At 49.0% G+C, this 119,510-nt stretch overlaps 2 protein-coding genes across 5 annotated transcripts; both read right to left on the bottom strand.

Moving 5' to 3' along the window:
* Nucleotides 1-7,634: 7,634 nt before the first annotated feature.
* On the bottom strand, nucleotides 7,635-40,269 carry ACVR1C (activin A receptor type 1C). The gene is made up of 9 exons (XM_074911431.1): nucleotides 40,150-40,269; nucleotides 28,501-28,731; nucleotides 17,431-17,676; nucleotides 15,582-15,812; nucleotides 15,211-15,378; nucleotides 14,560-14,716; nucleotides 14,066-14,190; nucleotides 13,683-13,813; nucleotides 7,635-13,363 (listed from the first exon to the last, which is right to left on the bottom strand). Exons 1-9 carry the CDS (start codon nucleotides 40,220-40,222, stop codon nucleotides 13,238-13,240), a joined length of 1,488 nt encoding a protein of 495 aa, XP_074767532.1. The 5' UTR covers nucleotides 40,223-40,269; the 3' UTR covers nucleotides 7,635-13,237.
* Nucleotides 40,270-54,968: 14,699 nt separating this feature from the next.
* On the bottom strand, nucleotides 54,969-119,215 carry ACVR1 (activin A receptor type 1). 4 transcript variants are annotated; one of them, XM_074910588.1, is made up of 10 exons: nucleotides 119,072-119,215; nucleotides 86,694-86,767; nucleotides 77,232-77,498; nucleotides 76,761-76,978; nucleotides 72,422-72,521; nucleotides 70,065-70,211; nucleotides 67,414-67,689; nucleotides 63,265-63,462; nucleotides 57,287-57,417; nucleotides 54,969-56,253 (listed from the first exon to the last, which is right to left on the bottom strand). In XM_074910588.1, exons 1-10 carry the CDS (start codon nucleotides 119,077-119,079, stop codon nucleotides 56,119-56,121), a joined length of 1,554 nt encoding a protein of 517 aa, XP_074766689.1. In that variant the 5' UTR covers nucleotides 119,080-119,215; the 3' UTR covers nucleotides 54,969-56,118. The 4 variants fall into 4 exon arrangements, with proteins under 4 accessions (XP_074766689.1, XP_074766688.1, XP_074766691.1 ...); XM_074910587.1 differs by lacking the exon at nucleotides 119,072-119,215 and adding an exon at nucleotides 118,519-118,591; XM_074910590.1 differs by lacking the exon at nucleotides 119,072-119,215 and adding an exon at nucleotides 99,848-99,866.
* Between the last annotated feature and the right edge of the window lie 295 nt (nucleotides 119,216-119,510).

The raw sequence follows: 119,510 nt of genomic DNA, 5'->3' as shown, positions 1-119,510 counted from the left end.
GAGAACATTTCATGCACGTTCCAATGTACCTGCACTCATGGCCCTGTGGGCAACCGGCTCCTTGCCAGCGGTGGCCAGGCAGGGCCCGCTGTCCAGCCGAGGGAGGTGAAACGGATGGAAAAAGCAAGTGCCAGACTGGAGAAGAGATGGGGATAATCGATCCTGGAAAACGCCTTCCTTCGCAAAGCAAGCACAGAGTTATGCCCTGTGTGGGGTGATCTTTCCAGCTGAAAAATGAAAATTAAAGAATTTTTTCCACATTGTTGTCACATCACAAAAGACTTTAAAAAAAATGAAGTCACCGGTTTTCACCAAAAAAAAGGACCTTTTGCAGAATTGGGCTGGCAGCAATCACCAGCAGTACACTGGGGGGGACCCTGTCTGGGTGCAGGTTCAGCACTGCTGGGAACCTCCCCTTGGCCATCCACAGCAGCCCCAGGGGCCTCCCGCAGCCGGACGGAGCAAGCTGTGCCTCACCTCCCCCCTCCCCGGGGTCCTCCAGCTGAACCCCTGCACAGCTCCTGCCTTCAGGTGTGGGGGTTTCTGCCAACCCAGGAGAAGGCGGCTGCGGCAGACCAGCACTTCTTCCCGACACCCAGCTTCTAGTATGACAAACAGCAGATAAAACCCAGATTCTGCAGGAGATACCGGTGATACAGCAGGCAGGAGAATGATATTTTTCCACTTTTGAAGCAGTGTTGGCAATGCTTTGGGCTGGAATGGTGAAAGGGATTTTTGGTTTCATTCTTATTTCATGGCAGTCCTGACACCTTGCCCTGTGACTGCCCGGGGAGAGAGCCCGCAGACGTGGTTGGGTGAAGGACGTTGCCCACCCGTGTCTTCATGGGGATCCTGAGGAACATCATTTTTTGCTTCAGCCAAAGGCTGGGTTAGTGCTAGCGTACATTATTTAGTATAACCAATTTAAAATATGGCCACTGAAACATTTTTATATTTGGCAGCTATCTGCAATGAAAAAAATAACATGCTCTTGCCCAAGCTCAAACTATTTCATTCTGTAAGCACTACCGGTGCCACAGAAGTTCATGTTTCTGGGTAATGTTCGCCCTTTACACCGAGGTGTCCCAGCTCGCGCCGCTCCCCCGTGCTCTGCCCTTGGACACTGGGGAAGGCGAGTGCCGTGGCACGGGGACTCCAGGAGAATGGCGGCACGGGGCTGCCCCAGCGCCAGGGGCTCTGCTCATGGCCCTGGAGTGTTGGTACATTCCCATCTTAAACGTTCATCCCTCGAAAACCCAGCATCTTGCAAGAGAAAAATACCCCGTCAGAAAACATCTGGTGCACACAGCTGGAGGAAGGTTTGTGGCTGGTGGGCCCGTACCTCTCCTGGCAGCCAGGCGGGGACAGGTATGCGTTGCACGTCACAGCAGCACCACGGGGACGATTTCAGATTCCATCCTTCACCTCCAGAAAGGAGAACAAGCTGCCGGGCAGATGCAGGGGGAACCCCTCCGGGTTAAGGGGCAGCAGTGACCCTGCTCACAGCTTGAGTCTCTCTCACCTCCTCCACCATGCTCCTTCAGACAAAAAAAGTTTGAAAATCGATGCACGACAGGGGGAAAGTTATCTCTCTTTTCCTGAGAAATGTAAGCTGTATCTCAGGGATGGCATCTGCTTGCTAAACACGCTGAGTAATGTGAGGACTACGGTGACTCAAAGCCTCTTCCCTTTTCCTGCTCGCAATCACCCTGCTAAGTGCCTTTGAAAACAAACCCAGTGCCTTTCAGTTCCTCAGGCAACCCTCTTTTACGTCTCTGAAACCCAGTGACTCATCTCCAAACAAGCCGAGAGGAGAAACAAATGAGATCTCCCATCAGAGCGAAGAGCGGGGCGGTGGTCTCAGAGCCAGGCGCTGCCCCCACACCGGGGGGAAGCCATGCCCCCACACCGGGGGGATGCCATGTGCCCGCACCAGCCCCGCACCCCACGTCCCTCACCCGCACCCTGACGGCCGCCTTGCGGGCCAGGTCCCAGGGCTGCTGCGCTCCGGCCTCCTCCCCGGCACAGCCTGGCTCCGCATCCAGCCCGAGCCCCGTGTCCTCCCAGGAGCAGTTGGGAGTTGTTCACCCACAGCCCCCTGGAGAGGCAGAGCAGGAGCTCTGGGGGCTGCTCACACCAACGCCGAGCCTCCGCCACCCTTCAGCCAAGTCCAGCTCGGTGCTGGATGCCCAAGCAAGGTACACGCAGAGACACAGCAGTGCCGGGCAGCCCTGCCAGGTGATGCTTATCTTGCACTTCAAACCCCCCGAGCACGCTGTTGGTGCTGGAGCAGCGATACGGCGCCATGGACACACCAACCTTCCATCCCTCTGGTCCCCTCCAGCGTGCCCGTGGTGCCCATGCAGACACGAGTGCTGGTTCCTCCATGCTGACAGCAAAGGGGAGAACAGGACTCTCCTCTGCCAGTTTCTGTGGAGGTTTAAGCAGAAAATTCTCATCTTCCATCCTCAGACCCCAGAGAGCTGCTCCTTTGCTTCTCCATGGCCCATCCCTGTCTCGGCCGATCCCTGTCTCAGCCCCTCCAGTCCCGGAGCTCCCCGTCTCTTTACAGACATCCCAGTTCCCAAAAGCACCATCTCCAGCACCAGTGGCTGCAGAGGCTCTTCCCGCCACACATCAGAGCTCGTCCCCACCACCCTGCAGCAGCTCCCACTCATGCCCTCAGCCTGGGACTCAGGGCACAGCACCATCCTGAGGGATCCCAGCGCTGAGACGCCTTTGGGGTAGCTCAGTCCCAACAGCTTGATTGCAACATTATCTGTCAAATGGGGCTCGCTGCTTTCCCCGTGTCGTTCCCTCCCTAGGTCGGGCTTGGCTGCCCCAGGCACATCCAAGCTCTGCTCTGACCATTTCTCTGAGATACAGCTCCTCTGAACCACAAATTTCTAGCTGTTTTGAAAGGAAATCAAAACTGCTGTGACTCTAAGGGACTGATTTTGCATTAAAGTGATTGGATGGACGACCACAGACTTAGGATGGATTTGCATTTAATGAAAAGAGAACTGGGTTCTTCCTTAATCTTGCTGAAAGGCAGCGTGAGGATGTTCCCAGATGTTGGTCTAATTTGAATAACTTTGTATGTTGAGATACAGGCTTGTTTTATGAGTGCACAAACCCTCCCTGAGGCTGTGATGAAATCTGCTGTGTGACTTCGAACAGCCTCTCTCCATATTTTTCGAATAAGGTTTTGTATTGTCAAACTTTAACATGTAGACAAACCACATGAGCTATTTCAAGCACCTAGTCCTTTGTACTACCCACTTTTCCATCTGACAAGCAGCTGGCAAACCATGCAATGACTCAGAATAACGGTTTGGGTACCCAAATGAGTGTCACCCATACGCCTCTCGGCAGAGCTGCCGATCTATCCCCTGTGCTCTTCTCTGCTCTCCTAATCAAAACATACATTCTTCAGAATACCAAGATATGAATACAGGGCTTGTTTTGAAGATGTCTTGAACAACAAGCCTCTTGCTGAGGGCTGGAGTTGTCCTGAAAGTTTAGATTCCTAACCTCTGCATAACCTCAGTTTCTGTCATTTTATATTAGATTTTCAAACACTTGCAGAAGTGTAAGATAACTATCCTGAGCAATAACCTTGGTGACTCTTTCATAGACAGGAAATTTCCAGCACCTCCTCCTTAACATCAGAAAGGCATTTTATAATGAATCAAACACGAGCAGCAATACAGAAATACGCCAAATATCTGCAGTTCATTTTTAAACAAATACATACCAAGAACATTTAAGGAGATGGAAAACCAAACATCCAACAGAGCCCTCAATTTTATCAAGGCACTAGAGATTTTCATGCTTCCATCTGATACGTGTGACCGGGTGTGTCTGTGCACAAGCACTTACAGGGAGGATTTTACACGTACGAGGAGACGCGGAGCTCAGCGGTTTGTGTGCGGTGTCACAGGGCTGGGGCCCTGCCCGTGCGGGCCGAGGAGCTGGGCCCCTCCGCGGCGGGGAAGGACCCCGCAAGTTACCCCAAGCAAACCCCCCCCACGCCGGGACGTGCCCCCGGCCGGGACCGAGCACCATGGGGATGTGTTTCAGGGAGGCAGCCCCAGGTTTGTGAGAGCAGAAGTGTCGTGTTAAAGGGGATTTCTGCTGCCTCTGATGGGCAGAAGAGGAGCCCCAGCAGCTCCACGCCCTCCCGGGCGCACTCAGCTGCACCTGTACACAACAGCAGAGGTAAGCGCTTGCTCGTAACCAAAGAGCCTCAGACCACTCAGTACCGCTGGGCTGCAGCATCCCATTCATGCTGCTGTCTCATTAGAAGATAAGTTTTCATCTGTGTTCATCTTATTTGTTATTCAAATTGATCTCAAAGGGTTTTAAAGAAAGTAGATTTTAGTATTACGTTCCCTCCCACTATGAAAACCCAGCCGAGGATCAATTTTGTCTGAATCTTTTCCGTAATTTCGCTAGTACGGAGGCAGCAGTAGGGCCCAGCCCCTCCTGTGGTGCAGGGGTGTAAGTCAGGGCTCCTCAGTGTCGCGGTCCAGCCCCGAGGGGAAGGAGACAAACCCCGTAAGTCTGGCGGAACCTGAAGCCCTTTGCTGGCCCACGTCACCGCGCCACAACCCAGCACGGCCTGGCTCTGTGGGGCTGTTCCCCCCACTCTGCTCCCGCTGCAGAGGCCCCTGCACCCCCGAGAGGGCCAGAAATGCCAACACACCGATTTTCACCCCCTGTGATTTGTTCCTGGTTTCACTGGAACTAAATTTCCAAGCAGCAAAGGCAGGTGCCCCGGGCAGGGCAGTGCTGGGACACACGAGTGCCTCTCGGAGGGCATTGCCCCGCTCCCAGGCAGCCCGAGCTCTGGCAAACGTCCCCAGCCCTGAACAGGCTGGAGGAAATCTTTCCGTGAGTCAATAAGCATCACCTTTGGAGCACAGCGGGCACCCTCCTTCCCTCAGATGCCTCACTGGAAGGCCTAGGATGAAATAGGAGAAGAATGCATCTGCAGGATGTACACCAGGTCTGGAACACGGGCTCAGTGAAGTGTTATACTTAAACACAAAGGCCATTGCAAGGCTTCAGAAAGTAATTTGCAAAGAAAAAGCTTTATAAAGATAATGCAGGGGAAAGTCCCAGCTGCTCTCAGTCTCCTTTACATTTACTCTGAGCCCAGATTCCAGTCACGTGCCTGTTCCTATACTCACGCTGCCGTTAAGGACAGCAGTACCTAAAGTAAATAACATTACACTGACAGAACCTTACAATATAGTCCCTTGCTTCTGGTCTCCAGAGCCCTCAAACTGTGAGGCAGGTGCATAAAACAGTGTCCCACCCCCCAGAGTGCTGCAGCCACAGGATGCCCAGGCAATGACAGAGAGTGCAATTAAATTTATACCAAATAATTAAGAGGCAATCAAACGCTTGATGGAAGAGGAAGAGATCCTGCCTCTGCAGCATAATAATGCCACAGCCTATTGACTGCAGATTGCTTATTTTTGCTATTTTCTCCCTTTTCTCGTTCTCTTTACGGTCTACCTACACTTTCTGGGCTCTCAAGACCTCACATAATTCCAAAGTTCCCACAGTCCATCAGGCTCAGGAAAGAATAAATAAAATATTCTAAAGACAACAAGATGCCACAGCTTTCCCAAACCCACAGTCCTTTTCCAAGGGGGCTTTGCCAATCCCATGAAACCCACAGTCCTTTTCCAAGGGGGCTGTGCCAATCCCATGGCTGTGAATTAGCCGCTGACGGGGCGGTGGTGGCAGGTCCTGTGCGGGTGCAGCTTCTCCTCCAGGCACCCTGCAAGCTCCTCATGCTAATTAGTGCACGTGCATACACCCTCCTTCAGCCGCTTAGAGAAGCCACAGAAATCTTTAAACTTTATAAACAATTTCCATTACAAAACAAAGCCTTTCTGCACAGCACGCTCAGGCGCAGCAGTTTCTAGTCTGCCATTTCTACACGTTCGGCTCCCAGCGTAACGGAGACAGGAAAGAGCAGCTCCCGAGCTGGGAGGGGACCTGCATCCTAACGAACAGAGGAGCAGCGGTTCGTGTCTCAGCCAGGCCTTACACTCGCGTTCACTGCTAACCAACCCTAAAAAGCACAGAGAAGGGCGGGAGATGCCCTAGGATCAGAGCTCACGCATCCACCCTCCTAAGGCTGAGCTGCCTGCGGGGTTTCTGCCCACGCTCGTTGCCGGGGCAGGTGCGAGCGAGGACTCACCCTCCCCAGGACACGAACCCGAACCTTCAGGGGCCCCTGAGCTGGCTCTTCCCTCGGCTACCGGGGTGGTACCGATGGCTCCTGCGGACCCCATGGAGGCCGTTTGCCTAACAACAAGGAAATGCAGCAGCAGCCCTTTCTCTCTTTCAGAGCCAAATCCCCACCGAGCAAACTTTCCACGAGCGCCTCTCCCCACAGGAAAGCCCTCGGCATTTTGCTGCCGCGCCGGGATGCTGCACCCGCACCACGGGGGTGACCCGCTCTCCCTTCCACGTGTGCTGCAAGAGGGCACCTCCCAGGAGCAGGAATTTCTCAGGCTGCTGAAGAGCAGCGTTTTGCTCTCCGGGGCGATGGGCACCCGCCCGGCGCTGGCCAGGGGATGGCAGCCAATGCTCGTGGACCAGCCACAGGCTGCGGCTGTCGGCCAGGATCAGAGCCATTGCCACATAAAACCTCCTTGAAATGTGCAGTTACCAAAAAGTTAGAGTGCACTTATGATCTCACCATCTGTTGCAGAAGGACCAAACTCCCAAGTAATTACCTGTAATACAATGGTCTTTTAAAGAAAAAAATAAAAGCCCACAGTATCCTTCAAAAGCCCTGGAAGTCTTCATACTCTTGGGTACTAGCAGGTGGATCTCATTTTGACATGCCTTAAATTTGAATCAAGCCTGACTTAAATCCCTAGGTCATGGTTACGTTAGGGGGGTTTTCAAGCCAGCAGACTTCAGAACTGAGGTGCTCTGCAGGGGTAGGTCTCCCTCAGATTTACACCACTGGAAACCTAAATAGCTGGGAGAGTGGGGCCCAGGGACTCTTGCGTGCAAGGCTCAGCTGCAGTTCCCACCAGCACAGCAAGAAGTGTGCTGAGGCCGAGAGCAGGCTCTGCACCCCACGGGTGCAGGACGGTGACCCCGTGTCTCAGGGAGGGGATCTCTCCAGCTGGGGGAGAAGCTTCCCAGCCGGGGGGCAGGAGGGCACAGGGAATGCCCTGGTTCAGCACCGGTACGTGCTGCCGGTTCCTCTCCCTTACCAGAACGAGGGATCGTCGCAGCCACGCGCAGAAGCTGGATGTTCCAGCCGTGAGCTGGATGTTCTGTGCACCCCCCACCCGCTGCCAGGAGGCACACGGGCGAGCAGGAAGGGCCAGGTAGAGCTCACCCACCATCGCCACACGCCTCCCTACCCGCTGAGGTCTGGAGAGCTCGGGGACGCCCCTCGGGGCACGACTTACCCCACCTTGCAGCGCACAGGCCAGGAGCAGCGATGGGAGGCCGAGGACACGGCGGCCAGCAGGAACTTGCCCGTTCCCAGCCTCTGCAAGACCCGAGAGCCCCGTGCTGGGTGGCATCGCCCCGTCCCAGCCGGGCGAGGGGCTGGGGGCACGCGCTGGCCGAGAGCTTTCCTTCACGTTCAAAACCTCCAGCGCGTACAAGCTACCTGAAACAGCCCTCCACCCTTTTCCCCCCCCTCACAAAAGGAACATGAAAAAAATAGGTTTACACTTCACAGGAACACAAAGGCAGAGTGTGCTTAATTTATTAAAATCACCACGTCTTCCTGAAAGTATACTGGTATGTAAAATATGCATACAAAATACAACATTCAAACAAATTATTTACATCCAGGGCAGCTGCAATACCAAGCAATAACTTTAGCAACAGTTCTAAAAATAACTTGCTGCAGTGTACACTCAATTAGGTATTTCACAACATGAAGCCTGAATTTTAGCATTGTACTGCTATACTAAGTTCTAAAATATTACAGTACTTCCAGATATTAACGCTTCTTTAAAAAACAGACAACTCAAACTGGTTTGTAGATTGACAAAACACTACACATTTATCTTTGGGGACTGAAAACCACAGCAGATTTAGACACAAATGTAATAGCTACATTCAAAATACATTCAGTCTATTTATGCCGAAAATACATTCAGTATAAGTTACAATTTATTGCACATTTCTTATATTCTGTAGAAATATATTGTACCTCTTAATGCTTATTTCCCATACATTCATAAGTGGCCCTGCCTGTGAAGAGAGACACGGATGCCTCTCCCCAGCAGCTTCGCAGGGATGGGGCAGTGCTCCCGCAGGGGTGGCCCCACCACACCGTCTGCAGCCCCGCAGGCGGCTCGGCCAAGGCAAGAGCAGCCCGATCCCCGGGAGGGGACCAGCTCCCGGGGGTACCGGGGGGCACCGGGCTCCGCACGCAGCCCCAGGGCAGCTCCACAAGACCCACACGGAGCCACAGCCCTCCTCCACACGCACCACCAGGCAGAAGGGCGCTCGCTGTGTAAACCACAAAGGAGGCGATGGCGCGTCCTCCCACCCGTCCTCCCAGCGCCCCCCTGGCGGGGGGGCCCTGCCGAAGCGCTGCCTCCCACAGACCGAAGCCCTGCTGCTAAACGTGTCCCTGTAGTGCCGAGGCAGTTTGTCAAACACCGTTCTCAGCAGCAACAAACGGAACACAAAAACTTCCTTCCCATTAGCAAGGACGTGCTGGGGACACCCTTCAGCCCATCAACGGCCACAGGAGATCCAGGCAGACAGGGGCCCCAAAAAGATCCTGCTCTGTTCAATGTTAAGACCCATTGTGGGGACTAGACGTGTTTCTAAACAAACCTATTTATAATTCTTGATTCTATTACCAGAAAAAAAAAGAGTGACACAAGGATGACTAAAATATAAGGTTCATTATGGGGTTACACGAGGGAATGACCCTGGTTAAGTACAGACGACTATAAAAGTAGCAAAGTGCAAAAGAGATTACAGTTCCAATTTCTCAAGGGGCATTTGGGGAGAGCAGTTAAGGAAACAAACAAAAAAATTAGGTGCTAAGGAAAATGTTAATTAATTTTCCCTTTCAGTTCATATTCCATGCATAAAGTTAGGTTGTTATGAGAAGCAAATTAAAAAAATTAGCAACTCCCCCAAACTAGAAGTGTCAATTAGGAGAGGCTAAATGTGGTGACTGGTCTTGAGCATCCTTGAGCTTGAGAAGTTTTACAAGCTGAAGAAGTTGTGCTTTAAATGAAGATTAGCAGGAACATTAGCAAGCTCTCAGGAAACCTAAGCCTCCCTAACACTGCAAAGAACTGTCTCAGCATAACCTCTGCTCTTAAATTTGAACAGGACAAATCTACATCGAGGGAAAAGGCCACTAAAACAAGGGGGATTTGTTGTTTGTTTGGTTTTGTGGTTTGTTTTTGTTTTTATTTTAAAAGGCCTGTACAGTTTACAAACATCTTAAAGCCCAGTACAACGACATCCGCCCCTCGGCTCAGTTCTGTTTAACTCCAGTTCACTAAAACATACATCTACCTCTCAACAACAACAGAAAAAAGGAAACCAGCGCAAAAATATTGAGCTAAGTCAAAAGCTACAGCAAACAGACCATAACGTCTCAAGCCATGAGATATGAACAGGAAGGATGTGAAGTATTCCCGGGGCTGGAGGTGTGACCCAAGAGGTGCAGCCGACCCAGAGCGGCTGCGCAGAGCATCCCCCCGCCCCACACACCGCCCCGCCTGGCACCAGAAGGGTCTTGTTCAAATTCCAGGGTTGTTCAACAGTTTTCAGAGACTCCAGGAGGGAAACTGAAAAAACACAGTCTCAAAATCCACCACCACGTAAGGCTGACCAAAGGGATGGGAAAAAGGAAGGGTGAAGCCTAGGGCCGACCCCGGGGGAGCGCAGGATGGTGCTGGTGAGCTCCCCCCCGCGCACCCCGTGCCGTTTCCTTGCACCACGGTGTGAATCAAAGCTGTAACATCCGCAGGAGCCTCGCGAAGGCGGGGACCACATTTATTTCAGCAGTCACAACACACACAGACCACAGCCCGGTCCCAGAGCAGGGCAGGGCTTGGGAAGCCCCCGGCAGCGGCGGCAGCGCCGGAGCCGCAGCGAGCGGTACCGTCCCCATCACCAGCTCACCGCCGCGTTACCCCGTAACCCGCTGAACACCCCCGGCTCTACCCTGAGAGGGGCAGCCCAGCGCCTCACGCCCCAAAGCAGACTTTAATTTCACAGCACAACTTCAGTCCAGCACAGTTCCTCACCCAGAGGAGCTTCTGCACAGACACCAAATTCCTCCACGTGTAACCCCGTTCAGAGGGAAGGAACGCCCAGGACAGCTATCGGGTACACGCCAAGGGCACAGGTGCTTTCAAAGGATAATATAAAGTGCATAGGACTGAATTTAAAATGGAAGAAAAATCCCTAGAGAGCATTCTGATCACTTGCCCCGTGAAGTTCAAGGAATGCCTCCATTTTGGGAAAAAAAAATAAACTTAAAAGGGTATAAGAGAAGCTAACAACATCCCTTGGCCATCTTGCATTTTGTACGGCAACTGATTGCGTCTTCACTAACGAGTCTTACTGCATCAAGGCTGCTGCAAACACCCCAGGTTTGCTAGAGACGTTCCTCCACAGGGCTCCGCAAGCACCCACCTCTCCTCCGCCCCCCAGCAGCCTGACCCTGCCCAGGCAGGAACCGCGCTGCCGGCGGAGGGGCCGCGGCCCTCGGGAGGAACCTGATTCTGCCGCGTTCTCCTTCCCAGACGACAGTACTTTCTGTTTGAACATTATTTCCTTCGGTTCTCTCAGGGTTATTTTAAACCACTCAGTGTTCTGTGATGGAGGCTCCCGTGCGGGGGGGCCGTGCTGCGCCCCGGGGCCGGCATCGCGGGCAGGGACATGGGGCTCCCCGGTACCCCCCCGCCAGGTCCCCCTGAACAACAACTCTGGTGCTTCAGGAGGCTCCACTCTTTCATACGTCCTTCTTGTTGTTAATTGTTCTAAATGACTGGGTTTAATGCATATTTTAATACACTACTCTGGGTGTTTGCAATCATTTGATTCTTTTTTTTCCCAGAAGAGCTGACTGGGCCTGCGAGTGCTGGGAGTTCTGGAAAGATGGATGTTTCCTTTTGGGCACCTTCCTGAGTGCTAAAGCAATTCTGAAAAGTTCATCTCACCTGCACAGTTTAAATACTTCTGAAGAAACAGACTTAATACTATGTAAAATTACTCTGCTACCATCAACTTTAGACACCTTACTCTGCAAATTCAAAAATTTGATGTCAATGGATAAGACATTACCTCTTCCCACTTAAAAAAAATAATCTTTCATTGTTCCTTTTTAACATGAGAATTTTTTTCAAGTTACATTCTACAAGAACAAATGCTGGATCTTAGGTTTGCAAATCTTTTGATACTCAAGTCAGCATCACACAGTTGCAAAAATCACCCCTCACACAGCTTAGAAATTATGTCTCTCTTGAGCTCCCGGGTGCAGTTCATGCAGCTGAAGCATGTAAGAATTAAATCTGTAAGATGACTCTGATTATATCTCAGAAAGCATACTGGAGAAAAAAATCTATTAGCAACCTAGCAGAAATATTCCCCGCTGTTCAGCTAACAGACCGTGCAAAGACTTGCATTATTTAACACAAGCAGGAGCACTAGTGCAAGCAGGTAACCTGCATTAGAGCCTATTCAGGGGGCAATCAACACCCATAAAGGGTCCCTAATAGCCGGGGGGGGGTCAGGATGAAACATGGAGTACTCATACTACTGACTGTCCCACTCAGTAAAAGTTTAACCCGTTCTTCCACGTAAGAGCCCCAGTTCAAGAGGTTTCATGTCAAAGATTGATCTTAAAAACCTTAACTAGCCAACAGCTTACTTCCACAGAGCTGCACAGAATTTTTGCAAAGCTTTGACATCTCTGGGCTTCATTTACATGGACCACCTGGATACAGAAACATTTAAAGAACCATACTATTATGAAATGTATCATTTTGGCTATTAAAACCATTAGAATACTAGATTCAAATGTGTGGACCGTGGAGTGGGGCAGAATTCACAAAATGCCAGAACATCAGCGAATTTTGAAAAAACAGCCCCCTGTTGATAGCTTGCAGTACTACGGAAACACGATTAGAGCTGTTAATAGTTTTCAGCAGGCTGGTGCTATTTCTGAAGCCCGTATGGAACCTCTGGACGGGCTGTACTGGCATCGTGCAAGGCCACCAGCACTCTGAATTCACCCTCGGGCAGGGCCCTAGGCCGTGGCAGGCAAGAGCAGACAGTGACCCAGCCCACAGTGCGGGTGCATTCTGCAGGTTTCAACTGTTTTCCAAGAATTAATTTTGTTAAAGCTTCCCCCTAAAACATCAAAAGGCACTACAAAAACGTTACTAGTGACAGATTGGCAAGACACTGCTTAAAAATATATACTTTCTCAGTTTAGGTAGAATTTCTCCCATTTCATCCCTACGTATCTATCAGAAAAATATTGCCTCTATTATTTTTCCTGCTGTTAAAAGAAAAATTGTGCCTTGATAGATATTGTTCAGTGAACAAATGAACAGAGTAAAATAACTCCAAATCCTAACTATAATACTGTATATGAAATCAAGGCAATAAAAATAAAAGTTAATAAAACACTGACACTAGATGCTTTTGTTCACAATATATATACTTAGTGGAATTTTCATCTTTTTTAGTTGCTTAGGTAATGGCAAAAATAGTATTTAAAAATGCATTTTACTGACAGCCCCTTTTCAGATTTCTGTGTAAAAATATGTAAAAAGCTGGATTATATTAGGTCTTTTACTTGGTTTGAGGACAAAATATGTGGGTTTTTTGCAGACAGGCTTTAACCAGTACCAGCTATTTCCAATGCGTTTGGGGTTTGACTAGGATAAAGAGTGGAACGGTGAAAGGTATTTTAACACTGTCATGGTGTTTTAAGCTCTTTTCTGCAATTAGTGTCTTAGTGTCTAATTAGAGAACCAAAGCAAGTCACTGACTTGCTGTACAAAATACGAGCCATGAGTCAAAAGCTGCCCCTTCCAGTGGCCAAATACGAAGCCAGATGCCAGCGCGCTGGTTTGGGCACTTGAATACTGAACCGCGTTACCTGAGGTAGACCAAAAATAAAAATAATATCACATGTTAAAAGATGAACAGAAGAATTGGTTCCCCTCTCCTCCGCCGGGGAGCCGCGTCAGGCTTTGGAGTCCTCCTGCAGGCCGAGCTGGGAAATGCTCTTCTTGACGCGCAGGGCGGTGAGGCGCGCCGCGCCGTTGGCGTGCCAGCACTCCCGCATGATCCTGCCCATCACCCGCAGCGCCTGCAGGCCGGAGGCAGGAGAACGGGTCAAGAATAAGAACAGATCCTCCTGCTCTTCGTTTTTTCAGTGCAATACTGGAAGGTAAAGTATAGCTCTCCGAAACGGTAACACAACAGCAATAACCTAAATCGAGACCGATATTGCAGGGAGTTCAGCGTGCGGTGCTGAGACAGTTCTCTCTGTATTGATCTGGGAGCTGAAAAGGAGCCAGACATCTGACACACATTTAAATCCAGGAGAGGATGGACACGGAGCTCCCTTTGAAAAATTCTGCATTAATTTAAATATGCTTTGTAATAAACTGGAAAACTGCTTTTACCTCACAGCTTTGCCACTGGTTCGGAACATTTGGTCTCAGCTTCTGCTCACAAACCACCCTTCTCATATCGTCTATCGAAGGATCAGAAGGCACAACGTCGTAGTAAGGCAGCTGGTATTCCTCAGTGATTCCTAGGGAAGATTTATTGGGGAGGCAACACAAAATCCAAACCAGCTGCTCCAGAATCAACTAATTGTCTGTTTTTACAGGCAACAAGAGAGAACATTTGGGGTCACCTTGAACAACTGCTCCACAACAGACTTCTACCACCACATACTGCCAAGGTAATTGAGAGTGCAGGGGCAGGGACATAGATCCTTTAATTAATTTTGTTTAAGATAAAGGCGATCACGATTGCAAAACAAAAAGGCCAGAAACCTCACCTCCAACGGAGCACCTTCGGGCTATCTCCCAGTACACCAGCCCGAGAGAGTAGATGTCAGCACGCTTGAAGGACTCGAAGATGTTGGTGTTCATGGCATCATCCAGTATCTCCGGAGCCATATACCTGCCGAGCACACAAAGGCCACTTTGCCAGAGGCAGCTCCCGCAAAGGGCCGCGGCTGCGCTGCCGGGGCCGGGAAACAGCCGCTGGGAAAAGGAGAAGGGAAACTCCTTTGGACAGCGGCTGGGAGTGGAAGCAAGGGGCTGGCCTGGGTGATGGGATTAACGCCGCGGCCGCCGACACCCCACGCGTCACCGTGAGCCCTCAGGGCGCTGGGAGTGATGCCCTGACTCCGCCCAGGGCCAGGGCTGACGACACGCGACGCCTGGGCCACAGAGCTGCTTGGGCTGGTGGCCAATGCTCAACAGATGCCAAGAGCGGAGGGGGAGGAAAGGGCCGAGGAAATCTGCCCCTCAGCCTGCCCTCACCCACCTCCTGGTGCCCACTCTGGGGTTCTGGGGAATGTCGATGGTGTTGAGCACCGAGTCGTGCTTCACGGCCAGGCCCAGGTCCGCGATGGCGCAGCTTTCGTTCCTCTTCACCAGGATGTTCTTAGATTTCAGATCTCGGTGCGCGATCGCCGGCTTGCCTGTTCACAGAAAGCACCCTCAATTCTGACAGCAGTACGAATTGTAATACAAGGAGCAAGGACGCAAAGCCGGTTTTATTCAGCTTTGTTACGACACCCTGTAAAAAACATTGAAGCCTATTTTTACCCAGCAAAGCTCTGCTAAATGACATCAAATACAAAAAAACCCCTTGAGGGCATTTTTGTTCAAGTATCTGTATTTCAAGAATAAAACACAAAAAAAGAGAAACTGTAACTTTGCCCTCCAAATTAATTTAGAAAATCCTTCGCTAGCGCTCCCACAGGCACCCACTTAAGGATGTGGAAAGGGGTGCAGACAGGGAACATGGGAAGACAACATTCCTATTCTCTGCTGACACCGTACCACACACTGTGGTGTAACAGTTTGTACAGTGCTTTGTGTCTGCACAAAACTACGTCACCCATAAGCCTCTTTGCAAATACCACTGAAGCTTCTTAAAATACTTGAAGGCCAAGCGGGGGGAAGCACTCGCCTTGCGTGCCCACGATCTCCATGTGGAGGTGGGCCAGGCCGCTGGCCACCGACAGCGCCAGCTTGACCATGCCCTCCACCGTCACCGTGCCCCTGTTCAGGTAGTCAAACAGGGACCCTTGCTCGTGGTACTCGGAGACAAGCCACAGCTGAGTCCATGTCCCGTTATCTACACAGAGGAAGCAAGATTATTCAGCTTTATTAAAAAAATTACCCCGGAAAAGCCTTCCCTGCCACGTGGCCGGCTCAGGCATGCAAACGAAGACGTTTGCCAGCCCCCAGCGGGAGGGCTCGGGGCGGCCGCGAGGCTCGGAGCGGTGTTTCCAACACCCAGACAGGCACTGGGGACTCGGCACAGGACTCGTGGCATACCCTTGTTATCGGCAGCGATAAAGCCCAGGATGTTTTCGTGTCTCAGCATAACCGTCTGATAAATTTCTGCCTCCCGAAACCAGGACCGTTCATCTCTGGAGGAGAAGATTTTCACAGCTACGTCTTCCCCACACCATTTTCCACGCCAGACTTCACCGAATCGGCCTTTTCCTACAATTTCCTGCAGGACAATAGTCCTGGCGATTGTTCTTTGTACAAGCAGAGGTAAACCTAGTTTGAAAAGAAGAGGTGGGTGTTTGTGAAACAGTTCAGCAGCAATCTTTAAATCCCCAAGTTGGACATTTCCCAGCGAGCTGTACTCACAACTTTGCTTTCAAAGGGTATCAAGGGAAAATCCTCTCCCAACCAAAACCTCCTAAAATCCTCCTTTTTAACGTTAACGTGCCAGATGAGCGTACATCGTGCCTGACACCAGGTACAAGAGGCAATCTCAGATCTGAAGTTGGGTGTGAGCCCTCCCTGCCACCAGCCCCGCTGGACCACAGTGCGTGGCAGTGACAGCCCAAGTCACAACAGGAATTACACAGGGGACAGAAACAGAAAAGGTCTGAAAAACTTAATTTGGCTTGGTATGAACTACAGTTTGCATAATTAGTTGATCTGTTCTGGCTGAAATTTTCAGAGATAAAAATAAATTATCATAGCAGTTTCATTTTGTTTTGCTGGCCATAAACCCCTGCCTCGTTTGATCTGATACGGTATTTGTCTGGGAATTAACAAAGAAATTTATTTTTTTTTTTTAAATCAAGACAACCTTTTAACAGAGCAAAATAATCGGTGGGAGAAATTGTAGTTTGAAGGCCCGCTTACTCAAATTTATTCAAATTTTCCCTTTGGTTTCCTGGACAGAGCCCTCACATGGGCTCGTCCCAGCTGCCTGTGGTCAAGCCCTGGGTCGCCTCTGGGCAGAGAGGAGCAAACTGGTTTGGCCAAAATCAGAAGAAATCCCAGCGGCGCACGCAGGGCTCCGGTGCCTCCAGGGTGGGTCAGCACAGCTGCAGCCCTGCGATCAGCTCAGGGATGTCTGTGAACAGCTGAAACTTCAGGGTAGATAAAGCCAAAGCCTGCCCATTATATCCGTGGAAAAACATTGGGGAAATACAACAAATTAACCCTGAAGGGTATATAGTTCATGGAAAATAAATTAAGCTAAGCACCATTTATAAATTTTTCACTTAAACTGGGCTGTACACACCAGACATGCCCCCAGGGGATGAGCTGGAGTTTTTGAATTCCCACCTCATTTTTGTGTTTCTTTGATTTAACCAGCTCTGAGTAGCAACGGAGGCATCGCAGTAGATAGAACAGCAGAAATGGGAAAAATACTAAGACAGCTGGCGTTCTGCACAAAACAAGAATTTGGAGTAACGTTTTGCCACCGCCATAGAAATTTCAGGAGCAGCATCCTGACTCATTCAGTTAAATTTAGTAACTTCTATCATCCGCTGTGCCAGCAATGTTTTGTTTAAGACTTGAAACCGCCTTCTGAATTAATTTTTTAAGTTCTTCCATTCAAATAATCGAACTTCTGCAATTTGACAGAAAAAGAGCAAACAAAGCCCTGTTGCCACTGCAAGGTGCGGCCAAGCGTGTCGGCACAAAACCTCCTTTGATAAAAAAAACTCGTCACTGGTGTACAAGTCTCTGAGACAAGGCCCCCAGCTGTACCCTCTGCCCGGCAGGCGACATTCTTCATCGCCCTGCGAGCAAGACGGCACCTTTGCCTCATGAAATGCCTCAACCATCATGAAAATTTGCTCCGACGGCCGGCAGCGACGCCAGGCCAGCCCCGCTGCGGCGAGGGGGCGGGCAGGCGGCCCCCACCTACCAGAGCCGGAGCCGGAGGTCGTCATGTCGTAGATGAGATCCTTCAGCGTCTTGCCGGAGCTCACCAGGGTGCACTCGGCCAGGGGCTCCTCCACGTTGGGTGGCTTGGGCCTGCGGCGGGCGGCACGCCGGGCCGGGCAGGCGCAGGCCACCAGCACCGCCGCCAGCGAGAGGGCGCAGAGCGGCACCGCCACCGCCACCGCCAGCACCACGGGCCCCGCGCTGGCTCGGCCGGGGGGCTCCGACGCTTCGGGGAGACACAAGGGAGAGCGGGGGGAGGGAAAAAGACAGTAAGTGAAGGGCTGCGCAGCAACAACCTATTGAGGTTTCACGTTTCCCCAGCGAGGCAGACCCCGCTCCCGGGAGTTACGGGGCCTTTGCCCCGCAGCAGCTCTTCCGCGGGCAGCCTGGGCCCGGGTCAGCGCGGGGTCACCCCAACCACCACCTCCGCGGTCACCCGAGCAGCCCCCACGGGACGGCAGCAGAGACGCTCGGCAGCGCAGCCGGCGGCAGGTGTCGGACAGAGCACCACCGTGCCTACCCCGGGAACAGCCCCAGGAGAGCCCCAGACGCAGCGACCCCTCCCCACAGGGCACCGGCCCGTTGTAACTCCTCTGTCACTCACCCCCCCAGGCTTCCCCCAGCACAACGGCCACCAGCTCCTCCAGCTGGTCCCACCCACCTCTCAGTACCATTCGGGACAACAAACACCTGAAGAACATTTCCTTGCAACCGTAGTTCCAAAAATGCAGCAGGGACTCTACAGGAGAGGCCGGTTTGATCTGCCTGCGCTGGGGAAATGCCGCTGGCCTGCAGTCAGCCGATCCCCCCCAGTCCCACCACAGAAGACCGACGGGGGACCAGCAAGTTCAGTGCAGGACCCCGACGGAGACAGCCCCAAGCACAGGCTGCGCCAGCCCTGTTTGTGTGTTTCCCATCATGCTGTCCCTGCTGGAAACAAATCCTTGGAAAAAACGATTTCCTAGCACTTAATGCCTATGGGAATACCAAGCTCTAGTAAACGAGGCATTAAAAGGACTTCTAAGACAGAACACTTTTGGAACCTGTGCTCATGAAGCTGTATTTCACGAGTCAAGAAACAGGACTGTCCTGTTTGGATCATTTTCCATTTTAAAACTGTAGGGATAAAAAACGTATCAAGAAGTTATAGGAATACATTATTACAGTATTTACTTGCACATGCACACACAGAACCCCCTTAATGCCCCCCAAATTGTTAACAATCTGAAAACCAAAACAAACCAATGAACCAACATCCTCCCCAAAAATTGAATCAAAACAAACACAACCCAAAACACTCAGAATCACAAATACCAAACACTGGATCTAAAGGCTGCAGAAGGATCGTGAACCCCACACCATGCAAAGTCACCCCTTAGCTGTTCTAGAAAGCAAAAAGCCCCTCTCTCCCCTTAGGCAAAGGCTCAGCAACGTGCACGCTGAAATGCAAATTTTGAGCATAACTGCAGCAGCCTGCTGGCCCCCAGCATGGGCTGTGACTTTCCTCCAGCCAATATTACAACAGAAACTCTTCAAAGGACCCTCTCGAGCCGCGCAGCCCATCACTCAGAAGTGCCCGGAGCAGCTAGCTCTGCAAAGTCAACTCGTTCCTTTTCCTTCTCTTCCTTATGTTTTAGCACTATGCACTTTAACCAAGTGAGAAAAGAAAATAAATAAAATGTTAACAACCGAGGGCCCTGTGTCTATTCACAGCACACAGTTCAAACCTTTCTGAAAACACAGGTTTTATGTCTTGCCCACGGGCTTTTCCTTTAATAGACTTCGCCAGGACATCAAGGGGTCATCTGGCAGATTTGTACGAGGATTTGCAAGCAGGATTCCTCCCTGCAACCGCTGCCTGTTAACCGATACACGGTGATTTCCTAAGCTGTTTTTAATTACGTTTCCCCAGGGCAGGGGTTTCCCTCGGAGCAGGCGTGCACCCTCCGCGCCCTGTGGAGCCGCTCCCGCCGCAGGGGAGCGGGTGCTGCGCCGTGCGCCGGGGTGGGAGTTGTCCATCCCTCCCCACGCCCAGGCGGATGCTCAAAACGTGGCGCTTCAGCGCGTCACCCAAAGCCACGTCCTCACCCCCGGACCCGAGCAGATTCGTTACCTGTGGCGGGGGCTGTTAGAGACACACACACACAATGTAAAACATCCGCTCTTCCACAACTGCTGAAAAGCAACATGACACTAAATGAAGAAGATACAAAACTTTATTGTTCTTAGGCCAGCACTAACAGTAGCAGCAGGAAAATAACCAGGAAGCCTTGGCCAGCAGCAGCCGAGGCCGCGGTGCCCGCGGGGGGTGGCAGGTGCCCACCCACTCCCGCCGCGCGGCACCAGGTGGGACACCCCTCACCGCGGCTCTGCCGCTCGCCCGCGCCGACCCCGGCCGGCTCCACCTCTCGGGCACACTGACGGTCACGGCCGCCCTCTATCCCCCTCCCGGTCCTTCCACCTCCTTCCTCCTCTTTTTCCGCAGCTCCCTCCAATCCAGAGCACCACTTCCAGAAGCAAACTTCTTAAAAATCTCCGCTTCTGTTCTCTTTTTCTTTACCTTCAAGCCTGTTTCCTTGCAGTCTGGATGTTACAGGTGGCAAACCTGTCCAGGCAAAAAACAGCAACAGTTATTGTTGGCTTTCTTTTTATCTTAAAATATTATACATACCTACACGTGTGTGCATCTATCTATCTATCAAAACTTTCCAGGATCTCCTGAAACAGGGAAGCAGCTCCAGCAGTACTTCAAATGGGAGAAAAGCCAAGTTTGCTAAGGGCACAATATGTTACTTCCACCAGTTGCTGCGGTGACCCCCGACCCCGCACGGGCCGTGACTGCAGACTGGCAGCCGAGTAACTGGGTGACCACAACGAGGCCAAAGGGTTGAGGTGTGGGCCAAGGCAAGTGGAGAAGCGTGCACGTCCACAAGCACTCCTGACTCATAAGGAACCTAAAAGCAAATACCCGTTTTTGAAGGGGCTTTAATATTAAAGCCATATTAGGGGTTCTAATATTAAAGCCATATTACTATACTGGCTATGTCTGCACCACCTTGTCACACATTGTGCAAACTCAGCTTCAGTTCCTAAATTTGCCAATGGAATTAAGTGAGACAACGATGCACTCAACGTTTCTGGGATGTGACAATTTGTAGTGTGTACACTGTAAACCACTGAAACAGGTTTTATAGCAGAATTTTAAGGGGCTCATTAAAAATGCTCAGTATATCTTTAAAAAAAAAAAAGGCAACAAAAACATTCTTACCAGAAAAAATGTCTGCAGTTTTAACAGAAAAGTGATCTGATACACTTTTACTGAAAACTTTATATAAGCACAATTTCTATTGTCAACAAACTGCAGAGCAGGCTTTGAGAGAGAACTGCAGTAGCGCTTAACCGGGAGAGCTCCTTCCCTCCCACGTGGCGTTCGGGAGCCAGGCAAGCAGCAGGTCTGGCAGGGACACGGGGAGCACAGCGAGCTCATGTTGGCGCTCTGGGACAAAGAGCAGGAGAAAGCTTGGCTGGAGGAGGGGACGGAGGAGGGAGCGCGGGGCCAGACGCTCACGGCCATGCCGGGGATGCGCAGCGGGACGGCGGAGCGAAGCAGAAGCAAAATGCAAAAGACTCTCCCACAGCCACTCAGGAGTGTGAAACCCAGCAGCAGGAATACAAACAGACACCAGCTTTATGACTCGTTCAGAATAAAATCAAGTTGAGGGATGCTTACAGGTCTCCTCTGAGATGCGGCTATGAGAGAGCTCAGTGCAGAAGGCACGTCAGCAGTGAGCCTGGAAGCTGAGGTGTCCGGGCCGGTTTGCGCGGGGTCTCTACTGAGTTCCTGGCAAGTGAAGAGATCCGGAGTGTCTAGAGAAGTTTCTTGGAAGGAATCAACGGGAAACCTCCTTTGCCATCCTTTAGCCTACTGGCTGTGCCAAAGACAAAGTGCGGATCAAGGCTGGTGGCAGCTGCTCAAACCCTTTCCAGTTCTTCACAAGCACAGGCGGGAGGTTTGAGAAGGGCCAGCGCTGTGGCTCCTGCTGCACAGTGGCTGCGGGCCACCTTCAGCCCCGAGCCCTGCAGCACGGTGTCCTGCAGCCCTGCCCACCGCCGGGCTCGCACACCACGGCCCCCAGGGAGCCCAAACCACAGGCAGGAGAAGGGACAAACAGTGCAAGTGCCAAATACACGACACACAAGGTAAAAACAGTAACTAACGGCGACATCACAGATAAGTGTGGCAATGTTTACAGCAGTTGTGCAATGTTAAAACTCTTCGGGAAACAAGAAAATCCCTCATGACTACCTAAAACCATCAAATCAACACCATTAATCATAACATTTTGCAATCTGATTTCAAATGTACTATTCAATGACTTACTAATCAAGAGTAGATGCTGAAGACGTGTTGCCACGTATGAAACAAAAATAACACATCTGGCAGTATTCAGCAATTTCATAATATGGCATAGTCGTATTTCAAGTTGTGTAAACAAAATAGTACTTTTAAGCAGAAAAAAGGAAAGATTCTCTTTTTCCCCTCCAATGGAAGAGACATTCTCACACACAACATTTCCCTTGCTTTTGACATATAACGGGCACCACAAGACTTCTAGGAGCCCTGTTTAAGTTCCTAAGCTAATCAGGGGGAAAAGTGATGTATTCTTTCCAATGCAGCAAGAAAATATATTGCATCTAATGCAGAGCTCTAGTCAGACGTACAGAATAATTTTTAGACTATCCCAACAATACACAATTTGGACTAGAGTCTAAAATCAAGTTCCTCTTCCACCATGACTACAGACTACCCCTCTCCAAACATTCAGAAATTGGCCAGGAAAGGTCTGCTTACAGATCCAGAAATCCAAGCAAACTCGTCAGGGATACAGCCACAAGATAAACAAACACATTATCTGAACCGCTGTTTCCTGCCGCCTCTTTGCAGGGCTGTATCCTTACCAGTCCCTCCAGAGAACACGCATCTGGGACGGCCAAAATGGACAAAAGTATGTGAAGTATTTGCGGAACGAGACATCCAGAGAGCAGCTATGACAGGCTGGAGCTCTGCCCGCTGGGGTTTTGCTGAGGAGAACCTCAGGAGATCCGTCCAAGGGGTGGGATGACCCCAGAACTGCGCCAGCGGGGCAGCACTCGACTGCACCAACACGGAGGGGAAAGGGGTTTGGTCACCTCATGCAGCTACTCCCACCTCCGAGCAGCTCTGCACCACAGCCCCCGCCAACAGCCGCCGTCCCGGCTGCGGGCAGGCACCCTCCCGCCGGCCAGGAAGGGGACGCCCTGACTTACAGGCTGATGTGTCTGGGCCAGCTGTTACCGGACTGAAGCACTTCTCACACTGCCCTACACCATTCCCAGCACCAACCGCACCTCCACAGCCCCTGGGCAGGACACCCTGGCCAGTCTCAGCCCAGCCCTGGCGGGCTGGAAGGCATCAGATCCAGAGGGAGGTTGGTCACAGAGGCTCTTCTTCCCCACTTTTGAGCCCTGGCCTCCATCCGCTGTCTGTGCCGCAGCGGACAAGCTCATTTTCTTCATCAAAAACCCCCAAACAGGAAACAGCCAGCTAAATCAAGTTTCTGTTGCTATTTTGCAGCAGAGTAGTAACACAAACTGTTAATGTTGGCCGCTGAACTCTTGCAGTGGCTTTCAGAAACCATCAGTTATGAGGAAACAAAGTGGCCACACAGAAGAGAGAAACAAATATATAGAAGTATTTCCCCTCCTCTTCTTTGTTTTGCTCCATTCTCCCCGTTTGTATCCATCACTAACATTTTAGGAGAGTTAGTGAGAAGAACTGTTTTGCCTCTTCGCTCGTTGTCCAGACCTTCCTTCTAACTCTACTCTTGGACCAAGTTTGTGCTGGGAAAACAAAGTGAGACCTTGTTCATCTGTTCAATAACAGACAAGGGACGCCAAAAGTAAAGGAGAGGGAAAGTGGAGCTTTGCCCTGAACCGCACCCTGCACGTCTCTGCCCTCCAGGACCCGAGGAAGCTCTCAAGGTCCAGAAATGATGGAGATTTCCCTTACAATTTATATTCAAGCACTGGGTTTTATTCAGACAGTTATTGCTTGAAGGCTGATTGTTCTCATTTTCTGCAGCAATACACATCTTACAAAACTTTTGGTACAGTACTTCTTTCATACTAACACATATCATTTAACATTCTCCTAGAAAAGCTTTAATGCCTTTGGGCATTTCCAAACAGGTAAACCAAGAGTAATTATTTGTTCATGCAAAACCTATGGACGATACTAAAAAAACCCAACAGAATACAAGACTCCTGCCCAACAACTAGTCTAATCAGTACGGTATGTCTCTCTTGGCACTATGAATATACTCAATAGATTTTTGTCTTAGGAATTCTATTATATTTCCCTTTCTTTCATCCCAGTGTGTGGCACTATAGGTGATACGAGGGCTATTTGTGCCATTGTACAGTTCAGGCAAGAGGAATAAAGAGAGCTGGCAAATTACTTATTATACAGGTTTTTTTAATCCCTCTATTAGCTTAGTCTTCCTGCATAAAGGCTCCGTTCTCCTCTGACTCATTTTCCATTATGCAAATGCAGAACAGAAATCATACACTTTTTATCTCAAGTTCTAGAGATGCTGCTGTGTCAGGTCACCCAAAACAGGGCAGAGAGGAGAGCGCTCCTGCTGTGTGCCGCCTTTTGCTGGAGTGGCAGACGTACTTTTGAAGGAAAAGCCCTAAGAACCAGAGAATTCTTTGCTGTGCCGAAGTTCCCCCCAACTCCCGGCCGTGTGGCTGCATGCACTGAACCACCCCCCCCCCGGTTTTTCTCAGAGAAGTTGACATTTTCTTTCTCCAGCCTCCGCAAGCAGCCTGGTCAGAATGCCCAGAGCCTTGGGAGGGATTTGCAAACGCACCTGCACCCACCCAGCCTTCATTTTCAGCACCTGTAAAGAAAGAGACGTAATTTGGAGCCTCACGAGGTGTTTCCAGATCAGGAGGTTAGACTGAGCAGCAGCATGAACTCGTCTGCGCACACCCACGGACAGACAGACAGACACCAGAGCTCAGGGAAGTCCCGTTAACTACAGCTGGTGAGGAGTGTGAAGTGCCTGAGCCTTCGGGCTCTGGTTCAACGGCTCTGAGTCGCTGCCTCCACCTAAGGAGGGAATTGAAGCCAACATCAACTTTGCTGCTTTGGAGAAGGGATGGGAAACAACTTCCCCAGCCAGGTCCTGGTCATCCTGGGGCCAAAGACCACCCTCCACCACGACCAAATATAAGGAGCTCCAGTAGCCTGCTCCCAGGCTGGCATCTATCAACAGGCTTGTGAGTGGGTAAATCCCGCTCACATGTGGGGTAGGGGCAGAGGGCACAAGCACCGTCTCCCAGATCTGAAATACAGCCTGAAAAATCCTGAGACACAAGTCTACAACTGGAAGAAGTCTTCTTGCTCTTATTAGCAACTCCTCAAAACCAGGCTGTTACATGCTGAGGTGCACAGAGGCAGTTTCTCATACAGAGATTCACAGAAAGGGCCATCGAGGGAGCAGCACGCAGGCTGTCTTCTGCAGCCCCATTATGACATCCCACTGACAGGGGAAGGTCACCTCAAGTCACCTGCTGGGGCAGAAAGTATCCCAGTTAAAATACTAGATGCCTGGAAATGAATTCAGGGTGGCACAGAAAAATCCTAATTACTGCAAACCAACCCTGCACTTCGAAATGCAGCACCTGCTATGAGAAATACGGGTCTGAAATCTCTGCCAGCAAGAAGTAATACATCAAAAGCAGATATCCCGGTTGAATTTGTCCTTCAAGATGTGTATTTTCAGACATTGTAAAAAAAACCCAAACAAACCACCTGGGAAGAAGAACCCCCTCCTTTCACACAAGGCAGAGCTGCTCTGCTGCTGCCTGAGGCAGGCAATGCCACCTACAGTTTCACTACAGAAATTCACGCACAGGCCATCAAACCAAAGTGCTTTCTGCCCCCCGCGATCCCCGTGCTGCCGTGCCAGCTGGTGGTTTTGCAGCCCTCCTGGTGCGGGTGCAGCATCGGTGGACGTTAACGCCGGGCTGGGGCTGGTGTCCCCGGCTGGACGCCGCTGCGGGGCCCGGGGGGCAAGGAGCCGCCTCACCCGCAGGGACGGGGCCCGCCGGCACCTGCCCAGGGCTTCTCCTCCCCGAGAGCCACTCCTGCCCCGGCAAGCTTCGCCTCTCCACACGCTCTGCTTTTAAACCAGAATCTGCACAGCAGAGAGAGAGAGAGAGAGCGGAAAGATAATACCCTACAGATACGTACCAAGCGTCAAACTGGACGTATTACCACTCTTTTGAGAGAGGGTGGTGGGAGGTGGGCTGGCTTAACTAAGTCCCGTGACGAAGCAGGTGTATTTTAAAGAGCAGCACGGCTGTGTGCTAACTCGGGCACTAATCAACAGACCCGGTGGCTGCGGCACCCGCCACGGCCGGCAAGGGAGAGCCAAGCAGCACGAGACAAGCCACAGAACGGCACGCCGTGACATGCCGGGGGAGGAGGTGACACTACGCAGGGACCTCTGGGCCAACCAACACCCCCCCGGGGCCTTGCACCAGCACGGCCCGAGCACAGCAAGTCCCAGCTCTGGGAACCCTGGCCTAGCCCATACTCAGTAAGAGACTAATTACTAAACCTAGAACTGCTTCCACGCTTTGTCAGAGCAGCTGACAGCTCTAGTGCTGGTTACTCACTGTGGTGCCTCCACTTTAAATTTCTTGCCCTCACTCAGAAACAAACCCAAGATCCAGATTTGGATTTCCAAGTGCCATGTAAGACCAGAAGTGAGAGAAGGACAGAATGCAAGCTGAGCAAGGAGTTGCCTAAAATCTCACTTTGGAAAGAGCAACTTCCTCAGCGGAGGAACACACCTACAAGGGCAGCAGCATGCAGAGGGTTTTTCCTGGCCCGTGGGGCACAGGGGCTGCGGGGGGAGCCCGGGCAGCCCTGGCTGGTGCAGCCCAGCTCCCTCACCTGCGTACACAGCAACACCCCCAAGAAAGTTTATTTTTACTGTGGCCCAAATGAAGCTTTCCTACAATGGGGATTATGTGCAGGAGGACTGTCAGGAAAGACCAGCGAACAAGTAACACTGGCCACTGTTAAATTTTCAACTAACATGAATTCCCCCAAATGTTTAGAGCAAAGGGCTCAGGCTAAAAATTAAGTAATTTTCTCTGGTACTGAAATATGAAACCAGAGGTTTTGCAACGACCAGGTCAAGTGCTGGGACGACAGACATGCCTCTGCCACTCTATAAATAGCAGTTTTCTCCCAAGACTCCACTCCAGCATCTCAACTTGAAAAAAAAAAGCACATGGTATTTTATTTCTACATTTCTAGCACATGACCACTATTAGTATCTCCCTTCTGTTGTCAATCGAAAGAAAAATACTGAAATACTCCTCCTTCCTGCCCAACGCCCCAGGGCAGGTCAGGTCCTGGGGCACAGAGCTCCCAGCTGTGAGGCTCCTCCAGAGGGGCCGGTGGGGACAGACCCTGCCCCAGGAGCACCCAGCACCCGCCTGCGCACCGGGAGGTGACGGTCCCCAAGGCCACCCAGGAACTCCCCCACGGCCTCCCTCCTGCCTCCTACATCACACAGCCAGTGCTTCCAGTAACGGCCTTCTAAATTCTGTTAAGTACTATACGACAGCGGCTTAAACGCAATTTATAACTGTAAATTATGTATTAATTTGCATCTTTCTTACCTGTAACATCTCTCACTGGTACAAGTACATAAAAAGGTATCATCTGGTAAAACAGTATATTTTGCAGCTTTTTCAAAAAAGCTCAGTCTTGGAAAGAAGAGTCAGATAATTAAACCTAAAAATAGTATAAATATTTGTTTTCAAAAAGCACTGGATCAACTTCATTACAGCGCTTTGAGTCTGGCAGACTCAATACTGCGCCAGCTGTGTAATACAGAGAGCTCCTAGAAGTGCAAATCCTTTTCCTCCCTCTAATTGGGACCAGGAATCTTACACATTCTCGTCCCTGCTGGGCAAGAATCAATGACACCAATCTAACACCAAAGAAAAGCCAACTTAGGAGCTGCTAAAATGAACTGCAGAACCCCCAAGCTCACGACAAACAAGAGAGCTGAAATGGCATCAGCCAAAGACGTTCCCCCGGGGACTTGGTGGCCCTGGCGAGACCCCATGTGTCGGCAGAGAGGACACACCTGACCACGACGGAGCCGCCCCAAAGCCCCGGATCCTCAGGCACCGGCGTACGCTGGGGTAACCACCCCCAATCCAGAGCCCAAAGACATGGTGCTGGGAGACAGAGGGGCCAAGGACAAGGAGGAGAGCGGCTCCTCCAGCGCCGGGGGACCATCCCACCACGCGTCAGACCTCAGCACCAACCAGACACTAGCCCCATATGCAATTCACCGTCAGCACCTACACCTAACCGCCTTCCTTCCAAAGCCCTCCAGTCTGAATTCTTACCCAAGCCATCTAAAACAGGACTTTTAAATGGAGTGCAGAGAGGTCTGAGGCTGCAAAACTTCAGCCAGTGGAAGGTCTTTGTCATTTCCTTGTGACGCACCAGTTACAGCTCTCAGCTCCTCACAACTCCTAGTTCACAGCTGCTATACGTTGCTGACCCAAGCCCCATGGAAAGTCCCCAGTGGATCAGGTATCATCTTCCTACCATCTAGTCTAATGCCAATTCAAATTACAAACCCCCTTAAGATATCCCAGCCCATGAGATCTGTGAGGTTAAGAGTCTGTTTCCTCCAGACGCCTCCTTTCGTCTTCACAGTTAATGCCTCGTGGGGTATCAAAGGCAGAATTTGGAGCATCTTTAGGTGATGCAAGAAATTCACTTTTCCTTAGAGTTGCAGTTCAGATTTTTCTGAAACAAGTCGGGCAAAAAAACATCTACTGTTTTAGAGACAGCCTTTAAACCCCCCATCAGCACCTCCCACGGCCGCAGCCTCTGCGCAGCGTTTCTGCGCTCTCGGGGCATCACACGCCTTTGAGCAGCGTCGCGCACTCGGACGGCACCTACCGACGGGCAGGCGAAGGGTGATGTTGTTGCAGAAGTCGGTGTAGCAGCACTCAGTCTTTGTGATGTTCTTGGAGCTGTGGCAGAAGACCTGGGCGTTCAGCTCCGGGAGGGAGACGCAGGACTTGACCACCTCCTCCCGCCCGTTGGTCAGCATGACCGAGGCCCAGCAGGCTCCCTCCGTCTGGCAGGTGAAGTTGGTCTGCTCGCACAGCTGGCACACGCACTTGAGACCTGCAAAAGAGGTTTCCAGCTCTTGTGAGGAGACCCCGGGAAGACGGAACCCCACGGCCCATCCCGGCTTGTCTTGCCCAAGGCCAGCCAGCACCAGGAGCACCCGCCGGAGCTCCCCAGCAGGTCCCGTGCCGGGGCTGGTGCCTGTGCTGGGGAACGGCGCCCGGGCTGCAGGACGAGGCTGCTCCGGGAGGTCCCCAACACCCGCGGGTGAACCATTCTTAAACCAGGTGGCCCTTGGTCACCGGAAAGTGTATAGCACCTATCTTGCATGGGGGAGAAGACTGACCACCCCAAAAAGAAGTTGTGGTGAAAGTTGCCTTCTGCCTTGGTGGGGAGATGGAGGTTCAAGCCTTCAGGTTGAGGTTCTCAGCTCCCCGCACCCAAGGCACCGCCTCAGCACCGCTCAGGACACACGCAGGGACACGTGCTCCATTTCACGGTGTCTGTTCAGGCACAGCTACGTTCATCACATACTGGATTTAAAAAAAAAAAAAACGGCAGCTGCTGTCCGGTGGCTGCGCTGACCTCCCGAAGGCGGCCACCCCTCGCCTGTGCCAGCCAGCCCACGGCGGCAATGCACAGCCTGGCCAGAGCAAGGCCCGGGCACAACGCACCCGAGCCCCTGCCGGCAGGCACGGGCCAGGACTGAGGACCCTTCCTCCCCCCGTGTCCCGAGATGATGCACCTTCTCCAGGCACACAAACAGCTGCCCAATTGCTTTTGGTGCGAAGTCTGATGAATTCTAGACTTGGTATGTTTTTCCAAATCAAAAAGAAACACATTTAATAACTACTACATTTTTCAGGCTTTACTGGAAGATGAGGGGGAAACCGAAGCCACATCATCTCAGTGACACACCAGATGTCAACAACAGATTTTTTTTTCCCCTTCTTTGTTTTCTTCGCCTGCTTCAAAACAAACAGTTTTTGCTTGCTTTGTGCCAAGCTTAGGAGCCCATATCAGAAGTAATAATCAAATCACCAAGGTGTCTTAACCTTGGGCTGAAAACAATTTCTACAAGAAACTCTTCCTTAAGTGCACTTCATACAGCTATTTTGTTTCTGTAAAAAGAACAAAACCAAAATGCCTCATTTTAGAGGACAGAGACTTAATCTCTTCAATTTTTGACTTGAACAGTTCTTACCCCACCACAGGGTCCCCAAGTGCGTTCTGTGCACCTTCCCAGTCAGTTCTAACTCTGCAGGACTGAACCCTGTTTTACTAATGGAAGCCAGGGTTATTTTAAAAAAAAAAAAAGTAATTTCATCCATGAATCCATTCCGTTTCTTTGGGAATTGGGCAGGGGGAGACTGTTTCTTTTACTTAGAGATAACAGACATCCAGAAAGTAAAACCATGAGGAGACTAGGATGGCCACCAGGAAGAGAAAAGCCTTCCTCTGATGGCTGGCTGCCCCCCGACAGGCCAGCAGACACCAGAACCCGCCGCCTTTCTCACTCTGACGCCTTTCCCTGATCAAAGCGGGAGCTAGACCAGCCTCTGCCATTGCCCCAAGCTGGCAACCAGCCAGGGGCTTGCTGCCGCCAGAGCCCCCCGGCTCTGGGTGTCAGTCCCCGTGTCCCCCGGCCAAGGAGGACGGCGCGAGGCCGTGGGGGGAGCAGCAGGGACTCGTCTCAAACAGAGTCCCCAGAGGGGCGGAGAAGTCCTGACAGACGTCAGCGCAAATCCCGTTTCTGTGACTCTATTTGTTTTCTTTACAACAATCTTCATCCTGTGCTACCCTTCTGAAATAACAGCTTGTAGTGTTTATCCGCAGCTCAGGCCCGCAACAAACTTCCTTGGCACCATATGTTCGTGTTTATCCTGGATGCAGGGTACGCTAGGAACCACATCACCGGCTGCTGCTCCCGCTTCCTCCGGCACGGGGAGCGAGCAGTCAATCACCCAGGCACGGAACAGGTGAATCTCTTCCTCAGAGATATTACTGTAGCCCCAGAAGAGATGCCAGGAGCAAGACTCATCAGATCCAAATAAATAAAGAGATCTAGCAGAAGAAAAACAGACACATCACCAATACTGCAAAATAAAAGCATTACTTGAGGAAGTGAACATAAAACTGTCGCAAGCATCTCCAGTGTTTCAGACACATCATTATGCTGTTTTTCTCCCCGTTCTCGTGGCCTAAAAATAAAATGGGAAACGGTCTTTATGACATCATCCACAGTGGATAACTGGCAGTTTTATCTATATTCTGGTGTTTTGCAGATGGCTCGAGAGAGGAGCTGATCAAAACTGTCACTGCAAGTCCTGAGCAGCTCCAAGGATATTCCTCTGAGCACCGGGGTGAGGCAAGGATGGCGAGGGGGCTCTGTAACCTCATCCTGACCAAGCTGAGACAGCCGCTAATTTCCAGAGTGAAAGGGGCCCTGCTAACCTCGGGCCCATCCGTAGCCAGGCTGGCTGGAAGTCACGCTGGCAGGCAGGTCTGTCGGTTGGCTCGCTTGGCAAGGGGGGCACTGCCTGAAGATCGGTATTTTCTACTGTTGTATTCAGAGTGTTTTACTCTTCTGGATGTCCTTTTTTTATTTCGACATCACTGATGGAAAGACTCTTAACTCCATTCTTCATTTAGTTCTGAGTTTTTTTTTCAAAGCTGACTCGTCCAACCTGCCCACAGCCCAGAGTTCACAGACCTGTGGAAATCAGCCCTGCTCCCCACAGAGTTGTTTCTGTGAGAAGCCATTATGCAAAGAACAACAAAAAGAAATGAGAGTATTGGTCAAAATTCTCAATAAAACCCAACCACATTATTACTGCTTCTGAAAGTCAACGCATTCAGCCACCTGATGACAAGGTGGGAGGAGCAGGGACAGGAGCACGATGAACTCAGTATTTGCAGAGAATTTTCACGCCACTGGAGAACAGAAAGTTCCAGAGACCAAGAGAGCTCGAGAAGCATTCCCTCTTCTCCTTCAGAAATACTGGGCTCACAGAAGTCACGTGAGACTGGCACACAAACTGCTGATGGGAACACTGCGTTCACTTTAGAAGAGACGGAGGAGCACATGAAGAGAAAAACTTGCCCACACCCAAAAACTTTATATCCTAAACCCCATTTTAATGCATGTTTGTCCTACCACACTCAGCTGTTGCCTTTTTTAGTGATTCCTTTTAAAAAAAGCTGAGAGCCACTGCCCTAGCAGGCACAGGGCCTTCAGCCTGTGCTCCTCATCCAGCTCCTATTCTGGCCCTGACTCCCACCCCACCCCAGCTCCTGTCCCCCCATTGATGGGCAGCTATGGACTCCCACTGCCACCTAATCCCGGGAGCTCTCCCCAGCAGCCCCCTCTGCTGCATCCTCCGGCCACCTCGGCTCCTCCCAAGGTGGCCCACGCTCACCATTAGCACCCCACCAGCTCCCAGAGCCTCACAGACACATCCTCCCCATCCACACATCTCCTTCGCCCTGTGAATCCTCCTGACACCCTGCACTAGTCTGTGTCTGAGATCAGTTGCTCCAGCCAAGTCTTCCTAAGCCGAGACTCTTTGGGCTGGAACAAGGTTGGGCTGCTGGGCGATGTGCGGCAAAGTCAAACAGACGACGCCGGGAGGGCTGGGAGGAACACACCAGTTGGAGAGTGAAGACTTCACACGCCTCTGCTGCTAACGGGACTCAAAGGGGTCCTACTGAGAGGTGAAATCTGCGGTCCCCCCCCTTCACATTTCAGATTTTCCTAGCATTGTGTCTTCTGACGTTGCTCGCTCAAGGTTAAATTCTGCCCTGATGCAGGAAAAAAAAAAGACAAGAAAACAGTGTGGCTGAATCTATTCAAAGAATAGACAAGATCAGTCTGAGTGGTGAGCAAGCCAAGATTCCCTCTTCCAAGATTTACATAGACCATTCTAAAATATAATTCTACAAAACCAGAAGCCTGAGGTTCCCCAGCTATCTTCCAGTGCTACTGGCTAATTTCTATGTAGAAACTTCTCCAGCTCTGTTCCCGGGGACAGGCCCTGCAATATTACTGGTGATGCCCTGTCATGGGAGGAGTTGGGACTTCCACCACTGTGAAACCAGAGAAGTGGAATAAGGTGATGATGAAGGAGTTTAAGAGAAAAGGATCAAAGAGGCAGGAGGAAAACGCCTCCCCAAGTTTCAAAATAAGGCACTCTAATCCAGTAACAAACACGACTCCTTTATTTACTCAAGCACATTTCCCTTAAAATGTTGCATCCTCTGGTTGAGAAATTAGGAGAAAGTGAACAACTGAAATAGGCCACGGCCTCAGAGAGCTATGTGAGGCATCCAAACTTGGTTACCAATGGTTACAGTTCTCTGGGCATGTAATTCTCCAAGAGTCATTAACAAATTTATCCTGAATCTCCCTACAGCACCGCGCCCCGCAGAGGCTGGAGGCCGATGTCCTGCTGCCGGGGGCTGAGCAGGAGAGGCCGGCCACAGCTCTCCTCACTAGGGACGGTGGCTCCAAAGACACGTGGCAGGGGCGTGCAGTTCCTCTTGGCCTCCAGAGAGGAGCGTGGCACTCCTCAAGAGCCAGGCAAACAACAGGGGAAACAAATGGCCAACCGAGGTGGCCGGGAAGCTGAGTCAAGTTCTCAGATGCACAAGGAAAGCAACTTTTAGGTACAGAGACCATGAGGAGCAGGTGTTCCCTGGTTTTACCATTTTTAAGACACAAGTAGTTTTCAAGGATCCTTTTTCTGCTGTTTGCAGAATAGGAGCTGAGACTACATACCAATTTCTTGGATGAGACCCACTATGAATCAAGGACAGGATGACTTGCTCTTCGGAGCAGAAAATAACCTGCATGACTTACATAAAAGCAACATTTTCTTCCTTCTAGTTTTCAATGCAACTGTAAGAAAACGCACAGTGCAATTAACTTGTGTAGCAATAAGAACTGAACCAGCATCCGATTCACAACAAATCAAGACAAAGATGCACAACAGAAGATTTTTTGTTTGTGTGTTTCACCCATTTTTCCTCAAGTGTCAGCTTCAAATACATGAGTCACTAGATAACTAGGGAACAAGAATGATACTACATGTGAGCAAAATGGAAGAATAGGAGTTTAAACACCAGCTTAATGAAAGCAGCTAACAATTAAAACAAGTAGACGGCGCTACCTCAAAAGTTAAATGGAAAGGATTGAGTGTGTAATCAGCATAAGCTGACTAATACTGGGGGGCTACAAGGCTAAAATAAAATCGGTGGGGAAAAAAAGCCCAGGCCTGCCATCTCTTATGAACCAGACATGGTTCTCCATTTCACCACAGGCTTTTTTACTCTACAGATTAACAAGGCATTAATCTTCCATTAAGTCATAATCCAGCGCTACCCACAATAGTTAGCCGTTTCTCCTTGTGACTATAGGGCAGTAGTAGAGCATTTCAAAATCAAATTGGAAAGCAAATATTTAAGTGGCCTTTAGTCATGATGGGAAGGGCGCCTGAACATCCAGAACGTTTCCATCCTCGACCATTCTGTACTGGGCTCCTCTAGACAGACTCACACTCCCGAGTTCAGGGATCGGGCTCCCCACGCTGCCTGTGACCCCGCCCTGGGGGAGGACCCGCCGCCCCCCCGCCCGCTCTCGGGGGGCTGCCAGGGGGAAAACCTTCACGTCTGTAAAAGGGGGCTTGAGGGAGGCCCCTGAAACTACAGACCAGCTGGTCCCCACTGTCCGACTGCTGCTCACGATGGAGCTGGACCAAGGACCAGAGCCGGCACTGGCCAAGGTGCCGCCGGGCCGGCGCGGGTCTGGCACAGCCCCTGGCTCTCCAGCGAGTCCCACCACCACTGGAACTGGCCATGGCAAGGACGCTTGGCTGCCGTGAGCCAGAGCTCAGCCCGCTTCTCTGGCAGCGGCCGAGGGAGAGGGCGGGGGGAGGCACCAGCTTCCCCAGAGAGGGGCTGTTGCCCGCAGAGTCGCGCAGGAACGCGCGCTGTGCGCTCCAGGGACCTGGCAGGGAAAGGGAGTCGACATCAAAGCAGTAAGGTTTGCTGGGGATAGAGAGGAGAACTGAGTTCAGATCATTGCAGAGAAATCTGTGTCGCCATGCTGAGGGATCAAAAGCCGGGAGAGTAAAATCATCCAGGAGAAAAACCAACTCCAGGTGTGTAGGTGCAGTAAGCAGCCCAGCACCAGCTCCCAGCACCCGCAAGAGCGGCTGCACCTTCCTGGGGGGCTCTGGAGAGCAGCCCCTCGGCTCAAGGGGAGAGGCACTACCAGGAGAAAGCAGGAGGAGAACCAAGGCCCCGCTCTGCCATTTGGGACTGGCTCCCACCCCCGCTGTGGAAGGGCACAGGAGGAGCAGAGTCACAGGACAGATGGCGAGGGGGACGCACACCGCAGCCTTTACAAACCTTCCACATCTCCCCAGAACTGCCCTTGACACGAGAGAGCCCAGTTTCTTAATTCATGGAAGGGACAACGTGCGGCTGTGAAATTTATTCTCTTTTAACACATTTCTTCAGAAGAGGAAACCAGAATCTGAGCAATGACAGCTCTTAAAAAAAAAGTTAGTTTTTGGACTACTATGAAAAAGACAGAGAAGTTCCCTCTCTGGAGAGAGCTCTGGAAAAAATATAGTAGGATTAATAATAGATTAAAAGCTCACGCTATAGACAGACTGCAAGAAGGACTGATACCAAACAGACAAAAACTAGAAAGCTGTAGAGAAGTAATTATTCCAGAACCAAAGAAAATGTCTTAGAACAAGAGACACAAAATAGTTCCTATGCTTTCAATTCTTAAAAATACATATGGGAAGTGATTTTATTAACATGTACAACAAGTATCTTAATTTTGGATACTGGGTATTGAAAATCCCTGTTCTAGAAGAGCTCAGCAACCGTGACAACAAAGCAGTAGACAGAAGCTGAGGCCAGGCATTTAAATTAACATTAACTGAGCAGGGAAGGGGCAACAGGAGCCAGTGAAATTATTTTTGTTGGAATAAACTGTCAAAAGATATTTGCTAATTTCTCATTAGCTTTGAGTAGGCGAGGCGCCCTTTGAGAAGTCAGGCTCTGTGAGGGGTAAGCCGTGCGGCGGGGACTGTGCGAAGTGCAGCACATACACAAACCTGAGGGAGGATCTGCTGGTCTCAGCCCACGAGGACCCTCTGCTGACAGAGGACCCAGCGTGGAGCCGAGGGTACAAATTCCAAGGGGGGGGGGGGGGGGGGGCGGCTGCGATAACGCCGCGCTGGCAGCATTTACTGACTCCAAGTCTCACGTGAAAAAGAATCCCCAGCACTGAAAGCTGAATAGAGTCAACAGCTGGAAGCAGTCGGGCACGGTACCTAACGCCCAGGAAGCCACAGCGGCCTTCCCATGGCCACCCAGCTCCCCGCCCGTTAAACACAGCCTCCTGCACAAAAACTAGGGACAACTGAAGAATGAAATTTAACTTTGAAGATGAATGTTTGAACGGTTTAGAATTACTGTATTAAGAGCAGCAAAGTATTTCAAAACAACACTTGGCAACCAAAAACGTCCCCTTTTACTCAACCGTCCCTGGTTTTGCCCCATTCTATGTCAGACTAAAAACACGTACTGCTGGAGAAGCGAGGAGGACACCAGTGCTGCAGATGCTGCTCTGATTACCTAGAATCAGCTTCCTGGTAAACATGGAATCAATACAACATTGACTTCTTGATGTACTTTATTTTTGCCACCACCAAAATTAAGATGAACAAAGAACAGAAAGATAAAATGCCAACTGCATTCTGGCAGTTGGACAAGACGATCGTTGTAGGCCCCTTCCAACTGAACTACTCTCTTCTGGAAGAAAAACTTAACTTGCAAAGACCATTTATTCTGGAAAAAAGCATTCCCAAGGCTCCACCCAGCAGCCAGACGCAGCTGCTCTGCCTGAAGGCTGGCAGGGGGCACAGCCAGGGCTGCAGCGCCAAGGCAACGGAAGGCTTCCCCCACCTTGGGGACAGCGGGGCTCAGCACCCTGAAGAGCTCAGGACAGGGCAGGATGGGGACTAACGTGACAAAACCTGCCAGCCTCCACCACAGCGACGGGCACGTGCCCAGATTCAGCTACACGTGTCCAAAATTGCTGGGGAGGGGTATCATCCCCTCAACAGGTATTCACAGCATCTAAATTTAGGCATTCAGCTCAGGCTTCAATTAGGACTTTGTTCTCGGCATGATAGCTAGAGACAATCCAGGATAATTCAGAGCTAACAGCACTTGAGGTAGAGAAGAAATTGCATTTTTGAACTGGGATGGAGTTATTAGCTAAGTATCTCTTCCCTATCATCTGCTCACGGCTCAACACTTTCATGTCATGGTTCCCTTAATTACCAGGTTCTCAGAACCTTCACAACCAGGCAGAAGCTGAATTTTTAGCCTACAAAAATAACCATGGAAAAAAGCCCTGAGCCTCTCCCTCCCAGCGCCTGGTACAGACAAAAATATGGTAACAGACTACAGCTCTGAGGGGCTTCAGCATCTTGTCCGGGACCCCTTTTTCTAGGGATTTTTGCTGACAACTCTGACATCCCAGTGGCATAACCAAGAACTCAAGACAGACTTTGGCTGATGCTCAACCCCAAATGCAGCTGAATCCACTCTGAGAGCTCAGCCCTGTCCCGAGGGGGGGCAGCCGGCATGCGGGGAGCAACCGTCCCACGCTTGGCCCCACAGTGCTCTTCAGAAGCGAGAAAATATCCCAACTGGGTTAGAGCCTAGAATAATCATTTGCAAGCAACTGGTAAGGATCTAGAGCCTACTCCAAAAAAGCAGAATTAAATTACACAGATAGTCTTTTATCTGTGCGAATGATGGGCAGACACCCGGGTAGCTCACGGACTCAGGCCATTAAGTGCTCATAGTTCTCATCTATGTTGTTTCATTAAAGCTTTTTTTATTACTACAGCTTTTTACTGAAAGTTAAGAAAACAGAGCTTCAGTGACCCACAGAAACGACAGCATCCTACTGACAATTCGCTACATAGTGGTGAATTAAATTGTTTAGTGAAGGACAACTGCTTTGCTATTGCAGTACTTCTTTCCATGAAAGTACTATTTCTGGTGCTTGACAACATGCAGGCTTTTCAGTACTGCCACTTAATAAGGACTAAGCAAACAAAATTATGAAGCTGGAACAAAGCTGGTTTTTGCAGAAGGCGGCTCCCTGGCCCTGCCGGCGTGCGCCGAGGCAGACGGGCAGGGGCCGGCTCCCAGCTCCGTGCGCGGGCAGCAGCCAGCACCTCGCGCTGTTATTCCACGTTACGTTCTACAGGAGTAATCGGAGAGAGAGCACCAAAAATCCAGGCTCGGGACTCGGGGCATTTTCAGTGAGTGTTTATAACTCGATCTGGGGGTATTTTACAGCACGGAAAAGACAAGATGAGTTGTTTGAACACAGCACCGCTCACATAACAAGAGTCCAATCTGATGCTGTTTTCATGTATTTATGCTTTTCCAGCAGCCCCCACTGAGCCCCTCGCTCCCGGCAGCGGGGGCCGTTGGCAGGGTGTGCTCGGCCCGCGGACCAGCGGCGCTGCCCCCGCTGCCACCGGGCCCCTGCGTACACCCGCCTCTGCCACACCTCAGGGCCGCTTTTTGGAGGATTAACGTGCATTTAAGCAGGAAACAAACTCCCACAAACTCAGAATACGTCTAAAGCCCTCTTCAGAAATACCAAAGGAGACAATGCAGTGCTGAGCGCTGCCAGAGGCTTATGTGTCACCACCACAGAGTAACACGTTTCCTCACAGCAATCACACCCTCGACTCCTGTTTATCTGGAAATGCTACAGCACACCGAGCACTCTGCTACCCTGAAATAACGCTGTGAGCGCATGGACGGGTACACAAAGCCTTTAATACAACACAGGTGGCGGTGATGTAGAAGAAAGGTGCAGGAGCCAGGAGGGGGAAGCAATCCTGAGAAGCCAATACAAAGTAAGCAGATTGGAAACAGCAGGACCAGTCGCCACATCAATAGCAAAATACCTTTTCCCCTTACTGCTATAAATGTTTCTGAATACTGGGGCACAGCAGAAGCTCCTCAGGACCTTCCTTGCCCAGCACAGCATCTCCAAGCTTGCATGACAGAGAACTGGGGATAAGAAGTTTATCAGAGCACGCTTGGTGGTGCCCCGTGATCAGAGCAGTCTGCAGCAGGGTATGAGCAGACGTAGAGAAAATCAAGCAGCTGCACAGGTAAACACCTGGCACGGAACAGCAGCCACTGCTCAAGAGCTGAAGACCATTTCAAGGGACATGTAACTCCCCTTGGTGCCCCCTCCAAAGAGCTGGAGGGGTGAAGGGGCTCTCTGCCTGTCCTGCACCACACACCCCACACCTGATCCAAGCTTGGAAAACACAACTAAGAGGGTCAGAAACACGGGGACAGCACCACTGCAGCTCCAGAGAGCAGAGCAAGGCAAGGTTGTTTTATATAAACAACAATCAAAGCCAGTGAGACCCGTTAGGGCACCCAATGGTCCCCAGAGGGGAGCAGCAACAGTGCTGGTGATGCCTCGGTTCAGGCTGGTACCAGGGACAAGGGAGGGGGGGGAGGCTGCCTGCTCCTGTGCTTTGCAGCAAACTCCAACAGCAGGAAACCAGACAAAGAGAAGGGCTCTGATTTTACACCCCCCAAAGGTAACAAAGATTCACAGAGGTACCACGCTACACAGAATTCCTTCAAACACCAAGAGCCGAGCGTTGCTTCTCCTCCCTTCCCAACAGGAGGGACTGTGAGCACTCGGATGGGGTGTGGGCACCGTCCTGCCCTCCAGCTCGGGCTGTGCCCCCCCTCGGCAGGGGCTAAGGAGCGTCCCACCGAGACACTCCTGGGTGAAAGCACCGAGTGAAGAGCAAATTGGGGTAAACCTGACAGAAAATTGTAAACCGTCCTATTCTAATTCGAACTGCAGGTTAACGGAGCATGGTTTGAGAGCGCAGGTTTGGTTTCTAAAGGGGAGGCTGAGGGGAAGGAACGTTTCGTACCCCTGGCTGCGCGAGAGAAGGACCTGAACCTGCGCGGGCAGAACGCGGGCGGCGGGGCCGGGATGGGGCACGGCACCCCCCGAGGACCCCCCTGCCCCGCCACGGCCGGCAGCGCCCAGCCCTGGGGGACGCGGAGCCGAGCTTTGGGCGGGCGCTCGGCACCCTCGGCCGGGCATCGCCCCCCCGGGCGGCGCCGGTCCAGCCCCGGCGGCGGGCGAGCGCGGTCCCGGGGCGGGGGGGCCGCGGCCGGCTCCCCGCAAATCCCCGCTGACCTATTTCTGGCGCGGAGCGTAATTAAACGTCTTAAACCCCCTCGACCTCCCGGGACCCGGCGCTGACCCCGGCGGGCGGCGGCCCCGCGCCCCCAGCGCCGGCCGGGGGGGGGGTCCCGGGGGGGGTCCCGGTGTGCGGCGGCTCCCCCGCCCTCCCCACCCCGCGGCGGTGCCGGCCCTACCTGCGCACAGCGAGACGGCGGCTCCCAGCAGCGGCAGGGCCACCCGCAGCGCGGGGCCGGTCGCCCGCCCCATGGCCGCGCGGCGGGGCCGGTCCTGCCGCTGCCGCCGCCGCCGGTCCCGGCCCCGCCGCTATAGGGGCGGGGGGCGGCGCCCCGGGGCCACGCCCTCACCTGCCCCGCCCGGGCAGGGCCCGCCCCCCGCCGGTATCGCTCTGCGGCCCTGCCCGATGCCCCCCCGGCACCAGGCCGCGCCGATTCCGCACACACAGCACAGTTCCGAACCTTCCTGCAGGACCTTGTTCCGACCCGCTCCCCCGGCGCTCCCCCCGGCCGGAGCCGGTGTGTGCCCCCGACACCCAGCTGCCGCCCAAGCTCCGCCAGCTCTACCCAGCGGCGTCAGCGGGGCCGCCGGGGCTCGAAACCACCCCCGGGGAGGTGCTGCACAGGCTCCGCTTCTCGGTGTTTTAAGGTAAAGCCCCCAGCCCGCTCCCCGTTTCCCACACACGGTTCGAGGCAGCCCCGGGTTTTTCTTACCCCACTACGATGATGACGTCTCCGTTCAGACTCCCCCAGACAGTCATTCCTAGCAGTGATCTTTTCCCAGTTTTTTGAATACTGAAGTCGGTGACATTTGGCAAATCAGCCTTTTGCAGCCGACCTTATTCTATCTGGTATTTCCGAACGCGCTGGCAGAGGTATAATGGTATCAAAATGCCTGGAGGGGGCAAAAAAAAAGAAATCGTCACTATTTGTTGATTTTATTCATGTACCTTTCCTTAAGTATTTACTGAGGGTCACAGCGCCAGCCGTGCTGGCAAGGTCCTTCCCAGCTCCCAGTCCTGGAGGTTCCCCGGCCGCAGGGGCCCAGCCGAGCTCCAGGCCGGTTCCACGCTCCGCCGGAGCTGAGCCAGTGTCCCCCCAGGTGCCTCTTCTGAGGCAACTCCAGCCAGGGAGCTTCAGCAAGGTCCTGGGATTTGGGAATTCAATGCTGCTAACATTGGAAATTAATTCAGGGACTGGGTTCAATTAAGAGCCCGATGCTGTGGGGTGGAGACCCAAATATCGCAGCAAACGCCACGTGCACAGAGGTGCCGACGCTCCCACTCGTCCCGCCGGGCTGGGGGACCTGGAGAGGCTTCATCCCCGCTGACCAGGGAGCTGGAGCCACGGGGCCTCCTCCACGGGGAAAACTACACAGATCCAACTAAACCCTTTTAAAATATGGCAGAGGAGGAGCACCCAGTTGTGTAAAAGTAAAATCAGCGGCAGAAGCATCAGCCATTAAATGAGACAAAAAAAAAAAAAAAAAGCTTTTTTTTTTTTTTTGGTCATCTAAATATATCCAGGGAAGGTATTCAGGACTTCCATGTGAGCCATCATCAGTTAAACGCAACAGGAATTACAACATCAGTAGGGCCAGGCCCAACACGTCGACCATTTCACAGCCAACGCTATGGGCACATGTAAGATCGTGCCGAAATACAACAGCAGCCTGTTACACACCTCACTGCTTCGGAAATAACCGAAAGTGAGTGGAAAATACAGGCCAAGGTCTAGTAAAAAAAAAAAATGCAGGTTTGTGAGTGTCAAAGCAATAAAATAAGAGGAAAAATTTGCAACTCTGAAGGCACGGGTGGGTAAGTGCTCCCTGACTGCGGCTTCCCAAGCGCGTCTCAAGCCAGACAGTGCTGCCCCGCAGGTCCAGCCTGCGCGTGGGGACGCCACGGGAGCAGGCCACAATCCCCACAGACACCTCGTCACTGCTCGCCCTCCAGACACAACTAGATAAACGTAACGCTGCTCCTGGCAAGTTTTCTTTCTTTCCTTCTGAAGACCTACAAATCATTTACGCTATTTGCTGACTGCTACTAGAAAGTGTAGTTACATCCCATTCACTCACCTCTGGCTCACAGCATGTAATTATTGCTTCTGCTTCTTTGATTGAGGGAAGACAGAATTATGAATTATGCAATCAAAGTAGTTAAGGTTATTCTTCAGTTCAAAAAAACCACTCTGTAGAACACATTTGCTCACCTTTTGCAGAAATGATGAAGGAAACAGATCTCTGCTTGTCAAAAACGAGAACCAAAGTTTATAGAAGGAGGTTTGCAGCACACATGCAAAAAAACAGTTCTTAATAAATCATCCATTCTGGTTTCAAATAAACGTTTCTGATAAAGTAAGTTAGCTATTTATTTTCACGGCACCCCCAAATGTACTTTTCATCTCACTGCACCAATAAAGGGGAAAGGCGTTCATTCTCCAGTTTTCCCCCCGCATTGCAAGCCCTCCAGGGGTGCTGCAGGAAGAATGTTCCATAGTTTCCCCCTGGCAGTGCGAGTGGGGAGCAGAGCCCTGTGATTTCCCACCCACCCTTTCTCCACCCTTTCCCTGGGCCTCGCAGCCTTTGGATAAACTATCCTTACACTGACTGCCGAGGGCGCACGGGGCCAAACCTTCCCCTGCGCCCAGAGCGCCCGCCCAGCCTCCCAAAGCCCTTCCTGGCGCGCCTCAAGCGCCCGTGCGGGTTCTTCCCCATCCTAGGAGCGTGGCCCTGGAAGGGAGAAAGGGAACGCTAATTACCAGCTCCTAATTACTGCTCCCTCCCCTCCTGCCTGCCCCGCGGGGAGCAGCCTGGGCTCTCGCGCTGGCAATTCCTCCGAAGCGCGGCAAGGGGAAGAGCCACGCTCCATGTTCTCATCAGCAATGCCAGAATCAGACTCCGTTCATCCTAATTAGTTTGTCCTCAGCACACCATGGTTTTTATTAAGTAAAATTGGTAAATGTTAATGTTTTTTAGTTTGATTTTCAGAAAGGCAAAGTGCCTGACCTTGAATTGAAGTCAATGGGAGCTCAGGTTATCAATAGCTAAAACCACTTGTCTTGTATGTACCATCCACAGCAAATTACATAAATTTGTACTGGGCATACTTCTCTGAGCTTGCTATCGTTAACCCTCGCACTTCCATCACACGCACACAGAGCAGCTACCAAACCATCTAAACAGGACAATGCAGAACTCGAGTTTTCATTTAAAACTTCATGAAAACATCAGTCTTATTCATCTTCCTGCCCCCCCTTCCCCACTGTAACAGCTTTTTAGCTGCAGCTACGTTATTCCTTGAATAATTCAGATACTGAGGGGGTTTTCAAGCATTAATTTGTTCTACATCCTAGGTTTTGGGTTGGGGCATTTTTTATTTTTAGTATCTCCTTCCCTTCTCACATCCACTATCATAACTGCAATTTTTCTCAAGAATCCATAATATATAAACATTGAAATGATGAAACTCTCCCACAATAAATCTGCCATTTTAATTTTGTATTGTAGCAACCTTAATCCCTTCCTTCCTATTCCACCCTTCCCCACCAACCCTAATAACATTTATGCATGAGTTTACTCGCTGACACCAAGAGGCATCTTGTAGTCAAACAAATCTAGCCCAAGAAATGCCACCTACAATTAATATATTATTAGATAGAAAACTCTAATTAAATCTCTACTCCTTCCAAAAAATGAGGGTTGCTCTAGAATATGTTTTCAAGCAAACATATATATAATAAGCATCCTATAAATTCATAAAGGATATTTTTTTTATATATATATTATATATAAAATATTTGCAACCAGTCAGTGGTTTGGGTTGTGGCACTCAGCCACACAGATAACAGCATGAAGTGGCTTACTACTCTGGAGCTTTGGTATGTTATTCAGCTGCCAAGTTCTACGTAACTTCTCAGAATTCTAAACCTGATGGCAACCTCTATCAATAACTTCATTTTTTGTTTGTTTGGACCAAGTCTAACCAAAACCATCAGGCTGAGATGATGCACAATGATTACTGGATTGTTTTCCAGCTATATCAGTACAACAGGATGGCTGTGTGGTTTGCTACTGATGAGGAACTACACGACTAACTCTGTCCCATTATGATAAACCCAAGAAGTCAGTCTAAAAGCTAGACCCTTCGTCCTCGCAGAGTGCCTCGCTCAGGAGTGGAAGGGGGGTTTCCCAGGTCTGCCGAGGGATTTGGGGGCACAGGGTGGTGTGAGTGATGCACTAACGTTGTCCAGTGCCAGTTTTTAAATCCAGCCTACCTTTATCCTTTTTTGCAACATTCCCTTTGTATTTAGGCTGCAAGGCATCTCCAAACTCGTACCCTTGCACTCTTGCTGTACAGAGACAGCAGCCTACACAGAGATCACACGGGACTGTTTGCAGCCAGCAAAGGAAATCACTCTAGTGTGGGGTCTGTCACCCCAGGAGCAGCCAGTGATGATGATGATGCAGTGAGACAGCAGCAGAGCTGACGGAACAACTGTAAACGCGTGCGAGTGCGGTTGTTCTGACCTCAGAAGTCCTGTCCCTAACCAGGATAATCTTGTCCGTAACCAGGGTAATCCTACCGTCCTGGGTATTTCATGGAGGAATGAACACAGGACAAATCTTGAGCAGCACAACCTTGTGTGAAATTGAAGATGACAAATTGAAACCTTACCCCCCTCCAGGCTTCCTATTTTCTACGACAGTTCTCATCTCAATTTTTTTCCTTTTCCCCAGCAATCTTCTAGCCCCAGCTCAATATAACATTTTTCTGCTGAGGAGATTCACAGAAAATTATCACTCACCTGAATATACTCCATTTCAGAACATTTTTATCTTCATGTCTTGACGAGACCTGGATGGGCAGAGTTGCATCGGGAGCAGCAGACATAAGTGGACAATAACTAAAACAAAAATAATTTTGAAAAGGAAGTGCTCACATAAGAAATCCTGCTCACAGTAAAACTGAAACTCCAAACACAAGGAGCTCAGACATGCCCCACCAACGCACCTTGAAGGACAGAAACACATCCCACGATGCCGCCATCACGCGCTGCTCTGCGGGGGGGGGGTGTGGAAGAGCAGGGGGGTGTGTAACTTTTGAGAAGCCCCCTCCCTCTCTTCCTCCTTGGCTCAGAGCCTACTGAACGTGAGGGCAAGTGCTCTGTTTTCTTTCCAAGTGCCTCATTGCTCAGAGAAGCTCACATGGTGGGGGCTGTTGCCAACAACAGTCAAGGATGCAAAAAGGTGAAAATTGTGCCAAAGAAAAGTGTTTGCTAGAAATTGTATTTCCTCTTCCATCACGATACCAACTTTGTTCCAAGGTAACATCTGTAACGTCAGTGCCACGAAACCCTGGACAAGAGGTGGCAAGTCACTTTTAATACACTGCTGACAAATTACATTAAAAAACTTAATAAAAAGCAACGGATAGATTTTTGGAGGGGACAAACCAACAAGTCTTTCTTTTTTGGGTTGGAGTTATGATAGAATACTGCTGATGGATTAAGGCAAGAAATATCTACTTCAAATCTAGTTCCACTAAAGCAGACAGCAAAAGCTCCACCCAAACTGGAGAGAATTTATCCGTCAGGATGTGACATCCACCAGTTTGGACAAGCAGGAATATAGGTTGCATCTATCTACCCCCCCCCAAGAGATGACATTATACCAGTTATATTACACAATTTATATATACGTAGTTTGAAAACTCTGGCTTTATTCATATCATGCACATTGTGGCTGAAGGGATATCATGACAAAATTGACACAGCTGTTAACTGGCACAGCTCATCCCAGGGGATTTCCAGCCCGTCGGTGAACAGTGACCACCACATGGCCCAAGGCTGGGGGCATCCAGTCGCCGTTCAGGGACTCCAGCAGAGACGGCGCCACCTTAGAAGAGGCTTGCTGAGCTCAGGAAGAGATGCCAGACACCCAGTAACTGGGAAATAACTGGTACTTCTGGGCCAAGTAAGATCTCTGGTCTGGGACAGGAGGCCTAATCCCCCGGCAGGTATGAGGAGAGCAGGGGGGTGGAAAGTCCTCTCCAGAGCTGGCACCAGGCAGGACCCTGCCCCACTGCTCTGGATTACATTTGTCCTCCTGCTTCGAACAAACATTTCACCCACAAAAGACAAGTTTAAACACCAACTAATTACCAGTTTGCAGACACAAGCCATATATATATATATATGAGAATCCTATATATCTATAGAGATATCTCCCATATATATGAGAATGCTAGTAGGGTAGAGGGCTGACAGACTGAATAATTCCAGTGATTTAAAACCTGTTTATGCAAAGCAGCGTTGCAGGTACGTGCATGCCAAAGCTGGAGTATTTTATGTGGGACCTCAATTCATAGCTATTATAAGTTTTAAGGCTTGTTGACACAAACCAATCCCTATCGTTTCGAATGCAGATATTGGCAGTGCATTTAAACCTCTGACAAGTGTTTCCATTTCCCCCCTCATTTATGTCTGTGTTTATGAAAGGGAAGTGGCATGTCAGAACACCAGTCCTATTGCTCTCTGGCACCTACCAGGTCAAATGCTCTGTCCCGCTTTGTCACACCTCAGGTGGCTACGCTGTCAGTGTCACCTATTTTAAACAAGGCCCCCTTCACCTGATTTAATACTGATAATGCTGGGTGTCCTCAAAACACACTTGAGACCTTTTGTTTCCATCTAGGCCATTAAAAACTAATTGTCTGGGCACTGCATAAGCTATTGTGTTCTGTATTATATGAGGCCTGTGAAATCTGGAACAAAGCATTTCAAACTGTCTGTCAGGTTCCCACCTCCTTCTTCAATAGGTTTCATGTAAATAAATGGCATTATCAGTGTAACTATTATTAATACATTATCACAAGGTGCTTACATTTTAAAATTATTTTGAAACTGAGTTTAAAACAAAAAAACCCACGGAACCCATTGGTATTCTCTCAACTCTTCTCTCAATTTTGATCTATTTGTTTGCCTCCGGCCCTCAACTCAGCTGCTGTTTAGGAAGTGCCTGAGGTTACTACAATAGGTAATAAAGCCCCTTGCTAAAGCAACTGCATAAAAGCTTCAGTGCCTTTTCAAAGCTTGTGCTGTGAACATGGGCCTTTTTTTGTTTTCTTCAAAGACTGCCCATGGTGCTTAACTCTACAGCCATGAATTTGATGAACTGAGATGCAGTAAGAGTAGAAAATACAACTACCTGAGTTTAAATGGAGCTTCTGTAATTTGAAAGCAGCATTCTCCACGTTTGTTTTCATTAGTGTAGGAGTAGCGAGCGCCCTCCCTCCTCCTGCTGCCTCCCAAGGGCACCGGTTGGGGTTCGGGGTTCGCTCGCAGTGCCAGGACCAGCCCCTGCTGAAAGCACCCACGGGCCACGTGTTGAAACAGCCCCTCGGGGACCACTGCAAAGCACACCTGAGGGCAGAGGGCGTGGGGGACAGCCAGTTACTCCCTGTTGCTGTGTTTCTAGAGCACTCGGTGGCTTGCAGGTTTGGGTCCCCAGCTATCCATGGCCACAGAGCTTTCACCCTTGGTCTCTAATCCCCACCAGGCCTTTGACACACCAACACCAGTGACAAAAGAACAACAAAACAAGGGATGGAGGAAAAAAACCCTTTGAGGCTATTGTGAGGCAAATGTGCTCCCAAGTTCCATGTTTGCATGGCATGGTTCACAGAGGACAGAAATAGCGTATCCTGGGGATTTAAGAGTCTTTGGAAATGGGTAACACCATAAAAACATTTGCCAACTGGAAGTACTTCTAGGGTTGGCTGGAAAACAAGAATTCTGTTTTGTAATTTGTTTTGCTCCACATCAGGACAAGACTAAGACCTACTGACATCTTGTGCAAGCAAAACAAAAGGAGATCCACAGACATCCTAGAATTGCCAGCAGGTCAGCAGTCACCACTCACCTTGCTCCTCCGCGGTGCCTCCCACTCTGCTCATCCAGAAATGCCACAAAACCTTCCAAAAACTGCCATCAGAATGATACAATCCTGCAAAAACATTATATCGTTGACCATGGCAATTAGAAAAAGAGTCAAGAAATTCCCAAACTGTTCCAAGAATCGTTTTACAATTCTTCAGTCACACACAACCTCCCCAGATGCTGCTTCCTACAGCTCTGAAATCATTAAAAAGTAGCCCATAAATCTACTGAGAAACTCAAAATTAATTTGAGTGGGTGCCTTTTGATAAGGAGAGCAATAACACGATGTCTTGGAACATTTTAGCATCATTCAGACACACAAAGTGTCCGAAGAGTGAGCATCAGTGTAATTAAAAAGTTCACACTCTGATGGGACTGCCCGCCCCGCTCCTTACCTCGTGCTCATCCTGCCTTCCTGGGATGACTGGCAGTGTGACGCGCCTCCCCCTCCTCCTCCTCCCGGCGATGCCACCAGCGCCGAGGCAGCCGGCGCCGCAGGCGAGATGGAGGCAGAGCCCAAGCAGGACAAAGCTGCGACTCAGGCGCTTGGTCCTGGCTCGTCGTTGCCTTCTACAGCGTGAAGCGTGAGCTCAGCCCAGGCCAGCTTTTAGCTTGTGCTCTGCTTCGTGCCTGGCCTAACGCAGGAAGGACTCGCCCTTCTGTCCATTATCACCAGTGAAAAGCACAAGCAGAGGGGCCGGTCTCAGAGGATGACAGTAGCTCGAGGCGCTCCCGACACGGCGTCCTCCCCACTCAGCTTGACACGGGGGTGGACAAAACCGCCCGTGTCAGCCTTCCATCGCTTCCTAACACCGACCCTGGGCTTTGGATCAGGTCGGGCTGTGCTGGGCGTCGGGGCGTACTCAAGGTATTTTCTTGGGGAAGTTATGTCCTAGTGGCCTGTTTTGGAGCCGCCTCCCAGGGGAGTGGGATGAGAGGAGATTCACCAGGAATAGCAAAAGGAAAACTGAACCATCTGCTGGGAACTGCTGGACACAGACAAAGGAACAAGGGGCAAGAGTACAAGAGAGGGCTACAGCCCTTTCCCTAAAGACCTCCATTTTAATTCAAGATCCTCATAAAACAGAGCAGAAGACACTAACAATATTGAATTCTATGAAGTTTCTCAGGCCATTTTTTAAAAAGGTGCTTGCAGAGAAAATGTAATTTAAGATTATCTCATTTCAGTGAGCAATTAGAAACAGTACCTTTTTTTTTTTTTTTTTTTTACTGTTATCCATGTTTTTTCTCCTAATGAAGATGGTAGTCATTATTTGAAATTCACACAGAACCTCATTACAAGAGAACTGACATAGCAGATTTGCCAGTTTTCAGCTTGTTTTCAAGGTAAGTTGAACTGCAGCCACCGGAGCTGCAGCCACGGTTCCCAACGCTCGGCTGCTGCACAGCTCAGGCACGGCTCTGAGCCTGCGCCCGGCGCCCCAGAGCACCCCTGAGCTGCCCCAGCCTCCTGAACGGCCCAAGGGCATCGCAAGTATGAAGCTATTTTTAGCTCCATGCATTAAAGACTGCAAGATCCACATACAGTAAATAACCAAACAACAATTAATACATAGATAAAAGGCATTATTTTTCCCTCCTCTGTACACTGAGTTAGGGTAAGTTTTTCTTTGCTAGCAGTTCTGCTACTCTTATGAACTGCTCCTTAGACCTTTCTGTTTCCTCCTTTTTAGCACTGATGTTAAAGATATGTTCCCTACTAAAGGCAGGCAATGTAATATCGTACCTATTTCTGCAGCTTTTCAGAACAAAATCCCTGGCTAGCGTCCAACAGCTCACCGTCCCGTCCTCCCTCCCCTCCCTCTGGTAGGTATTGCAATTCTGAGTCTCCAGGTTTTCCAGAACATTCCAAGAATGAAAGAGATTGACGGCATGAATCTGAAATATTGATATTTGGGGCAGGGAGGGGTTGGGTGGTGAGGAATAGAGAAGACTGCTGCAGAGACCTATATGGGAAGAGTACAGAGTCCTTACACCTAGGTAGCAACAGCCATCAAGCTTCAGCCAAGTGTGTCATGATTTTTTAAGATCGAAAGAATAATCTGACCACAGGTTTTAACATCTTTAACAAAGAAGTCCCTGGCCTAGCTCAGTTCAATTTCCTTCTGGCACAGCTCTCCATAGAGAGAGCAATCCTCCAGCCACCCCATTTCCAACAACAGGAGGGCCCTCAGCTCCCGCTGGGTCAGCACAGCATGTTTAACATCTCGCTGTGGTTAGAAAAACACAGACACCAGGTAAAAACGACTCCCTGGGGTTAGATCTTGCTTCTTCACTTCTACACCAACAAGAGATGGAAATTGCAGCCGTACTCCACTAAGGCACTCCAGTAACTTTAAATCGCAGAAAGCAGTACTGTGAAGTGCAGCATTAACTTAGGAACAGACCTGAAAGCACTGCAGCACCGTGACCTCCTCCTGCCTTTCCTAACGTACTGCCTCACCACGGTTAAACACATCTGAGGGTGTTGGCTCCTTCCATGTGCTGTGAAAGCTACCAAAAAAAAAAAAAATTTTTAAATTTCGAGCTCTCCGAGATGCCTACAGAAAAAAGAAAAATACAGGTGTTGAAGCTGAACGCAGCATCAGCTTTTTGTTTTTTGAAAGGAACAGATTCTAGCACAGTAACACACACATGGAGCTGCTCAAACTGATGCCAGGATCTGAACGTTGATGATTCGAGGAGTTCAGGGCTTTGGGTCAGTGAAACCCTCTGCTGCTGCACTGGGAAAGGTGGCCAGCGTTTTGGAGGGGACTGCAGTTGGAAAGACAAATTAGTATTTACTGACAGTACGTAATTTTTAAAACCCACCTCACATCAGCTGCGAGTCAGCTGCTCCCTCACTCACACAGCTCACAAAGATGACAAACCCTGGGACAGACCCCTGAGCGTGCTCTGAACGCCGCCAGGAGGTGACTGCCCAGCCAGGAGGACAGGGGTGGCTTTTCCGTCACCGGTGCCGCGGGACACGTCCCCCCTCTGTCCGGGGACACCGCTCGGCTGCGTCCCCTCGGCGGAGCAGGGACCTCCACCAGCCTCCCCTGCAGCGCTGTCTGCCCAGGCTCGGCAAGAAGGTGGGGACGGTCTGGTCAAGAACAAGCAGAGATATTTATTAGATCTGTAGGCACAGGGAGTCCCGAGGAGCTATGCCCGACCGGAGGCCAGGACGGGGACACCGGCCCTTGTGCAGCTCTGCCAGGGCTACACCCCGAGGTTTACAGATGCTGCGGGGACAGACACCCCCACACACAGAGCAACACATGCAGCGACTGCGGTGGAACAGGGGACACCCTTATTTTATCTTTTTTTTAAGGAAAAAACCCAACAACTAGGTGTCCCCAGCCTGAGAGCTGGCAGACACTTTGGTGTGTCGTGTTACAGGCCACCATTGCCAAAGGACCCCGGCCCTGGACCTCAAGCAGTCCAGCTGGTGCAGACAGGCTGACCCCATGCACAGACGTCCCAAACCCTTGGCAGATCCCTCCCGTGGGCTCCGCACAGCTCTCCACCACGCAGGATCCCCTCTCCAACAAGAAGGTCCAAAACTGACCTGAACTGCGCGGGTCTGCACTCTGCTCGTCCTGGCACACTTTCTTGGTTCAGGCACTGGGAGCGTGGTGGGTTTTTTTCCTTCCAACTAGGGATAAAGCAAATACGCTATTCCCAGGTGAGAGCACCTGTCACAGCACATCATCAACTCTACAACTGATAAAACGCTTACTTTTCCCACACAAATCTTAGTTTTAAAATGTACTCTGTGTTTGAGAAAGATTTAGCTTCTCTCTACATAGACGGAAAAGCACCTGTAACATCTTTCTTTCCCTTCGCCAGTGCCAACCACTACACCACAGCTGATCTTTTTGCACAGCAAACATTTCACCCTGCAGGGAAGATAATTCCTCCATGTCCCTCCCTATCAAAACAGTTTAATCCAGGTAAATAAAAAAATTCTGCAAGGCTTGATTTTTCATGAAAAATTCCAGCACAGAGGCCTGTGAGGCAAGTTAGACAAGTGGGATGAGGCTTTCAGGGCGTGCAGCCACACGCACTGGAGCCGCTGGCCCTGGGCTGCTTTGGGCAGCTGCGCCAGGACACCGTATTCCTGCTCACAGTAATAACCAGGCCTTCTGCGTAGGGGAGAGAGAAACCCAAACAAAAAGCAACAACCTGTCCCCCCAGTCTAAAGTAGCTATGGTTTTGCCCAGCCTTCCTCCCACACCTGGCAGGTGGTCACGCCTGCCAACGGGACAGCCGAACCGGGCAGTGCTACTCGTGTGCCGACGCATCGTTTTGTTCATTTTTCAAGTGCAGGGCCTCCTCTCATGAGGGCTCTGACCTGGCCAGGCACTGTGGAATGACAGCAGCCTGGATCCATACTGGCTGCACCCTGCAAATCCGCCAGACACATGAATAATTCAACTGCAACCATGGAACTGCCTGCGCCATCTCCATAGTAATAAATGCAGCGACGCCCTTAATGCAGCAGATTATATATAAGCATTCCAAATCTCCTGAGAAGATTAGATTTTATGGGGGTACTAGAGGAGCATCGATTAATAAACATGCTGGAAAAACAGTGTGGGAGGTGTGGAGGGGGTTTATCTCCATGTACATCACTTGGAAACTCTCCCCACACTGCCCAAGCCATGACACCAGGAGGGGAAAAGCAGCAACAAATTTTCTCCTATAACTGTCCAGGCACCTGAATACGTGATTAAATAACACAGATAATCCTTCCCTGGCTATCAGAGCCTTCCCCTCTCTGCTCCCGGGTGCACCACCCTCCAGTTCCCCAGAGGACAGTTCAGAACACTGCTAGCGCTGACCCTGACTATCCTCACAGTGCTGAACGACTTATCCCGAGACAAAGGATAAGAAACTGTTAAGAAATTATTTCTTATTATCATCTTTCACTCAATTTTCTTGATTCAAGTTTGCCAAATAGTTACCTAATTAAAAAAAAAATCAGTTAACATTTCAAATAGTTCAGTCAAAGCCTGGACCACCAATACCTTCTTAGCAGGGCATGAATGTGAATTGTTTAAAATCATCCCTGGATGGTTTGATATGCCAAAGGAAGCTACGAGCAGGAGCCCCGGTGACAGTGACCTTGCCTAGCACATTGACCAGCGGGGTCCTAGCACTGGACAGACTTTTTTACTGTGCCAGGAGCTTGCCTGGATAATCCTCTTTACCTAACACAGGATAAACAGGGTATTGCCGGGGTGCTTCTACGGTTTGTGTTTCTACCCTTCTGTTGGTTATCCCTGCTTTAAAGACAGGGAGAGCCAAGACTCCCGATTCAGTTTTGCTGAAGTTCTCAGCCAAGTCCGTATCCCAACAGGGAGGAGGCTCCAAACCAGAGCCCAGCCCTGGAGAACCGTGTGCTCCCTTCCCGCGGGCCCCGCAGCACCCTGACCCTCCTGCGGAGCCGACAGGCCCATCCCCAGCGCTGCGGCCGGAGCGCCCACACCTCCAGGGACAGCAGAGCACAGGGAGCGATTCCGACCCGGAGCCACGCCGTTCTGCCACACCCACCGTACCGTTCAGAAGATGCTACAGCCCAAAAAGAGGGATCGAGTATTTCACATGAGCATCTTCCCCAGCGCCTGGTAAGACGCTGTGACTGAGTACGTCAGCGTTCGAGAACGGCACCGCAGACTCAGCCAACACAGCCAGAACTGTTATTAACCATCAGCATGACAGATCGTCCCTCTCCCGTACTGGAAATGTTGGGGACATAAAAACTCAAATACAAACCCTAACCAGGCACTTGAAAGGCGTGCTGCACGCCGAGCCCCGCGCCGGGCACTGTCCCTGCCAGCAGAGCCGCCTCCCCGCCGGGCCTCGCCTCGCTGCCCCTTTGTTCCGAACGCCCATGCCTGTTCGCCAGGGAGATACGGGGGACAGAAATGGGTGTGTGTCTGTGTGTCTCGTGGGCACCAGGCGCCGGGAATGGAACAACCTGGGGCAACAGTCCGTACCAGAAAACCCTCACCAATGCAGCTGCTCACTGCAGCTGTAACCGCCACTGGTCACTCCCTCCCCACAGCACTCTCAGTCCGGCCAACGGACTCACTCGAGCCCGGGGGGAACCGTCCCCTCCTGGGCTGTGGCTACCGAGCCGCTAGCCCAGCATGCCACACATCCACAAAACAGTGCAGAGCAGACCGGAACGCACTCAGATCCTCTGACATCCTATTAAAAACTAACAATAAAAACTAACCAGATCCTGCTTTTCCTGTTTTTCATCGCACTGGATGTGCCCAGATCCTCCCCAGGCGCCACGAAGAGACTAGCACTGCCATCGCTTCAGTCTGCCCCGCAGAGGTGCTGCAGCACCCAGCCTCGGGGCCCCACGCAGCGCCCACCCAGCCGTCTGGGCTGGCAGCTCCACAGGAGCGCCCAGGGAAAGGCAGACTGCTCGGCCAGAGGGGGACAAGACTGGAGCTGAGAAGGAAAAATTACAGAGAAACAGAAGAGCAGAATCTGGCAGACTCGAAGCACAGAAGGGAACCTCAGTTTTAACCTGGAGAGGAAACATGTCCAATCAGCTAATTACTATGCAGGTGCTTAGACCACCTGGAGGATCTCAAGGCCGTGAATAAAGCAGCTATTTGCAAGGGTGAAAGTGCCACTACCTAGTTACTCTTCTGCTTGGCATAACAAGGAAGACAGGAGTACCACAAGGCGCAGGCAAAGAGACGGTTCAGTGGGTAGGAAGCCCTGTCCTGCCCTAAGGCCGGGGATAACGCACCCCCTTCTGCAAGGCGTGCTCCGGCAGGTCCGCACCCGCGCGGCCAGTGTCACATCCCAGGAGAGCACACAGCTCCCTGCTGTACTGATGTGGGATCCAGTTCAGCACAGGAAAAACACACCCAGGAAACAACTGCTAAGAGCCTCCATACCTTAGTGCTCCCCCCGTCCTGGCCTGGAGCCACTCTGACCTGCGAGCAGACGACTGGAGGCACCCACTGCTGCCCTAGCACACCTCTGTTACTAACAGGCAGTAAGAGAACTAAAACACTCTTTTGTTTGACTTGAAAACATTCTATTTAATTTATACAAATAACTACTAAATAGAAAAAGTAGATTAAAACAAAATAGTTATTTTTCTGGCAGAGTTTAAATGCATATTATATAGCTTAGAAGAAATAAAATGCATTTTCCCCACAGCATTCATGACCTAAAATTCTAGTTAACTCCTCCATTGCTTTCCTTTTCTAGATCAGTAAGATACTAGACAATGTCATGTGGGTAATGGCTATATATATGTTCCGTATCTGAACTGAAAATATGTTACAGACCACACACCTACAAATGTGAAGCACTTAAAATGTGACTATCAAGTTGTAATATGATAATACAGAAAACAATTTATGCTTCAGGTTATATTGTGTTACAAAAACATCTGTGTAAGAAATCATGAAAGAGGCCACATAAAAATAAGCTTTAACTTTATGCACTTATTTTACAGTTTAAAAAACTGGCAAGTGCACTAGTAATAAATAATTTGCAAGTTTTGTATAAACGAGAAATTCCTAATGTTCAGCATTATTGTAAACATCAGTACACATGTAAAATGCAGCTAAAATCTGACAGTTACATTTTCAGTTTACCAAATTCATTTCCTATTATTCAGGCATAGATCAATGTAGTATACAGCCAATCATATTTTTGGCAAGTCATGTCATTAAAATTAACAGTGACAGTGCAAGTAAGGAATGCAAAGAATTCCTAGTGCAATAAAGAAGAGAAGCACAGGCAATATTGCTGATTAAAATTTACCACTTCCATGTGTTCACCCTGGGAGTGATTAGGAGAATTAAAAAAAACAAAACAAAACAAAACAAAAAAAAAAAAAAAAAAAGAAAAACAGAAAAAAAGCTGTTCAAAGCCATTATTTAATGCCCTGATCTTGTTTTAGGATTTCTCTGTCTTCCTTCAGGCCACTACCTTTGCAACAGTCCATCCAGCGTGAGTCCTTATAGCTTGACCGTTTGTGAAATGCCCGTTGCGGTCGCTGAGCAAGGTCCGTAGGGTTCTGCTGCCTCCCACACGATGGCTTGGTAAGAGCTTCTGTCTCCCCAAGGAGCCACAGGGGGACCAATCCTATCAACTGCCCGGCCAGCCTACTGCTGAACCAGACAAAGGCCTTCCTGCCAGGAGAGCACCACGAGAAGAAGGTCAACAGTCAGCTTTCAGTTTATCTAAGGAATTGTCAATTTTGGTCAAAGTCTTTTTGATTCGCAGGGCTGTTAGTCTTGCTGATGGATTTTGATACCAGCATTCTTTCATCAGCTTGGCAAGAGATGTTAATGTCTGGGAAAAGAATAAAAAACACAAGACACGCATGTAAGCGCACAAATCACGAGCCAAGAAAGCACCAGACTGGGTTAGGCACTAACACAGTAAGCTTTTACTGCCTTACTAATACTCGGTTTTCAGAGCCTACAGAGTTTGCTGCTATCTATCAAATACAGAGCTTTCAAGTGTTGAAAAGCCCCCAAGTTTGACAACTTGGTGAAACCAAGAGAGTAACTAGACAACGGGCTGACTGGAGCGACAAGCTAGCATAATTTTCAACAGTGGAGTTTGGGGGGTTTTAATTGAGAAAACACTCTGCGGAATCTCTCTGCAAGGCACCTGACTGCCGGCAGAGCAGGGCGGGAAGCCGGAGCCGGGACAGATCTCCTGCCCGCGCCTTCCTTGTGTCCACCCAGCGGGGACCCGCTGGTGCGCGACGCAGCTCCCGGCTCTGCAGCCGCAGCCTCAGAGCTGGGACCTCTGGGGCTGCCCCAGCCAGCCGGGCAGACTCAAACCCACCCCTGCAGCTTCCGCAGAACGGAACAGGAGAGCTGGTCACCCTGGAGAGGCCAGACTGATTCGGATGGAGAAAAACAAACTGCAGCACCAGCCTTTCAAAAAGAACAACAGTCCCTTATCCTATAGGCAGGAGAGAGACCAAAATTCTGTTCTAAACCTACACGCTTGCAAGCCACAGAAAGTCCTACAGAGGCCACCTTCCCCTTAAAGAAATTTTCCCTTGCAGGGAAAATAACAACATCAGAAGAGCAGCTTTAAAATAATTATTGTTAAATCATGCTACCAAAAGGCTAATCTGTGAAGACCTGAGCCTCAACAGTCCTACGTTTGCTCACTGCATTGTCTTCCTGCTCCAACATAAAGGTCCACGCCATCATATCCCTGAAAGCTGTGCAGATAATGCTCCTGACAAGGAGCACTGAGACTGTTCAAATTTCAAGTGATAACCAAAAATGACCTCCATGACTTTATTTCAAATGAAAGGTCAGCTCATATCTTCCACAAAGCACCCCCAGGCACACCCACTTACAGGGTCTGAGAACCATCTGTTGGGAATGTTCGGCCTTTGCTGATCTACACAGACCACTTTTCTCATGTCTTCAAAACTGGGGTCGTTCGGAACCAAGTCATAGAACGGTGGTTTATAGTCCTCCACAATACCTGGTGAGAGACGAACAAGGGGCCATTAATTAACGACCGTGTCAGAGCAACAGCATTTCTGCACAGAAAGAGAGAACACACGACCTACCTGTTTAAGAAACACAAAAATCTTTTAGAAGTTAACACCAGTGTCAAGCAGCCACTAAACAACAGAATAGCACTTACTGTCACAGGAACCACTTTTTACACCCAAACTTAATTGACTCATTACCATTCCACAAAGTAAGAACTACAGTCATTTTGCAGATGCTCGAGCTGAAATGACGAGAAATAAATTCACTTGCCAAAAGGCCATCTTTTATAATGCTTTTATAATACTGACTGCTACAAAGCTGGGATTTCTACCAGCAAATGTAAAAAACTTACGGGCTGTGTTGTGGTTTTTAACAGGCTTACCACACACTTCACATGGTTTTATCCTTCCTGAAAGAGCCCAATAAGCATGTCAGGACCTACAGACCCTCACGCTGGTGCTCCATGTAATTTTAAATAATGTTATTAAAATTCCACCAAAGCGCAACACCTCGGAGCCTGTGGCGCCCAGTGTCTCAATGCATTTTCTGGGATTCTGTGTTGGAAAAAGAGCTTGTGTGTGCGCTCTCCCAGCTCATCGCCCAGCGCACACAGACCTGGCAGGCTAAAAAGCCTTTTGCCTGCTCTCCAAGGCACACACGCAGCACTGCAGTTTCATCAGTGGATTAAGCTCACAAATGATCTATAGGGAGCTCAGCTTTCTCAGGAAGCCAATTTAAAAACTGGTGTCCAGGGACAGGCACTTGGGTCAGCAGCTCCGAAAAACACCGAGCAAACGAGGCCCCCATGTACGGTAGAAACGTGGGCAGAGCAATCTTAGAATTGCTTTTTAGCAGACTGGCAGCTCTCCCAATGTCAGATGGAAATGAAATCCAGGAGAATTTCTGTGGCTTTAGGTTTTTTGTTGTATTGAAGATCAAAATCCCACAGACACTATGACAAAATCTGTCAATCCCCACCTGTGATGACTAGTTGAAAAGGGAAATGGTCTTCAGGCCGTTACAGCTCCCTCAGAAAACAGTAGGACAGGTGGCAGCCCTGGCTACCCAAGGAAGTAACTGGCAGGCGGCAGGCCCTGCCCCGTGGCGTTCTGACAGGGATGCGGCACAGACGCTGCGACGGGAAGCATCAGCCACCCTCCTCCTTCGAGCACCCCATCACTGCGTACACCAAACACCACCTACAGCACTGAGCTCTACTCTCTATGCTCCTCCTGCTTCCTCCCAGAACACAGAATAAAGTTTACTGGGAGAGCTGAGGCATACAACCCCCCTCTATACCGCCGTTCCCATCGGAGCAGCGGCTCTGTACGAGGCAACACAACCCTGAGCCCCATCACATGGCTCGGAACATGCTTCCAGGGTCATTAGGCTCTTACAGATGAACTTTATCACTAGGGGCGAGTCTGGCTCTAATTTACCATTTTCATGTGGTCTCTCCAAAGTACAGGGTAGATAACTGGCTGTTTCAGATAAGAAATCCAGTACTAACCATGCAGTGAATGGGGCCTAGCACTGTGATCTGCCACAGCCCGGCGTCACGGAGCCCACGGGACCCCGCTGGCTCCGCAGCGTCCATCAGCCGTGCCAGCGAGCCACTGCGACCTCTGGCCCACACGGCCCGGCGCGCAGAACCCCCACTGACCTGTGACACGCTGCCCGGGAACGCCAGCCAGCCCCCCGCTGTGAGGGAGACCCCACAGTCCTCCAGCACGGCCTGCAGCTTGCTGCTCTCTGCACAGTTTTAAGATGACTGCTGTCATTTTTAATATATGGTAATTTTTCCCCCTGGGGTTGCTGGCTTTTTGCTACTTAGAACAGCTAGAGCTCACACATGCAGTAGCGCTTTCTTCACTTTTATTCTCGTTACTTTAGCGTCAGCTCATCCTGTGCATGCCCGAATCTAACTGCTGGAGCAGAGCAAGGTCTGCACAGGAACCAGGCAAGCAACGACACAGGCACTGTACCCTAGGGAGGAGCACAGCCAAAACCAGTGAACCACCACTCTGCGAGGAACGAGCACCTGTCTATCTAAAGAGTAAAATACAGATCTGGGGGCTTAAATTACATTTTCAAGAAGAGGGGGAAATGCCAAGTGGCTCTGGCTACAGCACAAAGACAATACACAAGTGTTCTTGGTTGTGGAGAAGCAGGTTCCTACCACATTTCCCTCCTTACACTAAACTGTGACAGGAAAGTACTGACAATCATCACCGTGTCAACCTTGAGGGCCATTAGATATGTTTAAAAAAAAAAAAACAAACAACAAACCATTAAAAAAATTAAAAATTTAAAAATAAAACTTTAAAATTTTAAATACTCTCAGACTTAGAGCAAGATTACAACACCTTCAGAGTCTCCACGAACTGACATACTAAGCCAGGCTGGCTCACTAGAACAGACTCTGAATTTCCACCCAGTAAATGAGGTGACAAGTGCCCACCAGTACGGGCCAGCAGCAAAAGCCTCCAGCCCAGGTAACTGCCAAGTGCCTCTAGCCCACCCCAGAGACCCCGCCAGCCAGGCCCCAGCAGCACACTGCCTGACCTCAGCACGCTCACGCCCAGTGCCAAAGTCTTACTACAGATCAAACAGGGTTATCTGAGTGACCACCTGATGAAGAAACGATTTCCACACAGCTCAGATGTGAGAGAAAATGTTTACTCCATTTCAAACCAGTGCAAGGAAATTTAATTACAGCAACAGCCAGAAACAGAGCAACTGGAAATAAGCACTGTGGAATTGGCATCACCATCGTCTTAAGCTTAAAGTCGTAAGACTTTATTGGTGTGACCAATGTCACGACATATCTGTATTCGCATTGAGAGTGCTTCCACAGGGGCACTGAGCTCAGCCTGCATCAAATCACCCATCACTTTGGTAGGTCTGCAGTCCGTGCCGAGGTTCACACCAGCTCGGAGGAGCTGCCAGCACGATCTAAGCTCACTCGTTCAGAAGTAGCTCAGGTAAATAGTCTGGGAGCTGCAGTGACTGCAGCAAGCGTATGTATTGAAACTTCAGCACGGGAATATTTAAATAATTGGTACCATTGCATGGAATTTTCGTTTCAGGAGGTAACTAGGCAAGACCATACTTTTGATATGTAGAGTATACTCACACACATATAAATACATATTCATACACAAAGAGAGCAAGACACCTACTATTCCACAAAGGATTACCAGCCTGCAAAACAGCACCGTGTCAAGACAGATTCCAAATGTACGACTCAAAATTCAGGACTGTCAGTAAAACCAAACCTATGAAAAGCTCACAGGTGAAGTTTGTCATGAGGTGGGCCCCCTGCTACGTTCGCAGAGCCAACACTCCCAGGGTGCCTGCCCGTGAGTGCTGCCCTCCCGCCACGCGCGGCCACGGGCAGGTCCCTCCGGACCGACTGCCCCCTCTCACGCCCTGCCTTCCTCCCCATCGCAGCGAGCATCACCTGCTGCACAGCCCAGCCCAGCAAGGCCATCGTGTTATGGCAGCTGGTGAACTACTGTGCTCCTGGACTGCTGGCACAGAAGTGCAGGATATAAAACTGCACCGAGAACAATGAAGGTACAGCTTAAACTCTCAAGGCACTCACACTGACGTGAACTGTAACCCAGAGGTCTCCAAACACTGGGACATGCAATGAGCGACTCTAACTGCCTACAACATATATGCCAGTAAATTGAGGACATCATAAGAAAAATTAACATCATGCACTCAAAGACCTTCCTTTCCCTAATTAACCACACAGACCTTCACCCGAGATCATCACCACACTGATTCAGCTGACACATGCTCTTGTATCAGAACAAAACCTGCTCCTTTTGCTGTATACGCCTTCAAGCACCTCCCCTGACAGCAAAGGGAGAAGGACGGCCAAGTCCTGAGCTCAGCTCCAGCCACCACACAGAGCCTCAGGAAGTTCCCTTGGGCTCCCGGGGCCAGTCCCGTGGGTGCCGCCGGCTCCCAGCTGCTCTCTACAGACCCTGCCATGGCATCTCCCCAGAACCGCCGACACCCCCCAACCGCCCTGCCCTCCTGGTCAGAGCACACCCGCCCCGGACCTCTTCAGAGCTGCCAGAGCACCCTCGCAGGCTTGCCAGGACTTCAGCCAGCCCCCTGAACCTACTCCAGGCATTTTGCTGCCACCAAGGCACCCTGTATGCACCCTGTAGAAGACCAGAGGTTGGGACAGTGCTCCAGGCCCCACAGAATCTCCCAGCAAATCTCAGAAGCGTCGCCTTCCAGCAGCTTGCTCATAACAAGCCCCGCTGCAGTGCTTCTGGAGACAACTATAGCTGCCTGTGGCTGCTGTGCTGAGAACTACCCTCAACAAGAGAGCAGTACCTTTTTTTTTTTTTTTCTCACAATTAAATTATTTTGGCCACCCACAGATAACAGATGAAGTAGAAGGTTCGTATTTAGAAGAAGTCCTGTACTTTAATAGAACAACAGTATTTGTTTGCCTCTGGAGCTGTTGCACACACACCTGTCCTGTCCCTGCAGTCCAGTGTAACACCCCAGTGGAAATCCTGTCCGAGAGCTCAGGGAATAGAGGGGAGATAACACATGAGGAACAGTATGAGGCCAGTGCCTTAACCTGCACCAGAATATAAGCCAGGCTTTGTTCCTCCGTAGGAGTTGTCACACTTTACTGCAGCCTACCTCTGCACACTCCCCGGTCCCTCGCACCCACCCCTCCACAAAACCGCTCCCGTTTCCTGCTCTGGCTCTCGACAGCTGCTCTTTGAGAACATCTCAAGCTATCTGCATCCTTTCCTCCAAAGTCTTCCCTCAAACTCGGACTTGCAAAAGCTCCCATCAAAAAAAAGCCCTCCAGTCTTCAGTTTGAGACTACTGCCTGTCGTTCTGACCGTGCCTCCTTCGCACGAGTTCCTCCTCGGATCCTACACTGGCAGCACCAGCCCCAGCTGCCCTGTGGGGATCCAACCTACCATCAGGGCTTGGAGGTACCGTGGCAAACAAATTACTACTCGTCTTGAGGAAGATAAACGCCCTGTCTGATGCCAGTTACGGAATCCCAGATTTGGCTTTAGTGGGACTAGATCAGACACAGAGCAAATAAATGTGCATGACAATCCAGAACTTCCTCAGATTGTGTCAACAACCCATCACTGCCAGTGTCTGCAGACACGCCTGAAGGGCATCTTCAGCACTCCCCTCTCCGCTGGGTCCAGGGAGCACACCCTGAGATCCAGAAGTCAGAGAGGACTTCTGAACCGACAAGGACAAGAAATCACACCAAGCGATACCCAACCTAAAGGCTCTGACATTCAGACACCCTTGCCCAGGAAACACGAAGCACCGCCGCGTGCTGCCGAAGGACTGCAGGGCCACTTCCTCAGGCAGAACTGTATGACCAAGGCCTGCTTTGTGAGAGCACCCCTGAATTCTGATCACTTCTTCACTTCCTACATATTTTCCTTCTGTTCCTTAGGTTTTGTCATGGCAAACAGCCACCTAGAAGTATTCGCTACGGTTTAATGACACATGGAAAAAAGTTTACAGACTTTATGATCTAAAACTTTAACTTATTTGGTATGAATTACTTCTCATCACAATTCAGAATGTAGCAGAAGACGCTTTTTCTTCTCTGCCTTAACAGAAACGACAATATTTGGCCATTGTACCCAACATACCAACAGCTTCACCCCAGGCAGCAAACTGTCAGGAGTCAAAATACTTTGGAGGTCCAGTACCTTGCGGTGCATACCAGGCATTTTGGTGGCAGATGCTTTGCTGGGAATTGCCATTTGCTTAACCCCTTCTACAAACAAGTAAAGGAGTCCCAAATACTTACCATTGCTAACCATGCGCCTAGCTACTTCCCAAAGGACCAGCCCAAAGGCCCAGATATCGACCCTCTTATAGGAGTCAAAGCAGTCTGCCTGGATAGTTTCATCCAAGACCTCTGGAGCCATGTAGCGTTTCGTACCCACGCGGGGATTGTTCCCCACATCCAACTGATTCGTGCTTTGGGAGTGCATAACCGCAAGGCCTGAAGGACAGAAGAAAATAAAATCACTGTTAAGTCCCCTTTAAAAATCTAGCAACGTCTGTTTAACATTACATGTGAGCAGTGACACCCATCAGACAGTTTCTTAAAAAGAAGGAGCTGAGATGAGAGTCCAACTGTCCAAAGACCAACTGGGTCAGCTCCAAACTAGCTATCAAAAACAGCCACTGTGTCCGCAGACTTAGACCAATTATCTCCTCAGGGATTACCATTAAGCACGTTATTGCACTGTTGCAAAATGTTGTCATTAAGTGTTTTGCAGCCACTGGATGTCACCAGCGCTCTAGGCACGTATACACAGAAGGACAAGCATCTGTTACTTAGAAGAAAACAATTTTACACAGCATTCAAATTTATTTATAGAACTTTTGGGTAGGTGGATATATCTGAACTGTGGGGAAAAAGAAGAAAAACACTGCATGATGGATATACACAAGTTAAAAAATAAGGCTGGAAAATAAAAAACAAGGTATTTGCAGTAGCTTGAAAAATAAACATCCTCAAGCTGATCTAAAATCAGTCAGTCAAAACCACTCTACCTGGTTTCTACTAATTACTAAACATTTAAGCAAAGAACATTATGTGAGGGACTAAATTACTGTAAATTTGGAAACACACAGAGTACTCATTTTGCCCTGGTAAACAGAGCACTGCAAATTGAACAGCAACAGGTGCATGACATAACTAAGCAATAGAAAAGAGGACACAAACTCTCCCTAATTTCCTCAACAAATCTTGTAAGAGTAACACATACTGTTTACAGCTGAGTTTATTTAACTTAACTTAAAGCGCTTTTACTCAGTCACACAGAATATTAACTTATCACCAGGTATTTTCCTTTTTTTCCAAAAAACAGTTTGTACTTTACTGTAATAAAAATTTGGAAAACACTCTACTAGAATTTAAATGCACTTCAAGTAATTTCAAGCTGGTAAGAAAATGCTTATGGCACCTCTAGAAAGATACCATCTACTAACCTCCTGACTGCTGAGGAGATAATTCTGGAAAGCCTCTCCTCCAGATGGAAGTATTTTTTGTCACATTTACACACACACACAAATTTATGTATTTGTTTATATTTATACTAATTTATAGAATACAATATGTATGGAATTTTTTTTAAAAAAAACCAACTTGTACACTGGAAACAAAAGTTAGAGAACAGATTTCCTGGCAAACTCTGAAGACTTCAAGACTTCAGAGAATGCTTTGATAAAAACCATAATGCTCCATCCAAATTGGGCAAACCAGATTTGATAGACTGACAGGTCAAAGGTTTAAGGCTGAGGGATGCAAGTCAGCATCCCGCACACTACAAACTAAGAAAGTGTTGCAATAAGGTCAGGGGACAACAATGTTGTAATCAGGTTCCCATCCCGGTGGCATCTGTGCTGTTTCTGAGCATTAGGAAGCAGATACTGCACCGCTTCAGCTTCTTTTCACCTCAGGAGATCTCAATGCACATTTAATTTCAGGGTGCATAAGTGCTTGTCACAGCAGCTTTTTAAGATACTAATTCTTATTAAAAAAAAAAAAAAAAAGAAAAAAGCTTGACAGGAATACAAAGTGATGTAACACATTGGTTTTCAAGACACCAAAAAAATCCTCTCCTCTTTAGTATACTGGAGTATCTGTATAAAATCTAACAAAAATGGAACCAGTGGGTTTTGTGAGCATTCTCTGCTCCTTCCTTACAAGCACCAGTGTTTGCTTCAAACAGCCTCCCACTGCTCTACGTGGAGGGGCAGAGGGAAGGAGGGAGGAAGAGGAGGGCTGGGCTTTTTCTTCTTTTTGTATAAGCGTTACTCTGCTGTTCTATGAAGTTGCCCAAGTAAGACCTATCACCACACACTTTATTGCTTTACCAGTAGAAGGGCAGAACTGTTCCACAGTGCTGACAGACCGAGGTGAGACCGACATCCATCCCTGGACTTCACCACGCAGTTTCTGCTTAGCTCGAACAGGTCTGAGACAGGCAGTTTTGTAACTGCAGCCCGGGGCGCTCCGGTGGCTGCTCCAGACGCTGGGTCCCAGCACGCCCGTGGAAGGACAAGTGGCCACTGCCCAAAGCTCTTGCCCTGGCTGCCAGACAGAAGGGCCAGGCCTGCAGAGCAGCCACGACCCAGCCACGCTGCGCTTCGGCCTGCGGCACCCTGGCTGCCGGCAGGACAGGCACAACATGTGCACCAGAGCAACTGTATTCCTCTTCCCTTCAGAGCTGATACCTACTCTTGACAGGTACCTGGCAGGGCCAGAACCTCGTGCGACCAACAAAAGCCAAGTCCAGCCTAGTTCTGGGCAGTGCCGTGAATCCTTCCATCTGCTCATACCTACCAGTCTCTAGGTGCCACTTCGGTGCATGTGTTGAAACAGGGAAGTAGACCAGAGGAGGAAAAAAAAAGCAAAACTATACAGAAAAATAGGGGCATGAATATATGCCAGAAGCAGTAAACTCTTTGGTAACTCTCCTTTACAGATAAGGAACAAAGAACTTGTCAGACACACACCTAAGGATTTCACATTTTAAAAAAATAGATATTTTACCACCATAAAAACTAAGTGGGAAATGTTCCTTGCTGTGCCCTCCAGAAAAATCTCTTAAGTATTTGAAGCCTTCAGATAAATGATGTGGTAGATTTCACTTTATCAGTGTGATGTTAATCAATGCCAGTATGTGCTGCCCCTCCTCAGTGTGAACTACAAATTTATTTAAAAGCCAATCTCTGAAGTTTTGTATTTTCAGCTGACTGCTCCATTTTTTACTTAATATTCCCTCTGAAAATTTAGATAGGCCCAGGTGCGTGGCTTTCATGTTTTACGTGTGTGTGTCTCTCATGTCCCTCAGGCAAGAGTGATAAAAACCACGGAGTGGAATTATTATTGAAAAAAAAAAATCCCATCTCCTGATACACTTTTTATCTAGCCAGTGATTCCTCAATACGATTGTTCTACTGCTATTTTATCCCTTATCTTCAGAGAAAAAGAAAAAAAATACTCAGACATACATCAGAAGGACACGGACCTGCTCGGGCGGGGCCAGAGGAGGCCACGGAGATGCTGGGGGGGCTGGAGCCCCCCTGTGAGGACAGGCTGGGAGAGTTGGGGGGTTCAGCTGGAGGAGAGAAGGCTCCGGGGAGACCTTACAGCGGCCCCCAGGGCTGAAAGGGGCTGCAGGAACGGGGGGAGGGACTCGTCATCAGGGGGAGGGATAGGACGAGGGGGAACGGGGTTAAACTGACAGAGGGGAGATTTAGGTCAGATCTAAGGCAGAAATTCTCCCCTGTGAGGGGGGTGAGGCCCTGGCACAGGCTGCCCAGAGCAGCTGTGGCTGCTCCCTCCCTGGAAGGGCTCAAGGCCAGGTTGGACGGGGCTTTGGGCAACCTGGGCTGGTGGAAGGTGGCCCTGCCCGGGGCAGGGGGTGGCACTTGGGTGATCTTGAAGGTCCCTTCCAACCCAAACCAGTCTAGATTCTATACCCCGAGGGGTGAACGAGCCACACTGCTTCAACAGTTCTCAGCATCCCACGGGCTTAGACACCCGCTGGTCCCAGAGGACCCGATTCTGGGCTCCCTGAATTACCTGGCCAACAACTCAGGCTGGATGGACCGACGGAGCTTGGGCCCGCGAGCGCACAGTTCAGGCCATTTCTTAGTTCGGAAACGAGCTGCGGTGTAAACGTGCTGCTGCTGGGGCCCAGGAACTGACTTCAGCAGCGAACCGGGCGCGGGGCCGGCCGGGGCAGCGACGCCATGTCAGGGCCGGGCCGCCGGCGCCATCTCGCGGCTGCTGCAGCACCCGCAGCGGCGCGGGGCCGGCCACCACCCGCGGGCGTGTGGCTACCGGGGCTACCGGGGCGCGGGGCCGGCCACCTCCCAGCTCCGACGGCCGGTGTCACCCAAGGTACCGAGCGCATGGGCATGGAATTGAACTCACCTAGATCAGCTATGCAGCACTGTCCGTTTTTCTTCACGAGGATGTTTTTGCTCTTCAAGTCCCGGTGGGAGATGGCGGGCTTCCCCTGGGTTCCGAATATCTCTATGTGCAAATGTGCGAGCCCACTGGCTATGGAGAGGACGATGCGGAGGCAGCTGACGGTGTCCAGGGTAGTGAGCTGTAGGTAGTCGTACAGAGACCCCATCTCGTGGTAGTGGGTGATTAACCACAACTGGGTACTAGAGTTTCTGGAAGTCATATCAGATGCAATAAAACCTAGAAAGAGAGGAAGAAGAGAAGAGAAACGAGATAAAAATCACAGAGCTCCTTCAAGACTTCCCCCATGTAAAGGATCAACACTACTAGGCCCCTCTTGCAATTTAAAACTCTGTTTAATTAAAACTGTTCCACAGCTGCACTGCACTGGAATCATACTGCAGGTATTGATGTGATGAAAAAACAGCTGAGCATTCTGGAACTCTAACTCACGTCTACTCACAAGAACGTATTTATGTATTTTGCCAGTCATACCAAACAACTACTCGTTGGGACCACATACTTTAAAAAAATATTACATTTTTTTTCCTTCTTTTTGAAGGACTTGGGGATGGAGAAGTTTCCAGCTAAACAAAAAGACCACCAGGCTGCAGCACATGTGTTGACCACTCAACAGGATCACACTGGGAAGAAACAACACCTCACAAGTCATAAATAGTGATCTCCTTTTTTAAGGACAAGCAGCAGCCAGTGCAGGCTGATGAGAAAAGGGTTAAAGGCATTTCATGTACATGCCACAAACAGACACTATCTAGAGTCACACCTACATCCAAGGTAAGTCTCCCCAGAGACAGGCCAAAGGCTCACTGTCCAAGTGACCAAACAGGCTGACCAAATCCCACCCGCCACAGCGACAACCCGCTCCCCAGTGACCAGTGCTGCGGGATGGCTGCAGCCTGGGGGATCAGACTATGGGGCTGCTCTGAACTGCTGCAGGCTCCAAACGCCGCATCTTAACGGCTCCCCAGCTCACAGCTGAGCCCCGGGCCGCAGCGAGCGCCAGAGGGCTAAGGAGAGTGGCAGCACCAGAAGGTAACACAGAACAGTAGTAACTCTTCTACTTTAAATACTAGACAGGACAACTGCTGTGCAATTTCCAGGGAGAAGTAAGGCAGAGCACCTGTATGCATCAGAGCTGCGTTGTCACAATAGTTTTCTACAAAGGAACTGAGAAAAATTTCTCTTCAAAACCCACGAACCTCAAAAACTGCTTTCAAAAAATATTGTGTCTTAAAACTGAACCCAAAATTCAGGAGCAGCTCCCTCTGAATTTGTTGTTTATTGGCACACGGTTGACCTCAACAGCTTTAGCTGGGAAGCAGCAAAAGTTTTATTCCCAAGTTAGAGGAACAAATCATGTTTATTAAAAGCCCACATATGACATTTGTCAGCAAGAACACCCACTACTTTCTCTCCTGAAGTCAGATTTCTGCACAATGTGACACTTTTGTAATCTGTGATATTGTTTAATATCGCATCTAAAAAAATTCTATAAAATAGCCAGCAAATTTGACAGTTATTAAGAAAGACTAAACACAGACAGAGGAACATGGGAAATGTGTAATGTAATTTCAGCCAAGTTACTTGCTCTCTTGGGAAGGAAAGTTCAATAATTCACCTTTCAGGAGGCCAACGAATTATTTCTGTAGTAACAAAGGGGCTGTTTCAGGAAACATTAGACAAACATCAAGCAGGGTGAGCTATAGAGCCAAGGAATATTCTCTGACAAGAAACAAGAATAAGGAGCCCAAGTAAAGCTGACTGCAGACAGACAGATTGCGGGTGAGGTCGCGTCAGCACTCAGAATACACGCTGCTACTTTTATTTGTAAAGGTGGCACACCAGTCCATACTAGGGATCAAAAAGGCCGCTTAGACCTCAGCCATGGCTCACAACACCAAAAAGCCATTTTCTAAGCTCTCAGAACTGAGCACACGAGGCAATACTTTCATATTTACAGGGAAGTGAGATAGATCATACAGGGGCAACTATAGTTGAAGTTTAAACACCAAAAGAAGCTTAGTTTGACCCTGAGCAGAACAGTTAAACAGAAGAAAATAATGGATTCACCCTGCACTTTATTCAGGCCCAAGGAGAAGTAATCACATATTTAAATCTCATTATAAACTCCTCCCCACTTTTTCTCCACTTCTCCCAGGTGAACTGAAGTTCTAAAAAACCACGCCATCTTCTCCACCTCACACCTTGTGCCACACGTTTGCCATTTGGCTGCCCTGCAGCAAGAGCTGCAGGGGTGAATCCTTAGCAGGCGGGTCTGTGGCACCTCCGTTCTTCTCTGCACACTGTGCTGCCAACAACTGATTAATCTGGTTGACTGCTTCTTGCTGGAATATTGCAGGAGGACAATGATTCATGGTTGCTACACCACCTTCTCCAGTTGAGACTCAGATTTCGGCACCCTCCTGGCAAGCCTCCCCCTTAAAATTTCCCTTCAACTGTTTATCGCAAACACAAGAGCCTCATCTGAGTGGAAGGTACGTGGCAAACCTGCTGCGCTCTGCAGGGGCACTGCTCAGGTAACTCACCTTTACACCACCTGCACGAGGGTACGTGAGTGAGGTTGTCCCACTTACCTAATATATTTTCATGCCGCAGCAATACAGTGTTGTACAATTCAGTTTCCCTGAACCAGGATTTTTCATCCCTAGAAGAGAAGATCTTCACAGCAACATTTTCTCCTTGCCACTGACCCCTCCAAACTTCTCCGTAACGGCCCTTTCCTGGTGGGGAAAAAAAAACCACAGAAGCTGTCAACTAAGAGTCTTCACAGGGCAGGAGGGCAGGATTAGCTCATGGGATGGAAAATCAACAGTCATGGCCCGAATATCACACTGATGTAGTTTGATCACCCCTGCCTACACTTTTTGCCACTTTACAGTCATGCTGTGATCCAGTCCCTGAAATTTTTCTGTTTGTTTTCAAGCTCAAGCTCCGAGAACAGGGACCCTCCTCCTTTCACACTGGTCCAGTACGCAGAGCGTTTGTACCAGCAGGTGTAACCATTCAACCACCAGCGCCGAAAGCACTTTTGCAGCACCTGCAAGGCCAGTGCACACCACACAGACACAGCTAGGAATTCTGAAGCTAGGAGGACAGGAAGGATATATAATGCTGGGGATACAGCCTTTACATTCCCGTTACATCAGCCCTTGCAAAACAGCCAGGCACACACAGTGCAGAATGAGGATTTAAAACCAAAACCACAAAACAAAAAACCCACCCACAAAAGGATTAAAAAAAACCCTCGAAAAACCCAAACCCCCACCCCTGTCCTGTGGAGATCAGGACACACTGTCTGCACACCAAGCTTTTTACCCAAATAGCTTAGAAGAAATGTATGAAATTATGAAGTACCCAAGAGCAAAGCAACATCCATGACAAGGCACAGCAGAAAAGCTCCGGTCACTGCCCTTTCCATCACAGCCCGAACACGACAGCCTTAGGCTTCGTGCAACAAGCTGTGCTAGAGCTGACCACTGTAAACACCCAAACCGCGGCTCAGCGGTCTCTGGGGGCATGCAGGAACCCACAGCAGGTACAAGCAAATGAAGAGACACCCTGTGCTGGCGTCTCAGTGCTGTCACCCAGAAGAGACTCCCTGCACAAGCGCTTTCATCTGGTTCTGCTGCACAGGCTAAAACACATGCTCTCTGGAAACTGTGCCAGTCTGAGTTAACTTGGGAGCAGGCGTAATTCCAGAGACACACTATTCACACGTATATACTCCCACAAAAAAATGTCTCCATGTCACAGGCAAAATCATCATCCATATCATATTCTACAGTTTCTGATGAAGAGAAATCGCAGAGCATCAGAGGATGTACACTTGGATTTAATGCAAGTGTGAACGTTTGTGCCTACTCAATACATGCTATAAGCCAAAAGCACAGAAGCACTGGTAAAATGTAGGCCCAGTCCCTATAGATTCACAGATTCATCTGGTTTAGTCAGGCTTGATTTAACACCCTGATGAGTTAAAACCTAGTGACTTACTAGAATGTGTTAACCTGTTCTGAGTTCAAATCACTGAAGCAACAGCATAACACATATTGAAAACAGGCTTTTTTTCCTACTAGAATCAATCATTATCATGCCTTCCTCACCACTCCAGTACCAGTAAGGCATCTTGGTTCAATATCGCTGCCTCAGGGTATCTTCGACCCAAATGCTTCCTAAAATTACTAAATTCAATTTTAACACTATTCAATTAATTTTTATATATGCTGAAGAAAAATTTAATGGCTCTGTAAAATTAACACTGAAGTCCTGCAAAAAACTAAAGACCCAGAAGAGTTTTAGGGAAGAATTACTAGAGAGATTTTCTCTTTCAGAGGGAAAAGAGCAGCAGCACCTCACTGCCTGCACGGTCCCAAAGCAACAGTGCAGAGCAAGGAAGCTGCAAAACATTCATGTTCCCGTTTTCATGGCACAAAATCACAGGGTTTTTGCTGTGGGGCTTGGCTTTGTTTTTAAATGCCATGTTAGCCACTTTGCTTGATGCTTTAAGTCCAGACCTCAAATCCAGATGATCCTTTCCTAATTCTAAAGCTTTCTAATTGAACACCATTTAATGAACAAAAGTTTCACAGTTGGACAGTTTCAAACTTCAAGTTGAGCTTGCTTTTCTAAAAACAGTTTATTGAGTTTACAAAGTACCCAGACAAGCCTGGTTTCTATTTCCTAACATCGCTGAACAAAGCTTAAATTTTTCAGTGATAAAGCACAGATAATATTTGTCCCTTTCATCTGAAAGGAATTTTTTTCACTTCACTTTCCAAAACCAAGTGTGTTCCATAAGCCAAAGCCTGAGGAGTTTCATATATTATATAAGCAACTGAGGAAAACCAGTTGATTAGGATGGGAGATAAAACTTTCTCTCTGCATTCATTACCAAGACTTGGCACTAGACGTGAACAAGAATTATACTAACCTACACACTCTACAAGTGTGATCTGCCGAGCCACAGTTCTTTGCACCAAGAAAGGAAGTCCAGAACCACTTCCAGATGTGCAGGAATGGTCCAATAAATCCTGTTCAAGAAGAAAAGCAGAAGTTTACACCTCATGAGAAACCACCATTTCTCCCCATTTGAATGCACAAAGGTGTGCCACGGCACAGGCCAGGTTCAGTTCAAAGTCCCTGGCATCTCAAGGGCTCTGGCGATGCCGTTCACTTGCTGAAGACGCAGACGCCACTGCTCTTGCTGCACAGGTGGACAGAGAACGCTCTTCCCAAGGTTCTACCACTATGAGGAACGTCCCGTGCGTAGAAGAGACTGGCAGGGGAGCTGTAACTCGGGCATAGTCGCCTTCTGCTGGAAGTTTGACAAACAGCACAAGAAGGAACAGCAAGCAAACAAATCACGTATCATTTCATTCTCAGATCTCTTATTCTGTCTCTATCTTATACTTGGCATTACAGTATAATTTTGTTTAATAAATAGATTATTTTGTTTAATAAATAAGTTACAATAAATTTACTGCCTGTGAACCTGGAAGCTCACCCACAGCCTCCCAGCTAGCCTCTGTAGTGAAATTCCACCCTTTTTCAGCACTTTGTTGTTCTCTCACTTAGCTTGTGCTCCGTCAATTCTGTAGGTCACCTATTTCAAAAAGGTTAATATCAACTTCTCCCCCCCAAAAAATTACTACGTCTTGTGATAATCTGAACCACGTCAAAAAGAAACAGACTTACTTTCTCTGACTTCTATACTTAAGACCTTCATCTCTACACAGTTAACAGAAAAACCCCCAGTATTTACTTCTGAACATTCCTGCAGACTTTCCCCATTCCTCCCAGCAAAGATGACTACTAGGGCACAGCACCACAGACGTGTTCTCACTAACTAGAGCTAAGGTCACACCCCGGCCCCACCGATCTGTGGCATCAGATACTCTCAAAATCTATTTTACAAATCCCTGTGAATAAACATGTATTAGAAACCGTCATTCAGAACTGTGAACTTTTATTAGTGTAAACACTTTAGAAACAGCCACAGCTGAAAGTTTCTAACTAAAATGATAAGACAGATAAAACCAACATATTCCTGTGACACAACCTGCCTTTTCAGCACCTTCCTAATCCCCTGCCTGCACACAATTTGTGCTCAGCTGACCATTCTGTCCGAAGTAATATGGGGAGGAATCATTTTTGCTGAAGCCCTCCAGACAGGTGTGTCTCGGGCAGCTCTCCACAGGTCCTGTGCCACACTCCTCACACTCGCGTACTAAAAGCCACGTGGCACCTTCATGCCACTGGACGCCTGTTTCAGCAGCCAAATCCCAACCATAGGTGCTAACAATTAATTTAGTAACAGAGAATAGAAAGGAAATCACGCAATGCTGTGCAGTTGGGCAGGCAGCCTGCCAGGTTGCAAGTCCCTGCCCCAAATTAGAACTTCTTTCAAAGACAACACCCAAATAATTTATTGTAAGTCTCCTTGCCTAAAGTGGCTGAACCATGCCAGATGAAGAGTCCTTCAAAAAAAAAAAAAAAAGTCATTCTGTGGTAAGTCAGTCATGGGAAGTTTTGATCCAAACTATTCAAGTTTGGTGCAGTTAGTTACAACTGAAAACGATTTTAAAATAAACAAGGTGTACACCAGATATGTCACTGATACTCCTGAAAATTTTCTATAACAAGTCCTTCTAAAAAAGCTTTTATCAGTTCCTTGTATTTTTAGTGCATGGAAATGAAACTTTAAACTGTAAGCTTATAAAAAACTGTGGGATCCTAATTGAATGTTAAAATCCTATTAGTCTTTTAAAATGCTAATACCCAGCTACTTTTATGGCTAGGGCATCCATACTAATTCAAAGCATTAACAACTGTTATTACTGGACTTTTTTTCCCTTCACAAAGGAAAAGAGGATAAAAAACTAAAAGCACAATCAACTTTCTAATATTTCCAGCAAACTGCATACTGGACTTTAACCAGATCCGATGAAATCTCATTTCTCCTAACAATTTTTTAAATGAGTGCTCAAGAAAAAGATAATTTAAGAATGAGAGGAGATTGCTGTTTTGCTTTTTAATACAAACTGAGAGCTCATTTTCCTTCCTGCTTGTATCAGAAGAAAAAAACCCCAAACCAACAACACACCCAACTTCGACAAAACCCTCATCTGCAGCAACTGTAAAAACAAGATTTGAAGAGGACACAGCTCTTTCCATTCCCCATTAGGAAGCTTAGGGCTTTAAAGCATTTGTTACACTATGGAGACTAATCCTCAATGTAAACTAATCTAATGTGTAACAAAACCAGCAATTTAAAGCACACAATGGAGAAGAAAAATCCGGAATTTAAAAAGACTTAGTGTTCAGATGAACATTTAGAAACAAGGACCTATCAATTACTTTTTTTAGACCAGCAGCACTCAGGAGGCACACCAGAGGCACTGCAATCACAGAGCTAAGCGGGTCTGACAGCTGAGAACAAAACAAAATAGCTCCTTTTAGACCAAACTTTTACAGTTAGCAACTTCTCCAATTTCTTGTAAAAAAAAATTTAATTTACTCTTCTCCGGTTCAATCACCGTTTCCAAGTAACATTAAATGACGTGAAGTGCAAAAGGTTTGCAAATGGAATGGAAATGGTCTTGCACTGATAAAAGATAAAGAACTGGTAAGAGCTGGAAGTCGGTGCTCAAGGACAGATAACCCGTTGTACCCATCCCTGGTTCATGGTGAATGTATCAAAACTGGCTGTTTTAAGAATCAGGCCTCCTGGGCTCATTAGAGAGCGCAAATGCATCTGAAAAAAATCAGCTGAAGCAAAACAGCAGGGCAGGAGCAGAAAGCTGCTGCAGGCCGCACCACCCTGGAGCCTGCAGCCAGGTTTCAGGCTCTAGGAGGGAGGGAGGCTGTTCCCACTGCTCTGCCTTACCAGGGGGGTTAGTGCTGGAAAGCCAAGCTCTGGTACCAGCACGACCACCCTGAGGCCCTCCAGATCCAGTTCTTCCTCTGACTGCACCCAAAAGCAGTGCCCTTTATTAGGGTACTACAGGTGAGGTGAACTGGGGTAGCAGACCTAGAGGAGTTATACACATGGCAGTATAAAGGGGCACCGGGATACTAGAAGTGGAGTGAACTAGAAGCAAATCTGCCTCTCTCCCAGCCTCCAAGAACATTCAGCTCAGGGACTTTCTTAGCTGATTTTTTTTTTTTTCCAAAATGTGTTTAACATACAGGCTTCTCATCCGTTGCTCTCTGAATGTATACAAACCTGCAGCATCTAGAAAAATCATTGGACTAAGGAAGATACCGAAGGTAATCCCTCACTTAAATACCCATTTCTGTTTCTCTCTCCTACAGACAGAAATGCAGCCCAAAACACAGAAAGAAAATAGCTAGTCAATTTATTTTAGTAGCATACTATTAAAAATCTTTGTCCTTTGGACCGTTTTTGTTTAGCCACTTTTCAACCCTGCAGTGAAAGCACGTGATGGCAGGAAAGCACTGAAAGTGTTTTACAGCCTCTTCATGTTGAAGAGATTTTATCTTAGAAATGCAAGGAGAAGGAAACTTCCCTTTGCGTTGGTCTCAGGAAACAAACACTCCAGCTGCCTCTGAAGCCTCACTTGCTCAGTTTCGATAAAACATGGGAAAGCTGCCGGGAACACTTTTTCTTTGGACCTCAAGTGAAAAGGTAAGATACATTAACTCTCTAAAAAGGAAGCACTTCCCCATGTAATTTTATTTTCCAGAGATTGTGTAAACAAGAACTTATTTTAAAAGTGATTTTTGAATAAGCGGTTCTCATTTTTTAAAAGTCCTATCGCTCTTCTGTCAACAAAAGTTCACTAATTTCCTAGTCATGCAAGAACCCTTCTACTAAGATCATGGGAGTCAGGTTTGAAGTTTTTAAAAGTTAAAAATATCTGTATATCTTCTCCTTCCCATCACACCTCTTCCAGCCTTTCAGGCAGCCTTTTGCACACCAAAGGTGCAGTACATTTTTCATATCACTTCAGGCTACCCACCAACCAGGCATACTGTTCTGCTGTTCAGACACTGCTTTTAGAAGCACGAACGGTTTGACTCTGGTTTACAGCAATTCTCCAGGTCAAAGGAGCTGTACCTGCAAAAGCTATCTTCTGGTTGCACTCCAGTGCAAGCAGAGGGATGTCACCACAGGAGCCCTGATGATACGTGGCATCCCCCAGCAGCAAAAGCTCCTGTTACTGATGTGGCCACCTCTGGAGGGTACGAGCGGGGAGCTCAGAGTGAAGAGCTCACACTAATTTTCTCCATGCACACAGGTTACTTACTGCCAACGTGCTGTCTCCAACATTTGAGGCAATGAGTCCCTCAATTGTGCCATATTCTGCATCCCTAGAATTGAGCCTCTCCATATGGTTCTTCTGTATTCTCCGGATGATCAGCACAGCTACTGCAGAAAAAACTATCAGCACGATCACAGGAGCCAGTATAACGATGATTAGTGTCTCCATGCTGTAACCCGCAGCTTCTCCTTGAAAGGTTTGCCCTTGGAAAGGAGGGGGGAGAGGAGAGGAAAAGAAAAGGAAAAAAAAAATAAAGAGATTAAAAAAACTATCTCGATCATGGGAGGTGTGCCAGCGAGCCCTGGCGGGGAACAATGCAAGACCAGGCCTCACAGCCTTGATTAAACCCTTGCTTTAACCCTTGCTTTCACTAGCTCTGAACCCATCTTGCTCCCAGCACGTTAGCCAAAAGCCGACCCCTTTTTTCCTTGTCAAAATTCACTATTAACCTCTCACCTTTAGAGGAGGGCAATTGTGCGGTGATGTTCATGTTGCACAGGTATCCTTGGCAGCACTCGACAGCCTGGTCAGGAGAGGGAGGTGTTTTGCAGGTCATTTTCCCTTGTTCGTAGACTTGGAAGCAGCCTTTCTGGTAAACCTTAGCACCGTCATTAATGCTCAGGGAAGCAAAACACTGCTGGCCTTGGCAACGATCCCCATTCCCACAGGACATGCCTTCACACACGCATTCGTAGTGGACCATATTTAGCTTCAGTTCATCATCTGTAGAAGGGGAGAGTTGAGGAAAAACACCGTCTTATTCTTAGTTTCAGTTCTATAGAGATAATGAAATCATTAGACAATAAACCCCTTTGTTTAAAGGGAGAAACATTACTTGCAGCTAGTGCTGAAGAACCACCAAGTAGGAGCTAACGACGGCAATTCAGCCGTTTCAGCAAGACAAAGATATGAGCTTGCACCATCAAAGAAATACCAGTCGTATCTGCCCGCTCCAAGTACTCAAATTTCAAGAGTTCAGTGACATTTTACATCACCTCTGGCAAACACACTACTGCGGGTACACAGCACGGGAGGGTCATCTCCACAGAGACACTCAGCAGAGGGAAAAATCCTAACAGTGTAAATTCAAAACAGATTTGCTAAACCACATTATAATTCTGTATGGAAATAGCTATTCTCGAGCATTCCGGAAATTACTTTAAATCAAATTAAGGCCATTTAAATTTGCAGTGGACACAGCTACGCAGGATTTAGCGGGTTTAACTAGCTTGCTTGAGAAGTAAATCTGGACCGACTTCCCCAGGGAGAAGGCTCTGAGCAGTACCTTGCCAGTCTCAGTAACCACGGATGTAAAAAGTAAAGCGAGAGGCAGCACACCCTGTCAGCAGGTACGACACCTCCCTCCTAAACCCAGGTGCTTCAGCTAAGGAAAAGGAAGAACTTTTAAGTGAATGTACAGAGTAGGAAACGGAACTAAGTATTCTCAGAAAAGCGTGCCGAGATGCCTAGGCGGGACACCCCCTCTGCCAGAGCCGCTCTCAGGAAGGGCATCGGGTCGCTGCGGCCTCTGCGGGCGAGGCCGCTGGTCCCGGGGCGCCACGCAGGAACCTGCTCACTGATGGCCAAGGCGGGAGGCTGTGTAGGACAGAGCAAGGCACCCCTCCCTGTTACACACACGTTTATGGCCACTTAACTCGTATTTACATTCTCTTTTTCAGTTCTAACACACAAGAAACATTTCCAGGCACAACTACAGGGGACGCTCCCAAAATGGGAGCTGAGCATACCCCACGTTGGCCTTTCTCAAGCCTATCATTAGAGTCTGTCCACTGGGAATATAACGCAGTTTGTCTTCCGCTTTGCTTTCCTCCTCTCCTCCCGCAATGAACAAATAGACAAATATAATTTTCCATTTCTGAACCACTAACAAAAACTAAATTAGGGAAAGAATCCTGAAATCAGACAGCATCTGTCACATTGATTGATTTCAAGTACTGGTATACACATACCAAGTAATGAGTTTGCCAATTTTGTGGAAATTTTTTAAAAAGAAAAAAAATACGCCAAACGTTCCTATAATCAAAGTTCTGTTCCTTCTCCTCCCACGACAGCAGCAGTACAACACAACCGGTATCGTAACACCCAAGGCCTCGATCTTGGTTTGGCTGGCTGGAACTGCCGAAGGCATTCGGAGCCAGACACCTCCGCGAGTCACGTCCTGCCCCAGAGCGCCCAAGGTCCGCACCCCCAGCAGGGACAGCCCTGCCCAGGCCGCCCTGGAGCCGCAGGGATCTCGGCCCCTCCAGCGAGCGGGCTGCTCCCGATGCCACGGACAACCACTGGCCTGCGAGCAGAGCCGAGGGCTGCAGGCCACAGGAACAGGCAGTTGGGTTCTGAAGGAGCGGCAGAAATAGGGGCTATAAAGAGCAGGACGGCGAGCCCACCCTCCAACAGCCGTACCGAGCCTACAAGGAAACTTCATCTGGCTTGCAGCCCAATCCAGCCTAACGCTCCCCCCTCTTCTCTTGACCCAAGAACCCTGCAAGACTGAGCAAACCTGATTGCAACCAGTGGAGCAGTTCCGGCAGAAAACCACCTCCCCTCACATGGTACCTCTTGGAGGAGCTCTGTGATCCCTAAACGGGCCAGGAACGACTGTGCAGCCTGGGCAAGCAGAGCAAACCTGCCATCCCTTACGAGCCGTGAATGAAGGCACTGCTACTCCTCCTGAGAGGACTGCTCTGGTCTGAAAACAGGGAGAGCAGGGCAACATCACACACTGGCTGCAGAGCCATTTAACAGAGCACGAAAACAGGTAACACTGACTACATACATGTGAGCTGCTGCACATCCTGATGTGTCCGCCGACCAACACAACTACCTGCTGTAAAAATGAGACATTTCTGGTGAAGAACTCCTGGGTTCGAAAGGGAAACGCTCTCCTTCGTGACTTGTTACTATTCCTTATGCCCAGACTGCTCCTTTACTTGGTGGGTTTTCCAACCCTGTGGTATATTACCAGCCAGCCTTTCCCTCCCTAGTGCTCCTGCAGTGCCACACAAAAACATCAGCTGAGCTTTACCCAAAGAGGAAGGCTCATGCAGGCTGCAGGACCAGCCGGAGCACTGACTGTGCCCTCCCGTCCGTGCCTCTGCCAGCCACCAGTGAAGGCAGAGCCACAGGCCAAAAGCCCGAGAGCAGACAGACGGGGCGATGCCTCAGTGGCCATGGCACCGCACCCAGAGCCTGCCGCTGCGCACAGAGCCGGCGCGAAGGGCTGCTGAATGTTCCAGGCACAGCCCAGAGAGAAGCCAGCTGCACCGGCACGGCACAGCCCGGAGCAGGGGCAGAGCTAGATGGGGTGATACTCCTCCACAGCTCATGAGGGCAACTCAGGGGGCAAGTCTGCAGGACAGACATGACCAGCAAATGCCATAGGCCAGCTGCGATCAAGGGGCACTGGCTGAAGCAGATGAACCCCCCCAGCGTACTCAGGGGTCCCTCTGGGGTCGGGGGGGGGGGGGGGTCTCCCTCTCCTCAACAGCCCCAGGCTGTCCGGCCAGCTATGGCCACGGCGGTTGGGCACATGCACAGGCAGCCCAGCTTAAAAATACTTTCATGACCTAAAGACAGTCACTGTATGTATTTCTGTTTTGTAATACACGGACTCAGCGCTGCGCTTCTGGCCCGTATATACTGTGCACACACACAAAATGCGACTTGCTATGCAAAGATAGATATTAGCATTAACTTCTCATTAACTAGTTTATTAGTTCATTATTAGGAAAGCGTCAAAATGGAAACTCTTTTATTTTGTTTGCTTATTCACTTTGTGAAAGTCAATTTGGAGAGCTGACTAATTATCTAGGTATTTCAAGAGAACAAGAACCAAAACACTCCACATTTTAATCGGTAAACTGGCAGGTCCAGTGTTTAAACCCCCGGGGACTGCACAGGCCATGTCACACAGCCTCAGGCATGCCTGCCCCCAGGACACCAAACTGCAAGGCCCCAAGAACCCAGGTTAGCGATATGCAAGTGTCTCTGGCTCCTTGCACCTCTACAACTTACTTCTGCGTGGAGTTTATGTCTCACAACGCCTTAGCAATCTGGAGAGTTTTACTTCACATTTCATACCCAATTCCTGGACTGTAAACATTGTTAACTGGGAAAATACCAAACAACTTCTCTCCAAGGAGAGAAGGGCGGTCACGAGCCCCAGGGCTTGGTTTTGGGGCCACTCCTGTTTAACATCTTTATTGATGATCTACACGAGGGGATTGAGTGCCCCCTCAGTCAGTTTGCAGATGACACCCCCTTGGGTGAGAGTGTTGAACTCACGAGGGTGGGGAGGCTCTGCAGGGAGACCTGGGCAGGCTGGAGCCATGGGCTGAGGCCAACTGGGGGAGTTTCACTGAGGGCAAATGCCGGGGGCTGCCCTTGGGCCACAACAACCCCCAGCAGGGCTACAGGCCTGGGGAGGAGTGGCTGGAGAGCTGCCGGTCAGAGAGGGACTGGGGGGGTCGAGAATGAGCCAGAGTGTGCCCAGGGGGCCAAGGAGGGCAATGGCATCCTGGCTTGTGTCAGCACTGGCCTGGCCAGCAGGGACAGGGAAGGGATCTGAGCCCTGGGCTCGGCACTGGGGAGGCCGCCCCTCGATTCCTGGGTTCAGTGTTGGGCCCCTCACCCCAAAAAGGCCATTGAATGACTCGAGCGTGGCCAGAGAAGGGCAACGGAGCTGGGGCAGGGTCTGGAGCACAGGTCTGCTGGGGAGCGGCTGGGGGCACTGGGGGGGTTCAGTCTGGAGAAGAGGAGGCTGAGGGGAGACCTCCTGGCCCTCTGCAACTCCCTGCCAGGAGGGGGCAGAGAGGGGGGATGAGTCTCTGGAGCCAAGGCCCCAGCGCCAGGCCCCGAGGGAATGGCCTCAAGCTGCCCAGGGCAGGGTCAGGCTGGCTCTGAGGAAGGATTTCTGTGCAGAAGGGGCTGTTGGGCCTTGGAATGGGCTGCCCAGGGCAGGGGGGAGTCCCCGGGATCCCTGGAGGGGTTGAAGAGTCGGGCTGAGCCAGCGCTGAGGGATCTGGGGGAGTTGGGAACGGTCAGGGGGAGGGTCATGGTTGGGCTGGAGGAGCTTCAGGGGCTTTTCCAGCCAAGATGATTCTGTGAGAGATACACCGCATAGGTTTCAGGTAACATCTTAATTTTGAGGCGATCTCTTTACGTTTAGAAGAGTGGTTCATTTTCCGCCAGAACAGCTAGTACAGTAGGCACTTGGCCACCTTTTTGTATTGGCACTACAGCAACACAGTTTCTTCAACTACCCTTGACTTGAAAAAATGCTCACGCTAACTATATGACATGGTCAGCAAATACTGAATTGAATACAATACTGAACTGAAGTAATTTAAGGATAAAAAAGTAAAAACACATAAACCTCAATTTTGTTTTGTAAGACAGTCTCTAATTACAGGTACCTTTTACAGAAGGGCTTTAACACTATGAAACAATTTACTTTTATCAATGCACCACCACTGCACACCTGCCCTTCCAAAACTTCATCAAGCCACAGAGTAGCTTGAGTCAGAAGGACCCATCAGGACCATCAAGTCCAACTCCCCACAGGACTAAACTTCACCCTGCATGTAAAGGCTAGCACATCTCACTGTGCAGGTACAACATACATCTAGCACATGCATGTGAGCGTGTGTTTGGAGGGACAACCTACAGAACACCATGTGAGCTCTTAGCACGTGGCTCGAAAAACAGCCAGGTGGCCACGGGTGGACAAAGGCAAACATGACCCTCACTCGCTGAGACGTGACCTCCCAACAGCCTACGCTGAAGGAAACCATCCCCCCCCTGCTGATTGCTCCCTACCCAAGAGCGAGGAGTGACAGCTCCGGTCACCAGGGAGGGAGCAGAGGAGACCCCGCGGGAGCAGCTGTGCCTCACGGCCGCATTCTGCACATGCACAGACGCTGCCGTCACCCGCCGGCCTCGGCATGCCGGGGTCCGGCCCCCGCACAGCCGTGCTGCGGCCACCCTCCCGGGTAGGCTGCCTGCCCAGCTTGGGGCAGGGCCCCCTCAAACACACACCTGGAAATCAAACCGGGCGAAGCTCGTGAGCTGCTGAAGAGCTGCTGAAATCTCTAGTAGGGTGAAAGGGACTTCAGGCTCAGAGGTCAGAATACTTAAAAGCAGCAATATTATTTCTCCTCTTAAATGACTAGGACTGGGAAAGAGGTGAAATCTGCTAGTGCTTCACATCATAATGAATTGAAGATGAAGGAAAGCAGACTTGGAGAAATTAATATCTCCTTAGAATCCATTTAATTGTACATTAGACAGCTCTTTTCTGGTGTTCGCCAATTTCAGGGAGACAGAAAATAAGCTTGTAAAGATGACTATGCCATTCAAAGGTTTATTTCCTCCTTCTCAGTGCATATAGTAACAAGCAGTATACAACAGCCATAACAGTAATCACAGAGCCACTGAGGCTGGAATGACCCTGCACATGGCCGAGCCCAACCGTTACCCCAGCACTGCCCAGGCCACCACTAAACCACGTCCCCGAGTGCCACCTCTACACGTCTTTTAGACACCTCCAGGGACGGGGACTCCACTGCTTCCCCAGGCAGTTTGTAAATTCTTAAGTCCTACAAAATAAATTATTAACAAAAGCCTTTGACTTTGCCAGCACTAAGAGCGAGCTGTTTATCCTTATTATTGCTCTCCCTATCACAAAAAGCCCTAAAGCAGGAAAAGCACCAGTGCTGTGGCACCGATGGCCAGAGCGCCCCAAGGTGCCCAGCCCTGCAGCGGGACAGCCCCTGGCCCAGCTCCGGAGCGGGCGCAGGGCTGGTCCAGAGCCAGCTCCCACAGGCCAGGCAGCGGCTCCCGCAGCCTCAGTGGCTCCCAAACGCTGCCTGGTCGGGGCACAAGGCCCTGTCCGGCCCCGCCAGTTCCCACACCCAGGAGAGGGGTTACGTTTGGCAGGGGAGCAGTGGCAGCCAGAGCAGAGCTCGGCCCGGACACCTTCCCCTGCCGTGAGAGAGGGCAGACACGGCAGCAGCACTTCACCCACCCTGCTCCCAGCGCTGCCATCGGATCAGGAAACAGCATTTGTGCACAGTCGGTAGTAAGTGAAAAACCTCACACTTACACGTAGGCATTTGCATTATTTAGGAAGTGCTCTGCTTTAGTCAGTGTTTAGCTTCTGGGGAAATGAAGAAAAGCCTCCTTCCCCACTTCACAGGGCTAATAAAGAAGTAACACAGAAGCACTGCAGTAAACCTTCAGAATAAAAAGGGTTTTCTGGGCTCAAGTAGGGATGAAACACACTTTTGCACTTAATTCTATACAGTGTTTCATTTGGGGGGCTGGGTTGTGGGGGTCACTTTTTTTTTAGATCACGTTTAATCTCATTTCCTGAAGCCTAGAAGCAATGCAGGAAGAGTCAGAATCTGCCCCTGAATGCTATGCAAAGATATGCCCAGACATTTTTCACTCATCAAAAAAGAAAAACACCACCCATAACCTGGTCCAAATCACAGTGAAAGGAAATGATCACTGATCTGTGATAAAATACATCGGAAAATATATCAGAGGCTTTGTGCTATTTTTTTTTTTGGTCTTGTTATTCTGGCCAAAGGGAAGACAAAAGTAATTTTTTCCCCCCAAACATCAACTTTTTTTAAAAAAAAAATATAGAAAAGCACATGGGAAAGCATGCTGGTGAGGGTGTGCCAGGGCCACCTCCGCAGCATGTCGGCAGGCAGCAGAGGATCCCCCTCCAGTCCCTCAGATGATGTCCAGAGGCATGTTCTCCCTTGAAACACACCCCAAGTACCGACCGGGCTGCGCTTCTGGGCACCTGAGCCCGAGCGTGGGCTGCCAGCTCATGAGCACCGAGTGCACCGCGACGCTCAAGGGACAAAGCGCTGAGTCCTCCCGATACCGCTGTCTGGTACAGAGGCCAGAACCCTGATGGAGAGAAGTTTGTCAAAATTTGCTGGGGGGTCCACGAGGTATTTCTGCCACCCCGAACACTTCTCTACAACCAGCTTACAAGTAGGAAACTATTTCCAAAGGAAAGGGAACAGCATTTCTACCAGCAAACATGAGAAGGGGGAAGAGCACTATCATTTACATGCATTACACAAGTCATGGCTCACAGAAAAAGAAAACTCACCATAGGAAGTATGAGGGGAAGAAAAGGGAAGGACTAAAGCCAGGAAAGCAAAGCAAGACTGTCACGTTTCTTCTACAAAGTCCCTCACAGGAGCTCTGTCACTGTGGGAGAGAAATGCAGGCCCAGAGTTCCTTAGAAAGTATTACTGGATGAGCTCTCTCGGCACAACAGCTCCACGTGGTGAACAGCAGACCCTGTTCTCCGTGGATGCCCAGCAGGACCACGTCTGCGTGTCTCTGCACACACGCCCCTGCCCCACGCAGACTGCCCAAAGCCCGGCCTGGCAGCACGGCTAGTCCAGCTCTGCCACTGCTCCCCGGCCAGGCCCGGTCCCACACCTCCACCCGCAGTGCCCAGACGGCCGGGGAAAGAACAAAGTCTCTTGGTACGGAGTTAGTAACCCAACTCCTGCTGATCACTTAGTGGCACCTTTGCAATGAAAAGATAGGGATTGAGCCCTAGAACCTACTTCTGTTTTTTGAAGCAGGGTCAGGCCAAGTAGCTGTGACGAAGGCCTGCAGGGGGGCTGTGGGAGGGCGACGCTGCCCTGTGGGCTGCACTGCACAGGCAGCGCGAGGGGCCGATCACACGCACCCACGGGAGAGTAACCAGAGCTCTGGGCTTTAATATGCACCTTTCCCGTGGGCTTCTCTTCTCCATCCACTGCTCTTCATGTTGAGGACGTGAAAGGCTGGGGGTTTAACTTTAAGGTGTTTAATATAAGCAGCTCTGAAAGCTGAGAAAACATTTTCAAGAAACAGATAGCTGCAATTCCAGAGTGATAAGAAGGTACAGCGTGATAACTGCTCCCGAACCCTGTTTCAAGATAACACTGTATCAATAACATTAGCAGTTTAATGTATTTCCAAACATTCATCCAACATTCCTCCCTCTTTAAATTTAGTCTCAATTTCCTATTCAGAGACATGACTAGAGTCAACCACTAGACTTCTGTGCATTTTTAATCTTCACCTTCCGCCATCCATTATAACATTCCATTTAATATGCCCTGCTTTTTATTATTTGCGTCAACATATGAAAATAAATGCATTTCAGCAGAGTAGTTCAGAAGGAGATTTCACAAGTACAGAAGAGTGTATCTGCCATAACACACACTAGATATGACTCTCGAGTCATTTAAAATCTAAAATTGAGGAAAAACAAGTTACTCACAGAAAACCTTTATTCAACATTTTTAAAAGACTGTCTGTGAAGTAGCAAGTACGCATCTTTCAAGAGGTCACCTCCCAGCGCATCCAGGAGACCTCCAAATGACCCACTCCTGCCTCTCTCCAGCAGTGGAAATACCTTTCTCCTGTTTTGCCAAGGCAAACCTTAAATGCGCTGCATGTCCTAAAACCTTTACATGCACACAACTGCATAAGGACTTTATAAAAAAGTCACTTTCTGTATCCAAAGACCTTACTGGTCCAAAGCCTGCACTAACTACTCCCAAGAACCTTCCCAGAGGAAAAGCTTCGCTTTAAGCAGGGAAGTGACAGACCCGCCCCTCGGCCCCCTCACAGCGCAGCTCACTAACCCGCCGTTCCAAGAGGGCTGCCCACGTCCCTCCCCAGGCCCTGGCAAGGCCTGCACCCATCACACGTGCTACACGTCTAAAGGAGCAGTGAATATTCTCGGAAGCAACCTGAAATGGGAAAACCACCATCTCATTCCCAGAGGAACCTGCCCGTGCTGTTGGCTCCGAGAGCCGAGTCGCCACCGGCCCCCCCAGCAGCAGCTTCGGCACCACCGCGCACACCGCTCACCTTGCCAGCCCGGGGAGGGAAACGCCAGCAGCAGCAGCACGGGAAGAATCATAACTCCATCTACCATTGTAGAGCTGAGGAAAGAGAAGAGACATGAGAGCTGTGTACACCTTCACCGCTGTCCTAAAACATAACCATCCCCAAATCGATCCTTTATGTAAACACAGAGCAACCAAGGTTGATCAGTCTCCCTCTTACTGTATCTTGTTTCCCAAGCCATTTCCTTCATTTATCAAATCCATCACTTATTGCAATTTCTTAAATCAGGGGTTTGGGATTTTGGGGTTTAAGTCATCAAAACACACACGCAACGAGTGCATACACAGGAGCATGTTAGCTGGAAAACACAAACTCTTTCCCTACCAAGCAGGCACGTATCAAAGGTAAGTCCTTTCACCCAGGTATTAAGAAGTTAAATTACTGTGAACTGGAAAGGTGGTCTGTAGAATTGTATTATTTGGGCTTTGAGGGAAAACAGAAAAGATTCAGAGGTGTCTGGCCGAGATAACTTCCTTAAAGCAGCAGAAACCATTGCTCGATAGCAAGAAAGAGCATGGTGTATCTCAGGAGACACAGCTCTCAGAAGAGAGAGAGTGGCCCAGCTTTATTTCCCTGCTGTTGTAAACTGGTAACTACATCTTGTGTAAAAACTCCAGCTGTTTCCAGTGTATCAGTAGAGGCACATGCTCCCTCAAACACGGTAAATAATGGAGGGAATTCTCTTGGGTATTTCTCTTTTTCCAGGATACCTGGTCTTTACAAGAAAATAAAAGCTCCACTTTTTACTATGAAATAAGAATTATTTAACAGGCTTCTGAAAATGAGCTTTTCTGCAGTTTCTTAAACTCTGCATTTACATGATCACTACTAGCAAGGAAGAGATATTAACTACAACCAGTCTTCACTGGGGTTTAACCCAACAAGCAGAGCTGGATGACTCAGAAGGGCTCGTCTGTCTTGTGCTGCTTGGTTCCTACAGAGACGCTCTGGCCTAACCATGTGCTATAAAATTTCAGTCAAAAGCAGCAGCTAGAAGTATGTGCAAAACAGAGTTACTCTGCTTGACCAAGGCACTGAGTCGTTAACATTCTTCTTAGGTGTAAGTATTTGTCTTCATTTTTCAGATTTGATTCTAGTGAAAGAGATGAAACTTGAAAATTAATTTGATACTGCCATTTTTCTTTCAGATATCCTCTGTTATTGCCTTTCCCAATCATTAACAGGCTGCTTGAGTGCTTGTCAATGAAAGCCAAGCCATTTACTTCTGGATTTATTTCCTGACATGGATTTGTTTTGTAGAATATAAAAAACATTTTAGTGATTGCTTCATCATCAGTTAAAACAACTAGGAGTTTCTGAACCCAAGTATTCTGTTTTTATCCCCACAGAAAGGATCAAGCAGTGCTCACCACTTACCCCCAGGAGCAAGACTCCTTCCAATACCCCTTTGCCACATAACTTGGCCTTCCTCGTGCCCAGCACACCCTGACAGATTCACAACACGTGTCGGTGTTTAACTTTCAGCAGTTATGCGGGAAACACAATGAAGTGAGGTGTCCACTGCAGACCACTGAGCAATGCAGTACAGGGAGTTTAAAGCAGCAGGTGGCTATCCCGAGGACCTATCAGTTGCTCGGTGCCCCCAACCAGCTCTGAGGGTCCCACCGCTCCGCAGGGGGGGCGGCAGCAGGACAGGAGGGCGACCCCGTCCCCCTCGGCCACCTCGTGTGCTTCCTCGGGCTGAACAGCTTACACCAGCGTTTTCCTCGGCATCACACCCGGAGAGCTCTCTGCAAGTCTAGACAAAGGTGGCTCATGAGCCGTGCCCTCTTTCTTTCAACACATCAGTGGTTCAAAGAGCAGAGGCAGAAAACTTTGATTTTAATGATGCCGGCCCGCAGCCGCAGCGGAGCTGGGCCAGCCAGCCCTGCCGAAGGCTGGGGAGCGCTCGGGGGGCCCAGCCAGGACAGGCAGCCCGTCTGCCCAGAGCGCCCTGCGGACAGCGGGGACACCGAGCACAGGGGACGTGGCCGGCCCCAAGACAGAGTGGAACACCAGAGCGCGGGTTAAGACATTAACCAGTGGCACGCTGCCGAGACGCAGAGCGGCTGCCGGGTTTTCTGCAGATCTGCAATTCGTGGTACATCCCCCACGCCCAACTAGGGAGCGACCGCAGCCGTTCTCTGCTGGTGGGGAGCCACCACACCACCTCCCACGCCGCAGCTCGGCTCGGAGACCCGCACGCACCACGGCCCCCTCAGCGGGGCTGCCTCCCTCTGCTAGCCACCCCCCAGCCCCCCACCCTCGGCCGTTCCAGCCCTTCCTCCCAGCGAACCTGGCTGAGGCACAGAGAGCAGGAGAGGAAGAACCTGCCATGGGTTCAGTTCAGTTCTGCCAGGGAAGGCTGAACACAAGAAACATGAGCTGGCTAGGGCAGAAAAATTCAAGATACAGGAAGGAGACCACGGTATGGAAACCAGGAAAGCTCTGCAAATTGCATATACCTATTTGTTTTCTTTGCAAACAGTTTATTCCAATTCCCTAAAAAAACCCAAACATACATATACACAAAGCCCCCGCCCTGTATTTCTCAGGAGGAGGAAGGAAATCCAAACTGCACTCCCCTGAAGAGGCAAACAGCCTCGCACAGGAGCTGGCCTGTGGTGACTACCTGCCATCTCAACAGGGAGTTGTAACACAACTGAAATCAGCTCCCCACCCTCCAATTCCACATGTCCCCAGCCCATAACGGCACTTCAGGTCAAAGCCAGCACAGGCTGAGACAGCCAGCAGCTCTTCAGCAAGTATGAGGATTTTCACCAGTCCCCACCAAAGGGATCAAATAAGGAGAAAAGCCACAAAACTACAGTAACAGTCATGCTTGATCATTCATCCAAAACACTGTTCAGGGTTCCTCTTTAACAAAGCCCAAGTAACACACCTGAGATGGCACCAAACTTTGTTGCTAAGCGCCTCTCGGTGCCTAACCCAAAGGAGGCTGGCATCCTCCCCTGCCTCACAGCCGCAGGAGGGGCACACGCCGCAGCAATGGGGGGGACACAGGGGGGGCCTGGGTCAGAGGCTGCTCCAGCAGATCCTGGTCCCACAGGCCAGAAATAGCTCAGAAATGGTTCACCTGGCACCTACAGACAGGGCAGCTGCTGCAGGACCCGCCTTAGCCCTGCGCTAGGGAGCAACTACTTGTGCAAGCCTCTTGGGAGGGTTACGATTATGAACAGACTTTCCCCATTATAAATGCAAACAACAAAAATCAGGCTATTAACAGACTTTCTGCATTTCACAGCATGCATGGCCCTCAAAAGAAAAAAGCCAAATACTAAGAATTTAAACCCTGCTTCTATGAAACTTTGTTCCTATAGACATTCATTTTCCCAAAAGCCTCAAAGAATATTTTGTCTGCTTTTGCTGAGAAGTGCTGTGCATACTTACAACAGCCTATAAAAAACCCACCCTGTGTGTACTTATCACCAATTAAAACCCCACGCCGTCTAGGTGGAGGCTCAGCACAGCTCTCGGGCTTTTGGCAAGCTGCTGGCACAGTCCTCGGCACGGCACAGCCCAGTTACACCACCTCAACTGGGTCTGCTGGGGCTGGGAGACCAGAGGAGGGGAGGAGTTGGGAGGGAGCCTCTGACCTTTGACAAACACCGATTTTTCTTTCAAAGATTATTTGAGACCTAGTGCATCCACTCTAAAATTTTAAAATGAGGAATAAAACTCTTCACTATATTAAAACCACATCAAGTCCTTAATCCTTGCTCTAAGAGAAAAGAACGTTTGAGGTGGGATCAGTGGGGCCCGCTCTCGGCTCATGCCATCACCCAGCGCCGGCCGAGGCACTGTCTGGAGGGCTGAAACCCTGCCAGGGCCTCGGGAGGTGTCACGATCCCCTGCTGGGTGCCATTTTGCTGAGGGCACGCTGTATCGGCTGCGCGCCTGTTGAATCAGCAGTTAAAAATAAGCCTGGGGAGCACACCGCTTGCCAGGCAGCCGTGGGCAGGGGGCCGGGCAGCCCCTCGCCAGGGTCCCGCTGGGCACCGGCCCCCGCGGAGCCCCCGCAGGTGCTGGGGCGGGGACGGAGCCGCGGCGTGCTCTGGTTGTTAGAGTCTGCATCTGCACTCCCACGGCAGCCTTTTAAGTGAAGGCAGAGAAACCACACGCAGCACTGCGGCCAGGCTTTTGCTCTAGTTCACTTGCAGGTTACCCCAGCTGCAAACTGCAGACACAGCAGGGGCCGAGTTTAAAAGTCCTGCTTCCATTGCTTAAAAGAAATCATTTTTTAAAAGTAATTAATAACACATATACATGAGGACCAAAGTCTGGTTCTCGTGACACCAGCCAGCACACCTCTTCCATTTACTACTTAGAGAGAAAGAAAACACAAGTTCTGGAAATGGAAAGAGCAAAACACTCCAGTAAAAACCCAACAGGAAGCTGCTCTGGATGTAGAGAGCCGCAAGATATCCAACTACCACCTGGTGTCTGACTTCACAAGAAGTTTCTGCAAAGGGAAGGCTTGGGATTTAATCCAGATAAAGAAAGAGGAACTAGAAAGCAACCAGCAAATAATGCAAAATATTTTCCTTTCTAGACATGCCAACCTTACTGCTCTGACTGTCCCCGGCACAGGCAGCAGCCCCAGACACAGTCACTGCCAGGGATGCTGCCCGCACACCCGTGCTGGGCACTGCAGGGCACAGCCGCAGGCAGCACACCGTGCCCATCCACTCCATCCCTGGGCCTGAAAAGAAGATCCTTCACTTTTAACTGTTTCCTACAAAAGCATATAATTAGAAAACCTGAAACTTGCTATAGGTCACAAGAGAAAAGTCTCTTTTAAAGTGGCAGCTACCAGATTTCCTAAAAAACTCCCTGTGAAGCATGGACAAAGCAAACCCAGCTCCAGAGCAGGCCAGCATCTGCTCTGAAACCAGCTTTGGGAGGACTCAAAGTGTTTTCAGAAGCATAAACGAACAACAACAAGCATATCATATGGCAGATACAATACTTGGTTAGGACAGCCAACTCAACAGACACACGACTACTCATTTCAGATGTAAGAATCGATAGAATTCTTACATTTGTATTCATAAAGCCCCAACACTTTAAAGAGTCTGTCCTGAAAACCCCAATACCTTTTCCACTTTCACAGCACATATAAACTGCTTTTCCTTTTCATCCCAAGAAAACTGTCCCCTGCCAAACCATTCCTTTATGGCCCAACAGCAACACTGGGGTGAGAGACCTCGGATCCATGGCTGGGGCTGTTGGGATTGCTGCTGCAAGAAGCCGCAGGGGAGAAAAGAACCAGAGCAAAGGCGACACGGAACACCCCAGCGACACCAGCCCGGGCTGCTGGGAAACGGCAGTTAGTCTCCAATGCCACCACCCTGCTCCAGAGCAAAGACTGCACCAGACAAAAGAGCAAGTCCAATTAGTGAAGAAATTTAAGATTACATTTCATCTCAACATGACACAGACATGGGAACATGAACCATTAGAGGAGCTCAGACCTTTCTGATGAGATCAGAAGCACCCACACTATCGCTGACAGTCCTGGTGGCAACCCGCCAAGAGCCCAAGGGCTGTACATATTTTGCATGTACCTCACCAGATTTGTATCAAAAGAAAACATCCACAGTGCTGGATTGTAATTCTACCATCCACAATAGCCACACACAAGCTAAATTCATCAACAGCTGTGTCTTTAGAAGGAAAGATGTGCATTTAAAAGCAATAATTCACAGCTTGCTTTTTTTAATTGAAACTCACACAAACTAACTAACAACCTCAGAACAGCACACACAAAGGCATTCCTAACGTCAGGGAATGGCAACCTTGGGTATTCCTCTTTTAAAGGCTAAACTTTTTTGCCAGAATTCAGCAAGATGGAAGCCAGCCACAAACTCCATTTGGCAACCACCTGCAAGCGCACAAGGCACACATCAATGCACTTCAGCTCAAGAAAATTTGCAGAAGATTGCCACCTTGAAAGGCTGAATGTCTCGGATTCAAATGACCACTAAAACTGAGAAAGTGTGCAAGATCCTGGTTCTCCTATTCTCCTCATGTGCAAAGCAGAATCACGACACTGCTGAATAAGAATAAAACCACCAGGAGGAAAACAATGTAAAATGTCATGGAAGTTATTCCTTCAGAGGTTAATGCCTGTTAATATGCTCATGAAGAGCCGCTCCCTTGGTCCTTAAAAGAAAAGGAAGAGGTAACAAAGCACCAGCGTCACTTATAGAAATAAACCCGTTGGGTCTCGCTCCTGGCATGTGCAAGGAAGAATCCATTTATTGCCCATGCCGTCACCCGGAGGCTCCAGCTGACACCCCAGCTGCGGCAGTGGCACAGCAAACAAGTCACAGTGGCTGTGGAGTGAGGGGACAGACACATGACAACACAGAGGGACAACACAACCACTTTGCCAAGAGAGAAAAACCCTTACCCAGGCAAAGAAGGGAATCAGAAGCAGCAGGGACCCCTGCCCAAGCGGGACAGGGGAGACACAAGTCGCACAGGTACAGACTCTCCTCTAATGGGGGGAAGGCAGGGCTGGCCTGTGTCCAGGCCAGGGGCAAGCCCTGGGAAGAAGCAGAGCAGCTGAAGGTCCAGGGTGCACAAGAGAGAGACCAAAAAATAATGCTAGCTTTCCTTTGCAGGTCGGCTGGGGAGCAGGTGGACTCCAACCCTGTGTGTGGGCAGCAGAACATCTCCACGTGGTTGAAGGAGACAGAAGTGGCTTGTCAGTAGAAAGCCCAAGTCCAAAAGTTCGGGTTGTGTGTAGATACTGCATCAATATGGGCGTGAGGCAAGCCCACAGTGGACAGCTTACTGAAATCATGATGCAAGAACATACATTTTCAATTGATCTAAAAACCCCAGTATGTACTGCAATTTCCTGGTGCCTCTGAAGCCGCAGGCGTGTCCTTCCATATCATTTATTGCCTTGCAGGGTAAATCAATTCACCAGGAGGCAGCTCTCTAGGATTAACACTGCACCATGAACAGCCTTCCCCTGCTGAGCCTACACACACAACACCCCTTCGAACGCTCACTGCCTGGATTACTGCCTATGGCTCTGCTGCTGTGAGCGCCGTGGAAGTGAGGTACATAGCTCCACACGTGCAAAGAACCAGCTCCACATGGTCCCATTTGCAGGGGCAAGTCAGCAGAGATGAATTTGCAGGCAGTTTCATGAGGCAGCCAAACGACCAGTCCAGCAGGTATCAGTTCAAGACACTGTTAGATATATGGGAACTACTGTGGCTTCTCATCACGTTTCACATTAAACAAAGGTGTTACTTTATTATACTACATACGTTTTATTGCTGCATGGCACAGACAGCTCCTACCAGAGGGGAACACTGCATGCTGTAATTGCCATGGAAAAGGCTCCATTGCACCAAGTTTCTTGGACATTTTCTCTTAGAAGCAATTCAGAGTCGCAGACAACCTTGGGTACCACTCACTTTGCTAAGGCCACTCCAAGTGCCCACACAAAGTGGAGACAATTTCCATTAACATCTGGTAACTTAATTTCTGCCAGGGCCTTGGGCATAAGAGGCAAGGAAAATACCCTTTCAGATCCTGCTGCAAGACACAGTACTTTACCCCCTGGAGCTGTTCTCTCTCAGAAGCCAGTACCTGCTCTCAGATCTCAGGGCAGACCTTCCAGTGAAGATAGAAACTTCTCTAATCTAAACAGAAAATCTGGATTTATCCATCAGCTGTGATTAAGACCCAAACACAAATATTTTCAACTAACAAGTTATCAGAAATTGACTGTAAAAGCTGTTTCTGCATTCTTTAGGAAAAATAAAGTCACCACACAAACCCAAAAAGCACACAGCAACGGTGACTTACTTTTAACTTACTCAAAAGTCTACCTCTTTGAGACTCGGCCTGCTTTCATCCAGCCAGCAATACAGTAATACTTTATTTATTAAAGATTTTATCTGTGTATGTGACGAAGGAGTTCAGGCAGGAACACACATTCACAGCTTGCAGGCGTTTCAAAACTGCCTATCAAACACAGCTTATATCACATCCTGGGTGCGTCTGTCTTGACAGGTGAGGAAACCAAGAAGCACAGGCAGAAACACGGCGCTTAATCCATACCTGCACAGAAAGGGCAGAGAGTCTGCCACAGGACCGGAGACAAGTTTTATGAGGATATGGTTTCACAACCAGTTTGGACCAGTCTAAGACACAGCAGTGCCAACACTGGCTGTCCAGCCATGGCCTCAGCCGAGTGACATCGCTCCAAGCAGGCTCTCACCCCGCCTCTTGGCTGCGGCGACCACGAGGCCACGGGATACGGGGTACACCAGATCAGACCACGCGCTGTTTAGTCTTCACTGGGACTACCCAGGCAAGGCTCAGCCCAGGTAGGCCATGCTGCCAGTGCTAGCATGGGAGAGGTGGTGGGAACACAGCTCTCTCAGAGACATGCATCCCTCCACTGGCAGCAAAACCTTAGGTTCATTTAAAAACCAACCAAACAAAATGACAGTGAAAACACACCTTCAGTCCCTACAAGAGAATTAGCAAGACGGACAGTAGGGTCTTAATCACCCCCTAGCTCTCCACATACAATATACTCTTTAAAGCAAAATCCTAACAATCTGTCAAGTAAAGTAGTACTGTCATCAGAACATTCCTCTGGGTTTTGTTTTGTTTTTAGACTAAACAAAGCTCCTGTTTTTATTCCTCACTCTCCTTTCATCAGGCAATTGCCAGCTGCCCCTCGGATATTGGCCTGGGTCAGCAGAGCGCCCTCCTGGCAGGCTGGTCCCCGCCATTTCCTGAGGCCCCTGAAGAGAAGCTGCTGCTACATCCCCAAATAACATTTTGCTCTCGGAAACCTGAACACCACAGCCAGCCTCGGGAGAGTTTCAGGAGAAGGCCTGCCTGACAGGATGACAGAGGAGCTCTCTGCACTGCACTTTTACCAGACGATCAAATAAGTTACATCAGTGCCTTGGACAGAAACCAGGTACCAGAACCGCTGCACCCATGTCAAGCCCCATGGAAGTCCAAGGTCGTGTCAGGGTTTGTGTACACTACTGAGACACCCAAGGTCCCCACACTGCCCTGTCCCACAGTTTGTTTTAACCCTTCCAGAGAACTGCATTATAATCTTAACAATAAACTGAGACAGTTGGAGTTACAGTCTCAATGAGATCAATGACTATTAATCTGAGGGCTTTTAAATTATTTTTATTAGCCATTTAAATATTACATAGGTTGGCCATTGAAAGTTTCTTGTGGAACACTTCAGCCAATAAAACAAACATTCCTGAAAACAAATCTTTAGCTTTAGTCTCACCAAAAATCTTAATTTTTCCTCAAAATTATGATTTTTCTGGTTCCCCGCCCCCCCCTTTTTTCTTTACATAAACTTTAAATACTTATTTCTTCCCCTTGGGGTAGTTTTTGTGGGGTATTTTTTGCTTTTAGTAGAGAAGCTGTGCTGTGAACAGCATTTAAAGACCATCTCTCACTCTGGCAAGCCCTGCTGAAAGGTAAAAACGTAATCTAGTTCCTACAAATGTATTAAGCAAGCTGCATCTCACCACACTCCAGTTCTGTGTTTTCCCATACACAGGGACCTTAAGGGTGCAAATGCTTTTTATTTTTAGCCCCTGATGCCATCAGGCTGGAACACCCAGAGCCAAGCCCAGGGAGGGAACTGGAGGAGCTGCTGGGAGCTCCCTCAGCATCACAGGACTCTCGGGTGGGTGACCCCATGGGTGACCCCTTATCCCCGATGGTATTTCACCACCAGTGAGGACCCTCATTCGCACATCAATTATCCCTGCAGGATTGTGCCTGCCTGGGTGAATTTGAACCTCTACCGTTATTTTCACAGGGTCATTACCACAAGAATATTCTACTTATGTCCCTCAGCCCAAGCATCCTAACCAGACTGCAACTCGTGGTGTTTAGATAAAAACTGGATTTTAAAAATATTTTTTAGCTATTTCATTGCATTGGCAGAATAATGTAACTGCAGCGTGACAGAGCAAACACGCAGCCGTTTGTTCAACTAGAGCCCCCAAAGCCATAAAAGCGAGCAGTGCGGGAGGGCGATGTGCAGCCGCACAGCCCCGTGGTGAGGGGCACGGAGCAGAGGCAGCGCTCTGGGAGAGCCCGGCTTTGCACCGCCGGCACTCGGGTTAGGCTGGGATTAGGACAGCATTCCTCAGGAGTGATGGGTTGCTACAAAGTAGGAAAGGTTAAGGGACACAAAAAAGTCGGGTATTCGTTTTGCATGCCACTTAAAGCTTAACTGCTCCCAAACGTCAGCGAGCCAAAGGAAGCCAAATACTAATTTAACAAAATATTTTTAGAACAATCAAGACCGAGAAGTTCCTAACACTCCATAGGCACGTGTCACTGAACAGCCTTTCATCTCATCAGATTCTTTCATTAACTATTACTTTGGAGTCCAAAAAGCTGAATGCAATTAGCAATCCAGAAAAGAAGGAAACACCCTGCTGCACGAGCAAGTAAAATTCTTCAGAGATTATATTACCCCACCACAGAATTTTAACAATATTGTTCTACAATTTGGTCTTGCCTGTTTGGACAGGCCAGAGCTGTATTAGTCTGTTCTTAAGTACAAAGTACAGACAAAACCAAGTTACATTACAGACATGGTGGTCCACAACCTTTCTTCTTCTGCTGACATCATGCAAATTGGACACTACCACGCAGAGGCGTACAGAACCTCATTAAATCTAGAAACAATGTCAGAAGGTTGGTCATCACTGTAAGATGAACATAACTCAAAGCTGAGTTTAAGGAGCTAGTAAGGTAAAGAACAATTGGGCGTTTTCCCCATCCTAGAACTCTCCAGTGATACTTCTGTCCACTCCACACTGGCAATAACCTCAGAGTTCCTTCTGCTGCTGTTCATGCACAGCACAGCTTTCCCCTCTGCTCTCAGCCTCCATGGGGATCCCTCCCCTTGCCCTGCTCCCACTCCTCGATGCCTCCTGCAAGCTGTCCTCCCTTCTCACCCAAGGCTTCACAGGGCTCTGCAGCCTCCACCACAGGTCTCTGCTCATGTCTCTCCTGTGACAGCCTCACCTGCCAACGCTAACCCAGCACTGTTCCAACCTGCACACTGAAACAGCCCGAGATCTTTCTTTCCAAATTACTCCATCCTGACATTCCTTAGTTGCTGTTTCAGCCGTGTCTATCTTGATCTCACAAACATCAGCGTCTCTCCCACTAACACAAGTTCCCTTTCACAGTGAGAGCTAACGTTCAGCCCCACTGTACTGCGCAACCCTCAGTCTAATAATTGGGCATCTTGTCACCTCTCTCTACATCATATTTATTCCAAATATAAGCGTCAATTCTGACACTTCTCTCCAGAGTTGTTATAAGTGTTCCCTTTCCACCTATTGAGCTGTAAGCTTTCAAAGTCACGCATCTCACATGGCCTTGCCAAACCTGACTGTACTTGCATATCTTCAGAAACCTGTTCCATATGTTTACCCAGACTTTTGTTTTAATTGCTGTTACAGATGCCAAAAGCAATCAATCAAATTACTATTTAACAGCTAAATTACCATGGCTGACCTCGCAAATACTCCCAGCTGCAAGTAAAATGCAACCTAAAGTCTTATCAGAGACAAATCTAGCTTTGGATCTCCAAATGAAGGACCGCTTGAGAGCAACTCATCTATGATCACATAGAAACAAAGCCATGCCCTCGATTAAAGTGAGCTTATGATGTACATCCACTGGTGATTTCCAAGGTTCAGCATCTCCACACAGAGGATCCAGCAAATCAGAGATAACCTCCACCAACTGCTCCTGAAAAAGGAAGTGCCCAAATATGCTTTGGGTCAACGGCCCCCCTCTCTAACAGGCCATTCTGAACAGGATACAAGACAGCACAAGTTACAGAAGTGAATATACTTCTCACAAAAACTGTTCTTACAAAAGGGGTGAAAAACATTGTCAAAGGCATGAGGAACTACATTTTGGATGCCCTGGACAGCTAGTGTCATCGACCTGTCAGCACAGATGGTTAACACTGGTGAAGAGGTCCCAACAGTTGGGACAGAAAAGCTCCCACATCTTTACTGCTGCTTAGTGGAAATGGAAAGCCAGACCCATCAGCAAGGCCAGATCTACCTCCACAGGAATCCACCGAGTTCCCACCCATCTCCTGGCCACAACATAGACTCTCCTGAGCTTCATGCTGCAAAACTTTCCACTCAAAGAAAAACAGCAACAAAAACCAACCTCAGGTTCTCACCCGTGCAGATCTAAGTCGGAGCGCTCCGAAGTCAGCAGGAACGAGGTTGCAGAGATAAAGCAGTAGCTGTCATGTCTGCCTATGAGCGTTCAATTAGGCCAGGAATTTTCACTTCAGCTGGACTAGACGCTAAGGAAACCACAATAAAATGGACTGAGGCATCCAAAATTATTCTCAGAAAATAGGCCAGACTGGGCATGAAAACATCTGGGCTTGGCTTGAATCACGAACCACATGAGCAAGACACCCCACTGCTGCCTCCGGGCAGCCGAGCAAAGGAATGCAGAGCAGCACAAAGGTAGGCAGCAGGAGTCTCCTACACCCAGATTTTCTCTCTGCATCTTCCTCCTGCAAGCATATACAACAGCCCATTTATTCTGAAGCTCTTCATACAGCCCAGTCCTGTAGGATTTCTGAGGATGGTGTTTCCAGGGCATCAGGCAGTGCCTACACAGCCACAGCTGGTCAGCCAGCCGGCTCCAGGCACGTACTCCCACTTCCATGGCAAAAACCAGGCAAAAAGGGTGAAATCATTACAATCCTAGCCGATGTTAACATGCACGTCCAACAGGCTAAGACTGCACATGCTCAAAGTCTCTCTTGTCATTACACCAACACACACCAGTTCCCTCCCACCCACCCAAAACACACCACCAAACCCTCGCTCAATAAACCACAGTGACAGTGACATGGACAAGTTTCTCCCAATTCCAAGCAGCAAAGAGAGAGTCCTCAGATACCAGAAGAGCTGTAACAGCTTGGCTCCTCCGTAACTCAGGCAAGTCAGAGTCAGCGCTATTAACTTTTAGCTTGATAGTGCTAAGGCAAGTGAATGGAGTGTCCTTACCAGAGCTGTTCACTGAGGTCAGAAAACTCTGAAGGACTACACCTTGCTGGAAGGGACAAGCGGTGGAGGGAGCAGGCCACTGACCAGAAACGACCATTTCCTAATCTCAACAATGGGAAAAGGGAAAAAAGAGATTAAGGAGGAAATAAGCATAACTGCAGCAATCATTTAGCAACAAACTGCTCACATATTTTAGAAATAAGGGTGACAGGAGGAACAGGTCAGGAATAGACACAGGACACAAGAATATTTATATATTTACTATAACATGGAAAATGGATAGACTGTTACACGTACAACCTATAGACTAGTACAGGGAATGGCATTCCTGGCCACCATATATATTCCTAACAAGCACTTCAGCAGTTTTACTCCAGTGTGGACTTAGGCTGGTCCCTTCACTGGACACTGCTGCTACCACCTGTGGCTCAAGGCCATCCAGAAGAGGTGGAGCGCTTTACACCCACATTTCAGGATGGAGCACGTGCGGTACTCAGAGACAGAGCTTGCAGCTTCGTTTCCTCCAGAAAGAATCCAGCACACGCAGGCCCAAACCACTCTGCTACTCACAGTAAGTGGAGCTCACCAGGGGGATGAGCTTCAAAAACAACCCTGGTGCTCCAAGACAAAACTCCGATGCAGTTCAGATCCACAAAGCCAAGTGCCCCTGAAGCACGTCTTACTGACAACCCCTGAGCCCAGCTTTGCACCCCCCACACCCACAGGCAGGGGCTGAAGGTCAGCAAGCAGGACTCCAAGATGGGTGTTCCAGGGAGGAGAAAGGGGGCTAAGAATTAACATGGGGGGGGATTTGCCCACCCAAACAAAACCGCAGCGCTATCCAAGCAAGCTGATGTTTAGTTTTACTTTAATACTTCTCAGCCTCTGCAGCTGTCTCCTCCTGCAGTTGGCACTGATCATCGCCAATCTGGGACTTCTTTCCAGTGAAGACAGCATTGTTTTATTGGCTACTTAGGCAGCGCATGCACCATTAATGAAGGTTTTATCTCTCCATTTTCCTGTCAGTACAGAACCAGCCAGTCTGACTCTGTTAACATTAAGAATGCTTATTTTTCCCCTATTCACTATCTCCAAGCCAAAACAACATCTGGAACTTCATCTTGCCATACAAAGAAGAGAGACAGATTAAAACTGGAAAAAGCTACACATCAGCCTCCAGAGCTTTATAAGTTTCTGCTTTTATCCAAATTTCCCACATGTACCTCCCAAAACAGCTCTACTGGGAGGAGAGAGAGAGAGGAAAAACAAACAAACAGAAAGTCCATCATACAGACTCCTAAACACAATGTAAAGCCCTTTCCACTTCAAAATAACCTCAGAAAGGATTATCAGAACAGTAACAGGAACAAAACTGATACGAAAGTTTAGAGTAAGAATTTACCATAGCTCTTTAAACAAAACAAAGGTGACATAGCAGTGACCTAGAAAAGAAAATTAAACAAAGAAATATTACTGGTGTGTGTTTCTTGATAAAGTAATGGAAGAAAAACCTGGCGCCATTTCAGCATACATAAATGTCCCACTTTAACAGACAGCTGTCTCCAGTGTCATTTAAGTATGCTTTTTGCTTAGATCACATTCAATGAATCATGAAAATCAATACAGAGAAAAAACCACACCGTAGACATGCACAGAAATCAAGCATGTACCAACTAGCACCAGTCTTTTCTGGAGAAAGACGTGCCAAATAAACACAGACTAGTTTTTCCAACAACATCTATTTAACTCTTAGTAGTTAATTAACAGAAGTCATGACTAGTGGTTATTTTCTAACCAGCTATCACACTGAGGAGAACTACCAACTGCAGGCTCACCCCACAGCAGCGCTCCCCGGGCAGACGGCGCACCTAGGCTGGCGCAGAGCCTGGCTCCCACCACGGCTCCGATGGGGAGCGTTGGGAAAGCGGAGCCGGGTCATGTGGCAGAGACGTTTCCCACCCGCCGCTCCCCGGCAGCGCCCACCACCCGAGCCCGGGGCTCCTGACCAGCTGCGAAACCCACCCTCGGTCCTGGTGCTAGCCAGACGTTTTGGCTGACACTGGCAGCAGCGGGTGCCCCCGTCCCCAGCAGCCAGGCTGCTGCACGCTAAGCACTGAAAGCTGCCAGAGAAGGAATTTTCAGTTCTGTAATGCACAGCCCCCCGGACAAATTATACAGTTTATAGTCCTGGGCCGCAGGAAGCTGCCTTGCTGCTGAAGTGCTGCCAAACACAGTATTTTCTTCAGCTGACAATCACGTAAAACGAATTTGAATGACCAAAGCAGAATAAAGCGCATGTTTTCAGGAACGAACAAAACATATGTCATGGCTTTCTAGATCTAGCAGCAGAGTTTTAACATAACACAGAGTGGAAACCAATTAAAATAGTTCCTGTTGAACAGAATCCGCCGTGTTGCAACTGGAAGGACAGAGTGCCAACCACTACACTGTACAACCATTTTAACAAAGCCTCACAGCAATGACGCTCAGCTTCAAACAGACGTCTCACGCCAACTCCAGCCAGCTCCGGGGAAGCAACAACAGCATACAGTCAAATGGGAGTTCGCTACTGAATAGACAGAAAACCTCTGCGCAACACTTCAGAAATGACTACTGGGCTAGCAGATTTTTGCTTCGCACCCAGCTGTTGCCTATTCCCAAGGCATCTACTAACTTATTAGCCATTTTCTTTTCGGAAAGGAGGATTAACTAAACGCAGTGGCACTCGCAGTCGCTTCCCCGCACCGCCAGCCCTGCCAGCAGCAGGCCTCTGCCACCACCCCGGGCACCCCGCGGAGCCTGGCGCTCCAAACAAAGCGAAGCACTGGCCAGCGCCAAGCGGACTGGAGACAAACACATTCATTCTTTAACAGTCCTTTCAATACATTACTTTTCTATGTCAGTTGGCTGAATAAACACAGAAATTAATAAAATATCTCCAAAACTCCCAGAATTGACTGCATAATATGAACTTGCTTGACAATCTGAGCCAGTAAAGAGTCATCCCAACGGATGTGTGCAGCAGTCACTTGCCTTTCATTTGTGCAATATCCACCACAGACGAGGGTAGGACTGCACTGGGTGCTACTAGAGCTTTGGGCCTGAACTGTCTTACTGTTGTCTGATGGAAGGGACTCGGTCCTTCTCCCGGCTGAGATTTTCAGAAAAGATCATCTAACCTTCTCATGGATTCCCAGGGCAAGGACAATCAAGATGGGGAGTAGAGGAGTTTGAAACTAACACACGTGGCTGCATGAAGCTGCTTGTTGGTCAGGTTTGTTTTTCATGAAGAGTCATTTATGCAATCAAAACCTTCTCTCTGCCTAGAATTTTCCTGAATAAGAAAAGCAATGAGGCATTTTCTTAATGCCTAACTCATGATGATGCCTAAAACTGAAATTTAGCTACCTACAGAAGTTATGTGGCATAACTCAATCAGGTAACTAAGAGAAGCACTTTGATTTCTCCTCTTGCTGCTAACACACCAGGACATTTTTACTCCCTCCAAGCCCTTCAAAGCCATCATTTTCACTCCATTTTCTGGAACCACCCCTATCCTCCCCCTCCACATCTGCCTACCAGCCCATGCACTCTCCTGGCCACCTCCTCTTCTGGCTACCTTCTGCACCAGAAGAACTTCACATATATTACACGGCAGACAGTTTTCAAACATTAGCACCTTGCTTACAAAAGGATTAGACTGAACTTGCACTAATGTCAAAGAAAGAAGTTAAGGGAGGCAATAATGAAGGTGCCTGGTAGCTGACAGGAATGTGGGGCCTGGGGTCAATCTCACTCAGGCACCTCAGCAGCAGAGGGCAAAGACAGAGCCAACCCACTGCCTCTGCCACCCTCACACGATAGGTTTGTTTTTTCTTTAAAGTAGCTTTTCTAACTGAATGCAGCACATGATCTCAAACTACATTTTTCCAGCTGGGATCAACACTTCTGTTGTTCCCTTTTCTCCCATCAAATTCTGAAGGGCACAGCAGGGCACCAGCCAGCAGTGACTTTCAGCAAGGAGACTGTACGTTCAACAACGCAGCATGGGGGTTTTGGGGAAGACAAGTGTTGCTGGACAGAAGTTAACACTGATCCACAGATACAAAAACGCTGCTGCAAGAAAAAGCTGCTAACAACAGATCTTGAAGTAACAGCCTGTTTAAGGGATGACTTCTTACCTGCAGCTGTTTAGAGGGCCATGTATTTCTGGACCTGCAACTGAACACCAATCACTGCTCGAGGAGAACTGGAAGGTAAATGATCACCTCCCTGCTGCACTCACCAGCCCCTTTGTTTTCTTTAAAGTCCTGCAACACTCACACCTCTGTACAGCCAGAGGTAGGCAATCTCCTATCAGCACCACAGGCAAGCCGGAGAGCATGAGGCAGTTCCTGTCTACACACTGCTGGGAACATCAGTCCTGAGCCACGGCTCTGCTCTGTGGTCCGTTCCTGACCGTATCAGGGCAGGCTCAGCTCGCCTCCGGCACCTGGGGGGAAAGGGCTGAGGGATGCTCCAGCAGCTCTGCCATGGCCCAGGCAGGAGCTGGCGCTGCCAGCGCCCCACGACACGGGCACCAGCAGCACCACCCGCTCAGCGCAGGTGGACTGAGCACCAAAATCCCACAAGCAGGACTGCAAAGAAATCAAACGGCTTCAAAATAATTTTGTGGTAAACTTCCCAGGGGTAAAGTTGCCAAGCTAGCAGTTCTGGGAAGGGTTGTGTGAGCTCAGGATCTGTGCAGGTCTGTGCTGCTCCCTGGAGAAAACAATCTCTAGCCACCCAAAAACCCAGCCAGTCTGCACAAGCTGCTCCAGGCAAGTGACACGGTACAGAATTATTTTAGCACTACATAGAGTATTTCCATCCTTCCCAGACTGCTCCAGTTCCTGCACCACAGCTCTAGGGGTGTGCTATGCCACACTGGCATTAGAGACGTTTTCTTACAGGAGGGTAAAGGTTTCTTTGGACCTCCAACACTACTTTAAGATTTCATTCCATCTGCATCTCCCTTCTCCTGTCTCCTCCCTCAAATTCAAAATCTTATTCTTAGAAATGCATAAAATGATAGCGACACTATTTCAAAGCACTTCATACCCCCAGTCCCTCTCAGATCATGCTGAATAAATCCCCACTATGAATATCCATCACCCCTGAACCCAGCCACACTCCCCCTTTTGCTGCAGCCACTTTACTTTAACAGGGAATTCTGCACTCCTTGGAAGTTTCCTTGGACTACTACCAGGAAAGAAATAGCTACAGAAATGCAAAATAAACCCTACTTAGTAATTGTGTGAGCATAATGATTCAAAGAAAAACGAAGCAAAATTCAGGGTTTAAAAAAAAAACAAACCAAAAGCAACAAAACCCCCGCATTGTTTGGAATTTTACCTGGTCCTCTGAATTTTTCAAACTATTATTTTACATTTGCACAGGTGGAATATACATTTCAGGTTTTGGTATGTATTTAAATACTTTCAAGTTGATCAAGGTGATTTATATTACCTACCAAGTTGGGTCACAATTTAAATAACCAAATTCACATTCAATTTTGCACTTTTGTCCTTTTCTGCAGAAAGGTTAATTATTGTCCAATACAAATGAACATATTGTTAATACTAACCAAATATGGAATTTAAGACATTTCCCAGGGAAAAAGGCAGTCTTGTTAAGAGTATCAGGGGATGGAAGGGAAGCAGATGACTTTTGACTGTTACTGCAAGCATGCTGTGCTGGCCTGCAGCAATGGGCAGGGACAGCCCCCAGAGTTACTGCTGCAAATCTCTGCTTACCCCAACCAAGAACTGAGGCCAAAGAGATGCAAAAAGCACCTGGAGTAACAGCGAGAGAAAAGGAGCACGTATGCTGGGAGGGACTGCCCCGCACCGGCAAGAGCAAATGGCAGATCATAGCCCAAGTCTCAGCTGTTTAAGAAGAGCTTCCCTAACCCAGCCCTGAGCAAAGCAGCCCCACGCACTGCTTTAACCACCAGGAACCCAGGCCCCTCATTTTTATAGTTCACATTTTACCATAACAGAAAATGATATTTGATTATTCACTCTCTTACAAATAGAGTATTTCAAAAGTTTACTTTTAATTGGAAAACAGGCTTACACAGCTTGACCGTGTCAAAGCATTTTGCTACTAGCACCTGTTCATTAGGCAGAGGACACCACACCTGCAGGTACCGAACTAAATTAACCAAAACCAGCCAGTGGATCTTGTTGTCCGGGTGACCTGGGGGTGTGGGGGGATAAGATGGGCCCATTTCCCAGTTGACAGGTCAGATGCAAACACGTTTTTCTTCTCCCACGAGTCCCCGCAGGGAAGGTGGCCAACCAGCGGGGCGCGGGGTGGAGCTGCCACCCGGCGCCCACCAGCCCCCACACCGTCTTGAAGGGCAAGATGTGAAGAAGTTTTTAGGAATCTCCAAAATATCTTAGATTGAGAGGGAGCGTTTAATTGTCTTTAAATCACCTTCATTACACAGCTGGGGCAAGCATTTACTAAACTTGATTCAGCATTTACTGTGTTCTTTCATGAAAAACAAGCAAACAAAAAAATACAAATTAAATTAAACCCAAACCAGTTCAACCATTTAGGTTAATTTTAGCTTTTATACTTTAAAACACACAACAGCAAAGGTGAAGTCTATTTCTTCAGGACCTCGGCCTCAGCATCGCTTCAGGGGTGTGTCAGCTCAGGGATTAAAATCTCATTATTTCCTCAAATTCTTCCACAGAGATCTAAGTTTTAGCTTTCTAGTTTTTAATTCAATTCAGAGTAAAACCAAATGCTAATTTTTTTTTGCATGTTTTACATGGAAAATCTTTACTATGTTCATATATTTTAGTTCAGCATTTTCAATTACCTGCAAGAGAAGACATGTTTTTGCAGGTTTTTTTGTTTGTTTTTTTAAGAAAAGCAGCCTTACAAGATCAAAGAATCAACAGAATCTCCTTTTAGCATTTAGATACTTCAATATTTCCTTGGTGTCACAAGAAACTGATCAAATAATACAAAAATCCACTATGCTTTTTTTCTTACTATGTGAGAAAACCCACTTTAATAGTAAGCTGTAACTCATGGGTAGCCATACAAGACTAATTTCTTTCCTTTGGTGCTAGTTTGCTTCTTGACACCGTAGCTACTGTAGCCTTCTTGGCCAATAATTATTACCCAAAGAGAAGATAATGCATTAAGCATATTTTTTTCTTCAGTTGTTAGAACCAAAGATAATTGCTGTAATCCTAAAAATTATTTGGGTAAAAATTAAAAGCTGCATCAGGTTGTCAACTAACATTTAACAGACATCTTTTTCATACAATTCTGATATGTAAATTGAGAGTATTAAATCAGACATTTTTGGCTTGCCCAACATCCATTTTTTAATTAATCTGCCATTATTAACTGAATCTGGGACATTCTTCATGCTCCTGGGATGTTCAGCAGTGCCAACAAGAGCACACACAAGCCGCCTAAGGCTCTTCCACATCTCTGCTGAGCCACCTGGAGCACAGCACAAAGGACAAGCAAACCTCCAACATGAAGCAAAGACAAACAGTACACTAAAAAATGAACCATTACTTACGCACTTGTTACAGGAAGTCTGTAACTCCAAAAGATGAGCTACAGAGAAACTGGAAGAACTGTCCTCAAAGCACCTTCACGAGCTAAGGATAGGCAGGCACGCTGTCAGTGCACCACCTGCTTGTGCACCACCTTTTACAACTCAACATGTTCATTTTCAGAAGAATCTCTCACTTCACACACAACCAAACACACCTGGGGAACTGAAACAAGATCAATCATGTCAAAAAAGCCTTAACGTTTTTGGAAGAAAGTATCAGAACTTTGAGGGGAAAAAAAAATTTCCTATCACGCTACTGGCACACCAAACCCTCAAATCTCATTTTACAACTTATTGTTCACTTCTGCCTGTGGTTTTGTTTTGGGGGTTTAGTGTCACGCTCACATTGGTCAATATTTTAGAAAGAACCTTTTCTATGCAGGCTTAACTGCCACGCAAGCTTCAGCAGATGCCCAGCGAGCCCTACGCCTCTGAAGGGCCCCGCAGCCCAAGGGGCAGCGGGTCAGTGCCTGTGCAATCCGCAGCGGGGAGACCCCAGGCCTCCCGCCCTCCAGAGTGGTTCCCTCCCACCTCCCACGAGCTGTTAAAAACCACAGCCTCACACTGTGAGGTGTTACCTGAGCGACTGGGAGCTGTTCAGGTAAGACAGTCCCGGGCCAAACACACAACATAATGCCATCCCGCTTCTCCTGGCTTGCCACCGGACAGTGCACCACCTCGGACACAGACACTGCAGGGTAAGCACCTGAAACCTCAATGAAAGGTTTTCAGCAACTGTTTTACCCACAGTGAGAGAACACTACAGGTACACAGAGAGCTGAGCAGCACAAGTTAAGAGCTGACAAGCAATAACTCATTTTGTTACAGACACTCTGCCACAGGCCTGGCCTTCTGCCATTAACCCCTCTCACAGTGACAGAGGAGTCCCACGAAGCCTGCCTGAGGGTCCCTCTTTCACCCCTACTGCCACCAACTCCTTGTACCTGCCAAGAGAGCCAAACCCCATCTCAGTTCTCCAGAACCTTCCTTCAAAAGTCTGACAGGAGAGAAGACCATCCCTGCCAGCAGACAGGCTCTTCACCCTGTAAACCTTGGGACCGTGATGCCAGGGCCGCTGCCAGTTCGCAGGCATGTGAAGGCCACGCTGAAGACCCTACACAAAGCAGGTTGCATTGGGTCTCCAAGTTCCAGACTGGTTCCAGTCCCACACTTCTACAGACACGTCACCTACACCCAAATCCTGTGGTTCTCTTTGCCCAACATCCCCTCAGGTCTCCTCCAGAGCGTGCTGAAGGAGGTTCCTCTGCTCTCCCAGATTCAACTTCAAGCTGCTGTGAAGTCCCACCATCCCATAATCCTACAAAGAAATCCATCCTGTTATGAATCTTTCAGGAGCAAAAAGAGTAGAGTATCTGTTAGGGAAGGCCCTACACATGCTACACTCAGCCAGGCAGCATCAAGGAAAGAAGAGGCTTCTCCACTCACCCTGAGCTACCAACCCCACATTCCTACCAGAAGGCAGTCAAAAGCTATGGGTTAGGCTCCCCCTCTTCCCAGAAAAAGGGAGGGGGTGCCAATTTGTTTTGCTTTTGGTCATCTTGTGGCACACACACACACACGCCTGAAGAAGCACACTCGCTTCTCTTTCCAGATTTCCCACCACAGCCAGGAAAAACTCTACATCTCCCTCTTCAAAGAGGGAACCCATTGATTTCTTCAACCAGGTCTCAAAAGAACCATCAAGTACCATGAGACAAACACCACAGCCTTTCAGAAGCTGCAAGTGAAAGGCTTCCCTACGTCAGACACCAGCCAGGAACGTTTCTCGCTGTTCCTTGCAGGAATAGCGCCAGCGCTCGCAGGAGACTCGCTCAGGCCAGGCATACAGGGACTGATGCTGCAGCATAAAAATGATGACAAGAGGACTCTGGCAAAGGAACTGCAGCCTCTGAACGGCATCTACTTCACTTCCGAATAGCCTCAAAATATAAACAAGCTCTTGAAATCTCTTTCTTTTGTCTTCAGCTGCCACTGTGCTGATGTGCTGTGGCTCTATTAACCCAGCTTTGCGGAACAACTTCAAGTTAATTCACCTTTTCCATTTGCTTTAGTCCACTCCCCAGAGCTCTATATCCAGTAGATATTTAAAGCTAAGCCAAAAACATTCCAATGCTAACATTTCAGGGCCTTCGATACTTCTGTTTGCATGCAGCAGGGCCTCTTTTAGAGTAGAAGTATCCACTTTTGAAATTGAACCAACATAATTATAACTACATGTCTACACGTAGAAATTTTACAAATCCCAAGACTGGGAATAAAGCAAGTTTTACTTCAGGTGGACCCTCTGTTAGAGGCAGGTATAAAATAGCATTGCAGACTCAAACACTGATTTCTCAGAGAGTCCAGTAACTGCGTAAGAAAAGTGACAGTTTCTAAAAGTGAGTTCAGTCTTCTGGCTCATGTCATCTTGGCCTTCCTAATGGAGAAACCAGATAAAGTTCCCTGAAGATCCTGGACACTGTTGTACATTAGAGTCCAATAAACGTTTTATTTGAATGTCTAACCAACATCCAGGATCAAATCCCAACTAGAAAGATTAAGACTTCCACTCATTAGAAAAACGCCGCTTTTGCACAAGGTATGGAAATACTGTATTTCTTTCAAACGGTACTTTAACGGAGCTTAGGTTTTTATTTTCATAATTTAGGAATAGTCATATTAATGCACTCTTCAAAATATTATTTGTGTCATAAGGAACATGAATGGAGGGAAGGGTCTAAATAGCTTGAGATTTCAGAACAGGTTTTGCAGAACAATTATGCACAAGTTTGCTTCAGAGGTATGGACATGAGTCTTACAAACGTGTAAAATGCCTACACAAAGACAGAAAGAACACCCCATTGTTTAGGCAAGTCGGAACATGTTACTCATTTAGCTTATTCTCTACTAAAGGCTGATGCAAACATGCTGGGTCCACAAACACACACAAAAGTGTCTACGTGGCGTTTCTGGCACATAGGTAAAGGCCTAATTGACAATCAGCTAATGCAAGGTTAAGAGAGAGCAAAGCCAAGGAGTTGTTCAAGAACTTCACAAGGGCACAGTCTCAGCAACAAAAGCCAAGGGGCAGGATCCATAAGAACGGGCATGGAAGAAGGATTTGAGCAGCAGGAAGCCACCAGCCACACTCCAAGCTGTGCCTGTGCTGGTGCTGCACGTGTGAGACGCGGGAATTTGAAGGCAGGGGCGACCTATCCCAGGCTGCTTCACAGCCTTTTAGGTGGAGCTTTTTCTTCTGTCCCAGTGACTTGAAATAACTTGCACACTCCTTTCTGGATAGAGAAGGGTTCAAATTATGCAAAGCTGCTGGAGGATGGCCAATACTCGAACAATTTAACCTTCATCATAACCACAAAGTAAAGCCGTACCTCTGCTCTTACACAGAATTGTGTTTGCTTGGCTGGTCTGGACAGACAGGGCTCGGCACCGCAGCGAAAGGATTCTGCCCAAGTGAGAGGCAGAACTACATCAAAGACCTCAGGCTACCTCCTCTTCAGTGAGGACAGCTCCTGAATCAAGATAAGCAGAGATGGTCCCACGCCACATTTACGCCTAGTTACCCTTGAGATGAAAAGCCGGCAGAGGGAAAATCGCCAGGCAAGCAGCTTTTTATCATCATCATCATTTCATTTAGAGTCAGGATGCACACAGGTTCTACACTTCAGTCCAAAAATACAGGTCAAGTGGAATAAAAATTACTTAGATCAGTGCACAATAAGTAAGAATGAATGCCCTGAAAGGAGTTTCAGCCTAAGGTTTCCAAATATTTACTTTATTTTTCTATCGTTATCACAATCACTGAAAGCACACACATCCCCCATTTGTTGGTTTGTTTTTTTTTTTTTAATTCACAAGCATCAGCACTTTTTTCATGAGCTAAGAGTACCTCTAAAATACTTTTTATTACTATTTAACTTGAGACAGTATTTAAGAGTCAAATTGAAAATCGTTTTTTTTAAATGCACATCTTAATTCCCGTATTAAGTGGATACGAATTAGCTAATCTATATGACTTGTAATGCACTGTATCTGAGTATTATCTTTTCATTCTGACAATAGAAAATAAGGAGACACACGCATCACAATACTACAAGATTGACTGCCACATAAAATCCATTGCCAAATCATCCTACAGCCTGGGATTTGTCCAGCCCATGCAATCAAAACTGATGCTTTGGCAGGCTGCTACACAGCACAGCAGCTTCAGCAGGCAGTTACACTAGAGCATCAGTAACAAATGTAATTTAACAGATAAAAACAACAAAAAATTCTGCTTCTTATGAAGTCAAGAAGAGTTTCAACATGCAACATGGACATGATTTTCACTAATACACAACCTGCAAGGTACCATCTCTCTTTTCTCTAACGTAACATGATACGATTAATTTATTCTCTTAAACCAAACCATTATATTTTCTTTTTATTTTCTCTTTTAAGATTCAGCCTTAAAATGACTTAATTGTTGCAGTCCACCCACACAAACACAAGAGACAGCTTTATTGCAGTGGAGAGCCCTAAATAGCACAGTCTGTTTTAGGCTGACTAATACAAACACGCATTTTGTTTAATTTTACATTTGTTCCTAGGGAGATTTAGATCTCATGTCTTCTACCTCCAATTCAATACTAACTGACATTGTAAGAAATTATCCACCCCTAAAGGGATGAGTAAGGCAGGCAGATGTGCCGTTGTGCGCGGAGGACAGGCTGGCTGCCATGCTAGTCACAATCCTTAGAGCCGTGCAGAGCTTCCAAAAAAATGTGTGTTGGAGGACGCCCTGGTGTAACACCCGGGGCTGAGAGCAAGCAGGCAGCAAAGAAACCTGCAGGACTTTTTCCAGGGGAGTGGACCGCACCAGGTCCACTCTAGCATCAACAAGCTGGGCCAAGGCACCCTGCAAAACAGCCTTGGCCACAGGCAAACTCCACCACGCACTTGGGCAAGGGAATGGCTTTCAGACACATGGAGGGAGTGCACACACAGTGCTCCGTGCCTGCCCAGCTACTCACACCCTCAGACACCCCTCCTCAGCACCACCATGAAAAAACAAGCCAGGAATTAATCTGGGTTAGAACGAACCTGGTAAAGACAGAGAGATTTTTAACCAAATTAAAGCCTTATCCAGCTCACCACATGGCCACAGAGGTGCCGGAACAGGAGAAAGAACAGCACAGGGAGAGGGACGAGCTTGACTACTCATTTCCCGGGCATTAGTAGCCAGCAAAAAGGCTTGTGCAACCACAGCACCAACTGCCTGAAACTGCTCAGCCAGGAACCCCAGGCCATTGGGAGAGGAAGGTCGGAGGGGCCTGCTGAGGCACACTGACTCAGGAAAGCAGAGATCAGCAGCTTGCAGGACTTCAAAAGGAAGCCACTTCTAGCCTCCAAGCCATCCGCCCAGCCAAAGGCGGCTGTCGAAGAGCTGCCAACCTGCTCCTACTGTTACAGGATACTTGCCAGACAACCAGCAGACCTGCAATTAGAAGAGGTGTTTGTTGGCCTCTCTTCTGCAGCTTATTAGTAGAGAGGTAAGGTTTGTAGTCAGAACAAGAAATGCCTGACCTCCAGTGAGCACAGTGAGTTACAACTGCTCTGCCAGAGCAGGAAGAGGTTCTCCCCCCAGCCTCCATGCAACCGAGGGCGATCTGCGGCTTCAGCGTGCCGAGGGGGGATGTGCCAGGCACGTTGGACAGACAGGTAGGAGTTGCAGCACCAGCTCCTCTCAGTAAAACAGCCTAGATAATAGCCCTTGGTGTTCCACTCCTGCCTCCACCTTTGTTCACATCAGACAAGGCAAATGAAGGGCCCAAAGTCTGCCTTGGACCACCACTAAACTGCAGGCCTTCTGTCTTAATGAGCTTCTATTCAAATCATAGTCTTCCTTTTCCTAAAGGAGACTTGAACTCATTTACAACAGACACTTCCATAAGCATCTTTTCAGAAGTACTACAGGTAGTGAAGAGTAACAGGGTTTGACACTGCCAGGAGCAATTCAAAGTGGGGAGATGCACTGACAAAAGTCTGGGGATGAGCAATCATTTAGCTGCCTTTTCAGAGCAACAGGAGAAGAACAAAATGTACACCCAGCTCAACAGCAGCCTGCTGACTCCAGGAGAGGCCAGCAGCAGACACTTAGGTTCTTCCTAAGTACGTACACAGCACGCAGAGGTCACTCCTCCAGCCTCCTCTGCCTCCCCAGCCCTGTGCTTCCCAGCCAGAGGTGAATTCCCAAGCCCAGAACTGCATCTCAAGGTCCACCCACAGAGCTCTGACCAAGCCCAATTTTTTTCTTAAAAGAAAACAAACAAAAAAGTCTCTCTTGAATGTCCCACTGCAATCAACCTATAACTTAAAACAGGCACCACACAAAAACTACAACTTTTTAAAACTGCTGACTATTGACTACAGATGGTATTCCTTGTTTCTTATATCATAAGAAATAATGTCAAATCATCACTTCCCATTTACTCACGTTTCAATCATGACTTTAAGGCCTCTATAGTATTTCCTTTCAAACACTTCTCAGCAAGAGTCTGTTTATTCAGACACGCTGCACCGACACCATCTCACAAAGCTTTCTGGAACAAGACTGAGCCAACCCCATGCAAAACTAAACCGAGCCCTGAGCACAAAGAAAGGGCCGCTCTGAAGGACAGCGAGTTATCTAGAGATTCTCACCTTGCCTAGAGACTTATGCTGCCTTTCTACTTAAATGGAACAGGGCACCAGCATTCCATAGGAGGGAGGCTGATCTCAGGGGCTTCAGCGGTCTTTCAGAGCCAGCTGCACGGGCACAAAGAATGGAAAATGTGTTCTGACCAGAACTGGGCAGGATTCCCCGGCCCAGAGGCCTCGGGACCCAACCAGCCGCCTGGCCTGCCAGGCACAGCCATCACCCCGCAGGGCGACGCGGCACGGCCAGCAAACACGGCCCAGCTCCGACAGCCAGGGCAAACTCAGCCTGACATGAAAGAGCAGATCAAAAGAACCCTGGTTATAGACGGGGCTGGGTAATAACTGGCAAAGGCCATGATGCAGCACCTGATGTTGACTATTCACCGGCAGATGAATCACAAGGTCAGTTCTGGCCTTCCGGGGGAAAGTCAGCATCCAAACTGCCAGCAGAGAACACCCACCTCTCACACACAGCGCTGCTTTCCCTCACAGAAAGAAGCACTGCACTCATTTCATTTGGAGTACCAGCACACCTGATGCTCCTACTAGAAAACTGTTCACATCCCACAGAATCAACGTCAAAGGCTAGATTAAACGTTCCTTTATAATTAGTTAGCTCACTGTAGATCTTGCTATGAGACTAAGATTTTGAGAGCACGTATTGAACACCAGTAAGACTCACAAATGCAAATCACTTTGAAATGGGAACCTCTGAGCACTGAGCTGCACACACGTAACTGCAGAAGACCACATTTTAAGGAAGGGACCAGCCACCAGCTGAAACTGGGTCAGATGCATACTCACAGTACAGTACATAACAGAGAAAACTATTTCATTGCAACTACCTTATTGCTATTTGACTACCCTTTTATGCTTTTAAAAGCGTTAGTTTAAAACTGTTTTGACTGCAAACATAGTGAAGAAAAAAGGAGTTTCTTGGAAGCATCTCCATGGAATTCCACACATTTCATGGTCAATAGCATTTTCTAAATTCATGATCCCAAAACAATCTGCAAACTTAGGTAAATTCAGCTTTCCAACACTGCTAAGAAATACGATCATTCCTTATTTTACAGATACATACAGATGTGTAAAAGACGTAAGTGACTTGTGTCCTTAACACGCGGTCACTGAACTTGTCTGCAGCAGGATTTAAAAGGTGTGGTTTTGGACAGTGCTGGATACCTTTGTAACTACTGTGCTTTTAAAATGTCTGGGTCTTGACTGTCCTCAGGTCTCAGAGCAAATAAACAATCCCCTAACCCACGTGCCTGCCCTCAACCAGGCCAACCTGCCAGCCATCCCAGTGGATCTCCAGGAATTCTCTGCAGAGAGGCTGGAAGAGACCAGTTATCACTCAGAAATCTACTGCACTCAACACCGCCACTGTAATCTTCTGTAGCTCTACACAGCTCCACAGGTGAGTGGGCTATGTTTTTAACCTGTCTATGCACAGTAGAAGAGATAAAATGTACAAGAGCAGATATCAAGATGCCCACTTGAGAGCTGAAATACCAAAGAATGCAAGTGAAATCAAGCAGCTTTTTTTTGGCAGGGACAAAGGGGCTAAAAGGGTGCCTAATTATTTTACAACGGCTGTCCCTAGATCCTATTTTAGCATTAGGCTTTCATTAAATTTAAGCGTGACTTCAGAATACCAGCTGGCCAAAAAAAAAAAAGAAAAAAAACAACAAAAACCACAAACGCAACCCACCCACAACACGCCACTGGTGTTCTTTCCCCCGCCTATGTTCTCTTCCTACCCCAAGAGCTTCTTCGCTGATAGGAGCCCACTGCTTTCTCCCTTCCCCAGCAGTGTGCAGCTTGTGACAGAGCAATGCAAGGACAGAGCAGGGCTTGAGAGAGAGAGAAGGTGTTTCTCGAAATGATTTGTATCCTCCCAGACTCATTTGCATCCCTCCCAAATAAGCTGTTTGTTGCCTCTGCTGTTGCTGTGTCTGGCAGTTTTGGCAAGATGATGCAAGTCTCCATTCCTTCCCAGCTGGACACAGACCGAAGACAGACAAGTGACACCATGTCAAGGTATGCTGCCACACACCCTCCCGTCCCCCCCAGCCCTGGCCACCAACCCCTTTGCTTTGCCTTACACCTGCACTGGGATTTACCCACCGCAGTCAGGCTGCGGGCAACTACAATGTGAAGAGTAAAACAGGAAGAGAAACCCTCTCTGTAGGCTTGGGAAGACATAAATGCCATTTGGAGAGCTAGCCTCAAAAATAGATAAGTTTTGCAGGAAATGGCTATATTTAGCCCTCCCCTTTCACCTCAGCTCCTCAACACATTCACATTCTCCTGCAGAAGAATCTTTCTAAATGCTGTTAGAGGTGAGCTTTAGCAGGTCACCTCAGCAGAAAAAAATGCAGCCAACTTAATATATGTTAACATAGAAGAGTGTAAACAATCATCAGAATATCAAATATCCAGCTACTAAGGCAAAAAATGTCTCCATGTCTCCAAGTGTGTTAAACTGCAAGCTCCAAGAACGTAGTACAACCAGAGTTACTCTTTGAGTTAAGTCAGGATGAGGCTGAAGTTCTGCGTGCACCCTTCAGGCCTTCACCACTACTTCTGTAACTAACTAATGCAGCCATAGTATTCCCTACAGAGAGTATAAACATTAAGTAACAACCTCAACAGCTACACTACCAAAATATTTCCAGTTTCCTGATGTACATATAAAAATAAGTCATGAGAGAACAAGTTAGCAACAGTTACTGTGCAGTTGAACTTACACAGAAACTGTCAACAACGTCTCTGGAAACATCATCAGCACCAGGTCAGTAGGATTCCCCTTTTTCAGCTTGCAAGTTTGAGAAGTGTTATAAGACTTAAAACTAAAAATATAAGCCACAGTTTTCTCCCCTCAGGCAGTTTCATTTAAGTAACAGCCTCACTTTCTACAGTTTTGGCCTAACTACAATTTAGGCCTGTAAAAGCTGATTATTTACAAACTGAAATGGGGGGTGATCTAAGTCACAGTAACAGACCTTAAAGACTGTCCTGAAATGGAGACAAAAGCAGACAAAATGAAACACACCTGTCATAACAGTATGAGAAGACAAATTAGCAGAGATTTACCACCAGGAACTACTTGCAAGCCCCCGCCGCCGGCCCCCCCCCACCCCACCCCCCCCCCCCCGAAGTGGAGGAATGCAGGTCTTATCCCAGCAAACACAATACTGAGATGGAAGGCAAACCTCTCAAAACACTGCGCACACTTAACACCTCCCAGGGAGAGGCAGTGCATACAGGAACTTTTTGTTTCCCTAAAATAGATCTGTAACACCTCCTCCAGAAAAAAAGTTACGGTCATCAAAGGAACCAGACGTGCACTTGAGAGCTTTTCACATCGAGGATTTTAGCTTTGGCTGATTTCAATTTCAAGGCGAGCCAGGACTCTTCAAACAGCCCTAGACCTTCAAGGACAGAACCTGGAGAGGTTTAAGCAAGCGTCTGCTGCATTCCAGGTCACTGCCGTTTCTCTGAAGACAAAGTGTAAGGATCATAGTAAAGATCCTATTACAGGAAACAAAAGAAAACCAAAGATTTAAAAATAGATCTGTCATTGCTCACAGCAAACTGCTACAGTCAGGGGAGCCTTCTTAAATGAAAGGCTGAGATCTGCGACAGGCGGGCTTCAACACATACCACAAAAACATGTGAGATTCGGGAAAAGAACCTGTTCTCTTCTGAAAGCTCAATGCATCATTTATAAAAAGTGTTTTTATACAACACTGCCAGTTCTACAGCTCAGTCCAGAATCTGAAAGTTTCCACCTCACGATGCCACCAGTAACAACACTGTTCTGCTGAATTAGTCTCTCCAGCACACCTACATAAACCCCTACTCCTTCAAAACCTGCTGAAAATGAGCTTCTCTCTCAATTTGGGGAAAATAAAGTGGTTTAGTCCCAGTTTACCACAAAAGTACTGCCGGAAACAAGTTATTTTAACACATTTTTATAGACTAACAGTTGGAAAGACTGCCCAGGCAGCTTCCCCTACTATATTCATGCCCCAGATTTCACAGAGCAGCATGTGGTCCTAAAAGCCTCGAAGTTAAGAGGCAGACCTGAGCGGGCTGAAATGACTGCCTGCTTCTAGAGCCGTCCAACACCCCCAGCAAAAGTCTTGACAGGAGTTCAGGCAACAGCCCTGCCATCGCCTTTGTCTCCTCCTGAAATTCAGAGCTGCCTAGCTGGAAAGAAGCAGGCTGAGCTAGACCCCTACTGACTCACCGTGCAAAACGCCATCCTATTTGTCAGGGGAAGAAGTGCCTTTAACAGATTAATAGGCACAAGGGACCTTGGCCAAAAACTTACTTTTTCCCATCCATCCACGGACCTTCAGCATATTGACATCAGTAACGCCAGCACAGGCACGTCTCAAGAGCTCGTTCTGAGGCAGCACAACCCCGCACCTCCAATCTGGAGGAGTTTATGGAGTTAAAAAAAGAAGCCCAAAACACTGCCCCTCTCCGCAGGCACGGCAGCCTTGTTTACCGGCGAGCAGCGCAATGCCGCGAACCGCCTCAGCCCCAGGAGCCGAAATCCTTTGTGTCTCCTCCCGCAGCCGGGACACAGCTCCTCGGGCGCGGTGAGGGGAGAGCCCGGCGCTGAGGAACGCGGCACCCGCGGCTCTTCCCTCCGCGCCAAGAGCCACTCGCCGGTTGAATCCTTCCAGCGCCGGGGGCGAAGCCGCCCGCCAGCCGGCGGCAACCCGCCCCCCCGCCCGGAGCCCTCGGCGCCCCCTCCGCCGCGCCCGCCAAGGCAGCGGCGCCGGGCAGAGCCCCTCAGCCCGCCCCGCCGCCCCTCGGCCGCGCTCCCGCGGGCCGCGGCCCAAGGTGGCTGCTCCCGCCGCCCGGCCCGCACTCACCTCCTCATCGCGGCAGCGGTCGCGCTAGGGCCGCGGCGGGCTGGCCATGGGCGGCGCGGCCGCCGCGCTCTAGGCCCGGCGCTCGCCCTGCCCGCGGCCCGCCCGCATGCCGGCGGCGCTGCGCTGACAAAGGGGACGGCGCGGCGGGCGGGGGGCGGCGGCGGCGAGGGAGGAACGGACAGGCGGGCGGCGGCGGCGGCAGCGCCCCGCCCCGCTAATGGCCGCCGGCGGCCGTCGCGCCCCGCCCCGCCGTTACGTCACTTCCGCCCGCCGCCCCGCCCCGCCGCGCGCCCCCTGGCGGCCCGCCGCGCGCCCTCAGGAGGCGCTTGGCCCCGCCCCTCAGTCGCCACCTGAACGAGTCGCTGGCCAGAGGCCACCCCGGGCACACACCCGCCGGTGCCAGCCCCGCGGCACCGCGGCCCTCAGCAACGCGGCTGCC

Source organism: Athene noctua, chromosome 7 (genome assembly GCF_965140245.1).
Source record: "Athene noctua chromosome 7, bAthNoc1.hap1.1, whole genome shotgun sequence".
NCBI lineage: Eukaryota > Metazoa > Chordata > Aves > Strigiformes > Strigidae > Athene > Athene noctua.
This window is presented reverse-complemented; position numbering and strand designations above follow the sequence as displayed.

Excerpts from the sequence above, each read along its gene's own strand:
- ACVR1C (XM_074911431.1), bottom strand. The coding sequence starts at position 40,222 with ATGGGGCGGGCGACCGGCCCCGCGCTGCGGGTGGCCCTGCCGCTGCTG. Across the intron at positions 28,732-40,149 it reads CGCCGTCTCGCTGTGCGCAG|GTCTCAAGTGCGTGTGCCAG; the intron begins GTAGGGCCGGCA and ends CCTCTTTTGCAG. Across the intron at positions 13,814-14,065 it reads CCGAAGGTGCTCCGTTGGAG|GAATCACTGAGGAATACCAG; the intron begins GTGAGGTTTCTG and ends AATCTTCCCTAG.
- ACVR1 (XM_074910587.1), bottom strand. Across the intron at positions 77,499-86,693 it reads TCCCTCCCCGGGCTGGCAAG|ATGATGAACTGAAGCTAAAT; the intron begins GTGAGCGGTGTG and ends CCCCTTCTACAG. Across the intron at positions 76,979-77,231 it reads ACAATTGCCCTCCTCTAAAG|GGCAAACCTTTCAAGGAGAA; the intron begins GTGAGAGGTTAA and ends CTCCTTTCCAAG.